Source organism: Bos javanicus, chromosome 6, assembly GCF_032452875.1.
Source record: "Bos javanicus breed banteng chromosome 6, ARS-OSU_banteng_1.0, whole genome shotgun sequence".
Taxonomy (NCBI): domain Eukaryota; kingdom Metazoa; phylum Chordata; class Mammalia; order Artiodactyla; family Bovidae; genus Bos; species Bos javanicus.
In genome coordinates this window covers 52,176,010-52,320,188 of record NC_083873.1, presented here as the reverse complement: position 1 = coordinate 52,320,188, position 144,179 = coordinate 52,176,010, and positions in this window count along the sequence as shown.

Sequence of the window (144,179 nt, the reverse complement as noted above, 5' to 3'; positions counted from 1 at the left end):
TTTCTATGTAACTTTTACCATCAACTCTGAATTACATGCATGCAAGGACCATGACTTACCTAATTTTATGTCATTGACTCCTAACAGAAAATGTGGCTATTAGTATTTGCTTAATAAAGCATCACATTCATTAAATCACCCATCTTATCTACTTAGACTCTTGCCATAATATCATAACTGGTTTCTTTGCCTTTCTATCTCTCAGAGTTCTGTTCCCCAAATACTTGCTCAAACAGTAAAGTACCTTTCCAAGGTTACAGGACTAGTAAATGACAGACATTGGATTAAACCTAGGAAAACTGACTGTAAAGCCATATTTTAAAAATACAATTCTCTGAAAAAAATCTCCCTTCAAATATAGGCTAAACAAAACAAAAATAAAAGTGTTTGAAAACAAATTCAGTGTCCTGACAGTGCAGTCTCTGTAAGTTAAGATGTGATGCTTACCTCATTTAAAGAGAGATTTTGATGAACAGAATTTAAAGTAAAAAGTCCTATGACCTGGCTGAAGACAGTGTTTTATGAGTCGAAAGAATGAGGTTTTTAACTGAAAAATAACCTTGCTAGATTGTACATATATTTGAATTAAAGTATTAAGGTCTGTCCTGACTAAAAAGTATTCTGTTCTTTCCCAGAACTTCTCTGGCACAAAATAGGTACTTAATAACTATTTGCTTTCTTAATTAACTCATGGTAAGTGGATACAAGTAACACAGAAAGTAAAAGGTAATAAAACAAGAATCTTTGAAAGTTGTAGGACATTCCAAAGACAATAAGGTTATGAAGAGAATCACAGGCAATCAATCAACTACCGGCAGAGAAGTTTGGGCTATTAGCCTATCTGTAAACTATCTATATTTCAATCAAAATTCACTGCTGTTTAGCAAGATAAACTATTTAAATGTGCCACAAAGATGGTATGTGCTTTAGGGTTGTGTGTGTATATGTATAATAATCATGTAATTTGCAAAGAGTATATATATATATATATATATATATAATCATGTAATTTACAAAGAGTGACAGTTTTACTTCTTCCCTTCCATTTTGGATGTTATTTATTTTCCTTGCCTAATACTCTGGCTGGGATTTCCAATAATATGTTGACTGCAAGTGCCAAGAGTTGTCTTGTTCCTGATCTCTGATGAAAAGCTTTTAGCATTCACCCTTGAGAGTAGTTGTGTTTGTGTCATATATGGCCTTTATTATGTATATTCCTGTACACTCACTTTGTTGAGAGTTTGTCATAAATGGATGTTGAACTTGTCAAGTGCTTTTTCTGCAACTACTGAGATAATCATATAGTTTTTATAAATTTTGTTAGAGTTGTATCACATTGATTTGTGGTTGTTGAGTATATTTTCTTTTCTTCATTCCATGTTCTACTCTTCGTGCTCTCTAGTCTTCAAACTAGTTCCTTATAGCAAATTTGTGTACTTGAGTCACTTTATGAGGTTCTGGTTTTCTGTGGAACACAAACTAGACATAAGTAATTTGATAATTTGGCATAATCATCTCACCTTCTTGAATATTGGTGACATTGTAAGAATACAAATTCTTGTCTTGTATGTACCTGCATCTTCTTTCCAACACCTATCTTTTCAGTTTCTGTGTATTCTGGATGATTACTTCATGTATGTATGTATGCACGTGTGTGTGTATATATTCATATATTGGCAGCAACTGAAAATTGAGATTTCTGATCCTGTTTTCCTCACACACCCTGAATATTAGAAAATATTCTGTGCACAGTAAAATAAATTTCATTGTCCTTTAAATTCTTGTTATTTATATCTACAAGCTGGAGAGGGCATCTCCTAATTATGAAGACCATCTGGCTAGTTATCCAAGTTTCAATGGCTGTGTCTGGATTGATCACAAATAGGAAAAAAAAAAAAAAGAAGAAAAGCACATTTTTAATCTTAGAAAACTGCATTTGTTTTGAGAATGCATACATTTTTAAATGATGCACTTATACTCAAGATAAATCAAGCAAACTCTGTAATAGTTATCTGTTTTGACTTTAGAAATTGACTGCATTATGAACACTTTTATTGAAAGGTGACTACAAGAATACCCAGAGGCCTTTTCAATGGAGCTACAATTAGCTGAAACTATATTATTCCTTAGCATGCTGTGTTTCCCATTACTTGGTGATCAAAAGAAAAACTCCAGAGAAGATCCGTAGGATGCAAGATTGATTACAGACTGATTCAGCAGTCTAATCACTAGCTAGTGCAATCTCAGCATGAATGGAGTCCCCAGAGAGCTAGTTGCTATCTGATAGCACTACAGAGGGGAGAAATCAAATGACTTCTAGAATGTAGATTGGTTTGGGTTGCATTAAACGGGAAAGGATTATATCTCACACTGTCATCCATCCTGGCATCTGAGAACAGTGCATCTAAAACATCTCATTTCCGCAGAAGGTATACATCAACTTTGCTGCATTGCCTGAATCAGCAACTACTGGGAAGAAAGGGAAACTACACAATTGCAGTGTGAAAACAGCTGCAATTAATTACAGTGTGCTTTTGGTGCTTCTTGCCAAGGACACAAGACTAATTTTTCATTATTATTCAATTTACATCCCTTATGTTGATCATTCTCTCTCAACATTATAAATCCAAAACATAGTATTTCCTGTCTATAACAATAATTAAAATAACTGTTGAAGGGCACTGGGAATAAGGGAAAGAACAATGAAAGACTGAATTATTGGAATCTAGTTCTAGTTCTGCTGAAATCTGTCTATGAATTGTGAGTAAACGATTTAACTTGTATGTGTATCAATAGACTCATCTAAAACTGGAATAATTATATTTGGAATTCCTGAATTCAAGATGTCTAGATTTTACAACACTGTTGAACCAAAATAACTGTAGTGAATGATTCATATTTATATTTTAAATTCCTCTCATCCATTCATTTAAAAACTTAATAGTTTAGTGTAAGGGACAGATTAACAAAACACTTGTAGAAAGTAATCACATAGAAAGCATACCACTGAAACATCAAATCTATGTACGTTAATACCAGGGGGAAATGAGGGAAAATTTATCTATCCTTTTCTTTTTTTTTTTTTTTAAATAAGGATTTTTTCAGGCCCAAAGAAAGATACAGTTTATAGAAAATTCTTAGTATTTCTTGATTCACTGGATCATCATCACAGATTAACAAGAGAACCAGAAGGGGGTTAGTAAGAGGACACTGATGATGCATCAAAAGATCTATCTTGGATACAAAGCAACAAATTGAACCTGGCAGATTGTGTGGCAGGGGAGATGGTTTCAGTCCAGCTAAGAAAGGCTCTTTATAACAATGAACCAATGACAATCAGTGTTATTCTAGGAAATCTTCCTTTGAACACTGTCTGTAAGGAGGAATTTAGGATTGTTTACATAAATTTTATATTTAGTTCTGCTATTCATATTCAGTGGCTCATATTATGATGTATCTTCAGGTGTTTTAACTTTTTCCTATTTCTTTTTTTATTAACATTCATCAACATTCTTTAGACCAACAGTCCTTAACCTTTTTGGCACCGGGACCAGTTTTGTGGAAGAGAGTTTTTCCACAGACCTGGAGGCAGAAGGATGATTTTGAGATGATTCAAATGCTTTACATTTACTTTATTTCTGATCTATGCTGCTGCTGATCTGACAGGAGGTACCACTCTACAGTTCAGAGGTTGGGAACCCCTGCTTTAGACTACATGTAAATAGAACTTGAGTAACTTTGATGTCTCTGTTTTATTTCTGAGTTATATTGAAATCTTATGTGTTTCTTTAGTTGTAATATTTCTATTGTTATTCCCCTCTTTACCACCAAAACAGTTTACTCAAAACAGTTTACTCAAAAAACAGATATGGCTTCCTAACTGATGTTTTGTCCTTAAACTGTTATTTCTGCCAATCCATTTAATATAAAACTGCCAAATTAATATTGGTAAAATACAGATTTCACTCTGCCATTCCATTTTTCAAAATTCTTCAAAGAACCTTCAGTAATATGATACATCCTAAAGATACACCACCTAGACTGGTATTAAAAGCAATTTAAAATCTAGTCTTGGCACCCTTTCTTAAACCCACACTCAAATTCTGTTTGTAATAGATGATCATTTAAGATTCTTTTACTTTTGCTGCTTCTTAGAGAAGTTAATTAGGGCTTTTTTCCCTACATGTACCAATATCAAATTAAACCTATACAGATGTGTAAAATCACAGAATTTTAGAGCACGTAGACTCTGTATGCAATTTTTTAATTAATTTATTTTTTATTAAAGGATAATTGCTTTACAGAATTTTGCTGTTTTCTGTCAAACCAAAACATGAATCAGCCATCAATCTTTTATTGGTTTAATTATATTGTGTTTTGCCTAAACTAAAAAATATAAACTGTTAAATATAACCTGAAAACATTTCCGATTACTTGTTTAAGGAAGACTCTCAAGTTAAGTGAAATCACTCAGTCGTGTCCAACTCTTTGCAGCTCACAGACTGGAGCCTAGTAGGTCCTCTGTCCATGGGATTTTCCAGGCAAGAGTATTGGAGTGGGTTGCCTTTTCCTTTTCAGGGGATCTTCCTCAACCAGGGATCAAATCCACGTTTTCCATGTTACAGGCAGACGCTTTACCATCTGAGCCACGAGGAAAGCCCAAGGAATACTCTAACTTTGTAAAAATTTTCCTTGCAGAATTTATTTATCTGGTTATGCTTATTTAGCTTAAATAAAAGATATTTTGTACTATGTAAGTTATGTAGCATTTAAAACAGAAACACAAAAGCAATTGCCATTAGCCAGACTTATGTTGATATAGAGTAGATTTCATATTTATTAGAATCAATAGATGCAAACTACTAGAACATACACTCATATATACACCACATGTGTGCACACATTCGTCCTCTGATAGAAACAAATAACCAAAAATCAGCAGATGTTGAAATAATTTTTTTAGTAGTACAGATCAATAAGATAAAGTAATTATCCATTGAATGAATTAAAATGCTTTGGAAAATTTTGAAGATTAAATAAAACTTTCATTATGTTTTACAGAAATATAAAAATTCTTGTAATTAGCAGATTTGAACTCCACATTTTTGGGAAGTTCCACTTTGAAATAGTATGGATTTTCTCTATTTAACATTTGATTAGGAGTGTCTAGCTCTAAAGGGCAATGTTTCTCAAAATAAATCATATCCGTTGTTCATGTTAAATCTCTAGGGATTATGATATAATTGGAAAATCAATATTCTAAAGAAAAATTCCTCAGATGACTCAAAATAGCACTCAGTGATGAAAGTTCTTTTCTATCTAGATTCACATATGGGTGACATCTTCTTTATCCATTCATTAACTGATGGTAGCTTAGATTGTTTCTGTATCTTGGCTATTGTGAGTAATGTTGCAACAACATAGAAAGAAAGTGAAGTCGCTCAGTCATGTCGGACTCTTTGCAACCCCATGGACTGTTGCCTATCAGGCTCCTCCGTCCAAGCAAGAATACTGGAGTGGGTTGACATTTCCTTCTCCAGAGGATCTTCCCGACCCAGGGATGGAACCCGGGTCTCCTGCATTGTAGGCAGATGCTTTTACCATCTGAGCCACCAGGGAAGTCACCTGCAACAACATAAGAGTGTGTAAATCTCTTCAGTATTCTATTTTCATCTCCTTTAGATGTTTAAGCTGATGTGAAAATGCTGGATCATAAGGTAGTTTATTTTTAATTTATTGATGAAACTTTATATTGCTTTCCATAATGTCTCCATCAATTTACATTTACACCAAGAGTGAATGAGTTATCTTTTCTTCAAATCCTTGAGAACACTTTTTATCTCTTGTGATTTGATGAAAGCTATTCTAACATGTATAAGATGATATCTCATAGCAATTTTGATTTGCATTTCCCTTATGATGAACAATGTCTCAAACCTTTTTGTTATTGAGTATCTTTATATTTTCTTTAGAAAAATGTTTATTCAGTTCCTCCACCTATTTTTAGTTTATTTATTTTTCTGTTATTCAGTTTTGTAAATTATTTGTATATATTTGATACTAACCCTATATCAGATATATGGTTTGCAAACATTTTCTCCTATTTTGTAGATTGCCTTTACATTTTGTTGATGGTTTCTTTTGCTATGGAGAGGATTTTTAATAAATGTAGTCCTCATTGATTTTTGCTTTTATTGCTTGTACTTTTGGTGTCATATTCAAAAGATCGTTGTCAAAACCATTGACAAGGAGGCTTTCCCCTATTTTTTCTTCTAGGAAATTTTAAGGTTTCAACTGTGTTCAAGTCTTTAATCCATTTCAAGCTAATTTTTCTGAGTGTTGTAAAATAAGGATTAAACTTTATTTTTCTGCATGTGCTTTTCTAGTTTTCCAAGCACCATTTACTGAGGAGACTATACTTTCCCCATTGAATACTCTTGGCTTCTGTGTTAAATATTAGTTGGTCATATATATAAGTTTTTATTTCTAAGCTCTTTGTCCTGTTGTATCAGTTTATGTGTCTGCTTTTATACCACTACTGCAATGTTTTGCTTATTGTATCTTTATAATGTAGTTTGAAGTGTGATGCCTCGGACTTTCTTTTTCTTCTTTCTTTCTCAGCATGGCTTTGGATATTCACAGTCTTTTGTAGGGATTATTTTTTCTTTTACTATGAAAAATGCCTTTAGAATTTTGACAGAAATTTCACTGCATATACAGACGGTTTTTAGTGGCGTGAAAATTTTAACATTATTAATTCTTTAATTAATGAACACAAATATATTTTCATTTGTATTGTCTTCAGTTTCTTTCATCAATATCTTATACTTTCACATATAAGAGTTTCACTTCCTTGGTCAAATTCATTCCCAAGTATTTTGCTTTTGATGATATTGTAGATGGGATTATTTTGTTTCTTTTTCAGATTTTTTTTTGTTTCTCATGTCTAGAAACACAGCTGACTTCTCAGTGTTAATTTGTATCCCACAATTTTGTCAAATGTGTTGATTAATTCTGTATTTTTGGGCAGAGTATTCAAAGTTTTCTATACATAATGTCATATCATCTCCAAATACAATATTACTTCTTCCTGATTGTTCTATTGATAGTTAGCACTCCCGGCACTATGTTGACTGAGAGTGATGTGAGTGGGCACCTTTGTCTTGTTTCTGACCTTAAAAGAAAAATTTTCAACTTTTCACTGCTGAGTAAGGTTTAGCTGTGAGTTTTGGGTTTACTTCCCTGGTGGCTCAGATGGTAAAGAATCTGACTGCAATGCAGAAGACCTGAGTTCGACCCCTGAGTCAGGAATATTAGCTGGAGTAGGAAATATCAAACCACTCCAGTATTCTTGCCTGGAGAATTCCATCGACAGAGGAGCTTGGCGGGGTACAGCCCATGGGGTCGCAAAGAGTCAGATATGACTGAGTGGCCAACACAGTTTGTCATATATTGAGGTATGTTAACTGTATATCCAATTTGTTGACAATATTTTTTATCATTAACTTATATGCAGAGTACATAATGAGAAATGCTGGGCTGGAAGAAACACAAGCTGGAATCAAGATTGCCAGGAGAAATATCAATAACCTCAGATATGCAGATGACACCACCCTTATGGAAGAAAGTGAAGAGGAACTCAAAAGCCTCTTGATGAAAGTGAAAGAGGAGAGTGAAAAAGTTGGCTTAATGTTCAACATTCAGAAAATGAAGATCATGGCATCTGGTCCCTTCACTTCATGGGAAATAGATGGGGAAACAGTGGAAACAGTGTCAGACTTGATTTTTCTGGGCTCCAAAATCACTGCAGATGGTGACTGCAGCCATGAAATTAAAAGACGCTTACTCCTGGAAGGAAAGTTATGACCAACCTAGATAGCATATTCAAAAGCAGAGACATTACTTTGCCAACAAATGTCCGTCTAGTCAAGGCTATAGTTTTTCCTGTGGTCATGTATGGATGTGAGAGCTGGACTGTGAAGAAAGCTGACGCTGAAGAACTGATGCTTTTGAACTGTGGTGTTTGAGAAGACTCTTGAGAGTCCCTTGGACTGCAAGGAGATCCAACCAGTCCATTCTGAAGGAGATCAGCCCTGGGATTTCTTTGGAAGGAATGATGCTAAAGCTGAAACTCCAGTACTTTGGCCACCTCATGCGAAGAGTTGACTCATTGGAAAAGACTCTGATGCTGGGAGGGATTGGGGGCAGGAGGAGAAGGGGATGACAGAGGATGAGATGGCTGGATGGCATCACTGACTCGATGGATGTGAGTCTGAGTGAACTCCGGGAGTTGGTGATGGACAGGGAGGCCTGGTGTGTTGCAATTCATGAGATCGCAAAGAGTCAGACATGACTGAGCGACTGAACTGAACTGAATGTATTTTATTAAATGCTTTTTCTGTACCTTTTAAGATGATCATATAATCTTTATCCTTTATTTCATTACATTGGTATATTACAGTTATTTATTTGGGTAATTGTCCTTGCATGCTAGTGATAAATTACACTTGATTATGAAGTATGATCCTTTAATGTGCCTTTCAGTTTGTTTTGTTAATATTACATTAAGAATCTTTGCATCTATACTCATAGGGATATTTGTCTATAGTGTATTTTTTTTTTTTCCGTAGTCTCCTTATCTGTCTTTGATATCAGAATAATGCTGGTCTCATAAAATGACTTTGGGACTTTTCCTTCATCTTCAGTTTTTGGAAGATATTAAGAAGGTTTGGCAATAATTCTTTTTTAATGTTTGTTAGAGTTTACCAGTAAAACCATAGTGGTCTTGGGCTTTTCTTTGGGGAGTTTTTTGATTACTAATTGAATCTCCTTATTCATTATTGGGGGCTTCCCAGGTGGTGCTAGCAGTAAAGAACCCTCCTGCAATTGCAGGAGACATAAGAAACATGTGTTTGATCCCTGGGTCAGGAAGATTCCATGGAGGACAGCATGGCAGCTGCTCCAGTATTCTTGTCGCAAAGAGTTGGACATGACTGAGGCGACATAGCATGCATTCATTATTAGTCTCTTTATATTTTCGTATTTCTTCATGATTCAGCCTTGTTAAGTTCTCCGATCTAAGAATTTACCCAGTTTCTCTAGATTATAAAGTTTGTTGAAATTCTAATTTTCATAGTAATCATAATCCTTTGTATTCTGTAGTTATCAATTGGAGAGTCTCTACTTTCATTTCTGATTTTATTTATCTGAGTTTTCTCTATTTATACTTAGTCAATCTAGCTAAATGTTTGTTGATTTTGCTTTCTTTTCAGAATAGCAACTTTTAGTTTTATTGATCTTTTCCGTTGTTTGTCTAGTCTCTATTTCACATATTTCTGAATTGATTTTTGTTATTTCCTTTCTTCTGCTGACTTTAAGCTTATTTTTGTTGTTCTTTTTCTAGTCGTGTAAAGTGATAGTTGTTTATTTGCAATCTTCTTTTTTCTTAATATAGTGATATAATGCTATATACTTTTCCTCTTAGAACTGCTTTTATAAAATCCTATAGGTCTGTTTTTTTTTTCATCCATTTTTATTTGCTTTAAGATATTCCTTGATTTCCTTTTTATTTCTTTTTTGACCCATTTGACCCAGGAGTATGTTGTTTAATTTGTACATATTTGTAAATTGTCCAATTTTATTCCATTATGGATTTATAGTTTTACATTGTTTATTATTTTTATTATTATTATTATTTACTTTACAATATTGTATTGGTTTTGCCATATATCAACATGCATCCGCCACGGGTGTACACGTGTTCCCCATCCTGAACCCCCTCTCACCTCCCTCCCCAAATCATCCCTCTGGGTCATCCAAGTGCACCAGCCCCAAGATTCCTGTATCCTGCATCGAACCTGGACTGACGATTCGTTTCTTATGTGATATACATGTTTAATGCCATTATAGTTTTATATTTTATGATCAGAACAGATACTGGTATGATTTCAATATTCTTAAATTTCCTAAGATTTGCTTTGCAGCATATCCTATAAACTGTTCTGAAGAATGTTATGTGTGTACTCGAGAGGAATGTGTAATCTGCTGCTGTTGGTTGGGATGTTCCATAATTGTCTGTTAGGCCTATTTGTTCTCAAGTATGATTCAAGTCCAACATTTCTTTATTCATCTTCTGTCTGGATAATCTATCCATTGCTGAAAGTAGGGTATTGAATTCCTTTACTTTTGCATTGCTATTTTCCTCTTTACATGTGTTAGTATTTGCTTAATAAATTTAGCTGTTCCAATGTTGTGTGCATATATATTTTCTGATTAATTGAGCTCTTTGTCATCATATAATAACCGTCATTGTCCTTTGTTACTGTTTTTTGCTTAAAGACTATTTTATCTGATATAAGCTACCCTTGCTCTTTTTTATTCCTCTAGTATGAAATATCTTTTTTCACCACTTTGAGCCTGTGCATTATTAAAACTGAAGTGAGTCTCTTGTAGGCTGCATATTGTTGAGTTTTTTGTTCAATCTATCTAGCCATTCTATATGCTTTTATATTAGAAATTTCAATTCATTTATATTTGTGTTAGTTGTTGCTAGGTAAGATCTTACTAGGGCTTTCCTGGTGACTCAGCAGGAAAGAATACACCTGCAATGCAGGAACCACAGAAGATGCAGGTTCAATATCTGGGTCAGGAAGATCCTATGGAGGAGGCCACAACAATCCACTCCAGTATTCTTTCCTGGAGAATCCCATGAACAGAAGATCCTGATGGGCTACAGTCCATAGGGTCGCAAAGAGTCAGACATGCCTGAAGCTACTTAACGTGCACACAGGCACAAGATCTTACTAATGTCATGCTTTAACTTTTTCTGCCTTTTTTTTTTTTTGGCGGGGTGGTCTTATTTTATTTTTGATGTTCTTAATGCCTTCCTTTGTGAAGTGGTGATTTTCTGCATTGGTATATTCTAATTCTCTTTTCTTTATCTTTTGTAAATCTGCTATAAATTTTTGCTTTTGTAAATCTGCTACAAATTTTTGCTTTGTGTTTTGAGGTTTAAGTAAAACTGTGTTAATATTGATTTAGAGTGACACCTTGAGCATATTGGGCACCCAATATAGTTTCTATTTTCTTTACCATATTACTTTCATTACTTTTTATAAAGTTGATAAATCATTTCAAGAAAAAATTTAAGTGAACTATCTTTATCTAATTAAAATATAATAGTTATAACATCATATAAGATCAGATCTTGCCTATAAGAAATGACTCCAAGAAAATGCACTATGAGATCCATCACATCTTAATTCATTGAGGATAATGTTTACATACATTCTATGAAGTACCTAATAGAATGCCTTAACAAAATAATTGTTTTCTCCTGTTCTCTAATATATCCAGAGATAGCATTTTAGAATGGGACAAAAACATGATGACATCAAGGAACCAAACATTTTTAATTATCATGTGGATATTCTCATATCTTAAGGGTACATTCTATCCTTTTGGTCTCAAGATGGCTGCTTCATTACCAGTTACTGCATCTGTTTTCCAGTCTGAATGAAAATGATATCCAATGGAGAAGGGTATGGCCTATAATAAGGAAACCACAATAACTTCTGATATGACTCATTTAATGCATCATCCTGGGCTATAAAGAGATGGAACTGATAATCGGCTCCAATTCTAGTTCATGTAGCATCAAGGGTTCTGACGGTATGGAGGAAAGTATACTCTTGGAGAAGTAGCAGAATCTTCCACAAATATATAATCAGTACCTACTATATAAAAAGTATGGCTTTGTATTCTTGGATAAGTATTATATTATTTAATATTCATCCTAAGGAGTAGCCTTTGATTTCATATTTTTTTCTTCTTTAATAAAACTAGTAAGGGCCTACTGTATAGCACAGGGAACTGTACTCACTCTCTTGTAATAACTATAATTGAAAAGGTTGTATATAAATGTTACTGTTTAGTTGCTAAGTTGTGTCTGATTCTTTTGCGACCCCATGGACTGTAGCCTCCTAGGCTCCTCTATCGATAGAGTTTTCCAGGCAAGATACTGGAGTGAGCTGCCATTTCCTCCTCCATAGGATCTTCCCGACACAGAGACTGAACACTTTTCTCTTGCATTTTCTACATCAGCAGGTGGATTCTTTACTGTGCACCTGAATCAACTATATGTAAATAAATTTTTTTTAAATAAAAAAATTAGAAGACTAATAGATAGAGTAATATAAGTAACTTGCCTATGGACATTTAGCTAGTAAGTAGAAATATTCAGATTTGAAGTATAGCTTTTCTGAATCAAAGCCTTTTTGTTTACACAAAGATGCATCTATTTTATTTTGTCAGCTTAATATGAGAAAAATGATAGTGAAAGAGGAAGAGAAAGTTGATTATAGAGAAATTCTCTGGTTTTGGTTAACAGAATTTTTTCAGAAGAGCATGAACTTTGGAAAACAACCTTGACATTAGTTTGATACATATGTGAGACTTAACTGATGCCTCTGTAGAACAGCATTCCAAAGGCAATGTAAAATCTTTATCCATTAGATTGAACTATAGCATTCTGCAAAAATTTGCCCTAAAGTAGATTCCAATAAACAAGAGTGATTTAGTCAGCAAGGACAATGTAACATGGATACTACCACCATCCTTCACAACTATGCACAATTGTACATTATTATTTTCTGTACCCAGCTTTCAAGATAAGTCTTAAGAACCTGTATGTCAGCATAATATAAGAATTGCATCACTAGCCTAGCTACAGATTTTCTTCATAGGGATATAAATGGTGTTTATATTTTCTGTTATTTTTGACCCTTCAGTGGTTGACCTCTATATTGCATTTTGTTCTAAAGAAGATTCAGACCTTGAAAGAGAGTAGGTGTGCATTTGATAACAATAGACTCTGTTACTGTTTTCCTTTTCCCCCTTGGTCATAATTTTAAACAAAATGAGCATAGATTCTTATTTAATTACTGTACATTTAGGATACTTTTCATATTCTGTGGTTTAGATAAATTTAATTTTGTAATCAGTTACTTTAATTCATAGTGATACAAGTAGAATTTTATTCTGTATTACAGACTTGTTAGGAATGACACTTTTAAAATTGCACTTCATGTTTAAATTCTCCTTAGACTCTAATATACAATTTTATCCTTATCCTCTATGGTTTGATACTTTAATACAGATATTTTTCTTTGATAATTCTTTGCCTGTTTAATTTGTACAATGATTTAGGAGAAAGAATATAAACTTGGATCTAGTAAACCTGGGTAATATCCAAATGTCTTTAGAAGTTGGGAATTTTTGAAAAAAAAATGACAAGATTTTAGTCTTTTACTTTTCTACTCTGAAACAGAAAGATAATATTTCCAGTCCTACCTCTTATATATGGATATTTCAAGAATCAAACATGTGTATGATATGTATGCTATAAAAGCTCCTTATATATATATATATTTTAGTAGTATATCTTCATCTTATCTAACACAATATGTGCCCTAAAATTCAAGATAATTTCTGAAAATTACAGCCCATATTGACAGAGGAAATTTTAGCACTTTTTCCCAGAAATATTTAAATATAACTAGTGGCTATAGATTTCTTTTGACTAGTATTTCAACTTAAGCTGCTTAGCATCTTTGAACATTAATTTGCCATTTATTGTACTGGATGAAAAATTTATTCAAACAAAATGTATTGAAATCTTATTAAATATAGTTACTGAGATTAAAAAATAATCCTTCCCCTTGCAGAGCTTCTTGGAGAAGATAGAATAATCACAACAGTGAGACAGTTGCTATAATGAAGGGGTAAAGAACACCTTATAGCAATACAGATGGGAAATGAATGATGGTTAAATTAGTTCCAAATTAGTGTGAAATTAAAAATAAAGAAACAACTGTAATAATAGTTAACTAAGTAGAAACTTTTCTCATAGTGTAATTGAGCTTATTTTGGAAGTTTTCTTAAGCAAGTGGCAGAATTTTGTCACTTCAGAAGTTATTGAAAGTGATTACATTAGTCATCCCTCAGAATTGCTTAGAACACTGTGCTAAAAGTTGAGGCATCACAAAATAAGTTAGTATAGTAAATTTAGAGCAGATTCAGAGTAGCATCTAGAAATGATTATTACTTTAAAGATAAGCATTAAGGTAAAACATCAAAAGGTTTAATATGACCATATTGAAATGTTTTTTGTAACTGTAGCTGGAACACGTCCTTTTAATTAGCAGAAAACATCAAAAACACTTTGAAGCATGATACATATTGGAAAGTTATTCTATATATTATTTGGTTACTTCTATCTTACAGACTCATTAAATAATCTCTTCCTTTTTTAAATGGTTGACATCCCTCTTTCCTTTAAAAAAAAAAGCACAATTGCTCTTATGTCTACTGTGCACAATGGGCCAAACAGCTCAAGGACAAATTTACATAAGGCTTTGGCAGGTCTGGCAAATAAAATACTTGTTAATTTTAGAATCAAATCAAACTTCACTTAACAAGCAGATGTTTATTACCTACAATAAATCTATGCTATATTTATCAAATACATAAATAAATTATACATAAATTTTTCCCTTGAGAGGTTTAGAATCTACATGGAAAGACAGATTAGACAAGTATAACACTTAAAAATACAACATATTATGAGATGCTTTACAAATATGAACTGTAGTTTCTGATGAGAACTCCGAGGTGAAAAGTCTATTCATTTTGGTCCCCAAATCATTTTAGAAAGTGCTATGCTATTGTATTAGTTTAAGGTTTGTATTAGTTTCCTAGGGTTGCTGAAACAAAATATCATGAACTTGTTTGCTTAAACAACAGAAGTTTATTTTCCCCCAGTTCTGGAGACTGGGAGTCCAAGATCATGGTGTTGGTAGGTTTGGTTTCTTTTGAGGCCTCTCTCCTTGGCTTGCAGATGGCCATCTTACCCTGTGTCCTTACACGGGTCCTTATCCTGTGGTCTTTGCTAAATGCAAACATGTCCCTGGTGTCTTCTTTTCCTTGTCTTATAAAGAAACCAGTCATATTGAATTGAGGTCCACTCTAATAGCATCATTTTTAACCTGCATGACAGTGTGCTAAATCACTTCAGTCGTGTCTACCTGTTTGTGACGCTATAGACTGTAGCCTACCAGACTCCTCTGTCCATGGGATTCTTCAGGCAAGAATCCTAGAGTAGGTTGCTGTGCCCTCCTCCAGGGCATCTTGCCAACCCATGGATCAAACCTGTGTCTTTTATGTCTCCTGCATTGGTAGGTGGGTTCTTTATCACTAGCTCCATCAATTACCTATTTAAAAGACCTTATCTCTAAATATGTATCCTGAAATACTGATGTCTAGGGTTTCAACATATTAATTTCAGAGGGACATAGTTCAGTCTATAGTAAATTTCTTCAAGGTTATTCTGAAACTATTGCATGATCTTTGACTGCAGCCATGAAATTAAAAGACGCTTACTCCTTGGAAGGAGGTTATGACCAACCTAGATGGCATATTCAAAAGCAGAGACATTACTTTGCCAACAAAGGTCCATATAGTCAAGGCTATGGCTTTTCCAGTGATCATGTATGGATGTGAGAGTTGAACTGTGAAGAAAGCTGAGCACCAAAGAATTGATGCTTTTGAACTGTGGTGTTGGAGAAGACTCTTGACAGTCCCTTGGACTGCAAGGAGATCCAACCAGTCCATTCTGAAGGAGATCAGCCCTGGGATTTCTTTGGAAGGAATGATGCTAAAGCTGAAACTCCAGTACTTTGGCCACCTCATGCGAAGAGTTGACTCATTGGAAAAGACTATGATGCTGGGAGGGATTGGGGGCAGGAGGGGAAGGGGACGACAGAGGATGAGATGGCTAGATGGCATCACTGACTTGATGGACGTGAGTCTGAGTGAACTCCGGGAGTTGGTGATGGACAGGGAGGCCTGGCGTGCTGTGATTCATGGGGTTGCAAAGGGTCAGACATGACTGAGTGACTGAACTTACTCAAAAATCTTAAAAGAGAAATCTTATTTGCTTTTCTCCAAGTATCATTCAACAATTATTATTAAGCCCATTTGGGCTTCCCTGGTGGCTCAGTGGTAAAGAATCTGCCTGCAATGCAGGAGACCTGGGTTGGATCTCTGGGTCAGGAAAATCCCCTGGAGAAGGAAATGGCAACCCACTCCAGTATTCTTGCCTGGAGAATTCCATGGACAGAGAAGCCTGGCAGGCTACAGTCCACAGTGTCACAAAAGGTTGGATATGACTGACGAACTAACCCTAACAATTATAAATCCCTTCAATATATATACATGTGTAGTAAAAATGATCAAATATGGAATTATCTTCTTAGATTTTCTGGCAGGTCCTGGATGAATTCCAAGAATATCTGAATAATCTTTTTTTGTAAATAATTGATATCCACAAGAAGATTTTCAGACTAAAATCCTAGAGTAGTCAAGATTTTTTGTTCCAAACAAAACCATGTATCTTTGGGTTTTAAAGCTTATGCTGAGGTTTATTGTACTTTTTTTTCCTGCTATTTTTATGTTGATACATTAAATAAATAATATATGAAATTTTTTGACATTTTTAATTTCAGAGTAGTGACTCATTAGTACTATTGAACTTCTCAATTATGTACAAATGTTTTATTTTTTAATTAGATTTGTTTTTAAGTTATTTTCATTAAGTGAACTAAAATGTAAATATTGCTTGTGGGTAAATTTTAATTATAAATGATGTTAAGTTGTAGAGTTACACTGAAAATTGCTCTATCATCAAATTAGATAAACAGCTCCAGTGCACATCAATGGAGTTAGCATTTAGTGAATAGTTAATAAGAATGAAACACTCTTCCAAGTTCTTTATAAATATTAAACATTTACTCCTCTAGCAACAACATGAAATAGATGGCATTATTACTATTACTGTTATTATTTATTGCATTTTCTTTACATATGGGAACTGAGATTCTTACAGATCAACTATTTTGTCTGAAGTTACATAGTTTTTAAGTTGAAAAACCAAGATTCAGTTCTAAAGTACATTCTCTTTAGCACTAAACAATCTATTGCTACAAATACTCCTCTGTTCTCACCAAACTCATCACCTGTTTCACAAGATGCGTGTGTGAAACAGAACAATTAAAGATAAAATTTAGAATGTTATCAAGTGGCATTATATCTGGACACATTACACCTTGAGGTAGCAATCCATGAACTGCAGGCCAACCTTTCCTGGAAAAACTTAACTAAATGTATGGATTAAAAAGAATCTTTCATGGAACTCATAATAACCCGGTGTACGTACTGTCTCTGTGATTTTGTATTTACCACAATATTTTCCTCAACACAGTAAGCACAGTGTTTTCATGACCCACCCCCCCCCCAAAAAAAAAAAAGACTCTCTTCTGCCTATACAGCCCTTCAGCGGACTTGATTCCAAGGTCCCATTCTCTCTCCATGACAATTAAAATAGTATTTCTCTGTTTTTCCATTTTCTAGACAGAACACTTTTTCCTTTCCCTGACCCCCAAATTCATATGTTAAAACATAGTACCCAATGTGATGGTATAAGAAAATCAGGCCTTTTGGAAACAGATTAAGTCATGAGGGCTGAATCCTTATAAAGAGGACTCAATAACCTTATAAAAGAGATCCCAGGTAACCTATCAGCCATGTGAGGGCATGGAAAAAAAAGCAGTCATCTATGAGCCAGGAAAAAGGCCTTCACTAGACACTGAAGCTGCCAGCACCGTGATCTTACACTTGCCAGTTTCCAGAACTTTGAGAAATAAATAGCTGTTGTTTATAAGCCCCCCAGCTTATACTTTGTTATCAGATCAGATCAGATCAGTCACTCAGTCGTGTCCAACTATTTGCGACCCCATGAATCGCAGCACTCTAGGCCTCCCTACCCATCACCAACTCCTGGAGTTCACTCAGACTCATGTCTGTTGAGTCAGTGATGCCATCCAGCCATCTCATTCTCTGTCGTCCCCTTCTGCTCCTGCCCCCTATCCCTCCCAGCATCATAGTCTTTTCCAATGAGTCAACTCTTCGCATGAGGTGGCCAAAGTACTGGAGTTTCAGCTTTAGCATCATTCCCTCCAAAGAAATCCCAGGGCTGGTCTCCTTCAGAATGGACTGGTTGGATCTCCTTGCAGTTCAAGGGACTCCCAAGAGTCTTCTCCAACCCCACAGTTCAAAAGCATCAATTCTTTAGAGCTCAGCCTTCTTCCCAATCCAACTCTCACATCCATACATGACCACAGGAAAAACTATAGCCTTGACTATATGGACCTTTGTTGGCAGAGTAATGTCTCTGCTTTTGAATATGCTGTCTAGGTTGGTCATAACTTTCCTTCCAAGGAGTAAGCGTCTTTTAATTTCATGGCTTCAGTCACCATCTGTAGTGATTTTGGAGCCCAGAAAAATAAAGTCTGACACTGTTTCCCCATCTATTTCCCATGAAGTGATGGGACCGGATGCCATGATCTTCGTTTTCTGAATGTTGAGCTTTAAGCCAACTTTGGCACTCTCCACTTTCACTTTCATCAAGAGGCTTTTGAGTTCCTCTTCACTTTCTGCCATAAGGGTGGTGTCATCTGCATATCTGAGGTTATTGATATTTCTCCCGGCAATCTGGATTCCAGCTTGTGTTTCTTCCAGTCCAGCGTTTCTCATGATGTACTCTGCATATAAGTTAAATAAACAGGGTGACAATATACAGCCTTGACGTCCTCCTTTTCCTATTTGGAACCAGTCTGTTGTTCCATGTCCAGTTCTAACTGTTGCTTCCTGACCTGCATACAGATTTCTCAAGAGGCAGGTCAGGTGGTCTGGTATTCCCATCTCTTTCAGAATTTTCCACAGTTGATTGTGATCCACACAATCAAAGGCTTTGGCATAGTCAATAAAACAGAAATATATGTTTTTCTGGAACTCTCTTGCTTTTTCCATGATCCAGCGGATGTTGGCAATTTGACCTCTGATTCCTCTGCGTTTTCTAAAACCAGACTGAACATCAGGAAGTTCACAGTTCACATATTGCTGAAGCCTGGCTTGGAGAATTTTGAACATTACTTTACTAGCGTGTGAGATGAATGCAATTGTGAGGTAGTTTGAGCATTCTTTGGCATTGCCTTTCTTTGGGATTGGAATGAAAACTGACCTTTACTAGTCCTGTGGCCACTGCTGAGTATTCCAAATTTTCTGGCATATTGAGTGCAGCACTTTCACAGCATCATCTTTCAGGATTTGGAATAGCTCAACTGGAATTCTCTCACCTCCACTAGCTTTGTTCATAGTGATGCTTTCTAAGGCCCACTTGACTTCACATTCCAGGATGTCTGGCTCTAGGTCAGTGATCACACCATCGTGATTATCTGGGTCATGAAGATCCTTTTTGTACAGTTCTTCTGTGTATTCTTGCCATCTCTTCTTAATATCTTCTGCTTCTTTTAGGTCCATACCATTTCTTTCCTTTATCGAGCCCATCTTTGCATGAAATGTTCCCTTGGTATCTCTGATTTTCTTGAAGAGATCTCTAGTCTTTGCCATTCTGTTGTTTTCCTCTATTTCTTTGCACTGATCGCTGAAGAAGGCTTTCTAATCTCTTCTTGCTATTCTTTGGAACTGTGCATTCAGATGCTTATATCTTTCCTTTTCTCCTTTGCTCTTCACTTCTCTTCTTTTCACAGCTATTTGTAAGACCTTCCCAGACAGCCATTTTGCTTTTTTGCATTTGTTTTCCATGGGGATGGTCTTGATCCTGTCTCCTGTACAATGTCACAAACCTCATTGCATAGTTCATCAGGCGCTCTATCTATCAGATCTAGGCTCTTAAATCTATTTCTCACTTCCACAGTATAATCATAAGGGATTTGATTTAGGTCATACCTGAATGGTCTAGTGGTTTTCCCTACTTTCTTCCATTTAATTCTGAATTTGGCAATAAGGAGTTCATGGTCTGAGCCACAGTCAGCTCCTGGTCTTGTTTTTGCTGACTGTACAGAGCTTCTCCATCTTTGGCTGCAAAGAATATAATCAATCTGATTTCGGTGTTGACCATATCGTGATGTCCACGTATAGAGTCTTCTCTTGTGTTGTTGGAAGAGGGTGTTTGTTATGACCAGTGCATTTTCTTGGCAAAACTCTATTAGTCTTTGCCCTGCTTCATTCCGTATTCCAAGGCCAAATTTGCCTGTTACTCCAGGTGTTTCTTGACTTCCTACTTTTGCATTCCAGTCCCCTATAATGAAAAGGACATCTTTTTTGGGTGTTAGTTCTAAAAGGTCTTGTAGGTCTTCATAGAACCGTTCAACTTCAGCTTCTTCAGTGTTACTGGTTGGGGCATGGACTTGGATTACTGTGATACTGAATGGTTTGCCTTGGAAACGAACAGAGATCATTCTGTCGTTTTTGACATTGCATCCAAGTACTGCATTTTGCACTCTTTTGTTGACCATGATGGCTACTCCATTTCTTCTGAGGGATTCCTGCCCGCAGTAGTAGATACAATGGTCATCTGAGTTAAATTCACCCATTCCAGTCCATTTCAGTTCGATGATTCCTAGAATGTCGACTTCACTCTTGCCATCTCTTGTTTGACCACTTCCAATTTGCCTTGATTCATGGACCTGACATTCCAGGTTCCTATGCAATATTGCTCTTTACAGCATCAGACCTTGCTTCTATCACCAGTCACATCCATAGCTCGGTATTCTTTTTGATTTGGCTCCATCCCTTCATTCTTTCTGGAGTTATTTCTCCATTGATCTCCAGTAGCATATTGGGCACCTACTAACCTGGGTTGTTCCTCTTTCAGTATCCTATCATTTTGCCTTTTCATACTGTTCATGGGGTTCTCAAGGCAAGAATACTGAAGTGGTTTGCCATTCCCTTCTCCAGTGGACCACATTCCGTCAGATCTCTCTACCACGACCCACCCATCTTGGGTTGCCCCATGGGTGGCTTAGTTTCACTGAGTTAGACAAGGCTGTGGGCTGCGCGGGTGCAGAAGGGCCTAGAGAGGCTATCCCACGTTGAAGGTCAGGAAGGGCGGCGGTGAGGAGATACCCCTCGTCCAAGGTAAGGAGCAATGGCTGAGCTTTGCTGGAGCAGCTGTGAAGAGATACCCCACGCCCAAGGTAAGAGAAACCCAAGTAATATGGTAGGTGTTGCAAGAGGGCACCAGAGGGCAGACACACCGAAACCATTTTGTTATAGCAGCCTGAAAAAATAAATAAATCTACCAGTGTGATACTTCCATGCCCCAATCTTTTAATATTTTCCCCAAATTATATCTGCAATTACCCCAAAACATATGTGTGTGTGAAGGGGGAGGGGTATGTATGTTTTCCAAAAATAACACTTTCTGCTGCAACATGCCATTCACCTTCTCTTTCCTTAGCCACTTAAGTTCTTAACTGTCTTGTTATTATCCAGTACCTATGAGTACTGTGCAAGTACACAAGCTCACTACAACTGTGTGCTGACACACCACTGGGGGTTGATGTGACACACTCACAGCAGTGGCTTAGGTACCATCTCCTGGTGAAGCCTCATGCTGTGCAGAAACTGCTCCCTCTGGAACACCCACACAACAGATGTGGTCCAAGTTGTGGATTTAGTTAATGCTCTATGTTCTCTGAGGGAGCAAGAGAGAATCACCTACACAAACCTTTTGGAACAATTCATCCTGTTACATTCAGCCCAAACAGCACTGCTTTTAATCCCAGTGTATCACAGAGATTTTTATGATGATAGACTTTGTTACTTTTTTCCAGGGAGATTGCTTCTTTTATGGACAAGTACAAATCCACAGTATCTTGGTTCTTTTCCTAATAGTCTCTTTTCCTCTATTCTGTAGTAGTGCTTTTAGAGTGGGCCTTGTGGTTTTCTTCCTAGATTGAGTTTCTTCTTAGGAAATTCTTCATATCTCATGCAAACTGCATCCCCTGAAATTCATTCCACCAATCCTACAGACATGATGTGAGATGACTAAATTCTAGGTAAACACAGCTTAGAGTAAAAATTGGAATCCTTAAACTTCTTGGACCATCTGATGATCCAAGTTTTATAAAAGCATCATGGTAAAGCTACTTAACACTGATCTTTCCCTTTCCAATTATACCAAAACCTCAAAGGGATGTTCCCTATTGGCTTATATTATATATTTATTTTATTCAATAATTATTTTGTGTATTCAAATATTAGATTTCATTCAATATCTTAAAGTTTTAAGGGAGAGAAACTATATCATATCCTTCTTCTTGTTTACTTGTTTCTAACAGCAGCCACCACTGTGGAGATAGCATAGAATGTACTTTGTAAATGTTTGTTTACATAATCAAATTTTAGAAAATTCATGGTGATCTTATCAATATTTTATAATGTTTTTCCAAATGAGAGCTGAATATAGTACAAAAATATTTAACTGAGCAATAAAGCTAACATTTACCATGTTTTTCTATCTCACCTTTCATTTTATTTACAACAGTACTGTATGCACCATCTCAGCAAAAAATCAAAATTTCAAGAAGTCCAATAATAGAGAATAAATAGAATTTCCTCCCAGGCTAGTTTAATTGTTATATAGATGATGATTTATATTTAAAACCACGATTCAAGCAAATGTAGCATAATATTCCATAAAAGCTCTCAAAATTAAAATTGGGTATTTTAACACACAGGGCAAACTGGCAGATGTTTTAGAGAGTGGCTTTAAATCTGTCATGTTTTATCCTTCTTCTCTTATTTCACATCTTCTTTCCTTCTTGCTTGGTATGCCTCCATTCATCACAGACACCACAACTATAAAAGCAGCACTATCCTTCACTTTTAAATCATTGGCTGTCTCTGTCACTGTCATGGCCAGTCTTTGAAACAGGAAAAAGAAAACCCAGAATAGCATTTGCAATAGCACAAGCATCATAAATGTTCCCCAGGACTCCCATCACACAGTCTATTTGTGCCAAGTCTAGGCATAGATCTTCTCATGCTACCGACTAGCAAGTCATGCAGGAGCTCTAATTGTGGAGTAGATGACTGTCACATGGCATGTCTTCCATGTGAAGGTGGGGAGGGATTTAGAGCTATGGCTTCTGAATGTAAATTCATTGTGACATCCTCTTTAAAATAGATCATCCACACCAGATCAGCTTGGTAAAATTGGTTAGAAAAAGCTTTAAGTATGCTGAAGTTTAAGAGTTTGAATATGACACATGACAATAGCTTTGCACAAAGAAAAACCTTATTTTCAGGTCACTATCCCATCACTTCCATGTGTCACCGGGCTCTGGAAGAATTAAGAAAAAGAGACAAATGATAGACCTCATCTCTCCCTAATAATCTAAGCATTAATTGGCTCATGACATCTTTTTTTTTAATCAAATATTGATGGCATGATAGCCCTAAACATAAAAGTACTAATGATTTTGATGACTGGATGAAAACATCTACAAGCATATAAGTGGAAGATATAAAAATGACATTATTTTTAATACTTTTGAAAGACTCACTTTTATTAATGATGAGACATTCATAAATAGCTTTAGGATAAGGTAGAAGGCCATATCATACAGTTTTTGGTAGCAACAAATGACCAAATTTCACTCATTTATTTATTACATTGTAAATATTTTAACATTTTTATATTTTAATATTTTGAAATTGTCAGTGCTTTCTTGTGATCATTAGATGAACAAAATTGTATTGGTTTGTTTTCTACTTGTTCCAACAGAGGAGAAAGCACATGATGGAAAACTAAAGTGTCTTAGTAATAGAGCAATAAAAAATGCTTAGAGGATTTGGGGATTTTGCTCTAAATTGTATGCTTTCAGAATATGATGATAATTCTACAATTTGGCATCTTAATAGATCTTATCTAGACAGTGGTGGAGGCAGGGAATGAGACAAGTATAAAGCTGTAATTCATAAAGAGGCAGCAAGTCACTTGTATTAGCCAGAATAGTAAGAAGTTTGATCATTTTTGTGAATTGGTAGATGTTCTGTTTCTTCCTTATGTGAGTTTATCAATTATTAAGAATGGACATGTTTTCATGTGGATCCATTATGTTATTGAGAGACCCTGTCTGAAGGTATTATGTGAAATAGTTTACGCTCCATAGCAAAATACCTGGGCCTAGCTGTGAGAGACTAGTTAGCTGGTAGCAACTCTGATGGATAGGGCAGTGCTTGGCTGTCACAGATTGCTATTCTGTTTCTCAAAATGTATCAGTGTCCTGGCAATTTAGAAAAATATTAATAGAAAACAAAAAATTAAACCTGCATAATTGTGAATGAAAAAAAAAGGAGAAACATGCAAAAACCTACTGTATGACTCCATGTATTTAAAGTTGATAAAGCAAGTGTTATAAATACATGGTGTTAAAAGTCAGATTAGTCATTACTTTTGGAGAAAAACTGATCTGGGAAGTGAACCATGGGTGACTTCTTGTGTGGTGGTATTGGTTTATTTTTTTCAGTTGTGTATGGGGTACACATATTATTTAGAAAAAGAGCAGCCCTGTATAAGCAGCACTTCCTCTTTCTTTCTCTGTTTCTCCATTTGGGGATGGTAAATCAAATAATGTGCTATGCTTAGTCATTCAGTCGTGTCCAACTCTCTGTAATCCCATGGACTGTAGCCTGCCAGGCTCCTCTGTCCATAGGATTCTCCAGGCAAGAATACTAGAGTGGGCTGCCATGTCCTTCTCCAGGGGTTTTTGTAATACAGGGATCGAACCCATGTCTCCAACATTGCAGGTGGATTTTTACCATTTGAGCCACCAGGGAATCCCTGGTCAAATAATGTTTAATTTTAAATGATGAATCTGTATCATCCTATAATCTATTGGGCAAGGAAGATATATAGAAGTAATCAGTGGTGTAATAACAAGCATGCCCCACCTCTCCTTTGCTACAAACCCATCAATAGAGTAATATAATTTTTACAAATTTTTTTGTAATGAGAACTTTAGTTTTACTTGCTTAGCAACTTTCAAATGGGTAATATAGTATTATTATTTTCACCATGCTGTTCACCCCATCCCCATAACTTATTTTATAACTGAAAATAATTTCCTATTATTAGTTCCTCCCATTCCTGAAAACCACCATCCTACTACAACCTCATATAAGTGGGATCCTACATTTGTCCTTTTGTGTCTGGCTTATTTCACTTAGCATAATTTCTTCAGGTTTCACCCATGTTGTTGCATGAGTCAAAATTTAATTCCCTTTTAAGACTGAAAAACCTTGCATTGTTTGTATTTGCCAGAGAATTTTAGAAAGTTAGAAGACATACTCCTATCATCATACTGGACTGTGATAAAGATGGAGAACTTGTCTTTTTGACAGTGACTCCTAGATAGCATATTGAAAAGCAGAGACATTACTTTGCCAACAAAGGTCCATCTAGTCAGGGCTATGGTTTTTCCAGTGGTCATGTATGGTTGTGAGAGTTGGACTGTGAAGAAAGCTGAGTGCCAAAAAATTGATGCTTTTGAACTGTGGTGTTGGAGAAGACTCTTGAGAGTCCCTTGGACTGCAAGGAGATCCAACAAGTCCATTCTAAAGGAGATCAGTCCTAGATGTTCTTTGGAAGGACTGATGCTGAAGCTGAAACTCCAATACTTTGGCCACCTCATGCGAAGAGTTGACTCATTGGAAAAGACTCTGATGCTGGGAGGGATTGGGGGCAGAAGGAGAAGGGGACAACAGAGGATGAGATGGCTGGATGGCATCACCGACTCAATGGACGTGAGTTTGAGTGAACTCTGGGAGTTGGTGATGGACAGGGGAGGCCTGGCATGCTGTGATTCATGGGGTCACAAAGAGTTGGACAGGACTGAGCAACTGAACTGAACTGAACTGAACCCATACTCAGAGGTAGTACTGAAAGATAATACTGGGTCAAAATCCTACCCAAAGGCAGACCACCAAGTGGTATGCCTCATTACCTTCTGAGTGAAAAAGAAGTAGTCTGAGGTAAGACTGTTTACAGGTTCATAGGAAATAGTGAATGATGTAACCGGTTTTTGAGGACCCTAGAAAGAAACAGACTGGAAAGTCAGTGCAAAAGAAGTATAGGGGAAGAAGCATGTGGATAACCTACAGAAAAAGATACAATATATAGAGATTACTTCTTGTATATTAACACCAGCTACAGAGGAACTAAACAGACAAGAAACATGCTAGTGAGTTGACATTATTAGATCATGTCATTGGCCACGCAATGCTGCTACTGCTAAGTCACTTCAGTTGTGTCTGACTCTGTGTGACCCCATAGACGGCAGCCCACCAGGCTCCCCCATCCCTGGGATTCTCCAGGCAAGAACACTGGAGTGGGTTGCTGTTTCCTTCTCCAATGCATGAAAGTGAAAAGTGAAAGGGAAGTCGCTCAGTCGTGTCCGATTCTTCGTGACCCCATGGACTGCAGCTTACCAGGCTCTTCCGTCCATGGGATTTGTCAGGCAAGAGTACTGGAGTGTGTGCCATCACTTTCTGGCACGTGTTTAATATGAATAGAGTAGCCATGGTGTCAGAGATGGAGGTATCCATGACCCTCACAACATACATATGAGCATAGACAGATTTAGGTTCTGCCCCAGCCTAATCTTTAAATCGCCATCAGAAGAGTTATTTTAACTCTCTTGGAGACCAGCCAGCCATTTGGTTTCACATGACTTCTGTATGTCCCAGAAGAGGCAGCTATCTGTCTTGACAGTACTCAATGTATGTTTCAGGTATTAGTTTTATTTTATATTTGCAGGACCTCAGTCATCACTTTTACCTACAGACTTATAGAATACTTGATCCACTGATACCGGATCTGGTATGATGTTGCTCTTGACCAAATGATCCATTTCACAGGAAAGAAGGTATATCAGGAGACACAAAACCATAGGATCTATTGATTATATTATTTACTGCACTACCCAAAAACTTTCAACATGAAAGAATGATGGAATGACATTTTAAAAGAATACCAGAAGCAATAACTCAGAGATGTTTTTGTGTGAGTGTGGAGTGCTATCCTTTAGGGCAAACTAAACTTATAACCATTCTCTGTTGATAAACTGATAACCAAAAGGTAAAATACATAGGTCTTGGCACCAAGGGGTAAATGTAGGAGTGACTACCTACCATTACTCCCTGTAATACCCTTGGGAAAGTTGTACTTCCTGTCTTCACAACCCTGGGTACTAAAGAAGTAAATATTCAGGTTCCCAGAAAGATGAGCTGTCACCAGAGGACACCAGCTGCCACTTTATCATTTTGTGTTCTTATTGGCAAGAGACCATCATGGCAGTAGTAACTAATCCTAATCATTAAGATGAGGATGTTATGTCCTGGGGGCAAGACATAATTCCTTTGCACCTGGTGATTATTGGGGCATCTCTTTGTCGTCTCTTGATTAATTTTGATGATAAATCACAAATGTATCAGCTCTGATATAAAAAGGCTGTGATGAGCTATGGTTCAGAGCACTCAGAAATGAGGGTCTGGGTGACCATACAAGATAAGCTACTTAGTCCATCTGAGGTGTTTGCTGAGTGTGAGGAAAATCTAGAATGATTTGATAAGGTTAGAAATGAAGCAATGTGACAGGTTTATTTGTGGCTCTACCAACTGCAAAGGTAGTGTTTATAGTTCATTCTATTTATCAATAGGTGAATTAAGTTACCATGAGGGGAGGGGGGAAAGGGGCAGGAAACACAGGAAGTTGGATGGAGCTGTGCTCAGATGGGATAAAATCATCACAGGAAGAAGTTGATCTGAGTGGTGCCAAGAGTTAACTTTGCAAGCTTCAGTGAAATGCCAGATACCCACTTCAGGAAAGAGACACATATTTCCTACCTGTTGAGTGTTGCCTACTGACTACTCAATGAAGTCATTCCCAATGTGGTCGTCAGCTGAAGGGAGATATCTTGCCCAAAATAATAGCTTCTCCTCAGGGGCGGCCCACATCAGGCAACTTGTCCTTTCTTTTATAACACAAAATCCAAACTTCTTGTCTCAATCTGACATTTCTCCAAAAGGCATTCTGGTTCAGAACTACCCCATGGGATCAGTTTAGCTGATTGCAAAAGCTATAGCACTTTAACTTCCCTGCGCTATTCTACTTCCCTCATTTTCTTAGGTGTTTCTTATTTGCTTTTGTCTTGTTGTTTTTCTATATGCAAACACTCTCCAGTAAAATCCCTGCTTGCAAATCTCAGTCTCTGATACTATTTTAGGGAATCTGTCTCAGGACAGCTACTAATGACTTAAAATTTACAGGAGAAGATGGACAAGCAAAGATTTCACCAAAATGTAAAGTGAAAATATACAGCGTATAGAGCCCTAGAGCAGTGACCTGAGCATAATAGTAAAGGTCCAAAGAAGCGAACACGTTAGTTACCTCTTTTGCCAGGGAGAAGAGGGCAAAATTTTAAAAAGCTTTATTCTTTACAGTTGGCATTACTATCCTAGCTCCTATCTATAAAGCTGACGTCAGCAGTTTGAGGTCCAAACAAATTCTCTGTTGTGGGACTCCCTACCTAGAAGCACACATGTACCAGTTGGTTCTTTGGAAGGAGATTAGGGTATACTTCGGAGAAGGCAATGGCACCCCACTCCAGTACTCTTGCCTGGAAAATTCCAAGGATGGTGGATCCTGGTGGGCTACAGTCCATTGGGTCGCTAAGAGTCAGACACAACTGAGTGATTTCACTTTCACTTTCATGCATTGGAGAAGGCAATGGCAACCCACTCCAGTGTTCTTGCCTGGAAAATCCCATGGATGAAGGAGTCTGGTGGGCTACAGTCCACAAGGTTGTACAGAGCTGGACATGACTGAAATGGCTTAGCAGTAGGGTATGCTTATTTTTTTTTAATTTCAGGTCATAATAGTTCATCTTCTTTTTTAATTAAAAAAATACATATATTCATTTATTTGGCTATGTCAGGTCTCAGGGCAGCACTCTAACTCTTTGTTCTGGTGTGTAGGCTTCTCTCCAGTTGCAGTGCCTGGGCTCCAGAGCACATAGGCTTAGTAGTTGGGGACAAGAGCTTAGTTGTCCCGAGGCATGTGGGATACTAGATCTCAGTTCAGTTCAGTTCAGTTCAGTCACTCAGTCATGTCTGACTCTTTGTGACCCCATGAATCGCAGCACGCCAGGCCTCCCTGTCCATCACCAACTCCCGGAGTTCACTCAGACTCACGTCCATCGAGTCGGTGATGCCATCCAGCCATCTCATCCTCTGTCGTCCCCTTCTCCTCCTGCCCCCAATCCCTCCCAGCATCAGAGTCTTTTCCAATGAGTCAACTCTTCGCATGAGGTGGCCAAAGTACTGGAGTTTCAGCTTTAGCATCATTCCTTCCAAAGAACACCCAGGACTGATCTCCTTTAGAATGGACCGGTTGCATCTCCTTCAACCAGGGGTCAAAGCCACATCCCCTGCGTTAGAAGGCAGATTCTTAATCACTGGACCACCAGGGAAGTCCTGGCCAATGACTATTAAAATGAGATTTTGGTGGGATATACTTCTAACCCTCATTTCTCATACACATCACCACCAAGGCCAAAGACCTGAATCTCCTCCAGCTTTCACAATTCTGGGGATTGAAAACAGTAGCCGGGTCAATCTTCTGGGTGTCTTCAGAACTGGAATGAGAATGGAATACACTGTTCCTTGTTTCGTGGTTTTGAAATAAAGACCTTTCTTACTCCAGCACACGTTTAGGACATCAAAGGTACGTTTTTGTCCTTTCAGCTTCACAGAGCCAAACTCTAGATTTATATTCCTATTATAATGCTAAATATACCTCTGAATTTACATTTTAAAGTTGTCCTTATAGTGCTATTTTCTTATAGCTTGACTCTGGGGAAAAGATAAATGTGTGTAAATTTGGATATGCCTTATTTGCATGTCAATCTTAAATAATGGATGGAAGGGCAGTTAGAAAACCCTGCCACCTTCCTCTAAGATTTCTGAGGTGCCGTTATGTCTGACCCGAAGAGCCAGGACATAGTCCTTTGAATTAGTAGCTGATGCGAAAAAGAAACAAAGAAATTGGATGTGAGAGGTCAGAGTTTTGTTGAAGTGAATAATAGATGTGCATTGTCCCATAGTGTAACCATGAGCCACATTGCTTACTTAATTTAAAATGAGTAAAATAAATTAAATTGAAAAATTCAGGCCCTTAGTCACACTGCTGCTGCTGCTGCTGCTAGCCACTTCATAAATATTTAATAGCCACATGTGTCCCATGGCTACTGTATTAGAAAGTTTGAATTTGAAAGAATTTTCATCATCACAGAATATTTTGGAATGACATGAAATAAACTTAGTTTAGAAAATAATTCCATGATTTAAGGTGGAAAAGTAGTAACCTAGGTACCATTTTTAATGAATAAATAAAACTGAGAGTGATAAGTAGTTCTTTTCAGGAGAAATTTGGCCTCTCAGAGCAGACATGTTCGGGAAAAAAATGTGCTCCATGAAAACAGTTAAGTTTGGATACTTAAGGCAGTCAATTTTGGTTGACAACTGAGATGGCAAATCAGAACTTGAAGTCACCGATCTACTACATTAAACAGCTGCAAATACACACACATACATGCACTTGTGTACACACACACACACATACCCCTACGCATCCACGCACATATCCAAACTCCTAGCTTTTTTCCATGTTTATGTAACAAGAATTGAGCATAAATGAAGGAAATGACTTTATTTTATATTGATTTTAGTGAATAAGTAATTTCATTTATTTGAAATTTTAACATTTGTGGAAATTTTGGGGAAAAATTGATTGTCAAGTTTTTCCAAATAACACATTTGTATTTTAAGTGTATGACATAGTTTTGAGACTGAAAATACAGCAATTGCATAAAGCCTTACCATTTAACTCTATCGAGCATCAACTGAAAATAATCTTAAAATTATCTTTTGTTTTGTCTCCACTCCCCCAAAACTCTCCAGGATATGTGTGGGTGAAAAAGCAGGCAGGAAAAATTATCTTCACTAAATACTCCTTGGTTGAATGCCTGACTTCCAGGGGGGCCCATTCTCCGGAAAAGGCCCTAAAATGAAGAAGGAAGCCCTTTGTGGTTGTTTGTTTATTACATTGTGTCCCAGCAAATTGCATAACAGAATGATTCTGACATGGACAGTTGACACAGAGTGGACAGATAAAATTCTCTCTTTGAAGAATTTTAAAACATAAAGAGATTTAAAACTTGACTTCAGAGTCAGGTCACATTAATGCATATTTTCTTGCGGCTAATTATCTTACTATACTGATGTTAAAATCTAGTTTCTTCTTTTAGAAGCTCTGTTTGATAAACTTTTTTTAATTTCCAGAGATAGGGCCAATGTTTTTTTTTTTAATAAATATATAGATATATATTTATATATAAATAGAATATATATATTGATTCTCAAAGCTCTAGAAAACATATATATATATATATATATATATATATATATGTGTGTGTGTATGAAAAAACATGTATATTTTTCTTGAGCAAGTCAACCTTGTTTTTTTCTAGACCTTTGAGAATCAAAATTTATTTGAATTCCACTGTTTAGTTCAGTAGTAGCAAACCCTGAGGCTCTGTGCAAAAGAGGGCACACAAGTAAGTGAATCAGACCTGGTTGAGACTGAAAAATGGAACAGAACCTGTCCAGTGTGATGGGGAAGCTCCAGATTTTCCATGTAGCAATGTAAACCTGCAGTGATGATGCTATTGACCAATGTTTATCTTTATTTTTTACATTAATGACACACCATCAAACTTCCTCCCTTTCCAAATATTTCTATTTGGGTGGCTTCCAAAATTTTACAACCAAAGTGTAAACCAAAGAGACTTTTAAAAAGCAAAGCTAGTTTCATTGTCTCTTATCTATAATATACTTTCATGATGTCTGATTCCCATAAATATTTTAGTAAAGTGAATTATTCTATTTATTGTTATTGTATAACTTCACTGAATACTGCTGATTATTTCAGGTTTTGTTCTAGGGGATGTGTACCCTTCCTAATTATGTGTACAATTTTTACATTGATCAAAGTTCCCTCTACTTCTTCTGTCACTGATTGTCCTAATAGAATCAGTAACTATTCATAGAGTAATTGACACCAGCTTTAATACATAGCAAGTTTATTCTATAATAATGGAAGTTAAAAGGGAGAAAGTATAGAGATATTTGCCTAAATTTGGGAAGCAAAATATAATTCAATATTTAAATGGGCTTTTAATAACTTTTACTTCCAGTCAACAAAATTCAGTTCAGTTCAATTGCTCAGTCGTGTCCGACTCTTTGTGAGGCCATGAATCGCAGCACGCCAGGCCTCCCTGTCCAACACCAACTCCCGAAGTCCAATCTGACTCACGTCCATCGAGTCAGTGATGCCATCCAGACATCTCATCTTCTGTCGTCCCCTTCTCCTCCTGCCCCCAATCCCTCCCAGCATCAGGGTCTTTTCCGATGAGTCAGCTCTTCACATGAGGTGGCCAAAGTACTGGAGTTTCAGCTTTAGCATCATTCCTTCCAAAGAAATCCCAGGGCTGATCTCCTTCAGAATGGACTGGTTGGATCTCCTTGCAGTCCAAGGGACTCTCAAGAGTCTTCTCCAACACCACAGTTCAAAAGCATCAATTCTTCGGCGCTCAGCCTTCTTCACAGTCCAACTCTCACATCCATACATGACCACTGGCAAAACCATAGCCTTGACTAGAAGGACCTTTGTTGGCAAAGTAATGTCTCTGCTTTTGAATATGCTATCTAGGTTGGTCATAACTTTCCTTCCAGGAGTAAGCGTCTTTTAATTTCATGGCTGCAGTCACCATCTGCAGTGATTTTGGAGCCCAGAAAAATAAAGTCTGACACTGTTTCCACTGTCTCCCAGTCTATTTCCCATGAAGTGATGGGACCAGATGCCATGATCTTCGTTTTCTGAATGTTGAGCTTTAAGCCAACTTTTTCACTCTCCACTTTCACTTTCATCAAGAGGCTTTTGAGTTCCTCTTCATTTCCTGCCATAAGGGTGGTGTCATCTGCATATCTGAGGTAATTGATATTTCTCCCGGCAATCTTGATTCCAGCTTGTGTTTCTTCCAGTCCAGTGTTTCTCATGATGTACTCTGCATATAAAATAAATAAGCAGGGTGACAATATACAGCCTTGACGAACTCCTTTTCCTATTTGGAACCAGTCTGTTGTTCCATGTCCAGTTCTAACTGTTGCTTCCTGACCTGCATACAGATTTCTCAAGAGGCAGGTCAGGTGGTCTGGTATTCCCATCTCTTTCAGAATTTTCCACAGTTGATTGTGATCCACACAGTCAAAAGCTTTGGCATAGTCAATAAAGCAGAAATAGATGTTTTTCTGGAACTCTCTTGCTTTTTCCATGATCCAGCGGATGTTGGCAATTTGATCTCTGGTTTCTCTGCCTTTTCTAAAACCAGACTGAACATCAGGAAGTTCACAGTTCACATATTGCTGAAGCCTGACTTGGAGACTTTTGAGCATTACTTTACTAGCATGTGAGATGAGTGCAATTGTGTAGTAGTTTGAGCATTCTTTGGCATTGCCTTTCTTTGGGATTGGAATGAAAACTGACCTTTTCCAGTCCTGTGGCCACTGCTGAGTTTTCCAAATTTGCTGGCATATTGAGTGCAGCACTTTCACAGCATCATCTTTCAGGATTTGAAATAGATCAACTGGAATTCCATCACCTCCACTAGCTTTGTTCGTAGTGATACTTTCTAAGGCTCACTTGACTTCACATTCCAGGATGTCTGGCTCTAGATGAGTGATCACACCATTGTGATTATCTGGGTCATGAAGATCTTTTTTGTACAGTTCTTCTTGCTATAAGACACATTAATTACCTACATATTTTAGGTGATGTTCAAGTGGAAGTGCTAGTTAAGAGGTAATCAATGTTTCTAATTTTTGAGCAGTTTGATGGTACCAATGGACAAAGTATTCCTACATGTTATTTTTATAAATAACCTAAGATGTATGGTCTCCAGTTAATTCTAGTGCATGTATTAATATTATTCTTATTTTTATGTGCTAGTGTCTGTAATCATTCTAATTGAAATGTATAAAAAGATAGAAGGAGAAATGTAGAAACATGAAACTGTACCAAGAAATGTTTGTTTTTCTTTTTTGCTCTTGGAACAGTATTTGATGTTGAATACCAACAATAGACATGACTTTGAGGAAACACAGGAAGATAGTGAGGGACAAGGAAGTCTGGCATGCTGCAGTCCATGGCATTGTAGACTTGGACACAACAGAGTGACTGAACAATAGCAAGGGATCATAATATTGCTATAAGTATTTACTTAGATCTAACATAGACTATAACCATGATGCAGACTATGCAAATATGATTTTTTTTTTTTGACAAAGCAACATGTTCCAAGTCATGTCTCTTTCTAAAATTGGTGTACTTTAATTCTTTCTGCATACTTCTGTTTTCTTCAGTAGAACATTGGTAGGGTTCAGTTAAATTTACACCACTTTGACATATTGATTATTTTGATTTAAGGTTACTTAAGAAACAGCTGGTGACCATTCTCTCTCTCTCTTAAAGCAGAAAATAAATCTCCATGTGAAGACATCCTCCCTATACTGGGAATTCTCCTGGCAGAGGGAGTATCCTTATCACCAGAGACAGGGAATTCATGGCCAAAAATGATGTATGAACAAACTTTGTTACTTCATTAATTTGCTAACCCAAGTAAATATCTTTGGCAATTTCCTTCCTTCTCTTTCGTTTGTTCTGTCTTTTTGGAACTTTTTTTGTATGTGTTTTTAATGGGCCAATTAGCTAATTTCTTATTTCTTTTCTAGAGATATTATGTTGTCTTTTGCTCTACCTTCTGGAAGTTTTCCACATGTTTATCATTTAAACCTTCAACTGAGCATTTTTATTTCTTCTACTACCCTTTTAGTACCCAAGAGCACCTCCCTTCTATGTTTTATATATTCCTTTGTGGTGAGCCTGTGCCTCTTGTCTATAAACTTCAAGAGTTTCTCAGGTTTTTTTTCTCCTTTTTTTAGGACAGATTGTACAGGTGACTGGAGTTAGGTATTCCCCCTTTCCCCCAGTTAGGTTCTGAGTACAGTAGGGTTTGCATCTGGTTAATTAGTTTCTCCAGAGGCCCAGACCTTGTTAAGAACAGAGCATTGAGGCAGGTTTCAAAATGGTTTCCTTTCCTCTCTCCTTGCTGGAAGCTCTAGGAGATTTTCTTCCATTATTTACAATTATCTTGTGGTTGAGCTCTGGAAGGTAAAACTCAGAAAAATGTGGAAGTCTCCCTGACTATGTCTCCTGGAGTTCTGTGCTCTCAGAGTTATCTTTACTCTAGAAATCAGTCATTTCCAGTTTGGTTTGTCTTACTTCTACTCCCAGTCGCACCAGTTCCAGGTTTCTGCAGCTGTTTCTGCTCTTGTATCTTGCCTCTGGTAAGCTGTGATATTTTCCTTTTTTATATATTTTGTTTCATGGTTGCAGTGTGTTTTCTTACTTCTGATATACATATTATATATACACACACTCAGAGAAAAAGTTTCTTAAATCTAGAAAAGCAAAACTTGTTTAAAATATCACTAATGCTTCAAATAAAACTCTTAAAAGTATAATCATACTACTCAATTTAGTCCCAGGATTAATTCTTGTTTATTTTTACTTTGTGTTAGAAGTTCTATGAAGCCATTCATTGGCTTTTTGTAATTAGAGTTCTATACATTCTTACCTAGTTCAAATCAGAAGTCTAGGGTGATTATTATTATTTAAATTTGTCCTTTTTCTTACATGAGGGACAACCGTACTTCCAACATCCTGTTTTTTGTTTTTTACTTTCAACATTATCTGCAAATGATGAAGGCAGATAGGTAAGAATCTGAATGGATTCTGGGTTGTTTTCAGAGTTATGCTTTTTTATAAAGGGTCAAGTTGAGTCAATATACATAAATTATATTCTTATACACTTGCAAAAACAGTTAGAAAAAAATCTTTTTACATAATACATGTTCTAAAGCAAATACACCAAATATCTCCAAAATTCTCTGGTGGCTCAGAGGGTTAAGAGTCTGCGCACAATGCAGGAGACCCAGGTTTGAACTCTGGGTTGGGAAGATCCCCTGGAGAAGGAAATGGCTTCCCATTCCAATATTCTTGCCTGGAGAATTCCATGGACAGAGGAGCCTGGTGGGTTACCATCCGTGGGGTTGCAGAGTCAGACATGACTGTCTGACTAACACAAAACACATGCAAGACCTCTACAGAGAAAATGCTAAATTATTCATGAGGTTAAGTAAAAATCTAATTAAATGGGAGGTGGATGGGTGCCATGTTTAGGGACTGCAAATTTACTTAAAATCATGAACCAACAGTTGCAAATAATTTTTGATGTTTCATGACAGTATTCAATGTGAAGAGTAGTCCCAAATAGAAAAAGAACAAAATAGAGGAAACAAAGACTAGTCAAGGAGGATGAATTAAGATAATTACATATATATATATATATATATTACATATATATATATAAAGATAACCATAAGATTTGTTTGCAAATAAAATTTAGTTTCAATAAACATGCCTTGATTGTTTACTTAAGAGCAACAAGAATAGTGACTGACCATACAGAATCTTCTAATCTTCTTTGCTGGAGCTTTTCATAAGAAAGGATAAATTGGAGTTTTCAAAGCCTCTTGAGGCTAGGAAGCTGAGCCAAGTACTTCTCATCAAACTTAATTTGCAATACCAATATAGTTTGGTAAATTTTTCTCTTTCTAATGTTCTTAAAATATCCTGAGGTTCTTGCACCTTCCAGGAAATGACTTTGCTTACTCACCTGGTAAGGTTGTCAGAAACCCTATAAGCAAGGTAGTAGGCTATTTCTTCAAGAGGTTTTGTTGTTTCCAAAAAGTCAATCTTAGTCCCTGTCGAGTCATATCTGGGTCTACACATATCTTTCTCAAGTAAGACATTCCAGTCAAAGCTTTGGTAATATGACCGATGATTACCACCTGTGTCCTTTATAAGAACAGACTCTGATTGAACTCATGAAAACAGATATTGCCATGAAAATAAAAACATTCACTGGGACTTTCTGAATTCTTGAGGGACCATGCAAGGATAAAAATGTTTCATCTTTGTTTACAAAGGTTTATTTTATTAAACGGATTTAAGTCATGTCTGACTGACCCGATTGACAGTAACCCACCAGGCTCCTCTGCCCATGGAATCATGGGGGTGATTGTAGAGGAAGCACTGCATTTTACTAATACACTTTTATAAATATCAGATTCTAGTGCTGTTAATTATCTTTGAAGTATTTTTTTTTTTTTTTTGTAAACTAGACTGGATCCTAAATTCTTCTAGTTTTCTCAAATATTTAGTTACAACTCTCCAAACTAACATTTCCAATTTTTCTCCCACCTTTCTGACTAAAACTGCCTTTTTCTAAAGCAATACATACTAAAGGTGGGCAACTTGATATAAACTTCAGAAAAATCATCACAACACTTAACAGAAGTCTATTTAGAAAATCTTCATGGCTGTTGCTATGTGATCCACTCAGAAAGAACACTAGAGACTAACTACAAACCAGGAAAATCTGTCAAATTACCATTATCCTCTCTCACACTATTTGAAGAATGATTCAAAGCTGATACCTGGAAGTTTTTTGGACTGGTCACCCTCAGAACTCAGAAACTGAATTATAGTTTGCTCCAGTCATTAACCATTATTCTTCTTCATTTCCATAGAAATGGCTTATTAAATACCTGATTCTTTACAATATAGACTTTACTTTGGGAGTCCCAGTGCATCACCACCTCCTAAAGTAATATACAACTCTTTGACTGAATTGACCTATTTCAAGATTAAACCAGTGAAATATTGGAGTGATATACCAGTATTCATAAACAAATATGAATCTGTATTTTAGGCTTTAAATATACTCCCTCTTGTTTTTAAGTCTTTTGTTTCTATATTTCCATGTTAGCAGAGTACACCATACTAGAATATTTTTCCACTGGAACCATCAGAGTCATCCTTAGCTGTCAGACAACACAAACCCACTGACTAAGACACTCTATATTAAGCTGCTAGGGTATATGAGTTTTAAGTTTTGAAGTCCTTGTACTATATTAATACAAATTCAGCAGCTTTATAAGAATCCGAACAAAAGCAAGTCTGATCTCATTTAGCAATATTTCTGACACTGAAATATGATGAACTGACAGCACAGGAAACAGGAGTCATATTTCGGCATTGAATAAGAAAGCACTGGAGGAAAAGATTGGTTGCCTTTAACATTTTTTAATTTCTTTTAACTCTTTGAACATTTTGAGTTGTACATAATCTTATAAGAAAAAAGTAATCAAAATCCTAAGAAAATTCTGGATTTACTTCAAATTGTAGAGACTAAATAGTGTAAAGGAATGAAGAGAAAAGAAAGTGACTAATTATTCCAGAATTACATTTCCAGTGCTCTTTAAAATAGCAGGCAGACATCTGATTGAGAGGAAAATAAATTTTTCCTTGTAAACTTCAACATTTGATGTCCAGTGAAAAGACAAAGTAGGTTAACATCTCAGTCTTCTTCAAATGACTAATGACAATGTCAGATCCATTTTAGAAGGAGATATCACTGTCGCTAAAGTATCTTGAGCCATTTTATTGGAAATATACAAAGAAAAGCAGTGATCAAGGTCACCATTTACTGTGAACACAAAACAACATAATGACATGGACTACTGGAAGCTTTAACATATTATCATGCAGGAAAAACTGAATTATTGAGAACAAGAATACTGAGAAGCATCAGAAATCAAGAAGAGTAAGTTTAAAATGCTAGACTAGCATTTTGGAGCATCAAAATCTTCTTCCTTTTTGCCAAGCAGATATGTAGGAGTAGTAAATTAATCACACACTGTGCATTACTTGGTTTTATTACTGGTTAGTGTCTGATAATCTTAAGTAACATTTTGGGTTAGACACTTAAAATGAGCACAAAGTAACCTGTGGTACACGTCGCTTGTTCATTGGACAGTGACTGCTACTGCTACTAAGTCACTTCAGTCGTGTCCGACCCTGTGTGACCCCATAGATGGCAGCCCACCAGGCCCCCCTGTTCCTGGGATTCTCCAGGCAAGAACACCGGAGTGGGTTGCCATTTCCTTCTCCAGTGTATGAAAGTGAAAAGTGAAAGTGAAATCGCTCAATCGTGTCTGACTCTTAGCGACCCCATGGACTGCAACCCACCAGGCTCCTCCATCCATGGGATTTTCCAGGCAAGAGTACTGGAGTGGGGTGCCATTGCCTTCTCCCTTGGACAGTGAAGTCTCAGGCTATTAAGGATAATCTCATACATTGAAGAGGGGAAAATACAAATAGAAATTTAAGGGAAAGAACAAAATTATATTAATGAGTATAAGCACCAGATATGGTAAAATAAGAGAATCTTTGCAAATAATTTATTAATAGAAAAAGAAAGGACATAGACTCGTATTATATTTTTTGACATAAAATTTTCACATTAAAGTATATTTGCTATTATTCCAGTTCTAGACCTAGACTTATGAATAGTCTTAATTGTTTTAGGGATTAACAATTTTGAGAAGTTTGTTTAAAAATGCTTTACTGAAATTTATTTAGTTATTTATTTTATATTGTTGATGTTCAGTCACTAAGTTGTGTCCGGATCTTTGCAACCTCATGGACTGCAGCATGCCAAGCTTTCCTGTTCTTTACTATCTCACGGAGTTTGCTCAAATTCATATCTATTGAGTCAGTGATGCTATCTAGCCATCTTATTCTCTGGCACCCTCTTCTCCTTTTGCTTCCCATCTTCTCAATATCAGGGTCTTTTCCAATGAGTCGTTGTTTAAGAAACTGATAAAATAAATCCAAAAATATTTTTTAAAATTTAATTTCCATGTTTTAATTTTAATAGCTCCATTTCATTTAATTATTTGACATTTATCCAGAGATATTTAAATTTGTATAATAAATAGATTACTATAGCTTAAGGTTTTCTACTCATTTTTACTGTATTTCAATTTAATTTCTTTATGGAGGAATACTATATATTTTCAGTGTTGCCCATCTGGTGTTGGAGAAGACTCTTGAGAATCCCTTGGACTGCAAGGAGATCCAACCAGTACATTCTAAAGGAGATCAGTCCTGGGTGTTCTTTGGAAGGACTGATGCTAAAGCTGAAACTCCAGTACTTTAGCCACCTCATGCGAAGAGTTGACTCATTGGAAAACACTCTGATGCTGGGAGGGATTGGGGGCAGGAGGAGAAGGGGACAACAGAGGATGAGATGGCTGGATGGCATCACTGACTCGATGGACGTGAGTCTGAGTGAACTCCAGGAGTTGGTGATGGACAGGGAGGCCTGGCATGCTGCAATTCATGGGGTCGCAAAGAGCTGGACACGACTGAGTGACTGAACTGAACTATATATTTTTATTTATTTTCATTTTTTCTCCACTATTCTTTAAATTAAAAAAAATAATAATATTAATATATAGGGTGTACTTTTTGAAATTAATCTGATATGTAGTTTATATTTATCTATTTTATTTTACTTAATCTATTAATTTCCATTCTTTATACTTATATTTTTAGATAAATCCACAATGAATATATGCTAATATTTCATAAGATTTCAACAATCCAGTTTTTTAACTGAGTTAAAAATTACCCCTTTACGTCTTTATTATTAAAAAAAAAATCCTTCAGAAAGATGCATCTAGTTTTAAACTGTAAAAATTGAGGTCTAAAATATTTTTAGATGTATTAATTTGACCTGGTAATGTACATAAAAATCTATTAATAATATGCACAACCGATGAAATTTTTTTCATTTTGTCTTTCTTTGCAACATACCAAAACTTTAAAAGCTATTCAATGATTATATTTTAATATTTTTGATATATATGTTCTTGAGATTTTACTTTTATCAAAATTTTACATGTATAAAAAACTTTATTCCATAATGCAAATTATCTTAATTGACAAACTCATGGTAAATAATTATATATCATTTAAAGGATGTTATTAATTCCTTTGTAGTGGAGACCCTTGAGTTTCTCTTGGTTAGAATAAGCTATGCTAACTTTGCTAACAAACATAAATAATGTTTAGCAAAACACATGGTTATTTATCTCTGTTGTAAATTCTTCCCTGGATCCAAGCAATTCTCTAGGGCAAATCCTTCAGTCAAGGACTCAGCAACCCAAACTGAGCAACTCCATGATTTCCTCCTTGTGAATCCTTACAAAACTTTTGACAGGAGTAGCAAAAACCTGAATAATTGAGCCTTTTACTGCCTTATCTCACAATGATCTACATTTCTCACCTTCACTGATCTACATTTGGTGATCTTTTATTGGTCAGTATTTCCCATAATTTTGTACAGCTTATAGTAGGGCTGAAAATACAGCTACTTTGTTTTTTCATCTGTTTTGGGAAACTAGTTTTCAATTAGAATGTGGAGTCTAATAAAACTAATATAATCATAAATTGTTAGATTTATATCTACCAGTTCAGTTGTTTCCTGTCTTGTTTCTTTCTTTCTTTTTTTTTGATTATTTGAATATTTTTTGAAGGTACACCTCATTTATTGGCTTTACAACTGTATCTCTTTAAATTATTTTTCAGAGGTTTTTATATTCTTAAATTGTCCATCTTCTTAGAATTCAGTACATAAATTTGAAACCACATAGGCCCATTTGGCATCTCTAACCCTACCCACGGAGAAGGCGATGGCACCCCACTCCAGTACTCTTGCCTGGAAAATCCCATGGAAGGAGGAGCCTGGAAGGCTGCAGTCCACGGGGTTGTGAGGATAGGACACAACTGAGCGACTTCACTTTCATTTTTCACTTTCATGCATTGGAGAAGGAAATGGCAACCCACTCCAGTGTTCTTGCCTGGAGAATCCCAGGGATCAGGGAGCCTGGTGGGCTGCTGTCTGTGGGGTTGCACAGAATCGGACACGACTGAAGTGACTTAGCAGCAGCAACTCTATTCCATTTCATCCTTTATGCTTTAGACATGATGAAAATAAACTTAATAGAAAAGTTTTCTTGTTTTGTAGCATCATAGTTATAATAATGAAATCCAGAGGAAAATTTATTTTAAAATTTACCAGATACTGGTCAGAGCTGATACTTCTTCATGAATATCAAAATCTCTCATTGGGATCATTTCCTTTCAACTTGAAAAACTGTCTTTTGTGTTTCTTGCATTGTAGGTCTCCTGGTTACACATCTGTTTATTTTGTTTACCTGAAAATATATTTATTTGTCCATTCCTAAATAATTTTTTTCTGGATATAAAATTTTGAATTTATGGTGTTTTTCTTTAATACTTTAAAGATACTGTTTGTTTTCTGGCCTCTCTTGTTATTGATGAGAAATAATGGTCATTAGGGTTGTGGTTCCCAAGTATATAAAATTATTTCCCTCAACTAATTTCAAGACATTATCTTTGGTTTCCAGTATTTTGACTGTGATGGGCCTACACATGGTGGTCTTTATATTTACCTTTCTTGGTACCTGCTGCACTTGTTCAATATATAGATTTATTTCTTTCACAAACTTGTGACAATTTAGGGTCATCATTTCTGACATGATCTTTTTCTCTCTTATTGTTGTTCAGTTGCTAAGTTGTGACTCTTTGTGACTCCGTGGACTGCAGCACACCAGGCTCCTCTGTCCTACACTGTCTCCTGGAGTTTGATCAAATTCCTGTTTGTTGAGTGGGTGATTCCATCCAACCATCTTATCCTCTGCTGTCCCCTTCTCCCTCTGCCTTCAATCTTTACCAATCTTTCCCTTTCTCTCTACAGAACTCTAATTACACATATGTTGGATTTATTAATATTGTCCCAATAGATTGCTGTGACTTTTCATTTTTTTTCAGTGTCTTTCTGTCTCTATTTTCACAAAGAATAATTTATACTGAATTATCTTCAAGTTTGCTGATTCTTTTTACTGACAACTCCATTCTGCTACTGAAAGTGAAAGTGAAGTCGCTCAGTTGTGTCCGACTCTTTGCAACTGTGGGACTGTAGCCGGTCAGGCTCCTCTGTCCATGGGATTCTCCAGGCAAGAATACTGGAGTGGGTTGCCATTTCCTTCTCCAGGGATCTTTCTGACCCAGGGATCAAACCCGGGTCTCCCGCATTGCAGGCAGACACTTCACCCTCTGAGCCACCAGGGAAACCCCATTCTGCTATTAAACCTATCTAATAATGTTTAAATTTCAAGTATTATGATCTAGAATTCCTTTCTTGTTCATTTTTAAGTGTGACTTTTGTGCCAATGCTTCCTATAATAGCTGCTTTTACAAATCATTCTCTGATAATTTAAAATATCAAGATTGATTTTTATTGATTTTATTTTCTCTTAAGGGGGTAAATTTACCTAGTTCTTCATATATCTCTGGATTGTATACAAAATGCTGTGTTGTATAAGCTTTGATCCTATTCAATGTCTCCCTTGGGTGTTTCTACTATGGTTTTATCTGGCTATTAACTTGGTTGTGCAAAACTGAAAATTTTGTGTTGTGCAAGAGCTCACATTTCATTTAAGTCTGCCTTTTCCCTTTAGCTGAGTTTTTTATAGTCTGCCTATGTATAATGGCACTGGGGTCAGAAAGAAATTTGCACAGTACATGTATATAAAAGTTTGGCTCCTCTTTGGCTCTCCATAGCAGTGAAAGTGAAAGTTAAGTTGCTCAGTGGTGTCTGACTCTGTGCCACCCCATGGACTGTAGCCCACCAGGCTCCTCCATCCATGGGATTCTCCAGGCAAGAATACTGGAGTGGGTTGCCATTTCCTTCTCCAGGGGATCTTCCCGACCCAGGGATTGAACCCAGGTCTCCCACATTAGAGGCAGATGCTTTAACCTCTGAGCCACCAGGGAAGCCCCGCACCCCCTGCCACCCCTCAGTAGTTGCTCTAATCTTTGTCCTCTTGCCTTTAAATCCCCAAAGACTGTGAGTCATCAAAGTTATAACCAACCAATAAAAGATGACTGCAGCAAGCCTACAGATGTAGGAAAAAAAAAAAAAAGATGGATAGAGAAGGGGGCTGGCGGTGGAGTATGCCACATTCCACATTGCTGGTCATCCAAGATTTTCCTTCCTTCCATAATCTGCCTACTTTTGTTTATTTATTTTTTTAATTTTTTTTAAATTTTATTTTATTTTTAAACTTTACAATATTGTGTTAGTTTTGCCAAATATCGAAATGAATCCGCCACAGGTATCAAAACCTTTAAGTGGTTTAGTGTACATTGCACATAGTTTATAGTTGTTATCTGCAAGACTTTTGGCCTGTTAGGAACTTGGCCACATTTAAAGTGGAAACCAGTGTAGACTTCTTTGTGCACAGAAAGGAAGGTAAACTGAATATTGATGTAAACTGAATATTGGTGACATTATTCCAAAACTTGATTCTATTTACCACAAAATCTTTTAGTAGAAGAACAGCAGTAGACATTCCTATTTAAGATAAATTGCAAGATAAAGTAGTTTTTTTTCCACTTAACTAACATTTGGTGAAGTGCACAGAAATAGATATTAAAGAAAACCTTGATATATTAGTACTCCATAGGACTGAATAAAGCCTAGTAAATTTTATCTAAAAACTTACAGATACTTCTTGAATTTTCTAATTGAATTCACTAAGTATAAGTATCTAAAATATTAGATCAATACCACATTTTAATGTGGCAATTAATGTACTAAAATATGAGATAATTTTACTATGTAATTTCTTGAGAGCTCATTTTGATGTCTTTTACTGCAGATTTAGAACTGAAAGAATATGACTGATCGTTCTGGTAGTAAGCCAGAGCTCAAAGCAAACATGACACCTCCTGGAATGAAATAGTGAGAATATTTTCCTGCAGACATAATAATTTCTCAGAGACAAGGAATTTTATTCAAATATAACTGATTAAATAGATAATCACAATTTTTTGCTAGTTTTTAAATATATGAAGAATTTATTTTGTGGAAATTAAGTTAATCATGAAGTAATATTCCATGAGGTGATATTAAAAGGAAAATTAACTTCTTATTAAAAATGAGATACATGTGACTTAATATAACAAATACCTTCAAAGTTGCCTCAATTTGTGTGTTCTGACAAAACAAACAAATTTGTTTTGTTTATTTATATTAAAAGCTCTATACAATACCCTTAATAGGGAATACAATTCACTGAAAAGAGCTAAAGTAAATCAAATTGGGAGACAAAGTAAAATGACATATTTGCTATAGAGAATTACAATATTTATTGAATCTAAAAGTTAGGTTTTTAAGGATATTAAACATATTTATGGGCTTCCCTGGTAGCTCAGATGGTAAAAAAAAAAAAAAAAAAAATCTGCCTGCAATGTAGGAGATCTGGCTTCGATACCGGGTTGGAAAGATCCCCTGGAGGAGGGCATGGCAACCCACTCTAGTATTCTTGCCTGGAGAATCCTAATGGACAGTGGAGCCTGGGGGGCTACAATCCATGGGATTGCAAAGAGTTGGACATGATTGAGTGACTAAACACACAGCATAGCAAATATATTTATAGGGAAAAGAATACTTTTTTATTACAAAGATCAAATTTGCATTTGAAAAAACAAACTTAAGATTTCTTACATTTTAAATCACTTTCTTTTTTCCCAGTTTTCCCAGGGTCAGCATGTATTGATTATTGTTTTGAAATATAATTTTATTGTAGCTGTAAACTATTCACAAAAGTGTTTTATAGTATACAGTCACAACCTAAGAATTAAATGTAGCCATGAAGGGATATGTTTGCATTCTGGAGTTTCAGTTCAGTTCACCTCAGTTGCTCAGTCATATTCAACTCTTTGCGACCTCATGAATCACAGCCCGCCAGGCCTCTGGAGTTTAACATCTACTAATACTTTATTTCTGAAAGTGGCTTAATAAAAGTGATAGTTCTTATCTATGCTACTTGGCTTCAATTTACCTCTTTTAGTTCATGGGATATTAAGTCAGTCAGCTGTCTTAAGGAATTTAGCCTACGAAATTTGTGAGGCCCACTTAAAACAACTGTAACACTGTATAACTAACACACATATTGTTGATGCACACACACACACATATACACACACAATGGCAGAAAAATTCTGAGATGTTTCTCAATGATCCCTACATTTTTGTGTTCCAAAACAGGATCAGTGGCAGCCCAGGCCATAATAAATACTTGCTTATGATGCTCATATCCTAACAGTCCTCAGAACCATTGAGTTTTGACCTAAAACTTAGGGCTTCTACTCATGTTTTCTTTATTGTTGTGGTTGATAATGTCCATATCCTAATCCTCCATGATATGTTTATTGTGTGGAAACTGAGACTTTGCAGATGTGGTTAAGGGCTTAATCTGGATAGGCCCAATATCAACACAAACATTTTCATATGAGGGAAGTTGGTTAAGGGGTCAAAGTGAGTAGTAGACTACAATGTGATGGATAAAAGAAGTTGGTGTTATATGAAGAATGGATCATGAGTCAAGGAATGCAGGCAGCCTCCAGAACCTGGAAAAGATCAGGACATAATTCTTCCTTGAAGCTTTTAGAGGTAATACAGCCTTACAACATCTTGATTTTAGAGTTTTGATTTCCAGAGCTCAGGAAAAGGTCAGTTTTCATTCCAATCCCAAAGAAAGGCAATGCCAAAGAATGCTCAAACTACTGCACAATTGCACTCATCTCACACACTAGTAAAGTAATGCTCAAAATTCTCCAAGCCAGGCTTCAGCAATGTGTGAACCGTGAACTTCCTGATGTTCAAGCTGGTTTTAGAAAAGGCAGAGGAACCAGAGATCAAATTGCCAACATCCACTGGATCATAGAAAAAGCAAGAGAGTTCCAGAAAAGCATCTATTTCTGCTTTATTGACTATGCCAAAGCCTTTATTGTGTGGATCACAATAAACTGTGGAAAATTCTGAAAGAGATGGGAATACCAGAACACCTGATCTACCTCTTGAGAAATTTGTGTGCAGGTCAGGAAGCAGCAGTTAGAACTGGACATGGAACAACAGACTGGTTCCAAATAGGAAAAGGAGTTCGTCAAGGCTGTACATTGTCACCCTGTTTATTTAACTTATATGCAGAGTACATCATGAGAAACGCTGGACTGGAAGAAACATAAACTGGAATCAAGATTGCTGGGAGAAATATCAATAACCTCAGATATGCAGATGACACCACCCTTATGGCAGAAAGTGAAGAGGAACTCAAAAGCCTCTTGATGAAAGTGAAAGAGGAGAGTGAAAAAGTTGGCTTAAAGCTCAACATTCAGAAAACGAAGATCATGGCATCCGGTCCCATCACTTCATGGGAAATAGATGGGGAAACAGTGGAAACAGAGTCAGACTTTATTTTTCTGGGCTCCAAAATCACTACAGATGGTGACTGCAGCCATGAAATTAAAAGACGCTTACTCCTTGGAAGGAAAGTTATGACCAACCTAGATAGCATATTCAAAAGCAGAGACATTACTTTGCCAACAAAGGTCAGTCTAGTCAAGGCTATGGTTTTTCCTGTGGTCATGTATGGATGTGAGAGTTGGACTGTGAAGAAGGCTGAGCGCCAAAGAATTGATGCTTTTGAACTGTGGGGTTGGAGAAGACTCTTGAGGGTCCCTTGGACTGCAAGGAGATCCAACCAGTCCATTCTGAAGGAGATCAGCCCTGGGATTTCTTTGGAAGGAATGATGCTAAAGCTGAAACTCCAGTACTTTGGCCATCTCATGCGAAGAGTTGACTCATTGGAAAAGACCCTGGTGCTGGGAGGGATTGGGGGCAGGAGGAGAAGGGGACGACAGAGGATGAGATGGATGGATGGCATCACTGACTCGATGGACGTGAATCTGGGTGAACTCCGGGAGTTGGTGATGGACAGGGAGGCCTGGCGTGCTGTGATTCATGGGGTTGCAAAGAATCGGACAGGACTGAGCGACTGATATGATCTGATCTCTGAAGAACAATTTTGTATTATCTTATACCACTAGGTTTAAAGTAACTTGTTACCACAACAGGAAACTAATAACAAGCAGCAACAACTCTTGCTGAACATATATATAACCTATGGACTAGAAAGTCTACTCACATTTATATATCCACCAGACATAACCAAAAAACATGTATTATAAATTTTATATCAGTAATATGTAAATATTAAAACTACAGATACATTGTAGGTCCATCAAGAAATCATGTGTTAACTCAGGAATATGCATAAAATGAAATGCTACAAATCAAAAATAAAAACTATACTACTGATACATTCAGCAACATGGATGATTCTTACAAACACCACATTAAAAGATGTCAGGTCAAGGTGAATAATGTATGATTTCATTTATTTAAAAAAACTTTAGAAACAAAAATAATCAGTGGTATTAGAGGCAAGGATAATGGCTTCTTTAGTGAGTTATTAGTGATTAGGAAAAATCATAAAGGAACTTCTTAGGTGTTGAGAATATTTCATTATGTAATTTGGGTGGTGGTAACATGAGTTGTTTACTCTGAAAATTTAACAAGCTGCAAACATATGGTTCATGCCATTTTCAGTAGAGAGCTTATTTAAAACAAAAAAAATGTAAGAGTACTTATGCAAAATGGCACTCTCTAATCCTGATTAAAAGAGTTGAAGGAGAACGCAAAACCAGATTGTCTCAGTTTGGGCACAGCATTATGTAGCAGGCTGTTCCATAGCTATGTGAAAGTCACTCAGTCGTGTCCAACTCTTTGTGACCTCATGGAGTATACAGTCCATGGAATTCTCCAGCCCCGAATACTGGAGTGGGTAGTCTTTCCCTTCTCCAGGGAATCTTCTGAACACAGGGATTGGATCCAGGTATCCTGCATTGCAGGAGGATTCTTAACCAACTGAGCAACAAGGGAAACCCAAGAATAGGCTAGCCTATGAATCATGGTGCTTGGGTTGCCCTGTTCTGGTTCAGTCAGCTATAAACTAAGTGGAGGACAAAGTGTACTTACAGGAAGAACTATAAGGAGGAAAATTTACCTTAAAAAGGAACTGCAAGATATCTGGCTGGAACTGTTATGATGATGTTTCACTACAAGAATCTTATATAGTCACAATATATCGAAGCAATCAAACTTGGTGATCTGAGCTTTTGAAAGGAACATTTTAAAGTCTTTGCAACCCTAATTAAGGTGATTTGGAAGCAATAACTTTAATGTTGATCATTAAGTGTGACAGTAGATGGTAAACAAGAGATGCTGAGAAGCCCAGCGGTCCCTGCTGTTATTTCAAAAGTAATATGTTTGAAATAAAGTCATTGGGACTAAGGTTCTTGTGACAGGACAAGGTGATCTTGGAGGCAGGTAATAAAGCCTGTCAGAATAATTGGTCTTGTTTCCCCAGGTGTATCTTAATAATTAATTGGGGCTCAACATTTATTGTTTCTTCTGCATTTTCCTAGGTCTCAGTTATCATGACATATAAAGTTTACTAGAGTAAAATAGAATTAATTGGAAAAACAAAGCAATCAATTTCAAATAATGTGATAAATCAATTGATCATAAAGTCACCAAATTATGTCTTGTTTACCAAGAAATAGCTGTTTTAAATTAGTTGAACTGCAGTTTTTGTGGCTTAAGATAAACTAAAAGCTTGGCATTTTTTTAAATGGAATACAAAATTAAATTGTTTTCATACTCTTTAAATAAAAGAAGTTTCGTGCTTTTAAAATGACTAGAATGTCTAAATGCAATTACTGTTCATTTTCATACATTTCTTATGAGAAAAACTATAAGGAGTTACATAAGCTTTGTTTTATTTTGCTTTTTAATAATATTTTAAAACAAATATTATCTTCCATTAGGGTTTAAGATAGAATTAATGTTTGGAACTTATACTTTGTGATTGAAAGTTGTACTATACTACCAGATTCCAATAACCTACTTTGGAGATAAGTTTGATTATGTGAACTCTTTGGAAAGGAAGATTCTGTAGGAAAAATAGTCAAGTTGTGGGCTAAAAGTTCATTCAGTTCAGTTCAGTTCGGTCGCTCAGTCGTGTCCGACTCTTTGCGATTCCATGAATCGCAGCACGCTGGGCCTCCCTGTCCATCACCAACTCCGGGAGTTCGTTCAAACTCACGTCCATCGAGTCGGTGATGCCATCCAGCCATCTCATCCTCTGTTGTCCCCTTCTCCTCCTGCCCCCAATCCCTCCCAGCATCAGAGTCTTTTCCAATGAGTCAACTCTTCGCATGAGGTGGGCAAAGTACTGGAGTTTCAGCTTTAGCATCATTCCTTCCAAAGAACACCTAGGACTGACCTCCTTTAGAATGGACTGGTTGGATCTCCTTGTAGTCCAAGGGACTCTCAAGAGTCTTCTCCAACAAAAAGTTCATTAAACTAATTGTTTCAGGACTTTTGTACTCTATTTCAGCAATAGATTATGCCAATATATGATTGATATGTTCATTCAGTCACCAGATATGCATTGAAGTTGTATTATATCCAACTTTATCCAATTTAGTAAATCCTAAATTCTCATTAATTTATTCATTTGACAAATAATACTTTAAACATCCTTTTAGCCCTGGCAAAATAATTAGTATTGGATCAGCCCTTCACCATAAACAGTTACAATAAAAGTTATAATAAACAGTTATAATAAAAACATAAAAGGCAACTATTTTCAAATATTTTAGGGATTAAGCAAATGACAGTGAAAAGCTACAGTCCTGGACAGAAAGGAAACATTTAATGCCAGTTATGCATTTTCTTTGGCTTCCTGCCTGCACTGATAACACTTGACTGTGTCATGTGAAAGTGGGGAGCAAGTGGACCAAGAAGTAGTAGTCTGAGTAAGGAAAGTAGAAATCAGAATTCTGTGTTTCTTATGCTACTTGAATTTATGGAGTGTAAAGGAAAGAGCTGTCAGAATGGAAGACTGTGCTTATGCAAGATGAATTTTCATAAAACCTGGCAGAGAGTAGCTGCTGTGGCATTGAGAGCAGACTAGAGATACTACACAGTAAGCAGGACTGGGAGATGTTGGAATTCTGGCCTGATCAGGGTGGGTATATTTCATTGAAGAGTTCAGTTATTTAGTTGAGAACTCAGAAAAAATAGTAAGAATTATTACTCTAGAGTAAATAATACACTCTGGGACTAAGGTAAAATTGAAACTCTATCAACTCTAACAAATAATAAATCACGTCTTAAAGGGTCAAGATGGTATGCCATAAATTTAGCTTCTTACCAAAACAAAACTCAAAGCTGTTAAATGAAATTACAGATCTTTTCAGTGTATCATGCAAATGTACAGCATAAAAAAAAAAATTGTAAGTCATGTGAAGATGCAGAAAAATGTGAAATATAAATGATTTTTTTTTTCAAGTTCAGTTGATGCAGACAGTACAATGACCTAAATGCTCATATTAGTGATCAAGGACTTTGAGTTCAGTTCAATTCAGTCACTCAGTCATGTCTGGCACTTTGTGACCCCATGGACTGCAGCACGCCAGGCTCCCCTGTCCATCAGGAATTTTAAATATATCCAAAATTCTTAATGAAAAGATGGATAAAGAGAGTGAACATAGGATACAAACAAACAAGATCATATTGTCGATACCTTACAAAACAGGTATAAAGAGAGCAGTTTAAAAGTATAAGGGAAAAAAATCACCAAGAGAGAAACATGCAAGCGATATGAAGTATACTCAGAAACAACAGAGTCCAGAATAGATGGGGCATTTTTAAACTAGCAAAAGGAAAATAAAAAGTAACAAAATCACAGTTAATCTATAAGTCATTACCCAGCATGAATATTCTTTTAAGAACAGGAAAAACAAGCACATTTTTTTTTCCTGATGATTCAAAAATGAATTCATCTCCAGTAAATCTAGACTTAATGTAAAGAAAAACACAAATGAAGTCTTTGGTCTAAAGGAAAATGTTGTACATTCTTACAATTTACCAATTTAAATGAAGTGAAGAAAATTTAATATTAAGCAATATTAGTAAATTATTGATATTGTATTCCAAGATTAATCTTGTAAACTTGCAGAAGTGACATATGTCACTTCTAAGAATGGATTATAAAACTATGCACATTATATCTTTTGAGGTCTCTATTTCCTTCAAACTCTATCTTCTGGAAGAGGCCAATCACTGCATTAGGCAGCTTTTGGAGAGACCTAGGCTTCTGACTGACAGAAATCTCTGGCCAGTGAAGAACTGAGGTCTGCTAACAGTCTTACAATTGAACTTGACAGCAGATTATGCAACCCCATTTAAGCCTTCTGGTTATTGCAGTCCTGTCTGACACCTTGATGACACTAACCAGCAGTGGTCACGGGACTGGAAAAGGTCAGTTCTCCTTCTAATCCCTAAGAAAGGCAATGCAAAAGAATGTTCAAACTACTGTACAATTACAGTCATCTCACACACTAGCAAAGTAATGCTAAAAACTCTCCAAGCAAGGCTTCAACAGTACATGAACTATGAACTTCCAGATGTTCAAGCTGGACTTAGAAAAGGCAGAGGAACCAGGTATCAAATTGCCAACATCTGTTGGATCATCCAAAAAGCAAGAGTTCCAGAAAAACATCTAATTCTGCTGTATTTACTACACTATAGCCTTTGACTATATAGATCAAAACAAACTGGAAAATTCTTCAAGAGATGGAAATGACAAACCACCTTACCTGCCACTTGAAATATCTGTATGCAGGTCAAGAAGCAACAGTTAGCACTGGACATGGAACAGACTGGATCTAAATTGGGAAAAGAGTACGTCAAGGCTGTGTATTGTCACCCTGCTTATTTAACTTATATGCACAGTACATTATGCGAAATGCCAGGCTGGATGAATCACAAGTTGGAATCAAGATCGCCAGGAAAATATCAATAACCTCAGATATGCAGATGACACCACCCTTATGGCAGAAAGTGAAGAAGAACTAAAGAGCCTCTTGATGAAAGTGAAAGAGGAGAATGAAAAAGCTGGCTTAAAGCTCAACATTCAAAAAACAAAGATAATGGCACCAGTCCCATCACTTCATGTCAAATTGGTGGGGAAACAATGGAAACATTCAGTTCATTTCAGTCACTCAGTCATGTCCAAAACTTAGAGACCCCATGAACTGCAGCAGGCCAGGCCTCTCTGTCCATGGCCAACTCCCGGAGTTTACCAAACTCATGTTCATAGAGTCAGTGATGCCATCAAACCATCTCATCCTCTGTTGTCCCTTTCTCCTATCACCCTCAATCTTTCCCAGCATCAGGGTCTTTTCAAATGATTCAGTTCTCGGCATCATGTGTCCAAAGTATTGGAGTTTCAGCTTCAACATCAGTCCTTCCAATGAACGTTCAGGAATGATTTCCTTTAGAATGGATTGGTTAGATCTCCTTGCAGTCCAAGGGATTCTCAAGAGTCTTCTCCAACACCACAGTTCAAAATCATCAATTCTTTGATGCTCAACTTTCTTTATAGTCCAACTCTCATTTCCATACACGACTACTGGAAAGACCACAGCCTTGACCAGACAGATATTTGTTGGCAAAGTAATGTCTCTGCTTTTTAATATGCTGTCTAGGTTGGTCATAATTTTTCTTCCAAAGAGTGACTGCCTTTGTATTTCATGGCTGCAGTCACCATCTGCAGTGATTTTGGAGCCCCCCAAAATATTCTGCCACTGTTTCCACAGTTTCTTCATCTATTTGCCTTGAAGTGATGGGACCGGATGGCATGATCTTTGTTTTCTGATTTGTTGAGCTTTAAACCAACATTTTTACTCTCCTCATTCACTTTCACCAAGAGGCTCTTTAGTTCTTCTTCACTTTCTGCCATAAGGGTGGTGTCATTTGCATATCTGAGGTTATTGATATATTCTCCTGGCAATCTTGATTCCGTCTTGTGCTTCATCCAGCCCAGAGTTTCTCATGATGTACTCTGCATATAAGTTAAATAAGCAGGTTGACAAAATACAGCCTTGACATACTCCTTTTCTTATTTGGAAGCAGTCTGTCATGACATCTGGTCCCATCACTTCATGGGAAATAGATGGGGAAACAGTGGAAACAGTGTCAGACTTTATATTTTAGGGCTCCAAAATCACTGCAGATGGTGATTGCAACCATGAAATTAAAAGACGCTTAGTCCTTGGAAGGAAAGCTATGACCAACCTAGATAGCATATTCAAAAGCAGAAATATTATTTAGCCAAGTGAGGTCTGTCAAGTCAAGGCCATGGTTTTTCCAGTGGTCATGTATGGATGTGAAAGTTGGACTGTGAAGAAAGCTGAGCACCGAAGAATTGATGCTTTTGAACTGTGGTGTTGGAGAAGACTCTTGAGAGTCCCTTGGACTGCAAGGAGATCCAACCAGTCCATTCTGAAGGAGACCAGTCCTGGGATTTCTTTGGAAGGAATGATGCTGAACCTGAAACTCCAGTACTTTGGCCACCTCATACGAAGAGTTTACTCATTGGAAAAGACCCTGATGCTGGGAGGGATTGGGGCAGGAATAAAAGGGGATGACAGAGGATGAGATGACTGGATGGCATCACCGACTCGATGGACATGAGTTTGAGTGAACTCTGGGAGTTGGTGATGGACAGGGAGGCCTGGTGTGCTGTGATTCATGGTGTCACAAATAGTCGGACACAACTGAGTGACTGAACTGAACTGAACTGAACTGTTGTTCCATGTGCAGTTCTAACTGTTGCTTCCTGACCTGCATACAGATTTCTCAAGAGACAGGTCAGGTGGTCTGGTATTCCCATCTCTTTCAGAATTTTCCACAGTATTGTGATCCACACAGTCAAAGGCTTTGGCATAGTCAATAAAGTAGAAATAGATGTTTTTCTGGAACTCTCTTGCTTTTTCCATGATCCAGAAGATGTTGGCAATTTGATCTCTGGTTCCTCTGCCTTTTCTAAAACCAGCTTGAACATCTGGAATTTCACAGTTCATGTATTGCTGAAGCCTGGATTGGACAATTTTGACCATTATTTTACTAGTGTGTGAAATGAGTGCAATTGTGCAGTAGTTTGAGAGTTCTTTGGGATTGGAATGAAAACTGATCTTTTCCAGTCCTGTGGCCACTGCTGAGTTGTCCAAATTTGCTGGCATATTGAGTGCAGCACTTTCACAGCATCATCTTTCAGGTATTGAAATAGCTCAACTAGAATTCCATGTCCTCCACTATTGTTCTTTGTAGTGATGCTTCCTAAGGCCCATTTGACTTCACATTCCAGGATGTCTGGCTCTAGGTGAGTGATCACACCATTGTGATTATCATGGTTAATGTAGATCTTTTTTGTACATTTCTGTGTATTCTTGCCACCTCTTCTTAATATCTTCTGCTTCTGTTAGGTCCATACCATTTCTGTCTTTTATTGAGCCCATCTTTGCATGAAATGTTCCCTTGGTATCTCTAATTTTCTTGAAGAGATCTCTAGTCTTTCCCATCTATTGTTTTCCTCTATTTCTTTGCACTGATCACTGAGGACGACTTTCTTATCTCTCCTTGCTATTCTTTGGAACTCTGCATTCAAATGGTAAGTCTTTCCTTTTCTCCTTTGTGGGTATATGTTTCCTTTTCTCCTTTGCTTTTGGGTTCTCTTTTTTCACAGCTATTTGTAAGGCCTCCTCAGACAGCCATTTTGCCTTTTTGCATTTCTTTTTCTTGCGTATGGTCTTGACCCCTCTCTCCTGTACAGTGTCACAAACCTCCATCCATAGTTCATCAGCCACTCTGTCTATCCGATCTAGTCCCTTAAATCTATTTTTCACTTCCATTGTACAATCATTAGCTGTTTGATTTAGGTCATACCTGAATAGTCTACTGGTTTTCCTTCCTGCTGCGGCTAAGTCATTTCAGTAGTGTCTGACTCTGTGCGACCCCATAGACGGCAGCCCACCAGGCTCCTCTGTCCCTGGGATTCTCCAGGCAAGAACACTGGAGTGGGTTGCCATTTCCTTCTCCAATGCATGAAAGTGAAAAGTGAAAGTGAAGTCTCTCAGTCATGTCTGACTCTTTGCGACCCCATAGACTGCAGCCTACCAGCCTCCTCCATCCATGGGATTTTCCAGGCAAGAGTAGTGGAGTGGGTTGCCACCGCCTTCTCCAGTGGTTTTCCCTACTTTCTTCAAAGTAGGTTTCCCCTACTTTCTTCAATTTAAGTCTGAATTTTGCAATAAGAAGTTCATGATCTAGCCATAGTTAGCTCCCCATCTTGTTTTTGCTGACTGTAAGAGCTTCTCCATCTTTGGCTGCAAAGAATATAATCAGTCTCATTTTGGTGTTGACCATCTGGTGATATCCATGTGTAGAATCTTCTCTTGTGTTGTTGGAAGAGGGTGTTTGCAATGACCAGTGCATTCTCTTGGCAGAACTCTATTAGCCTTTGCCCTGCTTCATTCTGTACTCCAAGGCCAAATTTGTCTTTTACTCCATGTGTTTTTTGACTTCCTACTTTTGTATTCCATTCCCCTATGAAAAGGACATCTTTTGGGGGTGTTAATTCTGGAAGATCTTGTAGGTCTTCATAGAACCGTTCAACTTCAGCTTCTCCAGCATTACTGGTCAGGGTGTAGACTTGGATTACCATGATATTGAATGGTTTGCCTTGGAAACAAACAGAGATCACTCTGTCATTTTTGAGACTGCATCCAAGTACTTCATTTTGGACTCTTGTTGACTATGATAGCTACACCATTTCTTCTAAGTGATTCTTGCCCACAGTAGTAGATATAATGGTCATCTGAGTTAAATTCACCCATTCCAATCCATTTTAGTTCGCTGATTCTTATGTTGATGTTTACTCTTGCCATCTCCTGTTTGATCACTTCGAATTTGCCTTTATTCATGGACATAACATTCCAGGATCCTATGCAGTATTATTCTTTATAGCATGGAACCTTACTTCCATCACCAATCACATTCACAACTGCGTGTTATTTTCGCTTTGGCTCTGTCTTTTCATTCTCTCTGGAATTATTTCTCTGCTGATCTCCAGTAGCATATTTGGCACCTACCGACTTGGGGAGTTCATCTTTCAGTGTCCTATGTTTGCCTTTTCGTACTGTTCATTAGGTTCTCAAGGCAGGAATACTGAATGGTTTGCCATTCCCTTCTCCAGTGGACCACATTTTGTCACAGCTGTCCACCATGATCAGTCCATCTTGGGTGGCCCTACATGGCATGGCTCATAGTTTCATTGAGTTAGACAAGGATGTGGTCCATGTGATTATATTGGTTATTTTCCTGTGATTGTGGTTTTCAGTCTGTCTGCCCTCTGATGGAGAAGGATAAGAGGCTTATGAAAGCTTCCTTATGGGATAGACTGACTGAGGGGGAAAATGGGTGCTGTTCTGATGGGCCATGCTCTGTAAATCATTAATCCAATTTTCTGTTGATGGGTGGAGCTTGTTCCCTCCCTGCTATTTACCTGGGGCCAAACTATGATGGAGGTAATGAGGATAATGATGAACTTCCTCAAAAGATTCCATGCAGGTACTGCTACAGTCCATGCCCCCAACCCTGCAGCAGGCTATCTCTGACCCACACCTTTGCAGGAGACTCCCAGACTCCCACAGGCATGTTTGGGACTGTATCCTGTGCGGTCACTGTTCCTTTCTTCTGGGTCCTTGTGCACAACGTTCTGTTGTGCCCTCCAAAAGCGTATTTCCCAGTCCTGTGTAATGGAAACATTAAGAGACTTTATTTTGAGGGGCTCCAAAATCACTGCAGACAGTAACTGAAGCCATAAAGTTAAAAGACGCTTGCTCCTTGGAAGAAATCTATGACCAACCCAGACAGCATATTAAAAAACTGACATTACTTTGCCAAGAAAGGTCTGTTGAGTACATCTATGGTTTTTCCAGGAGTAGTGTATGGATGTGAGAGTTGAATTATAAAGAAAGCTGAGAGCTGAAGAACTGATGCTTTTGAAAAGTGGTGTTGGATAACACTCTTGAGAGTCCCTTGGACTGCAAGGAGATCAAACCAGTCAATTCTAAAGGAAATCACTCCTGAATATTCATTGGAAGGACTGATGCTGAAGCTGAAACTCCAATACTTTGGTCACCTGATAGGAAGAACTGACTCACTGGAAAAGACCTTGATGCTGGGAAAGACTGAAGGCAGGAGAAGGGGATGAAAGAAGATGAGATGGTTGTATGGCATCATGGACTAAATGGACATGGGTTTGAGCAAGCTCTGAGAGTTGGTGATGGACAGGGAATTCTGGTGTGCTGCAGTCCATGGGATCACAAAGAGTAATACATGGCTGAGCCATTGAACTGAGCTGACACCTTGACTGCAACTACATGAGATCCTGAGACACAACTCAGTTAAGCTGCTGCTGGATTCCTGATCCTTAGGAATTCTGAGATATAATGAACATTTGTTGTTTTTCAGTTGCTAAGTATAGAGGAAATTTGCTATTCACTGATAGTAGCTAATATATGACAATGCATTTTAAACATAGACAAAAGAAACAACTTACTTGAAAGCTACAAACTACCAAAGGTCATTCATTAAAAAATAAACTGCATAACCCTATTAAAGAAATTAAATCATCAGAAGTGAAATTAAAAAGTACTGTATTTTAAACTAAGTGAAAAGATTTTCAGCACTAAAACCCAGCAGTACCCTGGGTTTCTGAATGAAACTTTTCTCTGTGTCCAGTTCTTTGTTCATAGTGAACAGATTCCTGCCTTCCTGACCTTCCTTGAGTTCCAAAGGGCAGATTCAAACAGTTGCTAATCAGGGAAGGGAGGTGATGCATAGACAAAGTAGGAGCAGCCAAGATATATTGAGGCAAGATTAAAGGAATCAGAAAAGCTCATTAAGATTAGAAGACCACCTAAGACAAGATTAAAGGCGTGCAGGCCCTGCACATACCTTAGTCTTAGCAGCAAACCTACCCTTGAACATTTGCTATAAATACTTACCAATTCCTCCATGGTTGGGACACCGTTTTTGAGAGCACAGGAGCATGCTTTGTTTGAGAGCAGCAAAGCATCCCTTGCCTGGCAAAGCAATAAATCTATTCCTTTCTACTTCACCCAAAACTCTGTCTCTGAGATTTGGTTTGGCATCTGTACAAAATTAATTAACTTTTAGCATCAATGTGAGACATCCAAATTTATGGGTTACTACTAAAGTAGTGTTAATAGGGAACTTCATGGCTTACCCTTATGTTTGAAAAGAAGGTCTTAAATCAGTAACCAAAGCTTCCATCTTAAGAAAAAAAAAAAAAGGCAAGTTAAATCTAAAATAAAGAGGAAAAAGAAACAATAAAGAGTAGAGATTACTAAATATAAAACAAACAATAATCAGTTAAACTAGAAATTTTTACCTCAAGAACAATAAAATTGATAAAGATCTTTCCTGACCGAGAACAACAAAGACAATTTTAAATATCAGGAATGATAGAGATAATGTCACTAAAGATTCTATAGACATTATAATGAATAATTTATTGGTATCAAATTATTCTCTATGTATTCATAAATCAAATTATTATCTAATTCAACAGAATATATTTGCTAAATTACTCTTCTTTCCTTAATAACTGTGTCTAGTCACTTGGATGATTTAAGTAACATTTCCTATGTAAAATAATGATTCTTCATTTTTTTAATCACATGTTACAAAAACTGTAAAGAACTTGCTTTAATTCAATTAATAAAATATAAAAAAAATTACTGTCACTACTATTTACAGAAGTTGTTAATCGTGACAATTACTACAATAACAAAGTTTGCATTTTTTATATTGCTGGACCAAAAGGAGAAGAAGCAGCTGGTTCATTCAGCTCAGTCTCTGTAGAGTGTGTCATATTGCTGATAGGTATATAGGAGATCAATAAACTTGTGGTGCATGAATAAAGATTTCTAGTGAGTAGGTTTAAATATGGTACATGGTCTTAATTTTTATAGGGGACATTTCTAACTTGTTCAAAGGAAAATATTTCTCATGATGATGCTTTCAAGTTTTAGAGAACTATGTTAAATTTCACCTAAAAATATGGAGCTAAAAATATGTATACACTAAAATTATATGAGACCACTGTCATATTATTTTTGCAAAACTAGCAATGCAATTAGCTGTATGGAATCACATTTGTTTGGGACATGCATTCTCTTTTCCAAACATTCTTGAACATGCCCAAGCAACTTTATGACCAAATATAGAAATAGTGTTTCATGTTTAGTTCCTTGGCATAGCAACCTGCTTTCAAATATTATTTCAGTGGTGGCACTAGTGGTAAAGAACCCACCTGCCAATGTAGGAGGCATAAGAGATGCAGATTCAGTCCCTGGGTCGGGAAGATCCTCTGGAGGAGGGCACAGCAACCCACTCCAGTATTCTTGCCTGGAGAATCCCATGAACAGAGGATCCTGACGGTCTACCATTCTTAGGGTCAGGAGGAGTCAGACACGCCTGAAGAGACTTAACATGCAAGCAAGCACTGTAAAAGTACACTCTGCAAATGGAATGTGGGGGACATACCTGGGCACTTCTGTTTGATGGGGTAGTTAGCTTGACTACTTTAGGCTGAAATCAATGGCTTTTGGCAGTTATACCAAATAGATGGCTATTTGTTAATGCCAATCCTTTGTTTTAAGTATACTATGATATCAAGGCATAATTGTCACTTTCATCCTTCTATGAGCTACATTCTTTTCCTTCCAGTCATTAGACATCTTTCCTTAGAGCACTCCTGCTAATCTCACTAACACTTTGTATTGATATATTAGTAGTTTGTATTTTGTGGTTGAGGAATACTATTCAATCTGGAACTGTGACAGTAACACACTGATGTCAAAAACGGTGACTCCTAATCGCTATTTATGGTTAAAGTGGTATTTCAATTGTTTTAATGACAATTTTTTTTAATTTCTTTAGTAATATAAAGGTGTTAATTTTTATGCTGGTTAAACTTGTTGGAAATGCAACACTGAGTGGTTTATACTAAAATAAATATTTGTGACTTGAGTGTTAGGTAAATTTGTGAAGTACTAATATAAAAAATTGAGGAATATAAACAGAACACCTGTAGTCATTCTTGATTAGTTATTAAAGGTTTATCAAATCAAAAATTCTTATTTAATGTTTTATGCTGGAGTCCAGATGCAGCAGCCAGGGAATCAGCCTGAAGGGGTGAGCAGTGTCTGCGGACAGTGATGTAGCCTCTGACTCGAGGTACGGGACTACGTGTTTATTTCAAGCTTCAGGTTTTCTTTTATACTTTGACAAAAGCATTATTAGGTCAGAGGTTTGACATTTTTTGTTTTCCCCACCCAGATTTATTGTCTCTAGAAATCTTTGTTGCCCTACAGAGTTCCTGCTTCAGCGATTCTCTCAGAATAGGCTTTACTATCTATTATCTACTTCTTCTTATGTGTCCTATACTTAAGTTGTGATTACATTGTAACTCATGCTACATTCCTCAGTTTATTTCTTATCTTTCTAAATCCTGTTTGCCCCTAGTATCTTAAGATCACTATCTCCTAAAAAGGCTTCTGCTGCTACTGCTGCTGCTAAGTCGCTTCAGTCGTGTCCGACTCTGTGCGACCCCATAGACGGCAGCCCACGAGGCTCCACCATCCCTGGGATTCTCCAGGCAAGAACACTGGAGTGGGTTGCCATTTCCTTCTCCAATGCATGAAAGTGAAAAGTGAAAGTGAAGTCACTCAGTTGTGTCAGACTCGTAGAGACCCCATGGACTGCAGCCCACGAGGCTCCTCCATCCATGGGATTTTCCAGGCAAGAGTACTGGAGTGGGGTGCCATTGCCTTCTCCAAAAAAGGCTTCTAGCTATTCTTAATTATTCCTAAACCGTAAGCTCAGCAAACTTCTTTTGCCATAAACATTCCCCTCACAAACAGGTCTCAAATAACAATCCTTCCCATGGCCTCAACCTGTGGCCAATGTGCTCATCCTGGAACATTCTTTGTAAAGATCCTTGAACACATGTCAATGGTTACTTTATAGATTATTTTCTGGGCACAACTGCAGAAGGCTTTGTGCTTCCTCATGCTTCTCTCAAGAACAATAAGCACCTTAACATTCTTTCCTGCTAACTCAACCAAAGAAAGGGAAGAACAAGTCAGAATCACAAAACCTAACTCCTTCATCCCAGGACCGTGCCTGCAGGGTGCGGAGAGGGAGTTGGGGCCATGCCTCCATTTTGTCAGTAATGCCTAACAAGGCTCCCAACAGTTTTAAATTATCACACTACCATATGTGTTTCAGAGTTATGAGGCAGAGTCAAGGAAATATTTTGGTCCCTATCATAAGAGAATTGGGAGGCGATAGAAAGGATTTAGGCAAGAAAGTGGCATTATTGAATGTATATTTTTAAAATGATCTCTCTAGCTCTTCAAAGGAGAATAGAGTAATGCAATAGTGAAAAAGAAAATCAGTTCCTTAGTTTTCCTAGTAATCTACCAATATCATATTGGTAGATTTGGGCTAGAACAGTGCTTTTTAATGTGTTGTTTAGAAGTTTTGAAGAAGTTGGTCTGCTAGATTAAATTTTTTTTCAAAATAATAGAAAGATATGATTTACTTTTATTCCCTTTTGTATCTCACAATTGTGCAGTAGAGTTTTTAATCTCACAAGTGTTCAATAGAGTTAATCAGAGCTACTAACATGTGATAGTCTAAGAGACTGAATGCAGAAGCAGAAACAAGACTGTAGTTATCTTCTGTTAAGTCAGACCAAAAAGATTTGTTAAAGTTTAAAACATTGCCTTTTTCTCACTTACTTTTTGTTTTAATAAGAGCAGTTATTTTTAAATAAATTACATGAACAAGATAAGTATTTACTATTGCTGTTTCCAAGTTGATATTTTTGATTCTCATTTTTGCTGTCCAGCATAGTAAATGCCAATTGCTCTAACACACTAAGCAAATGCTATTTGGGATCCTTAATCATTTTTAAGACTACATAGAGATCTTGTGACCAGAATGTTCAAGGTTTCCTGGACTAGTCTCTGCCAGTTAGAGCATCGCCCTCATAATTTTAACCTGTTAGTTTATATAAACTTATTTCTTGAGTTTGCTCAGCATCTACATACAATCCCTCTATAATGCCTGTTAACTCTATCCCTAAAGTTTTTGTCATAAGTATACAATTTCCATTGCTCCCAGTCCCATAGAATGAGAGGTCAGATATTTTGTTTTAATAATATCAAATTCCATTTTCATCCTCCTCTAAAGGAAAATGGGAAGGTTAAATTCTAAACTCCTCACTGTGATGGAGATTAATTTGTCCAATCAAATCCATTTTCCGTCTTATCACAGGAATATATGTCAATTGTAAATAAGAATAATCACCTTTGGTGATTGTGTATTGTAAGTGGCAGGACAGTCCAGTAAGCTAATCAGAGACTAATGACTTATTGGGAACTGTAACATTCAAAGAAAATAAACTACTTTCTTTAGCTTTTGTATTTCTGGGTTTTATTGTTTCAGCAGTTCTACTTGTATTATTGCAATAAATGTTCTTGAGAAGTAACATTTCTTCAAATAAATACTTAAACAAATAGAAGTTATACCAAAAAGTGTGCAGACATGCTGAAACTAAAAGGGCTTTATAAACTTATTTTAATGCAAAAAAGCAAAGAGAATGGAACCAAGTCTAGTATTAAAAGGATATATCAAAGATTGTATTAGCAGATTCAGACTGGAATTCTTATTAAAGATGGTCTGAATTTACAAAAAAAAAAAAAAAAAACAAGCTGGAGATGCTTGTGAAGTACATTGGTCCTTTGGTCAAAAAAAAAAAAAAAAAAAAAGATCTCTAACAACCTGACTCTTAAGCTGTCTTTCTCTTCTTATTTTTCTTTGTATTATTCACCACCATTTATATAGTATATGTTTTCTTATTTGTTTATTGTCTTTCCAGCACTGGAATATGAACTCTATGAGGGCAGAGAATTTGTCTTTTGTTAACTGCTAATTCCTAGTGAATAACATTGTAAGTTCCCACCTTGAATAGTCCAGAAAGCCCTTTCATCCACTCAAAAAATCTGTATTGAACTTCTCATATATACCAGTTACTATATATCAGAGCTTGTAGATATAGATATTTCAACAAAATAAGCAAGAGTCATGCCCCCTTGGAGCATTCCCATATATTAAGTGTGATATGCCTTATTAAGACAATCACACTAACACACATGTGCTAGTGTGTGTTAGAGATGACTGGATGGCATCGCTGATGCAATGGAAATGAACTTAGGCAAACTCTGGGAGATGATGAGGGACAGGGAAGCCTGGTCTACTGCAGTCCATGGGATTATAAAGAGTCAGACATGACTGGGTGACTGAACAACAACAACAACCTAGTAAGTGTCATGTGCTCAAAAAGTATTTTATTACATGAATAAATATTCTAGTTTCTTGTAGCACAGTGTGCCTTTCTGTGTCACTACCATACTTCTATTTGCCATTTTTTCCCATTTGTGTTAGTGTGATTATCTTAAGTCATATCACACTCAATTTATGTGAAAGCTCCAAGGGGTCATAACACACTTATTTTGTTGAAAATCTATATATACAATCTTCAGTCTATTGTATATAAACTGGTATATACGGAAGCTCAATACAGATTTGTTGAGTGGACGAAAGGGCTCTCTGGACTATTTGAGGTGGGAATAAGTAGATGATTTACTTCTTACAGATTCTAGAAGAGTGTGACTTGATGGACATTAAGTTTAAAGGCAGCTGTTTAACACGAGTTCCCTTTGTACTTAATGAATGCCCTTAAATTTAAGTATGTTTCCCCCCTCAACATATTTACTATGACAACTTTTTATAAATAAACTTTATTTTTATAGCAGTTTTAGGTTATAGAAAAATATGAGAGCAAGGTGCAAAGTTTTCCCATATATTCTCTCCCCCCACACATACATAGACTCTTCTATTAACAACATCCCTTACCAGAACAATATATATGTTACAGCTGATGAACTGACATTTTCACATCATTAGTACTCAAGAAAGTGAAAGTGTAAGTCACTCTGTCATGTCTGACTCTTTGCAATCCTATGGACTATACCGTCCATGGAAGTCTCCCAGCTAGAATACTGGAGTAAGTAACTGTTCCCTTCTCCAGGGGATCTTCCCACCCCAGGAATCAAACCCAGATCTCCCACATCGCAGGTGGATTCTTTACCAGCTGAGCCATCAGGGAAGACCAAAGTGAAAGTCGCTCAGTCATGTCCGACTCTTTGCAACCCCATGGACTATACAGTCCATGGAATTCTCCTGGCCAGAATGCTGGAGTGGGTAGCCTTTCCTTTCTCCAGGGGATCTTCCCAACACAGGGGTTGAACCCAGGTCTCCCGCATTCAGGGGAATTCTGTACCAGCTGAGCCACCAGTCCATAGTTTATTAAGATTCACTCTCTTAGTATTGTATATAATCTTTGGGTATGTACAAATGTATGATGACATATATTCATCATTAGTGTATCATTCAGAGTTACTTGACTGCCTGAGAAAAACTGCACTATTCTTGCTCTTTCTTCACCTTACTCTTGAAATCCACTGACTGTTTTGTCTCCACAGGTTTTTTTCTTTTCCTGAATATCATGAAATGTGGAATCATATAGTATGTAGCCTTTTCAGATTGACTTTTTTAACCTTAATAATATGCATTTAAATTTTCCATGTCTTTCATGGTTTGATAGCTCATATTTCTTTAGCATGCAATAATATTCAATTATCTGGTTATACCACAGTTTATTTATCCATTCATCTACTAAGATATTTTAGTTGTGTTTCCAGGTTTGGTAATTATGCATAAAGCTGCTATAAACATGCATGTGTTGGTTTTTGTATGAACGTAAGTTTTGAACAGTAGTTTTTTTTTTTTTTTTTCCAGATGAGTTTTTTGCAAGTATTTTCTCCCAGTCTGCATTTTGTCTTTTCATTGTCTTTCTTTCTCTTTCTTTCTTTCCTTTTAAATAACATCAAGATTATCATTTTTTTTTTCTTTCAAGGATCATACTTTTGGTGTTGTACCTAAAAAGTCACAGCCAAGTACAATATCACTTAGGTTTTTCTCCTATATTATATACACCATATAGTTACAGTTGATTTTTTCTACTGAGTTCCTGTTTTTAATTTTTATTGCTTTCTGCTCTCATAATTTTTTTCTTCTTAGTTTGAGTTTAATTTGGTCATCTTTTTTTTTTTTTAATTCCCTAAGGGAAACACATAAATGATTGATTTTTTGTATTTCTTTTCTACTATATGCAGAAAATGGTATAAATTTATTTATGCTCTTACTTATTTTTCCTCATTGAATCTATTTTTGATAGAGGGACATTGAAGCTTCCAATGATAGTAATGAATTCATCACTTTATCCTTATATGTCTATCAGTTTTGCCTCATATATTTTGGTGTTTTGTGTTAGAAACACACACATTGAAAATTACTCTGTCTTCTTGAAATGCTCTACCATAATTAAATGTTCCTCTTTATTCATGATAATTTTTCTTTGAGTTTTTTTTTCTGTCTGAAATTAAAACAGCAACCTCATTTTCTTTTGGTTAAGACAAATGTAGATCTTTTCCCATTCACTTTTTTTAATTCATTTGTTCAGCTGAAAATTTTGATCTCCCAATATGTCTCAAAATGGTATAAAAAACTATAATATATAATTGTGTGGGAATCAGTTTTGCAAGTTATAGTACAATGTAGTAAGTCCTATAAAAGAGGCAGGCAACAAATGTTATTGGAGCAAAGGGAAGAAGAGATAAACTCTATGTGTAATAGTCAGTTTCATATTATAACAGGATGTCTACATCATGTAAAGGGATAGAGACTTGGGCTTTGAGTCTGAGGATTTGAGAGCTCTTCTTGTTCTGCATTAATAGTCTTATCCTCAGCAGGAATTCACTTAACTTCCACGGCATTAACTTTTAAACTTATGAATGATAGATCCATTTGAGAGCTCGATGAAACTGTCTTCAGGAAAAATACATGACTGTATACAAATGCTCAGCTGAAGAAATGTTGCTATGTAGAAAGCTGTTTCTTTATCTACAAAGCACATATATTGTATGATACAATATTAAGATTTATACCTCTAAAAGTCATGGATATTTTCTCACTATTACTTTCATTTGCACTTACATTTTTTAAATGGACCCTGAAAAATTTATTCAGTCAATAAATTTTTGAACATACACTATATATCATGCATTGAAATACAAGCTAGATTAAAACAATTAACAGCTTATATACAAAAAATACTTCCCTTGTGGATAGTGAATAATGGTAAATGATGATAAATATTTATATTTTGACATTTATTTTGGAACTTACCCATTAAATTCTCAACATGTCAAAATCTGCAAAAGTATATGGTTAAAGATAATATAGGTACTACGTATATTATTTTCTGAAAAATATAAATTACCATGAGTTAGAAATTGGCCTAGTGTGTCTGTCAGGAAAACAAAACACACAACAGTTAAATTAGCAAAGATTATTTTTATGAAGTATTATTATTATTTTAAGTAAACTTCAAAGAATTGAAAATCCAAAAATCAAAACTGAGGTTATATAGCCAAAGAAATAAATAGCAGGAAACAGATCCTATCTTTCTTAATGGGGTATTCTTTGCCAATTAGGTTTACTGCAAATCAGTGAAGTCCATGTGTGTCTTTGAAATAAAGCAACTTTACTAGGATATATCTTTCAGTATTGCTGATTTTGTTTCTACATTTGAAAGTAAAGGATAGACAATTTCAATAGGTATAGTCAAAACATTTAAATTTATAATTTGTGTTTGAAATATACCTTAATTTCAGTCTACTAGTGTGTGCACTTTTTTTCATTTGAAACTTCAAAAATGAATATGTTGGCTCTTTGACTATCTTCCATGCTATCATTAAATATTTTTATTTCCTTTTTTCTGTTTTTCTCATGCTTTAGTCCTGTCTTCTATGTTTCTCTATTCCCTGTAAAAAAAAAAAAAAAAAAAAAAAACTCTTTAAACAAAGTATTTTTTGTCATTATTTGTTACTCTAATACACTTCGTTGGAGTTCATATATATCTGTATCAAAAAAATACAGATTTAAACCTGATATAGAAATGACTATGAGATCCAAGTCTCTGAGTAAGATGTCTCAACTGAACAGGCTTTTCATTTGTCTCATTTCAGGTCACAACTGAGTATACTGTCTTTCAAACAGAAACAATGGTGAAAGATTATGTGTAAATAGAAGACATTATACTAAATATCTCAGTTATTTACAAATTAATTCATATTCATTTCTGTGGAAACATTTTATTCCATTTCCTCACTGACATTAAGGTTACTCTTGCACATTTCAACCAATGGTATGAGTGAAAGAAGCATTTTACTTCTAAGCAGAAGTTTTAAGAGCCAGCATGTGAACTGCCTATGTTTTCTTTACTCTGACACAGGATTGGCAATGATTACTGCCATGAGATTGGCTATATACAGTGACAACAAAATTGCTCTTTTTGTTGTTGAAAACTAATGAGATGTGGGGATTATTTGTTACTACAATTCACCCATTTTTTCTAACTGACATACAGTTGATCCTTGAACAATTTAAGAATTAGGGATGCTGAGCACTTGTATAGTTGAAAATTCACTTATAACATTATAGTCAGCCCCCCTCCTCCAAATTGTTGTTGTTCAGTTGCTAAGTCGTGTCTGACTCTTTGTGACCCCATGGACTGCAGCACACCAGGCTTCCCTGTCTTTCACCATTCTTCTCCAAATATGTGGTGCCAAATCCACAGATTCAATCAACTGAATATTGTGTGGTATGGTAGTATTGTACATATTTAGTGAAAAAAAATCACATATAATTAAACCCACCCAGTTCAAATCCATGTTGTTCAAGAGTCCACATTAGTCTTCATAAGGTATGCTTTATACTCATTGTTATTTTTGTGCCAAACTATATCCGAACAAACCATTGTCATCATCCCATGAACCCTATTTCTATGGTTTCAAACATTTCAGTTTGTTATGTTATTATTGCTATTTTAGAGAACTCTGGACTGTTTTCCTTGTTTCAGATCTGGTGCAGAATATACTTTACTTTATGATTTCCCTGGACTTTCAGAAGGGGAATTTCCAAGAAAAATAAAGAAGGATGAATCAAATCCATGAATTTTGTCACTTTTATTTAATTCTGTCATAGTTTAGAGTTTGGTTTGTATATTGACTATCCAAGATTCTTACCCATTAAAAACTAAAATAATGCTGTAGCATCTATAATTTAGAGCTCCAGATTTTTGTTTATTTATGAAAGAATAACTTAGAAACCCATTGAGCAATCTAACAAAATTTTTTCTTTTTTTTTAAAAATTTATTATTATTATTTACTTTACAATATTGGATTGGTTTTACCATACATCAACATGCATCTGCCACGGGTGTACATGTGTTGCCCATCCCGAACCCCCCTCCCACCTCCCTCCCAATACCATCCCTCTGGGTCATCCCAGTGCACCAGCCCCAAGCCTCCTGTATCCTGCATGGAACCTGGACTGGTGATTCCTTTCTTATATGATATTATACATGTTTCAATGCCATTCTCCCAAATCATTCCCCCCACCCCCACAGAGTCCAAAAGACTGTTCTATACATCTGTGTCTCTTTTGCTGTCTCGCATACAGTGTTGTCGTTACCATTTTTCTAAATTCCGTATATATGCATTAGTATACTGTATTGGTGTTTTTCTTTCTGGCTTACTTCACTCTGTATAATAAGCTCCAGTTTCATCCACCTCATTAGAACTGATTCAAATGTATTCTTTTTAATGGCTGAGTAATATTCCATTATGTATATATACCAAAGCTTTCTTACCCATTCATCTGCTGATGGACATCTAGGTTGCTTCCATGTCCTGGCTATTATAAACAGTGCTGCCATGAACATTGGGGTACACGTGTCTCTTTCAATTTTGGTTTCCTCGGTGTGTATGCCCAGCAGTGGGATTGCTGGGTGGTATGGCAGTTCTATTTCCAGTTTTTAAAGGAATCTCCACACTGTTCTCCCGGAGAAGGCAATGGCACCCCACTCCAGTACTCTTGCCTGGAAAATCACATGGACAGAGGAGCCTGGTGGGCTGCTGTCTATGGGGTCGCACAGAGTCAGACACGACTAAGTGACTTCACTTCACTCACACTGTTCTCCATTCACTCACACTGTTCTCCATAGTGGCTGTACTAGTTTGCATTCCCACCAACAGTATAAGAGGGTTCCCTTTTCTCCACATCTCTCCAGCATTTATTGCTTGTAGACTTATGGATCGCAGCCATTCTGACTGGCATGAAATGGTACCTTATTGTGGTTTGATTTGCATTTCTCTGATAATGAGTGATGTTGAGCATCTTTTCATGTGTTTGTTAGCCATCTGTATGTCTTCTTTGGAGAAATGTCTATTTAGTTCTTTGGCCCATGTTTTGATTGGGTCATTTATTTTTCTGGAGTTGAGCAGTAGGAGTTGCTTGTATATTTTTGAGATTAGTTGTTTGTCAGTTGCTTCATTTTCTATTATTTTCTCCCATTCTGAAGGCTGTCTTTTCACCTTGCTTATAGTTTCTTTTGTTGTGCAGAACCTTTTAATTTTAATTAGATCCTATTTGTTTATTTTTGCTTTTATTTCCAATATTCTGGGAGGTGGGTAATAGAGGATCCTGCTATGATGTATGTCGGAGAGTGTTTTGCCTATGTTATCTTCTAAGAGTTTTATATTTTCTGGTCTTATGTTTAGATCTTTAATCCATTTTGAGTTTATTTTTGTGTATGGTGTTAGAAAGTGTTCTAGTTTCATTCTTTTACAAGTGGTTGACCAGTTTTCCCAGCACTACTTGTTAAAGAGATTGTCTTTTCTCCATTGTATATTCTTGCTTCCTTTGTCCAAGATAAGGTTTCCATAGGTACGTGGGTTTATCTCTGGGCTTTCTATTTTGTTCCATTGATCTATAAAAAAAGAGAACTACAGGCCAATATCATTGATGACATAGATGCAAAAATCCTTAATTAAATTCTAGCAATCAGAATCCAACAACACATTAAAAAGATCATACACCATGACCAAGTGGGTTTTATCCCAGGGAGGCAAGGATTCTTCAATGTCCACAAATCAATCAATGTAATACACTACATTAACAAATTGAAAAATAAAAGCCATATGATTATCTCAATAGATGCAGAGAAAGCCTTTGATGAAATTCAAAATCCATTTATGATAAAAATTCTCCAGAAAGCAAGAATAGAAGGAACATACCTCAACATAATAAAGGCTATATATGACAAACCCACAGTAAACATTATCCTCAATGATAAAAAATTGAAAGCATTTGCCCTAAAGTCAGAAACAAGACAAGGGTGCCCACTCTCACCACTACTATTCAACATAGTTTTGGAAATTTTTGCCACAGCAATCAGAGCAGAAAAAGAAATAAAAGGAATCCAAATTGGAGAAGAAGAAGTAAAACTCCCACTGTTTGCAGATGACATGATCCTCTTCATAGAAAACCCTAAAGACGCCACCAAAAAATTACTAGAGCTAATCAATGAATATAGTAAAGTTGCAGGATATAAAATCAACACACAGAAATCACTTGCATTCCTATACACTAATAATGAGAAAATATAAAGAGAAATTAAGGAAACAATTCCATTCACCATTGCAACGAAAAGAATAAAATGCTTAGGAATATATCTACCTGTGAAGAAGGCTGAGTGCTGAAGAATTGATGCCTTTGAAGTGGTGTTGGAGAATAATCTTGAGAGTCCCTTGGACTGCAAGGAGATCCAACCAGTCCATTCTGAAGGAGATGAGCCCTGGCATTTCTTTGGAAGGAATGATGCTAAAGCTGAAATTCCAGTACTTTGGCCACCTCATGCGAAGAATTGACTCATTGGAAAAGACTCTGATGCTGGGAGCGATTGGGGTCAGGAGGAGAAGGGGATGACAGAGGATGAGATGGTTGGATGGCATCACTGACTCGATGGACGTGAGTTTGAGTGAACTCCGGGAGTTGGTGATGGACAGGGAGGCCTGGCGTGCTGCAATTCATGGGGTCTCAGATAGTCGGACACAACTGAGCGACTGAACTGAACTGAAAGAATCTAAAGACCTATATATAGAAAACTATAAAACACTGATGAAAAAAATCAGAGAGGTATATTTCTCATGGATGGAGAAATATACCATGTTCATGGATTGGAAGAATCAATATAGTGAAAAAGAGTATACTACCCAAAGCAATCTATAGATTCAATGCAATCCCTATCAAGCTACCAACGGTATTTTTCACAGAGCTAGAACAAATAATTTCACAATTTGTATGGAAATACAAAAAACCTCAAATAGCCAAAGCAATCTTGAGAAAGAAGAATGGAACGGGAGGAATCAACCTGCCTGACTTCAGGCTCTACTACAAAGCCACAGTCATCAAGACAGTATGGTACTGGCACAAAGACAGAAATATAGATCAATGGAACAACATTTTTTCTATTTTTCACCAGTCCTTTGTACCTTTCTCATGAACTCTTGACTCAGTTTTTCAAAGTGAGTTTTTTAAATTTAAGAATTCCAAAATATTTACCTTTGTACCCATAGTAAAATAAAAATAGTTTTCTACAAATAGTAGGCTATTCTTGCTGCTAGCATGTAATCATAAAATAGGATATAACAATTGAAAATTTTAATGTTTTTGACCAAAGATTTTAGTCTTACATCTGAATTTTTAGTGTATAATAAATTAAGAATTTTAATAAATTAAGGATCTTAAACCATTGCTAAATACTTACTTGACTTATTTTATAATAAAAATACTCCTTTCTCTTTATTGTATTTTTTAAATTATGAAAGTATGATAATAACATATTTACATGAGATTTAGAAAATACAGAACAAAGTTACATATAGTTAGTTTCACTATATATTACCATTATCTTTTAAAAATAGATAAATTATGATTCTTAATTGGAATTTTAATATCATGCTCTCAAAAATTAATAGAAAGAATATACAGAAAAGTAGAAGGATATTGTAGACCTGAAAACACGATGAACCAATTCAACATGATTAAGATTTATCGAATTTTTGAACAATAGTAAGATAAAATTCTATTCATATTCACAAAGAATATTAACTAAAGACACTGAAACATATCCAGGGCATAAACAAAATTTAAATTTTCATTGTCTAAAGGTGTTGAAATTATACAGTCAGTTGTCTTATAACTGTGGAATTATGTTAGAAATCAATATCAAAAGATACTTGAAAATAATCCACATATTTTCAAGTGCAATGTGACATTTACCAAGAGAGGTATTTGACTTAGCCATTGAAACTCTCAGTAAAGGAAGAACACTTAAAAAACACAGAAGGTGATTGCAGAAAGGAAGTATTTAAATGAAAAATTAATATCAAAATAAGAAATAACATCAAATAATAACAAAGATACTTTAAAAACTCTATGTATTTGGAAATTAAATGTCCATTTTTAACTGTGGGTACCTAAGAGGTCATAACAAGGAAAATTAGAAAATAATTGTAATAGAATAAATATGGAAAGGGGATTTATCAGATTTTTTTGCATTCAGCTGAGGCTGTTTAATGCAACTAAATATGTGTAGTTTTAATTTTTTTTTTTAAATTAAGGCTTAAAACTTCTAATCCAGTTCTGAGAATATAAAGAAATATTATATTGTAAATAAAAAAATAAACAGGAAATTAACATGTGATACAGCATTAACTAAAGTATAGAATATTTTCAAACTCATTTTTTTTTCAAATTTCACAAAAATGTATGCTAGAATACATTATTTGTTGTCATACCTTATTCAAGATTCCACATTGTGTAAATGACTCCTTTTATTAAGCATTTCAATTTATTTCACTTTTTAAATGAAGTATTTCAGAAGGTTATCAGTTGGTCAGTCAGGTAGTTCAGTCACTCAGTCCTGTTCGATTCTTTGTGGCCCCATAGACTGCAGCATGCCAGGCCTCCCTGTCCATCACCAACTCCCAGAGCTTACTCAAAGTCATGTTCATAGATTTGGTGATGCCATCCAACTGTCTCATCCTCTGATGTCCCCTTCTCCTCCTGCCTTTAATCTTTCCCAGCATCAAGGTCTTTTCAAATGAGTCAACTCTTCACAGCATGTGGCCAAAGTATTAGAGTTTCAGCTTTAGCCTAAGTCCTTCCAATGAATAATCAGGACTGATTTCCTTTAAGATGGACTGGTTGGATCTCCTTGCAGTCCAAGGGATTCTCAAGAGTCTTCTCCAACACCACAGTTCAAAAGCATCAATTCTTTGGCATTCAGCTTTTTCTTTATAGTCCAACTCTCACATCCATACATGACTACTGGAAAATTCACATTCATCAAGAGGCTCTTTAGTCCTTCTTCACTTTCTGCCATAAGGGTGGTGTCATCTGCATATCTGAGGTTATTGATATTTCTCCTGACAATCTTGATTCCACCTTGTGCTTCATCCAGCCCAGGGTTTCTCATGACGTACTCTGCATATAAGTTAAATAAGCAGGGTGACAATATACAGCCTTGATGTATTCCTTTTCCTATTTGGAACCAGTCTGTTGTTCCATGACCTGCATACAGATTTCTCAAGAGGCAGGTCAGAAGTTTATAACATAATAAATACCCAAAAAATAATTTAAAACAATTGTAATAAGGATAAGGACAATAAAAACTTGCTGAATAAATAAAATAATTTTATGACATTATTGAAGAAAAAAGACAAAAGAAAATTAGGGAAATTAGATTTTTTATATCAGCTAAAATATTCCTGTTAACATTCAGTAGCTGTGGATTACTTTCACAGTCCACAGATCTGTAAGTATGACAGTAAACATATTCATGAGTTCTAAGTATCTCAAATAGAAATAGTCTTAATTTGAAATAAATAATTTCTACCACTGATCAAAAATTGTTTTCATTATCTATTCACAGGCTATCTGTGACTAATATAATTGACTGAATATTTATAATGATTCTTAGGATTTATATTGACACAGATGGGGGTAGAATTAGAAAGAGTCTGCTAAACTAATAGAGGAAATGAAAAAATTACACACATCAAAAATACCTAAAGTACACACTGGAAAGGGAACAAAGATTTCCATAAACATTCAAAAAGCATACATGCATCCCAATGTTCATACAAGCATTATTACTGGAAGCAACCTAAGGGCTCATAACAGATGAATGGGTAAAGATTTGGTATATGTATACAATGGAAAGAAGTTTCCCTGATAGCTCAGTTGGTAAAGAATCCGCATGCATTGCAGGAGACGCTGGTTCAATTCCTGGGTCAGGAAGACCCACTGGAAAAGGGATAGGCTACCCACTTAAGTATTCTTGTACTTCCCTTGTGGCTCATCTGGTAAAGAATCAACCTGCAATGAGGGAGATCTGTATTTGATCCCTGGGGAGGGAAGATTCCCCTAGAGAAGGGAAAGGTTACCCACTCCAGTATTCTGGCCTGGAGAATTCCATGGACTGTATAGTCCATGGGGTCACAAAGAGTCAGACACCACTGAGAGACACTTTCACTTCATTTTATACAATGGAATTCTATTGCATACATTCCAAGAAGATTATTTTGCCATTTGCAGCAACATGGATAGACTTGGAGAACATTATGCAAAGTGAATTATCAGACAGAGAAAAACAAATACCTGTATGTAGAATCTAAAAAAGTACAACAAACTAGTGAATAAAACAAAAGTGAAGCAGACTCACTGATATAGGGAACAAATTAGTGATCACCAGTGGAGACAGGGAAAGGGAGGGTCAATCTAAGGTTAGTAGGAGATAGTATTATTATGGGATTATATGAAATCATGTGTGTGAAACTTAAAAATTATAAATCACTAGAGAATTTTAAAAATATTTCATTCAATAAAAAGATGAAAGAAGATTTCCAATTTATAATTTTCTTTTAATATGTGTTTCTTCTTCTGAAATATGAATTTCTTGAAAATATGCCTCTGATTCTGTGTTCTTTTTATTATTTAATGAAGTGATTGGTCCACAGTAGGTATTTAGCAAATATTTGTCAAATGGATGGAAGAACACATAAATGAGTGAGTGGTTGCCTCTACCTAAAGAAAGCTTCTTTCTTTCAAGAAGAATTTTGAGCAGGAACTGGGGAATGAATAAGTGAGACATGGAAATACATGGAATACAACTGTCCCATAATGTCAGAAACATTGATATATAAAATGAGCTGAGGTATAATGCAAAATATTAATGGCAGAAAGAACAAGACATGGACAGGGCCACTATATGAGTAGGTAATATAATGTTAAGAGAAATAAGCATTAGCTCAGTTAGTATAGCTCAGTTGGTAAAGACTCCACCTGAAATGTGGGAGACCTATGTTTGATCTCTGAGTTGAGAACATCCCTTGGAGAAGGGAATGGCCACCCACTCCAATATTCTGGCCTGGAAAATTCCATGGACTGTATAGTCCATGGGGTCACAGTGAGTCAGGACTGAGCAGCTTGCATTTTCACTTTCAAGAGAAATAAAAGGAGTAAAATTGCAGAATTTCTCCCAACTTTTTGGTAAAATAGAGTAGGTAAAACAAAAGAAATTTCAAGATAAGGTGTTCATAATAAAAATGCAACAGTAAAATGGGTTGTACCTTAGGTTGCCTAAAAGAACATTTATTTGTGTCTAAATAGAATATATCTTGCTTCTTTTTTGGAAGACACTGATGATTACCTAACTTTATCCTTTCTTCTCTGCTTTGTAATTAACAATTATCTAAAATTTGTTCAGAGAAGCAGTGTTTGGTTGAAACTCAGAGATAGCAGGAGAGATCCCCAAAGACAGAAAAACAGCAAATGATTTAGTATATTTATTTATTTTGATACGCAAGAAATTTTGCTTTCAAAATATTCTAGCTTTTATGGTTGATGTTATCTGGAAATTTCTACATCATTATTTAAAACTATTAACATCAATATTAGTAGATAACATTAAAAATGTTCAAAATATTTAGCTCGAAAGCACATGGAGTTCATGATTACTGAGATTTCTAAATAGTTCATTAAGAACAAGTTTTAATGCAACTTCTTATTTGTATATTTGTAAAACAATGATCAAGATGCTGAAGAATATGTAAAGATTTCAATTGCCAAATCATGTCCAACTCTTTGTGACCCCATGGACTACAGGATGCCATGCCTCCCTGTACCTCACCATCTCTTTGCATTTGCCCAAGTTCTTGTCCACTGAATCAGTGGAGGAGGGAATGGCAAACTCTCCAGTATTCTTGCTACTACACTTCAGTAGGGAGTTTATTTAAAACAAACAAACAAACAAAGAAAAACAGCCAGAGCACTTATGCAAAATGGCACTCTCTAATCCTTAATTAAAAGAGGTGAAAGAGAATGCAGTTAAACCAGATTGTCTCAGTTTGGGCACAGCATTATGTAGCAGGCTGTTCCATAGCTATGTGAAAGTCGCTCAGTCATGTCTGACTCTTTGAGACCCCATGTACTATACAGTCTGTGGAATTGTTACATATTCTTCAGCCTCTTTCTACATTTTTAAAATTGCTAAATTTAAGCCCAGTTATTGTTCCTCAACATACTATCAAATGTCCTGACATCTATTAATAGTATATGAGCATACTCAGGCTTGGAGCTAGGCAGTTTTCCTAGACCATGTGAAGTGACAAAGGACCATTGCTAAACTGAGTACTCACATCAATACTCGTATCAGCGAAGAGTAAAAAAAAGCAAAATGAAAGAATCCTAATATTACCTTTAGAGAATTGAAGGTATCTAATATAGATTAAAATTTCCTAGTGGCTCAGACGGTAAAGTGTCTGTCTGCAATATAGGGTAAAAAAAATCTATTGATTAAAAACACATTAGTTGGGGCCTGAGATGTAAGACAAATACAAATAGACAGGGTATTTCAATATGACAAAAGAGGCTATAGCCAACCCAAGTTAAGAACTGTCCCAGTGACTTCTAGCCATTTTAATTTCTCTCTCATTGATTTTCATTGATTTTTTTATTTCTCAACATACACTCAAGACAAACACATAGGTGGGACATATGCTGTATGTGGGGAATTATAAAATCATCTTAGTAATTTCTTTGTCACATATGTGACAATGCCTTTCTACCAGATTTGGATTTTTTTTTTCTTTTTCTTTTTTTTTTCTAATTTTATTTTATTTTTAAACTTTACATAATTGTATTAGTTTTGCCAAATATCAAAATGAATCCGCCACAGGTATACATGTGTTCCCCATCCTGAACCCTCCTCCCTCCTCCCTCCCCATACCATCCCTCTGGGTCGTCCCAGTGCACTAGCCCCCAGCATCCAGTATCGTGCATTGAACCTGGACTGGCAACTCGTTTCTTGAGATACCACCCCATTCCCTCTCATACATCTGAAATAAAAATCATATAGGATAGAAAATAACCAAATATAAAAGGTGTCTCACAGTCTTCATAAAGGTTACTATAGTAGGGGTAGGGTAAACACTAGAAAATTATTGCTAATATTAGCAATACTAAAATATTTTGAAAGAGGCAGAATTCAAGCATGACATATGAAACAAAATATATTAACTTTTCACCCAAGTAGATCTCTCTCTCTCTTTTTTTTTTTTTTTTAAGCATCCAGTATCGTGTATCGAACCTGGACTGGCAACTCGTTTCTTACATGATATTTTACATGTTTCAATGTCATTCTCCCAAATCTTCCCACCCTCTCCCTCTCCCACAGAGTCCATAAGACTGTTCTATACATCAGTGTCTCTTTTGCTGTCTCGTACACCGGGTTATTGTTACCATCTTCCTAAATTCCGTATATATGCGTTAGTATACTGTATTTATGTTTTTCCTTCTGGCTTACTTCACTCTGTATAATAGGCTCCAGTTTCATCCACCTCATTAGAACTGATTTAAATGTATTCTTTTTAATGGCTGAGTAATACTCCATTGTGTATATGTACCAAGTAGACCTCTTAAAACATGGGCCAAAAATTGAGAAACCTAAATGTGGTTTTGTTGTTTTCCAGTTGCTCAATTGTGTCTAACTTTCTGTGATCCATGGAATGCAGTGCACTAGGATTCCCTGTCCTTCACTATCTCCTGGAGTTTGCACAAATCCATGTCCACTGAGTCGGCGATGCCATTCAACCATCTCATCCTGTCACCTCCTTCTCCTCCTGCTCTCAATCTTGCCCAGCATCAGAGTGTTTTCCAGTGAGTTGGCTCTTCACATCAGGTGGCCAAAGTATTAGAGTTTCAAAGTCAGTCCTTCCAATGAATATTCAGAGTTGATTTCCTTTATGATTGACTACTTTGAACTCCTTGCTGTCCAAGGGACTCTCAGGAGTCTTCTAAAACATCACAGTTCAAAAGCATCAATTCTTTGGCACTCCAATTTCTTTATAGTCCAACTCTCACATCCATACATGACTACTAGAAAAATCATAGCTTTGACTAGATGGACCTTTGGTGGCAAAGTGATGTGTCTGTTTTTTAATATGCTGCCTGGGTTTGTCATAGCTTTTCTTCCAAGGAGCAAGTATCTTTTAAGTTCATCATCTGCAGTGATTCTGGAGCTCATAAAAATAAACTCTAGATATTCCCATTGTTTCCCCACCTATTTGTGATAAACTGACCTTTTCCAGTCCTGTGGCCACTGCTGAGTTTTTCAAATTTGCTGCCATATTGAGTGCAGCACTTTCATAGCATCATCTTTTAAGATTTGAAAAAGCTCAACTGGAATTCCATCACCTCCACTAGCTTTGTTTGTAGTAATGTTTCCCAAGGCCTACTTCAGACTGCAGGTATGTGGCCACACCATTTTGGTTATCCAGGTCACTAAGACCTTTTATGTATTGTTCTTCTCTGTATTCTTTCCACCTCTTCCTAATGTGGTTAATTATGTTTAAATGCCAGAATAAATGTCACTCACTGAAAGCAAAATTAAACATGCCTCAGTGATCTAATAGTATCTAAAATTTTCAGCTTATTCCTTTTTGTAGCCCTGATAACTGATTTTTATATAAATTAAAGGAAATCAATACAAATGTTTTAAACTTAATATATACCTTTTGTGTATAATTATTATAAATAATATTTTTGAAAATATATTTTAATTGAAATATTTTTAAAATATACATCCCGCCATTTGTTTGTCTTATAAACAATGCAATAAAGATTTCCTCACAAAAATTACATATGTATTTTCAGAATAATTTGTATGTATTAATTTTACCAAACATTCATCTTCAAAGAAAAATCACATAGAGACATGGGTCATGGTTAATTTAGTGGGCTTGTGTTTTCTGTTTTCATTTATTTGCTTTCCAGACCATATGTTTTATATGATTCTGACTTGAATAGTCATGAGACTAAAGTGTACCCAGTGAAGGCACTGTGTCTTTGACTACATTTCTTGGTTTGTGGTTGGGCATTTGACACAAGCTAAAGATGAGGTTTATGTCAAGAATTTTACTGGAATTAATTGGAAACCTGCACCACCCACCCCGCTATTACTGGGAATGCTAAGCTAAGAGTATGTAAACGTGGCACATATGCCCTAGAAAGACATGTTGGAAGATTTCTGGTGATGTTTGAGGTTCAGTCATTTCAGTCTCTTAGTCATGTCCGACTCTTTGTAACCCCATGGACTGCAGCATGCCAGGCTTACCTGTCATCACCAACTCCCATAGTTTACTCAAACTCATGTTCATAGAGTTGGTGATGCTATCCAACCATCTCATCCTCTGTCTTCCCCTTCTCCTCCCACCTTTAATCTTTCCCAGCATCAGGATCTTTTCCAATGAGTCAGTTCTTTGCATCAGGTGGCCAAAGTATTGGAGTTTCAGCTTTAGCATCAGTCCTTCCAATGAATATTTAGAACTGATTTCCTTTAGGATGAACTGGTTGGTTCTCCTTGCAGTCCAAGGGACTCTCAAGAGTCTTCTCCAACACTACAGTTCAAAAGCATCAATTCTTTGGCACTCAACTTTCTTTACAGTCCACCTCTCACATCCATACATGACTACTGGAAAAGCCATAGCTTTGACTAGACGGACCTTTGTTGTTTGACTAGATAACCTTTGATATCTGACTAGATGACCCTAAAATCTTTTCCTTTAAAATTCCCATTTGATGAGCTAACACATTCCCTCTTGATTTGGTTGAGTCATTTGCACTCAAAAAATTCAACAAAATGGGTTCTTTATTAAGCCTGTAATGTACTAAGGGCAATAGACAGAAAACAGGAAATATACAATTCTTTTAGCTGTTTATATATGACTTAGAATCCAGTTGTACGCAGAGTGACAGATCGCAGTAATCATATACAATCTCTCACAGATAATTGAATATTGATTCTATTTTGATTAATCTCTGTTTTCATAGCTCATAAGGCCTGTTCAGCCAACATGATAGTCATACATTTTGCATTTTCTTTGGAGTCTCTAAAATTTCTACAGATTTTTAATTTTATGGTGAAATAATTTACCTCTAAAATCACTAGCAAAATATGTATATTACTGTATGCTTAGAACTAAATGGTAATACTGAGATTATGTTTGAAACAACACTGTATCTAGTAATATAGGCTGTAAAAGCAGGAAGATATTAAAAATTCTGAATATTTTAGCATTTATATTTTTAACATTGTTTGAATATACTATACATTTCATACTGGCATATATTATATATATTCACTAGAAAAATGGTCGAAAGCATCTGTTTTATTCAAAGGGATGTGTAATAAGGTAAATAAAAATGTTTTACTATTATTATTGTTCAACATAGAAAAGTAATTTTTGCCTTTAGATTCTAAAAAAATTCTTCAGGGAAAAATATATTTATATCTCTAGGATAGCTATTCTTTACTGTTTGGAGTGTACCCTGTAAAATTATTTCAGATAGTGATCTTATAAATATGAACATATCTTTCATTTTCATACAGTTATTATATTTTGGCTGTCTATTGAAATGGACATTTTGAATTATTTTTCCTCATGATTACTGTTGAACTGTCTTCTAATATTACAATCAGTGTTATTAATTATAGATAAACAGATGTATATCTTTTATTCTTGCCTCTGTAGATTAACTGTAATTCTCCCCTTGAAGATATATAGGATTTTCTTTTTCTAAATGCAGAAAATTATCAAGAAATTGTATAGGGGTCTAGTTTTTTCTTTCATGTTCCACCAGTCCCATATCATCTTGAGCATTGACTTCAAACTCTTCTCATCTCTTTTTCTGCTAGGCGAACATTGAACTCCTGAGTTATTTTCTAATTTATAACTTATTTTTCATAAATTACATATCCATGTGACTTTGTGAGATGCTCTAGTATATTTCTCAGCTTTATCTACAAGCTCATTAATGTGTTCCTTAACTGTCTTATTACATATTCATCCTAATAGTTATTTCCCCATAATCATTTTTTTATTTTTATGGTATTTTAATGCATCCAGTATATTTTTGAATCACTTTGTTAATATTAGTTTTACTTGCTTTAACATCCTGTTCAACATATCTATTAATTCTATTATTTCCTGAAACTTTGCTATTTTCACTCTTTTAAGATGCTGGCTTTCTTCCAATATCTGGTAATTCTTAGTTATATGCTTACTTTGTCATTGAGCTTTTCTGGTTAATTTTTCTGTATAATCTACACAACCAGCCTGAGCTTGTTCATGATCTATGAAACTGCTGTCTGCCTACTATTTAAATGGAAGAGAGTCATGATATGTTAGTGAATGGGATATTTTCATCTTTGTATGATCATTGAAGTAGCACAGCAACTTCTGTCTCTTTAACCCAAGGTGTCATATCTTCTGTTGTAATTGAAAGAAAACTCCCCTTCATCCCATTCCTGCTGCCTAGCTCAAAATCTTTAGTGACTACTTCCATTAATTAGTATGGTGGGAAGGAAGTGAGATTGCAATAGTTCATGAAGATAATAAAGATAATAATAAAGATTACTGAAGATATTAAGTAAGCAATTGTACATGGTATTTTCAAGAGGTTGACTGAATGAGAAAAGAGTGATTTAAGTGTAGAACTAAAGATTATGGTGGATTTTGTTCAGGGCAGCTGTGGTATAAAAATTTTAAGGATAACCTTGTATAATTCATTTTCCTATAAATGAGGATAGAACCTGTGAATTGATGAAGCACTCCTCCCTTGATTGTGATTATGCTATGTGGAGTAGTCAACCTTGAAATAGAGATTATCTATATGAGCCATTTAATAACAAAGATAATCTCCAACTGGTAGCAGCAAAATAACTGAAAGAGATTCCAAGTGTGATAAGGACTTGGTCTAATGCTAATTTTAGATAAAGGGAGCCTTGTGAAAAGGAGTGTGTGTTGACCTATGAAGCTAAGAGGCATTACTATTACTGGTGGAAAGACAGAAAGGAGTTGGGGACCAGTATTACAACTCAATGAAATGTATTCTACCAACATCCTGAATGAGTTTGAATGCAATTCTCAAAAGAACCATGAGAGATAACAATCCCCGCCTGGCTAGTACACTGAGGTGGACTTGTGACACCCTAAGTAGCAAACCCAAAATTATGATATATAGAACTATGATCTAATAAGTAGATAATTGTTTCAAGCCACTAACTTTATGAAAATCTTTTATGCAGCATTTATGAAAATCTGTCTTGCTGCATTGTAAACTCAGATAGTAAAGAATCTGCCTGTGATGTGGGGGACCTGGGTTCAATTCCTGGGTCAAGAGGATGAAAGGATCCTCTGGAGAAGAGAATGGCTACCCACTCCAGTATTCTTGCCTGGAGAATTCCATGGACAGAGGAGCCCAGGGTGAGGGGGTGGGGTGTGTACAGTTCTTGGGATCTCAAAGAGTTGGACACAACTGAGTGACTAACACAAACTAATGTATCAGTAATATCCCCAGCTTCCTTCCAATTTCCTTCACAGAATCTTTTATTTAGAGGTGATCATGGAAAGATATTCTGAATATTCTGGATATGTAAATAAAGCTTCAGAGCACTGGAGCTGTTTCTGCTTACTTGATATGGGCTTCATCACTTTCCTCTTGTCTTTTCATCCTTTTTTATTTTTTAACCATGCCATGCATGGTATGTGGGATCTTAGTTCCTCAACAAGGGTTCTATTTTGGGGGACCAATAGATGGAGGCACATAAGCACCTTTCTAGGCTAACACTGGAAAAATTAGTATGATTATATGGTAAGAGAATAGGGATGGAGAAGTTAATTTAAAAATAAATTTATGACAGAGTACAATAAGAATTAAATTTTAAAAAAAGTATCAGAGAAAGGAAGGTCCATAACCATCTCATTGATATAAAGTGATATATCTCATTGTGGTTTTGATTTTCATTCTCCTGATGGCTAATTATATTAAACAGTTTTTCATCATATATAAGATATATGTTTTCTTTGGGGAGATGTCTATTCAGAAGCTTGGCTTACTTTTTATTTGATTTACCTTTTTTACTGACTTGCAAGAGTTATTTATATATTTTGAATACAATTCCTTATCAAATACATGAATCCATTATTTCACCCCGGTTCTGTGGATTGTGTGTTTACTTTCTTCATGGTAATATTCTCAAGAGAAGTATTTTTAATTTTGATGAATTTCAACTTATGCATTTTTTAAATTTTATCATTTCTGCTTTTGTTGTCATATCAAAGAAAACATCAAAGATTTGCTACTGTTTTTTTTTCCTAAGAATTTTTAAAGTTTCAAGATCCATATTTAAATGTATGGTCAATTTTTAGTTAAATTTTGTGTAGTATAAGGAAAGAGTACAACATCATTGTTTTACATGTGGATATCAGTTTGTTCTATGTGGTATTTGTGTGTAACTTTGAGTTATTACTACAGACCACACGAGAGTGAATCCCTTAGATAAGTATGAAATTTGTATGTATTTAACATATTCCCCACATGGGTTGTATACACACTGAAATTGAATAATAATTAAGTGTTCATAAGACACGAAAACAAGTAAAATGGAAGTGAGGACATTAGGGAGATGGGAAGATGGATATTTTAGGTGAAAACTAGTCATTGAATTTCCATTGTAACATGTTACCTTTTTATTCATCTACTGGTAATAGTGATGCTTTAGCAACTTCATGAAAAGATTTATTAGAAGTGACATTAAACAAGATTCATGATGTTGCCAGAGGAAAGGTTGTCAACAGTTAAAAATTAGCCATTGGAATTGAGATGTAATGGAAAACTTTTCATTTTTACATAAACATGGGCATTGCATTCGGGCAGGCAAGTGATAGAAAAGGAAAGATGATGAAGACAATCAGGTAACAAAACCTTTAGTAAATGTAGTTAGGGGATGAGATGGGCCAGTAACTAGTACTTCTTATACTTTCCTGAGGTTTGAAAGTATTGAAGAATAAAATAAAAAAAAAAGAACATTCAAAGTAAATTAGATGTTACATTTATTACTAGTAAACTTAGTGTTGTAGAATCTGGCCTACTTCTGCAGGAAACTAGAAATGTAAAATAGATTCACCTGGTCTATCTTTGTTCCTTTCTGGCTGCAATAATAAAATATCACAAACTGGGTGGTTTAAACAACAGACATTTATTTCTCACAATTATGGAGGTCAAGAAGTCCAAGATCAAGGTGCTGGTAGATTCTGTGTCTGTGGAGGACTCACTTCCTGGCTTATAGACTGGATTCTCTCTCTGTATGATCAAGACCTTTACTCTCTTCTTCTTCTTAAAAGGGCACTAATTCCATCATGAATGTTCTACTCTCATTACCTAATTTAAACCTTTTCAAAGGCTCTGCCTCCCAATACCATCACATCAGGGGCTATGGCTTCAATATATGAATTTTGGGGGGACATAACATATAACTCATAACACAGTCCCTGGCAGTAATGGGGCACTAGACGTTTCCTGAACGGTGACTTTACTGTTAAGCTAATGGCACAGAGAGCTACAGATACTTAATTGTTCTTCAAAATTCATCTTTCTGACATGTAATGAAGAATACAAAATGAGGCAAAAAAGAATGCATCATTAGAGATTCTTCCTCATGCAAAAAGTAATCAGGAGTGGAAAGAGCCACACCAGCTCAGATTCCAGGGAGTTTAGACATCTTAAATAATTGGTGTTAATCATTAATTTTACGTGAATCAAAGTTATGGGAAACCTTTTGGGTAACACGTTAACAGCCTATTTTGGACAATTTATCTATGAATTTAAGATTATTTTCTTAATACCAACTAAGCTTTTGGATATCCACCAAAGATGACTTGCGGACAGTATAGTTTCCTCCAAATATTATTCAGAACACTGGCACATTTAAGTCAACTTCAGAATTCATTTTCTACCTGCCAGAGAGCTCTCTAAAGATGTTTATTTCTTAGTCCAATAAATTAGTGAATATATATTAGTTGTTTTTTTTTTTTTTTTGATTCTGGAACAGAATACTACAAACACATAGCTTAAAACATAAATGTATTCTCTCATAGTGTTGGAGGCTAAACATCCAAAATTATGGTATAAGCACAGTCATGCTACCTTGGAAACTGGGTAGAATCCTGCCTTGTCTCTTCCTAATTCTGGTTGGTATATCTTGATTACAGCTTCATCACTCAAATATCTGCCTTTTTTATTATTACATATTCTCTCTATATGTCTGTGTCCAAATTTCCCTCTTCATACAAGAACACCAGTCATATTGTATTAGATAAAACTCTAATGACCTCAACTTAATTATATCAACAAAGACTCTATTTCCAACTAAGGTCACATTAAAAGATACCAGGTGTTAAGACTTGAACGTATCTTTTGAGGTAACAAAATTGAATCCATAACTCATGTCAAAGGGGAATTAGATTATAGATGGAATTAAGGTTGCTAATCAGGCATCCTTAAAATAGGGAGATAATCCTGGATTATACAATTGGTTTCAATGTAATCAACTAGGGATTAAAAGAAGAATGAGGCAGAAAGGAGTCAAAGTTGGAGAAGGAGATGTGATATCTGAAGCAGAGGACCTGGGAAAATAGTAACATGGGAAGGACTCAGGCATATTTTGCTGGCTCCCAAGATGCAAGAATGAAGCCAGAGCCAATAAATGATGGAGGCCTCTAAAACCTGGAAAAGGCAAGGAAACAGGTTACAACCTACAGTCTCTGGAAGGAATTCTCCCTTTCTAATGTGTTCTTTTTATCCAATTTCAGACTTCTGACCCATTGAACTTACAGATATTAAATTCATGTTATTATCCTAAGCCAATGAACTTGTGGTAATTTGTTAGAGCAGCAATAGAAACATAACAAATTGCCATGAGAGCTTCAGAAAATTGTTTAACTACTTCCTTTCCCAAATTTAAAGGCTTCCCTGGTAACTCAGATGGTAAGGACCACCAGCAATGCAGGAGACCCTGGTTTGATTCCTGGGTGTGAAAGATTGCTTGGTGAAGGGATAGGCTACCCACTCCAGTATTCTTGGACTTCCCTGGTGGCTCAGCAGGTAAAGAATCCTTCTGCAATGTGGAAGATCTGGGTTTGATCCAAGGGTTGGGAAGATACCCTGGAGAAGGGAGCGGCTACACGTTCCGCTGGAGTGGGTAGCCTGGAGTATTCCGTGGACTGTATACTTTGGAATGGGTGAATTTAACTCAGATGACCATTATATCTCCTACTGTGGGCAAGAATCCCTTAGAAGAAATGGAGTAGCCATCATAGTCAACAAAAGAGTCCAAAATTCAGTACTTGAATGTAATCTCAAAATGACAGCATGATTTCTTTTGTTTCCAAGGCAAGCCATTCAGTATCACAGTAATCTAAGTCTATACCCTGACCAGCAATGCTGAGGAAGCTGAAGTTGAAAGATTCGATGAAGACCTATAAGACCTTCTAGAACTAACACCCCCCCCAAAAAATGTCCTCTTAATTATAGGTGAGTGGAATGCAAAAGTAGGAAGTCAAGAGATACCTGGAGTAACAGGCAAATTTGGCCTTGGAGTACAAAATGAAGGTCAAAGGCTAACAGAGTTTTGCCAAGAGAATGCATTGGTCATGGCAAGTACCCTCTTCCAACAACACAAGAGAAGACTCCACACGTGGACAACACCATATGGTCAATAACAAAATCAAATTGATTTTATTTTTTGCATCCAAAGATGGAGAAACTCTGCAGTCAGCAAAAAACAAGACTGGGAGTTGACTGTGGCTCAGATCATGAACTTCTTATTGCCAAATTCAGACTTAAATTGAGGAAAGTAGGGAAAGCCACTAGACCACTCAGGTATGACCTAAATCATATCCCTTATGATTATACAGTGGAAGTGACAAATAGATTCAAGGGATTAGATCTGATAGAGTGTATGGAGAACTATGGACAGAGGTTCATGACACTGTATTGGAGGTAGTGATCAAGACCATACCCAAGAAAAAGAAATGCAAAAAGGCAAAGTGGTTGTCTGAGGAGGCCTTAAAAATGGCTTAGAAAAGAAGAGAAGTTAAAAGCAAAGGAGAAAAGAAAAGATATACCCATTTGAATACAGAGTTCCAAAGAATAGCAAGGAGAGATAAGAAAGCCTTCCTCAGTGATCAGTACAAAGAAATAGAGGAAAACAATAGAATGGGAAAGATTAGAGATCTCTTCAAGAAAATTAGAGATACCAAGGGAATATTTCATGCAAAGATGAGCATAATGAAGGACAGAAATGGTATGTACCTAATAGAAGCAGAAGTTTTTAAGAAGAGGTGGGAAGAATACCCAGAAGAACTATACAAAAAAGATCTTCATGACCCAGATAACCATGATGTTGTGATCATTCACCTAGAGCCAGACATCCTGGAATGTGAGGTCAAGTGGGCATTAGGAAGCATCACTATGAACAAAGCCAGTGGGGATGATGGAATTCCAGCTGAGCTATTTCAAATCCTAAAAGATGATGCTATGAAAGTGCTGCACTCAATATGCCAGCAAATTTGGAAAACTCAGCAGTGGCCACAAAATTGGAAAAGGTTAATTTTCATTCCAATCCCAAAGAAAGGCAATGATGCCAAAGAATGTTGAAACTACAGCACAATTGCACTCATTTCACATGCTAGTAAAGTAATGCTCATAATTCTTCAAGCCAGATTTCAACAGTACCTGAACCCTGAATTTCCAGATGTTCAAAACTGGATTTAGAAAAGGCAGAGGAGCCAGAGATCAAATTGCCAACATCAACAGGATCATTGAAAAAGCAAGAGAGTTCCAGAAAACCATCTTCAGAAAACTAAGATCATGGCATCTGGTCCCATTATTTCATGGCAAGTAGATGGGCAAACAATGGAAACAGTGATGGACTTTATTTTTGGGGGCTCCAAAATCACTGCAGATGGTGACTGCAGCCATGAAATTAAAAGATGCTTACTTCTTAGAAGAAAAGCTGTGACCAACCTAGACAGCATTTTAAACAGAAGAGACATTATTTTGCTGACAAAGTCTGTCTAGTCAAAGCTACGGTTTTTCTAGTAGTCATGTATAGGTATGAAAGTTGGACTATAAAGAAAGCTGAGCACAGAAGAATTGATGGTTTTGAACTGTGGTGTTGGAGAAGATTCTTGAGAGTCTCTTGGACTGCAAGGAGATCCAAACAATCAATTGTAAAGGAAATCAGTCCTGAATATTCATTGGAAGGACTGATGCTGAAGCTCAAGCTCCAATACATTAGCCACCTGATGCAAAGAAATGACTCATTGGAAAAGACCCTGATGCTCAAAAATTGAAGGTGGGAGTAGGGGCCGTCAGAGGATGAGATGGCTGCATGGCATCACTGATACAATGGACATGAGTTTGAGTAGGCTCTGTGATTTGGTGGGGGGCAGGGAAGACTGTTGTGCTGCAGTGTATTTGGTTGCAAAAAGTCGGACACACTGAGTACCTGAACTGAGCTCAATAGCATCATAAATGTGATAAACTGTCTCCTGGAAAAGAATGAGATAAAACCTGGCCATCCTAAAGGAAATCAACCCTGAATATTCATTAGAAGAATTGATGCTGATGCTGAAGCTCCAGTACTTGACCACCTGATGCAAAGAGCTGATTCATTAGAATAGATCCTGATGCTGGGAAAGAATGAGGGCTGGAGTAGAAAGGGGTGACAGAGGATGAGATGCTTTGATACCATCATGTATGCAATGGACATGAGTTTGATCAAATTCCTGGAGATAGTGAAAAACAGGGAAGCCTGGCATGCTGTAGTCCTTGGGTTCACAAAGAGTCAGACAAGACTTAGCAACTGAACAACAACAAGGTCGTAAGGTAAAGGCCAAACACACAAAGAGACTAATAAAGTTACTAGAATCCTGCCATTCAAAGAGTGGTCCACAGACCCTCTTTGTGACTATCACTTGGATGTTATGAGAAATGCAGAATTCCAGGCATCAGCTCAAGATCTGTTGATTAAGAATCTGCATATCAACAGAATCCCCAGGTGATTCACAAGTTCATTAGAATTTGACAGGCACTGGTCTAGTCCTTATGGCACAAAGCAAAGAGGAACTAATGAGCCTCTTGATAAAAGTGAAAGAGGAGAGTGAAAAGCTGGCTTAAAACTCAACATTCAAGAAATGAAAAACATGGTATCCTATCCCATCACTTCATGGCAAATAGATGGGGAAACAGTGGAAACAATGACAGACTTTATTTTCTTGAGCTGCAAAGTCACTGCAGATAATGGAGCCATGAAATTAAAAGATGCTAGCTCCTTAGAAGTAAAGCTATGATCAACCTGACAGCATATTGAAAAGCAGAGACATTGCTTTACTGACAAAGGTCCATCTAGTCAAAGCCATGGTGTTCTAGTAGTCATGTATGGTTGTGACAGTTGGGCCATAAAGAAGGCTGAATGCAGAAGAACTGATGCTTTTGAGCTGTGGTGTTGGAGAAGACTCTTGAGAGTTCCCTGGACTGCAAGGAGTTAAACCAGTCAATCCTAGAGGAAAGCAGTCCTGAATATTCATTGTAAGAACTGATGCCAAAGCTGAAGCTCCAGTACTTTGGGCACCTGATGCAAAGTGTTCATGGATTGGAAGAATCAATATAGTGAAAATGAGTATACTACCCAAAGCAAGTTATAGATTCAATGCAATCCCTATCAAGCTACCAAAGGTATTCTTCACAGAGCTAGAACAAATAATTTCACAATTTGTATGGAAATACAAAAAACCTCAAATAGCCAAAGCTATCTTGAGAAAGAAGAATGGAACTGGAGGAATCAACCTGCCTGACTTCAGGCTCTATTATAAAGCCACAGTTATCAAGACAGTATGGTACTGGCACAAAGACAGAAATATTGATCAATGGAACAAAATAGAAAGCCCAGAGATAAACCCACGCACCTATGGACACCTTATCTTTGACAAAGGAGGTAAGAATATACAATGGATTAAAGACAATCTCTTTAACAAGTGGTGCTGGGAAAACTGGTCAACCACTTGTAAAAGAATGAAACTAGAACACTTTCTAACACCATACACAAAAATAAACTCAAAATGGATTAAAGATCTCAATGTAAGACCAGAAACTATAAAACTCCTAGAGGAGAACATAGGGAAAACACTCCGACATACATCACAGCAGGATCCTCTATGACCCTCCTCCCAGAATATTGGAAATAAAAGCAAAAATAAACAAATGGGACCTAATTAAACTTAAAAGCTTCTGCACATAAAAGGAAACTATTAGCAAGGTGAAAAGGCAGCCTTCAGAATGGGAGAAAATAATAGCAAATGAAGCAACTGACAAACAACTAATCTCAAAAATATACAAGCAATTCCTACTGCTCAACTCCAGAAAAATAAATGACCCAATCAAAACATGGGCCAAAGAACTAAATAGGCATTTCTCCAAAGAAGACATACAGATGGCTAACAAACACATGAAAAGATGCTCAACATCACTCATTATCAGAGAAATGCAAATCAAAACCACTATGAGGTACCATTTCACGCCAGTCAGAATGGCTGCGATCCATAAGTCTACAAGCAGTAAATGCTGGAGAGGGTGTGGAGAAAAGGGAACTCTCTTACACTGTTGGTGGGAATGCAAACTAGTACAGCCACTATGGAGAACAGTGTGGAGATTCCTTAAAAAACTGGAAATAGAACTACCTTATGATCCAGCAATCCCACTGCTGGGCATGCACACTGAGGAAACCGGAAGGGAAAGAGACACGTGTACCCCAATGTTCATCGCAGCACTGTTTATAATAGCCAGGACATGGAAGCAACCTAGATGTCCATCAGCAGATGAGTGGATAAGAAAGCAGTGGTACATATACACAATGGAGTATTACTCAGCCATTAAAAAGAATACATTTGAATCAGTTCTAATGAGGTGGATGAAACTGGAACCTATTATACAGAGTGAAGTAAGCCAGAAAGAAAAACACCAATACAGTATACTAATGCATATATATGGAATTTAGAAAGATGGTAACAATAACCCTGTATACAAGACAGCAAAAGAGACACTGATGTATAGATCAGTCTTACGGACTTTCTGGGAGAGGGAGAGGGTGGGGAGATTTGGGAGAATGGCATTGAAACATGTATAATATCATGTATGAAACGAGTCGCCAGTCCAGGTTCGATGCACGATACTGGATACTTGGGGCTGGTGCACTGGGACTACCCAGAGGGATGGTATGGGGAGGGAGGAGGGAGGAGGGTTCAGGATGGGGAGCACGGGTATACCTGTGGCAGATTCATTTCGATGTTTGGCAAAACTAATACAATATTGTAAAATTTAAAAAAAAAAAAAAAAAAAAAAGAACTGACTCATTGGAAAAGACCCTGATGCTGGGAAAGACTGAAGGCAGGAGGAGAAGGGAATGACAGAGGATGAGCTCGTTGGATGGCATCACTGACTCAATGGATATGAGTTTGATCAAGTTCCAGGAATTGGTGATGGACAGGAATGTCTGGTGTGCTGCAGACTATGGGGTCGAAAAGAGTTGGACACGACTGAGCAACTGAACTGAACTGGTCTAGTGATTAGCATTCAAAATTAGAGGTCCTTTGTTTCTTTTTGACTGTAAGACACTTTGTAATGAGTCTTCATGAAAATTTCATTTTTTAGTACATCTCCTCTTCAAGATATCCTTAATATTAATATACAAACTGTTGGTTCCTGTTAATATGATCAACCTCAGTCGATTTCTGTCATATTGAATCTGAAGCTTGCAAATTACTTTATATTACTTTTTATTTTATTTAAAAAGCTAAATATTGAAAACTTTTTATATGAAACAACTTGTAAATTCTCTAAGTCATTTGACTTTTTAAAATAGCTTTTATTCTCTAAAAAGTCAATTCAAATAATTCATCCTCTGTTTTATGATGTAGCTAAATTTCATCAACTTCTCAAATATCAAAATGTTTATTTTTCTGATTATAAAAGTACTGTATGTTGACCCCAAAGAATTTGGAAGATGGAAAAATTTATAAGGCAGGAAATAAAAATTATGCATTTTCCCAAGAATATTTCATTTTTTGTTGTTGTTCATTTACATGTAACATTTTAAAATAATATTTTAACTTGTATTCAGTTCAGTTTAGTTTAGTCACTCAGTCGTGTCCGACTCTTTATCACCCCATGAACTGCAGCACGCCAGGCCTCCCTGTCCATTACCAACTCCCAGAGTTAAAAACTGCTAATTTTCTATATGACAAGCACCAAGACAAATGAAATGTGGAAGGTATTTGTTATATAAAATATTAGTGAAACAGATAATGGCAGAGATTAACATTCTCCATCTGTCTTTTACACTTAGAATACCTGTGAGTAATATTTCTCAGTTTGAACTAAGCCTAGTTTAAATTTTACTTCATAAAATTAAGTCATTATTATCTATACTTTTATACAAAATTCACTCACACAGAAGTCTTTTTCATATAGTGATATGGGAAATCATGTCCTGGATTTAAGTACACCATATATTTACACATACACATTCACCCAGACCCAATCATATGTACTTTTGTAGACAAAATAAAGACCAGTAATTATTGCTAAATGAATAAATTGCAGATTATTTCTGTTTTCTTTATTTTTTTAATCTTTGCCAAGCTGAACATAAATGACTACTATGTATAGAAATGAAAAGTTGAATTATCTTGTTTTAATTTCATCTTTATTTACATAGAAAGGAAAATCTCATACATAGATGTACATATTATTCAAAAAGTGTTTTTCTTCCTTTTGTACATGTAGAAATCTTGTATTATAGAAAATAACATAAAGAAAATTTCATGTGTTTTTAAACAAGTATGCACATAATGAAAGCTTTGCCTGAAGTAAAAGTCAAATGTGTATGAAAAATAAAAATCAATTCAAACAGAAACATTAATTATATGTCTTTTAAAATGTTCATTATATAATAGGATATGACCATATTTGTACTAGTTGTATAAAGAACCCAGCTGCCAATGCAGGAAAAATAAGAGATGTAGGTTTGATCCTTGGGTTAGGAAGATCCCCTAGATAAGGTCATGGCAATCCACTTCAATGTTCTTGCCTGGAAAATCCCATGGACAGAGGAACCTGGCCAGCTACAGTTCATTGGGTCACAAAGAGTCAGACATGACTGAACCAACTTAGCACACGTGCACAAATGTATATTTATACTTAAAAAAGCAATAAGAGAATACATGGACTTTTGATTTTTAGGTGTACTTTTATGTACATTTTATTTTATTGAAATAAAAAAATTAAGTGTTAATATTTCTACAGCAGAACTTCTTCAAAGCATGTTTATATAATTTATTATTGTTAAATTTAGTATTAAGTATTATTAGAATACTACAAATTTCCTCCTTATATTTTTAAGATACATATTTTCATATCTATCTTAAATATATCTATCAAATGTCTACCTACCTAGCCATTTATTTCCATACACATGTGGAGGTGATGGAATTCCAGTTGAGCTATTCCAAATCCTGAAAGATGATGCTGTGAAAGTGCTGCACTCAATATGCCAGCAAATTTGGAAAACACAACAGTGGCCACAGGACTGGAAAAGGTTAGTTTTCATTCCAATCCCAAAGAAAGGCAATGCCAAAGAATGCACAAACTACCGCACAATTGTACTCATCTCACACGATAGTTAAAGTAATGCTCAAAATTCTCCAAGCCAGGCTTCAGCAATATGTGAACTGCGAACTTCCTGATGTTCAAGCTAGTTCCAAAAAAGGCAGAGGAACCAGAGGTCAAATTGCCAACCAACATCTGCTGGATCATGGAAAAAGCAAGAGAGTTCCAGAAAAACATCTATGTCTGCTTTATTGACTATGCCAAAGCCTTTGACTGTGTGGATCACAATAAACTGTGGAAAATTCTCAAAGAGATGGGAATACCAGACCACCTGATCTGCCTCTTGAGAAATTTGTATGGAGGTCAGGAAGCAACAGTAAGAACTGGACATGGAACAACAGACTGGTTCCAAATAGGAAAAGGAGTTCGTCAAGGCTGTATATTGTCACCCTGTTTATTTAACTTCTATGCAGAGTACATCATGAGAAACCCTGGACTGGAAGAAACACAAGCTGGAATCAAGATTGCCGGGAGAAATAACAATAACCTCAGATATGCAGATGACACCACCTTTATGGCAGAAAGTGAAGAGGAACTCAAAAGCCTCTTGATGAAAGTGAAAGTGGAGAGTGAAAAAGTAGGCTTAAAGCTCAACATTCAGAAAACGAAGATCATGGCATCCGGTCGCACCACTTCATGGGAAATAGATGGAGAAACAGTGGAAACAGTGTCAGACTTTATTTTTTTGGGCTCCAAAATCACTACAGATGGTGACTGCAGCCATGAAATTAAAAGATGCTTACTCCTTGGAAGGAAAGTTATGACCAACCTGGATAGCATATTCAAAAGCAGAGACATTACTTTGCCAACAAAGATTCGTCTAGTCAAGGCCATGGTTTTTCCTGTGATCATGTATGGATGTGAGAGTTGGACTGTGAAGAAGGTTGAGCACTGAAGAATTGATGCTTTTGAACTGTGGTGTTGGAGAAGACTCTTGAGAGTCCCTTGGACTGCAAGAAGATCCAACCAGTCCATTCTGAAGGAGATCAGCCCTGGGATTTCTTTGGAAGGAATGATGCTAAAGCTGAAACTTCAGTACTTTGGCCACCTCATGTGAAGAGTTGACTCATTGGAAAAGTCTCTGATGCTGGGAGGGATTAGGGGCAGGAGGAGAAGGGGAAGATAGAGGATGAGATGGCTGGATGGCATCACTGACTCGATGGACATGAGTCTGAGTGAACTCCAGGAGTTGGTGATGGACAGGGAGGCCTGGCGTGCGGCAATTCATGGGGTTGCAAGGAGTCAGACATGACTGAGTGACTGAACTGAACTGAACTAAACTGAAGCTGATCATAGCTTTTCCCCTAAGGAGCAAGCATCTTTTAATTTCATGGCTGCAGTCACCATCTGGAGTGATTTCAGAGCCCAAGAAAATAAAATCTGTCACTGTTTCCATTACTTCTCCATCTGTTTGCCATGGCGTGATGGAATCTGATGCCATGATCTTAGTTTTTTGAATGTTGAGTTTTAAGCCAACTTTTTCACTCTCTTCTTTCACTTTCATCAGGAGGCTCTTTAGTTTCTCTTCACTTTTTGCCATAAGAGTGGTGTCATCTGCATATCTGAGGTCATTAATATTTTCCCCAGCAAACTTGATTCCAGCTTGTCCATCATCCAGCCTGACATTTCACATGATATACTCTGCATATAAATTAATAAGCAGGGAGACAATATACAGCCTTCATGTACTCATTTCCCAATTTGGAACCAGTCTGTTGTTCCATGTCCAGTTCTAACAGTCCATCCAATTCTCCAGACCAGAATACTGGAGTGAATAGCTTTTCCCTTCTCCTGGGATCTTTCCAACCCAGGGATTGAACCCAGGTCTCTCGCACTGCAAGCAAATTCTTTACCAGCTACGCTACAAGGGAAGCCCTTATGAAGCTAGTTCAGTTCATTCAGTTCAGTCGCACAGTCGTGTCCGACTCTTTGCAATCCCATGAATCACAGCACGCCAGGCCTCCCTGTCCATCACCAACTCCTGGAGTTCACTCAGACTCACGTCCATCGAGTCAGTGATGCCATCCAGCCATCTCATCCTCTGTCGTCGCCTTCTCCTCCTGCCCCCTATCCCTCCCAGCATCAGAGTCTTTTCCAATGAATCAACTCTTTGCATGAGGTACCAAAGTACTGGAGTTTCAGCTTTACCATCATTCCTACCAAAGAAATCCCAGAGCTGATCTCCTTCAGAATGGACTGGATGGAGACTGGATGACTCTCCAAGGGACTCTCAAGAGTCTTCTGTAACACCACAGTTCAAAAGCATCAATTCTTCGGCGCTCAGCCTTCTTCACAGTCCAACACTCACATCCATATATAACCACAGGAAAAACCATAGCCTTGACTAGACGGACATTTGTTGGCAAAGTAATGTCTCTGCTTTTGAATATGCTATCTAGGTTAGTCATAACCTTCCTTCCAAGCAGTAAGTGTCTTTTAATTTCATGGCTGCAGTCACCATCTGCAGTGATTTGGCGCCCAAAAAAATAAAGTCTGACACTGTTTCCCATCTATTGCCCATGAAGTGATGGGACCGGATGCCATGATCTTTGTTTTCTTAATGTTGAGCTTTAAGCCTACTTTTTCACTCTCCACTTTCACTTTCATCAAGAGGCTTTTGAGTTCCTCTTCACTTTCTGCCCTAAGGGTGGTGTCATCTGCATATCTGAGGTTATTGGTATTTCTCCCAGCAATCTTGATGCCAGCTTGTGTTTCTTCCAGTCCAGCGTTTCTCATGGTGTACTCTGCATATAAGTTAAATAAGCAGGGTGAAAATATACAGCCTTGACGAACTCCTTTTCCTATTTGGAACCAGTCTGTTGTTCCATGTCCATTTCTAACTGTTGCTTCCTGACCTGCATACAAATTTCTCAAGAGGCAGATCAGGTGGTCTGGTATTCCCATCTCTTTCAGAATTTTCCACATTTTACTGTGATCCACACAGTTAAAGGATTTGACATAGTCAATAAAGCAGACATAGATGTTTTTCTGGAACTCTCTTGCTTTTTCCATGATCCAGCGGATGTTGGCAATTTGATCTCTGGTTCCTCTGCCTTTTCTAAAACCAGTTTGAACATCAGGAAGTTTCGGTTCATATATTGCTGAAGCCTGGCTTGGAGAATTTTGAGCATTACTTTACTAGCATGTGAGATGAGTGCTATTGTGCAGTAATTTGAGCATTCTCGGGCATTGCCTTTCTTTGGGATTGGAATGAAAACTGACCTTTTCCAGTCCTGTGCCACTGCTGAGTTTTCCAAATTTGCTGGCATATTGAGTGTAGCACTTTCACAGCATCATCTTTCAGGATTTGAAATAGCTCAACTGGAATTTCATCACCTCCACTAGCTTTGTTCGTAGTGATGCTTTCTAAGGCTCACTTGACATCACCTTCCAGGATGTCTGGCTCTAGGTCAGTGATCACACCATCGTGATTATCTGGGTTGTGAAGATCTTTTTTGAACAGTTCTTCTGTGTATTCTTGCCATCTCTGCTTAATATCTTTTGCTTCTGTTAGGTCCATACCATTTCTGTCCTTTATCGAGCCCATCTTTGCATGAAATGTTCCCTTGGTATCTCTAATTTTCTTGAAGAGATCTCTAGTCTTTCCCATTCTGTTGTTTTCCTCTATTTCTTTGCATTGATCACTGAGGAAGGCTTTCTTATCTCTTCTCGCTATTCTTTGGAACTCTCCATTCAGATGTTTATATCTTTCCTTTTCTCCTTTGCTTTTCATTTCTCTTCTTTTCACAGCTATTTGTAAGGCCTCCTCAGACAACCATTTTGCTTTTTTGCATTCTTTTCCATGGCGATGATCTTGATCCCTGTCTCCTGTACAAGATCATGAACATCTGTCCATAGTTCATCAGGCACTCTATGTATCAGATCAAGGCCCTTAAATCTATTTCTCACTTCCACTGTATAATCATAAGGGATCTGATTTATGTCATACCTGAATGGTCTAGTGGATTTCCATACTTTCTTCAATTTCAGTCTGAATTTGGCCATAAGGAGTTCATGATCTGAGCCACAGTCAACTCCTGGTCTTGTTTTTGTTGACTGTATTGAGCTTCTCCATCTTTGGCTGCAAAGAATATAATCAATCTGATTTCAGTGTTGATCATCTGGTGATGTCCATGTGTAGAGTCTTCTCTTGTGTTGTTGGAAGAGGGTGTTTGCTATGACCAGTGCATTTTCTAGCAAAACTCTATTAGTCTTTGCCCTGCTTCATTCCGTATTCCAAGGTCAAATTTTCCTGTTACTCCAGGTGTTTCTTGACTTCCTACTTTTGCATTCCAGTCCCCTATAATGAAAAGGACATCTTTTCAGGGTGTTAGTTCTAAAAGGTCTTGCAGGTCTTCACAGAACCATTCAACTTTAGCTTCTTCAGCATTACTGGATGGGGCATAGACTTGGATTACTGTGATATTGAATGGATTGTCTTGGAAATGAACAGAGATCATTCTGTCGTTTTTGAGATTGCATCCAAGTACTGCATTTCAGACTCTTTTGTTGACCATGACGGCTACTCCATTTCTTCTGAGGGATTCCTGCCCGCAGTAGTGGATATAATGGTCATCTGAGTTAAATTCACCCATTCCAGTCCATTTTAGTTCACTGATTCCTAGAATGTTGATGTTCTCTCTTGCCATCTCTTGTTTGGCCACTTCCAATTTGCCTTGATTCATGGACCTGACATTCCAAGTTCCTATGCAATATTGCTCTTTACAGCATTGGACCTTGCTTCTATCACTAGTCACATCCACAACTGGGTATTGTTTTTTCTTTGGCTCCATCCCTTCATTCTTCCTGGATTTATTTTTCCACTGATCTCCAGTAGCATATTGGGCACCTACTGACCTAGGGAGTTCCTCTTTCAGTATCTTATTTTTGCCTTTTCATACTGTTCATGGGGTTCTCAAGGCAAGAATACCAAAGTCGTTTGCTATTCCCTTCTCCAGTGGACCACATTCTGTCAGATCTCTCCACCATGACCCGCCCGTCTTGGGTTGCCCCACGGGCATGGCTTAGTTTCATTGAGTTAGACAAGGCTGTGGTCCTAGTGTGATTAGATTGACTAGTTTTCTGTGAGTGTGGTTTCAGTGTGTCTGCCCTCTGATGCCCTCTTGCAACACCTACTGACTTACATGGGTTTCTCTTACCTTGGGCATGAGGTATCTCCTCAGAGCTGCTCTGGCAAACTGCAACCACTGCTCCTTACCTTGGACGAGGGGTATCTCCTCACTGAGGTCCTTCCTGACCTTCAATGTGGTATAGCTCCTCTAGGCCCTCCTGCGCCCTCGCAGCCACTGCTCCTCAGATGTGGGGCTACTCCTCATGGTAGCCACCCCTGGCCTAGGGCGTGGGGTTGCTCCTCCCGGCAGCCACCCCTGACTTCCAACGCGGGGTAGCTCCTCTGGACTGCTGCCCCTGACCTCGGACTTGGGTAGCTCCTCTCGGCTGTTCCTGCGCTGTCACAGCCTGGCACTCTCAGCCGCTGCCCCTGACCTTGGATGTGGGGTAACTCCTCTTGGCTGCTGCCCTTTGAGCATGGGGTCCTCGGGCTTCTGCCCATGACCTCTGACGTGGGGTAGCTCCTCTCACCCATGCTTAGTGCACCGTCACAGCTGCCCTCGCATAACTACCTTATGAAGGTAATTAAATGCTAAACCCGAAATGGGAGATCAGGTGAGTCAGAGGTCCTAATTCACTAAACTGATGAAGTCTGTTGTTGTTGAGATAGTTGTAAGTGATAATCGCTAAGTCCTGTTCAACTCTTTGTGATCCCATGGTTGTAGTTTGTCAGGCTCCTCTGTTCATGGAATTGTCCAGGCAATAATGCTGGAATGTGTAACCATTCCCTTCTCCAGGGGATCTTCCTAACCCAGGGATCAAAACATGATCTCCTGTATTTCAGGCAGATTCTTTACCACCTGAGCCACCAGGGAAGCCTAGAAGTATTTAAGGGATATAAGAGAGATTGTTGTATGTGTTGAGCAAGTCAAGTCTCTTTCCAAATTTTAGCTCTCTTATTTGAAAAAGAAAATGAAACTAGGATACTCTCATTTCTACATCAATGAAGATATTACTATTCTACTTATAATGCATTGTAAGAATTACAGTTAAATAATGAAGTACTTAGCAAAATGCTTAACAGATAGAAATTGTCCCAAAATACCTAAGATCATTTCCAATTCCAAAAATTCAGTAGCCAGCTTTGTCTTTTTTTTTTTTTTTTTGGTCTGTGTTTTTAGTGGAAATAAAGTATATTTCTGCAAATTATTCATTTGTGCTCTCTTCCTTCCTCTTTCAGGTCACTTAACATACAACACTTAATCCAGTTGTTAACCATTTTAACCTGAGGAGTTGTTGAAAACAAATCCTCTTAGGAGGTTTTAAAGTCCACCTGTGATTTCAAAATAGCTTGAAAATCAATCAGATTAACTGAAACATTTTCTGTTCAGGCATCTATTAGAAAACTGATGTCTGTATAATGCTTCTTTGACATTGTGACCTTTATCATCTCAGCCATACAAAATGAGTACTGAAAATTAATACTTTATGGCAGGTATTTCCCAAACTGTGTTTTTCCCTGGAAATTCACATTTCTAATTAGTGTTAGGTTAGTATTAGCAGTGACTTTTTCTTAGAAAAATTTTAGGTCATATTTTTAGGGTCTCTCTCTCTCTGTACATACATAAGCACAATATTTTTAGGGGAAAAAAAAAAAAACTTCAAAGTAACAAAAATGTATGTATGTCAGTCCTTTATCTTCAATAATTCTAGGAGTGAATAATAATTGGAAATTTAACATATAGGTAAAATTATGCCACGTTGGGCACATTTAGAAGATTTGAGTCTTAGATCAATCTGGTAGTAATTACTTATGAACTTTAACAAACCATCCAAAGTCTGTGGGCTGAAGTTTCTTCATCAAATAATCAATGATTTGGATTTTATTACCTTCATAGTACTAAAATAAATTTCTGAGATTTTTGGCTATTTCTATAATGAATTAGGTGGACTTTTTATCAAGCAGGTATTATATTTATCTCATTCATGCCTATATTAACCAATACCTGAGAATCCATCATTAAAAGTAGGCTCCCAATAAATGTTAATATTTAAATGATGCAATTTTTCTTGCACTAGTTTGATTCAGTTTTGAGTAGAAATTTTCTGAAATTAAGAGACACAAAAATCTACAGGCATATATCATTTTTTCATGTTAGTAAGTCATCATGAATCAAGGCATATCTCATTTTATTTCACTTTGTTCTATTGTACTTTGCAAACATTGCAACTTTTGCAAATTAAATAAAGCCTGCATAAAGGAAGCCTTTTCCCAACAATATTTGCTCATTTGTATCTCTGTGCCTTGTTCTGATAATTCACATAATACTTCTAACTTTTCATGACTATTATATTTGTCAGTGATCTTTGATATTACTATCATGACTTTTGAGACACATTAATAAGACAGCACACTTAATCGATAAATATTGTGTATTTTCTGACTTACTCCATAAGACTGCCTTTCTGTGTTTTTCTTTATCTCTTTGAACCTCCTTTATTCAATAAGACACAAGAATATTAAAAATTAGGCAAATTAATAACCCTGTCATGGCCCCTAAGTATACAAGTCAAAAGAAGAGTTGTGTATCTCTCACTTTAATTAAAATCTAGAAGTTATTAAGCTTAATGAGGAAGGCATGTTGAAAGCAGAGATAGGCCAAAAGCAAGCCTCTTGTTCCAGCCAGTTTGCCAAGTTGTAAATGCAAAGAAAAAGTTCTTGATGGAAATTAAAACTGCTACTCCATTGAAAACATGAATGGTTAAAAAAAAAAAAAAAGTGAGACAGTCTTATTCTTACCGAGAAAGTTTCACTCGTCTAGATAAAACATCAAATCAGCTACAACACTTCCTTAAGCCAAAGCCTAGTCAAGAGGAAGGCCCTCATGCTTGTTCTCAGTCACTTCAGTCTTGTCTGACTCTTTGCAACCCTATGGACTGTAACGCATGAGGTTCTTCTGTCCATTGGATTCTCCAGGCAAGAAAATGAATGGGTTGCCATGCCCTCTTCTAAGGGATCTTCCTGACTGAGGGATCTAACCCACGTCTCCTGTGTCTTCTGCACTGGCAGGCAGATTCTTTACCACTGAGCCACCTGAGAAGCCCAAAGGAAGGCCCTCAGTTAAGTTCAGTAGCTCAGTCATGTCTGACTATTTGCGACCCCATGAATCACAGCACACCAGGCCTCCCCGTCCATCACCAACTCCCAGAGTTCACTCAAACTCATGACCATCGAGTTGATGATACCATCCAGGCATCTCATCCTCTGTCATCGCCTTCTCCTCCTGTACCCAATCCCTCCCAGCATCAGAGTCTTTTCCAATGAGTCAACTCTTCGCATGAGGTGGCCAAAGTATTGGAGTTTCAGCTTTGGCATCAGTCTTTCCAATGAACACTCAGGACTGATCTCCTTTAGGATGGACTGGTTGGATCTCCTTGCAGTCCAAGGGACTCTCAAGAGTCTTCTTCAACATCACAGTTCAAAAGCATCAATTCTTTGGCTCTCAGCTTTATCCACAGTCCAAATGTCACATCCATACATGACCACTGGAAAAACCATAGCTTTGACTAGACAGACTTCGTTGACAAAGTAATATCTCTGCTTTTTAATATGCTATCTAGGTTGGTCATAACTTTCCTTCCAAGGAGTAAGCGTCTTTTAATTTCATGGCTGCAATCACCATCTGCAGTGATTTTGGAGCCCCCCAAAATAAAAAGTCTGACACTGTTTCCACTATTTTCCCATCTCTTTCCCCTGAAGTGATGGGGCCAAATGCCATGTTCTTAGTTTTCTGAATGTTGAGCTTTAAGCCAACTTTTTCACTCTCCTCTTTCACTTTCATCAAGAGGCTTTTTAGTTCCTCTTCACTTTCTGCCATAAGGGTGGTGTCATCTGCATATCTGAGATTATTGATATTTCTCCCAGCAATCTTGATTCCCCTGCTGCTAAGTCACTTCAGTAGTGTCCAACTCTGTGCAACCCCATAGACGGCAGCCCACCAGGCTCCGCCATCCCTGGGATTCTCCAGACAAGAACACTGGAGTGGGTTGCCATTTCTTTCTCTAATGCATGAAAGTGAAAGTGAAGTCACTCAGTCATGTCCGTCTCCCCATGACCCCATGGACTGCAGACTATCAGGCTCCTCCGTCCATGGGATTTTCCAGGCAAGAGTACTGGAGTGGGGTGCCATTGCCTTCTCCCTTGATTCCCCTAGTGCTTTTCAATTCTCTAAAGGCTGAGAGATATGAAGATGCTACCGAAGAAAAATTGGAAGATAGCTGACAATTGTTCATGAGGTTTAAGGAAAGAAACTATCCATTGTATGAAAATGCAAGGTGAAGCAGCAAGTGCCGATGCAGAAGCTGCAGCAAGTTATCCAAATCTAGCTGAGATAATTAATGAAGGTGTTTACAGTGAAAATATACTTTCAATGTAGATGAAACAGCCTTATATTGGAAGAAGGTGTCACATAAAAATTTCGTAGCTAGAGAGGAGAAGTCAGTGCCTGTCTTCAAAACTTCAACAGACAGTCTGAATTTCTTGTTAGAGGCTAATACAAGTGGTGACTTTAAGTTCAAGCAAATGCTCATTTACCATTCTACAGATGCTAGGGCCCTTAGGACTTGGGCTAATTAACTCCATCAGTGCTTTATCTATGGAACAGCAAAGCCTGAATGACAGAATGTTTGTTTACCACATGGTTTACTGAATATTGGAGGTTCACTGTTGAGGCCTACTATTCAGAAGATAAAGTTTTCTTTTTTTTTTTCCCCAAATATTATAGTTCATTGACAATGCACCTGCTCACCCAAAGGTTCCAATGGAGATATTTTGTTGTTGTTCAATCAGTAAGTCGAGTCTGACTCTTTGTGACCCCATAGACCATAGCCCATACAGTGAGATTATTGTTGCTTTTATGCCTGCTGGCACATTATCCATTCTGCAGGATATGGATCAAGGAGTCATTTGAATATCAAATGACTTAAGAAGTATATTTCATAAACTGACATAGTGATTCTTCCCTCCACAGAAGATCCTCTGTAGGAGCGCATGGCAACCCACTCCATTATTCTCAACTGGAGAATCCCATGGACAGAGGATCCTGGCAGTCTACTGTCCCTGGGGTCTCAAAGAATGGATATGATTGAAGCTACTTAACATGAAGGCACTGATTAATTTGAGCAAAGTAAATTGAAAGCTTTTTGGGAAGGATCCACCATGCTAAATGCTACTAAGAACATTCATGACTCATGAGAAGAAATTAACATAATCAGAAGTTTCAGTTCAGTTCAGTCACGCTCTTGTGTCTGACTCTAGCATCTGCAACCACATGGACTATGGCACATGAGGCTTCCCTGTCCATCACCAACTTCCAGAGCTTGCACAAACTCATGTCCATCGAGTCAGTGATGCTATCCAACTATCTCTGTCATCCCCTTCTCCTCCTGCCTTCAATCTTTCCCAGCATCAGGGTCTTTTCCAATTAATCAGTTCTTCCCATTAGGTGGCCAAAGTATTAGAGCTTCAGTTTCAGCATAAGTCCTTTCAACGTATATTCAGGACTGGTTTCCTTTGGGATTGACTGGTTTGATCTCTTTGCAGTCCAAGGAACTCTCAAGAGTCTTCTCCAATACCACAGTTCAAAAGCATCGATTCTTCAGAGTTCAGCATTCTTTGTGTTTCAACTCTCACATCCATACACAACTACTAGAAAAACCATAGCTTTGACTAGATGGACATTTGTCAGCAAATTAATGTCTCTGCTTTTTAATATGCTGTCTAGGTTGGTCATTGCTTTTCTTCCAAGGAACAGGGGTCCTTTAATTTCATGGCTGCAGTCACCATCTATAGTGATTTCAGAGGCCAAGAAAATAAAGTCTGTCACTGTTTCCATTGTTTCCCCATCAATATACCATGAAGTGATGGGACCAGATGCCATGATCTTAGTTTTCTGAATGTTGAGTTTTAAGCCATCTTTTTCACTCTCCTCTTTCACTTTCATCAAGAAGTTCTTCAGTTCCTCTTTGCTTTCTGCCATAAGGATGGTGTCATCTGCATATCAGAGGTTATTGATATTTCTCCTAGCAATCTTGATTCCAACTTGTGTTTCATTCAGCCTGGCATTTCACATGATGTACTCTGCATATAAGTTAAATGAGCAGGGTAACAATATACAGCCTTGATATATTCCTTTCATAATTTGGGACCAGATTGTTGTTCCATGTCTGGTCCTAAATGTTGCTACTCGACCTGCATACAGATTTCTTAGGAGGCAGGTAAAGTGATCTGGTATTCCCATCTCTTGAAGGATTTTCCAGTTTGTTGTGATCCATACAGTCCAAGATTTTGACATAGTCAATAAAAAAGACATAGATATTTTTCTGGAATTCTCTTGCTTTTGTTAACAATTTGATGTTGCTATTAAAAAGAGATGCTTGCAATTTGATCTCTGGTTCCTCTGCCTTTTCTAAAATCCAGCTTTAACATCTGAAAGTTCTCAGTTCATGTATTGCTGAAGCCTAACTTGGAGAGTTTTGAGCATTACTTTCCTAGCATGTAAAATGAGTGCAATTGTGTGGTAGTTTGAACATTCTTTGGCATTGCCTTTCTTTGGGATTGGGATGAAAACTCACCTTTTCCAATCCTGTGCCCACTGCTGAGTTTTCCAGATTTGTGGGCATATTGAGTGCAGCACTCTCACAGCATCATCTTTTAGGATTTGAAATAGCTCAGCTGAAATTCCATCACCTCCACTAGCTTTGTTCATAGTGATGCTTCCTAAGGCCCACTTACTTTGCTGAGCCAGACATCACTCCAGGATGTCTAGCTCTAGGTTAATGATCACACCATTATGGTTATCTGGGTCATGAAGATCTTATTTGTATAGTTCTTCTGGGTATTTTTGCCACCTCTTAATATCTTCTGCTTCTGTTAGGTCCATACTGTTTTTGTCCTTTAATGTGCCCATCTTTGCATGAAATGTTCCCTTGGTATCCCTAATTTTCTTGAAGTAATCTCTAATCTTTCTCATCCTATTGTTTTCTTCTATTTCTTTGCATAGATTAGTTAGGAAGACTTTCTTATCTCTCTTTGTTATTCTTTGGAACTCTGCATTCAGATGGGTATATCTTTCCTTTCCTCTTTTGCCTTTTGCTTCTCAGAAGTTCAGAATTCAGTTTTGATCTTCATGGATGGCACTTTGAAGGACTCAAGTCTTCAGTGGAGGGAGAAACTGCAGATGTGGTGTAAACAGCAAAATACCTAAAGTTAGAAATGGAGCCCGAAGACTTGACTGAATTGCTACAATCTCTTGAAAACACTTTGGGGCTTCCCTGGTGTTGGGATTCAGGCAGTAAAGAATCTGCGTGCAATGTGGGAGACCCAAGTTCTATCCCTGGGTTGGGAAGACCCCCTGGAGAAGTGAATGGCTATCCACTCCAGTATTCTTGCCTGGAGAATTCCCTGTATTGAGGAGCCTGGTGGGCTATAGTTCATGTGGTCGCAAAGAGTTAGACAAGACTGAGCAACTAAAATTCACTCATTCAATGATAACACTTTAGCAAATGATAATTTCTTTCTTATGAATGAGCAAAGTGAGTTGTTTTTGCAATAGAATTTACTCTTGATGAAGACAGTGTGAGGATTGTTGAATTGACAACAAAATGTTTATTACACAAGCTTAGTCAATAAAGCGGTAGCAGGGTTTGAGAAGATTGACTCCAATCTTGAAAGAATTTCTACTGTGGATAAAATTATATCAGAGAGCATTACAAGCTACAAAAAAAAAAAAAAAACAGCTCATGAAAGAAAGAATCAGTCGATGAAAGACAATTCACTGTTGTCTTGCCACAGCCACCTAAACCTTCAGCAATCACCACCTTGATCAATCAGTGGCCACTAACTTCTAGGTAAAACTCTCTACCAGAAAAAAATATTAGGATTTACTGAAGGGTTAGATAATCATTAGCACTTTTTAACAATGCTGCTGCTGCTGCTACTGCTAAGTTGCTTCAGTCGTGTCCAACTCTGTGCGACCCCATAGAGGGCAGCCCACCAGGCTCCCCCATCCCTGGGATTCTCCAGGCAAGAACACTGGAGTGGGTTGCCATTTCCTTTTCCAATGCATGAAAGTGAAAAGTGAAAGTGAAGTCGCTCAGTTGTGTCCGACTCTAGCGACCCTATGGACTGCAGCCTACCAGGCTCCTCCATCCATGGGATTTTCTAGGCAAAAGTACTGGAGTGGGGTGCCATTGCCTTCTCCATTTTAACAATGAGGTATTTTTAAATTGAGGTGTATACATTACTTTTATGTACATAAAATAAATGTACACAAATAAATTTCCCTGCTCCTTGGACAGCAAGGAGATCAAACCAGTCAGTCCTAAAGGAGATCAACCCTTAATATTCATCAGAAGGACTGGTGCTGAAGCTGAAGCTGCAATATTTTGGCCACCTGATGCGAAGAGCTGACTCATTGTAAAGACCCTGATTCTGGGAAAGATTGAGAGCAAGAGGAAAAGGGCGTGACAGAAGATGACATGGTTGGATGGCATCATGGACTCAATGGACATGAATTTGAGCAAACTCCGGGAAATGGTGAAGGACAGGGAAGCCTGCCATGCTGCAGTTCATGTAGTCACAAAGAGTTGGACACAACTGAGAGGCTGAACAACAACAAATTTTAAAATTAAGGTGTGTACAACTTTTTTTACAGACATAATGCTATTGTGCACTTAATAGACTTCAATATACTGTAAACATAACTTTTATATGCATTAGGAAACCAAACATTTGCATGAATGTCTTTATTGTGATATTTTGTTTATTGTGGAAGTCTGGAAAAAACTTGCAATTTCTCTGAGGCATGCCTGTATTCACATGTAACCAAAGTCTATTGTAAGGTATTTTTCAAAATTAGATTTCAGAAATTTAACACAGTTAACTTTCCATGATCTTATTTTCATCATAGAGTGATAGATGCTCTTATGTCAGCCAAGGCAGAACTGAGTTACCAGAATAAAGTGAGCCCTTGATATCTCTATAGTATCTATAAATATCCACTCCAAATAACTTGTTTTATACTTATAAAAGACTCTCGATAAACATCAATTCAGTTAAAGCAAAAAATAAAAGTTTAATCTCCAGCATCAACTACCACAGATATTCCATATGTCATTTTCTGAAGGCACCAGGTATTGTATAGTTTGCAAAACACCTAAAGGGGCCAATTTTGCTAAACAATTTGAAGCTAATGGGATCTCTTGTCACCAATGGCAGTGGGGATAGTACAGATGGCTTCATTTCAAAAAGGCACTACACTGCTCTGAATCAGTCCTTATAATAGAAAATTGAGAACATACTTGATATGGTTTCAAAATAGGAATTTTAGGGAAAACTATTACCTGATACATTCCAACATAAAAGAATGTTCACAATATAAATACCAGCTCTCACAAAAAAAGTCTCAAATCTTAATTTGTCGTTGTTCCGTTGCTAAGCTGTGTCCGACTCTTTGCAAACCCATGGACTGCAGCACAGTACTAAGTGATATCATTTCTAACATAAAAATTATATCTTATATTTATGTGTAACACATGGTATATATTATATATAATTACAGTTAAAATTGCCTTATGATGCTAGCATTAAAACAGTCTTTTTATTTCCTTCAAAGGAAAAAAAAATGAATTGAGTCTGAAAGTTGAATTGTCTGATCAAGATTTAAGTACAGCTGTTAAATTACATTGTCAGCCTTGTAATAAATTCTGATTAAGATTTACACCTTTGTGAACAGATTAGCAGACCTAATTGATTTTGATCTGTTAACTTCAATTTGCAGTTTTAAAAGGTGTGACTCACCCAGATTTATGGGTTGAAGCTCTTGTACTTGAATTAGTGAATTTTGCATTTGATTTCATATTAAGAAGAATTTTGGTTAAGTACATATATTTCTGAATGGAAATTTGTGTTAACTCCTGGGTATTGAATATATTTTCATTATTGTCCCCACTTATTAATCTCCAAACATTTGAAACAATAATTTTACATCTCATTTATTATCTGTCAACCATTGGTTTCTATTTTCATGCAATTATGAGGAGAATTTATCCTGTGTGTTTGTCTTCACGTCATCCCCCTGGACTTTGCCTGCAGTGATAGACATATGGCCAAAATGTTTTAATTCAGTTGTTAACACATCATATTGCACATAACAATCATTTATCATAGAAGCTGTTAAATACTGTGGGAGAAGCCTGGACAATAATTATAAATTATCTCATAATTATATTTTAAGGTTTGAAAAATCAGTGTTTATAGATATTCATTACATGGCAATGAGTTCTTGTTCAGAACGAATATAAAAGCAGAGTGTAAGGACTGTTTCCTGGTTCTTATTTCACCCACTTTATTAAATTTTGACATCAGGTACAACAAAAATATTTTGGCAGTTGACAAATGATACAATGATTCTATATCATACAGTACTTAAGTAGGCTTAGAATATTTTATTTCAACAAATAAAATTATTTTTTATTTAAATAAAAATGGTAAAACTTATTGGGGCAGGTAATTAGCCTAAAGTACAATTGTAGCAATATTTATAAAATATTTTCTGTTTTTTTTTAAATTTTTAATTGAAGGATAGTTGCTTTATAGAATTTTCTTGTTTCTGTCAAACATCAACATGAATGAGTCATAGGTATACATACATGCCCTCCTTCTTTAACCTCCTTCCTGTCTCCCTCCCCATCCCATCTCTCTAGTTTGATACAGAGCCCCTGTTTGAGTTCCCTGAGTCATACAGCAAATTCCGTTTGGGTATCAGTTTTACAAATGGTAATGTAAGTTAATTGACATCATGAAGATTTTTATTCAGTCATTTTCTTTATTATTGCCAGTAGCTTCACTTTCCCCTAAAACTTGATCTCAGGAAATCTAAGTTGAGTTCAGTTGCTCAGTGTGTCTGAATCTTTGCAACTCCATGGTCTGCAGCACACCAGGCTACCCTGTCCATCACCAACTCCTGGAGTCTACTCAAACTCATTTCCATCACGTTGGTGATGCCATCTAACCATCTCATCCTCTGATGTCCCCTTCTCCTCCTGCCTTCAGTCTTTCCCAGCATCAGGGTCTTTTCCAATGAGTTGGTTGTTTGCATCTGGCACCAAAGTACTGGAATTTCAGCATCAGTACTTCCAATGAATATTCAGGACTGATTTCCTTTAGGATAGACTGGTTGGATCTCCTTGCTGTCCAGGGGACTCTCAAGAGTCTTCTCCAATGCCACAGTTCAAAAGCATTGATTTTTCAGTGCTCAACTTTCTTTACAGTCCAACTCTCACATCCATATACGACTACTGAAAGAATGATAGCTTTGACTAGATGGACTTTTGTTGGTAAAGTAATGTCTCTGCTTTTTAATATGCTGTCTAAGTTGGTCATAACTTTTATTCCAAGGAACAAGGAGTAAGCCTCTTTTAATTTCATGGCTGCAGTCACCATCTGCAGTGATTTTGCACCCCCAAAAATAAAGTTTTTCACCATTTCCATTGTTTCCCTATCTATTCGCCATGAAGTGACAGGACCGGATGCCATGATCTTCGTTTTTGGAATGTTGAACTTTAAGCCAACTTTTTCACTCTCCTCTTTCACTTTCATCAAGAGGCTCTTTAGTTCCTCTTTACTTTCTGCCATCTGCATATTTGAGGTTATTAATATTTCTCCCAGCAATCTTGATTCCAACTTGTTCTTCAACCAGCCCAGCATTTTGCATGATATACTCTGCATATAAGTGAAATAAACAGCGTGACATGATAGAGCCTTGACATACTCCTTTCCTGATTTGGAACCAGTTTGTTATTCCTTGTCAAGTTCTAACTGTTGTTACTTGACCTACATACAGATTTCTCAGGAGGCAGGTCAGGTGGTCTGATATTCCCATCTCTTTAAGAATTGCCCACTGTTTGTTGTGATTCACACAGTCAAAGGCTTTGGCATAGTCAAGAAAGCAAAATAAGATGTTTTTCTGGAACTGTCTTGCTTTTTTGATGATCTGGTAGATGTTGGCAATTTGATCTCTGTTTCTTCTGTCTTTTCTAAATCCAGCTTGAACATCTGGAAGTTCACAGTTCATGTACTTTTGAAGCTTGCCTTGGAGAATTTTGAGCATTACTTTGCTAGCATGTGAGATGAGTGCAATTGAGTGGTAGATTGAACATTCTTTGGTGGCCACGGGACTGGAAAAGGTCAATTTTCATTCCAATCCCAAAGAAAGGGAATCTAAACTCTGAACAATGCTTCCTGATCTTCCAGTTTTCCTTCCTCCACCTCTTCTCCAAAATATACGTCACTTCTCCAAGAACTTTAGCTTTGACTGCCTGTCGTTTCTTCTTTAGTATTCCTTTTATCTGCTTATTTTTCTCGATAGCCATTTTACTATCTGATTAATTCTATTACCACTCCTTTACACATAGGCTCCAACCACTGTTCCTTTTTTCCTTCCTATATGTATGGAACAGAGGAGTTGGTTGTGGTATTTACCTTCTGCCCAACATGTGAAGTGGCAGTGAAAGCTTATAAATAAGATAATGGCATTTTAATGTAATTAAAAAAAAATTAGTGCATATAAGTTTTTAAGAAAAACATCAAACTATACATAAAGATAAGAATGGTATTTTTCCTTTTGTCTCAGGCTTCAACATGGCTCATGGAAGCACTATTATATATACTACCTACCAAAATCATATAACTTCTTATTTTTGAATAAGCTGATTCACACTATTCTTATTTTCTATAGAGTATTTATCTTTTTCATATGAGAAACTGGGTATAATATTTGAAAGAGTAGAAACTTTGGAGTCAAACTAACTGGTTTTCACATCCTTGTTCTGCTGTATGTTATATATTTACTTTGGTGAATTTACATTTATATCTGGATCAGCTGGTAAAGCATCTGCCTACAATGCGGGAGACCCAGGTTCGATCCCTGGGTTGGGAAGATCCTCTGGAGAAGGAAATGGCAACCCACTCCAGTACTCTTGCCTGGATTGTGGTTTATCCCATTTGTCAAAGTTGAAATGATTGATTTATGCAATTATTGGTTTAATATCTTCCCCTTATAGTCAATTGCAAGTAAGAGTTCAGCTTCTTTTTTCCTCACTATTTTATAACCAACGTATAACATAGTATCCAATAAATAGTAACAAACAGAGCAAACAAATAAAACATTTTTTATGAGTAATGTTTGAGTGATGATATCAACTTTGTATTAGTTGAGTTTCTTCCCCTCAACATTCTAATGAAGAGATCTTGAAAAACAGACAAAAAGCATTCCAATCAAATAATTTATTATGTTTTTATTTTTTTAATTATTTTATTTTATTTTTTTTGTGAGTAAAGTCCATTTATTACCATCCTTTTACTTTATTATTCATCCTTTAAATGCTAACCTATGTGTGTCCTTCCTTTTATTATTTTTTTGTTTTTGTTTTCCTCTTTTATTTTTTTTATTTTATTTTATTTTTAAACTTTACAATATTGTATTAGTTTTGCCAAATGTCAAAATGAATCCACCACAGGTATACCCGCGTTCCCCATCCTGAACCCTTCTTCCTCCTCCCTCCCCTACCCTCCCTCTGGGTCGTCCCAGTGCACCAGCCCCAAGCATCCAGTACCGTGCATCGAACAAAGCAGGTTGAGATTAACACCAGAAATCAGGATATTTTATAATCATATAACTTATCCTATTAGGTTAATCTGTTACTGATAAATTCTCATAGGTATCTCCTGGCATACTTGAAACACATATTATACAATTCAACATTTATGCCTCTAATGTACCTTGAAACACTAAAAGGCAACATTCTTAAAAAATGACAAATTTTTATTTAAATGCTAATGATGCAATAGCAAGCCATTAAATCTGTTTGTATATTCTCTGAAATATTATAGCTACACAGACATAAAAATATGACTATTAGGAACCAGGATATAAATTATTATTATTTAGCTAAAGATTACCTTTTAGTTGTGTGACATTAGGGGACTTCAGAATACCTGTATAACTTTACACTATACAGTTATTTATAAAAACATGATTAGTGACATTTTAAAACTGCAAGACAATACAAATATTTTTGTTTATATAATTATGACATAAAAGGTGATTTTTTTTTAATTCTAAAGGTTTATTTGGAGTTTACCAAAAAAAATTACTATAGCAAAGAATGTGCCTTATATTGTAATTAGTCAATCATTTTTAAAACTAAATTCACTAATCTAATAAGTTAGACATTTTTAACATTTGCCATTCAGGAAATTATTCTCCTTTCTTTTTAAAACATCAGTTGGTCCTTTGGTGAGTCAGTGGGCATGGTTTTCTGTCCCCATAGATTACAGCATGCTACAGAAAGTCCATCAAAATTCAGCTCAGGTGTCTGCAATCCAGTATAGGGTTCTCATCTTTAGTCATGATGTCATGCTTCAAAGGACAGCATGATAAGAATATACTTACTCCATGACAGCTAACAGCACTGCTTAGAAAACCTTAGTTCCAGAAAAACAAAAATTTTAACTCAAAGATGTGATCACGTTAAGCCTCTTCATACCCACCTGAAACACAGAAAAGCAGAGTCTGAGGCTACTCAGCTGTGAAATAACAATGCTGTTGCAAGGCCATCACCAAACTATCTTCTTGTTTTCCCATGAAATGCATTTTGCCAAATCTATTGGATCTGATAACAAAGCAAAGAGGTGTTATATTGGACAGAGTGTTCACATATGAAACTGCTAACAGTTGGGATTGTTCATGATGGAGACAACAATAATTAACTATATTTTGTGAGCCTAATTTTAATATGGTCATCAGAAAAAGTGTTAAAACAAGGTACATAGCTTCTAAAATTAACTTTAAAAGTATTAGTAAATATGCAAATAGTTTTGATTCATATACACATATATTTTATAGACATCAGACAATATTCTAGTTACTGCATAAATTCTTTCAAAAGTTTTCAATGGATGCACTTAATTTAATGGATATAAATTTTACTCTTCACATAAATGATTTCCTGAAGTAATCTTTCCATAAATCCAAAATGTAACTTAATTTAAAAAAACACTGTAAACAAATGTATATGTTTGTATTTTCAGTAATTTTGCTTACTACATTTATTCTTTTTTAAAAAATTAATTTATTTTAATTGGAAGATAATTACTTTACAATATTGTTGTGGTTTTTGCCATACATTGACATGAATAGTCAATGGGTGTACATGTGTTCCCCATCCTGAATCCCCCTCCGACCTCCCTCTGCAGCCCATCCTTCTGGGTTTTCCCAGTGCACTGGCTTTGAGTGCCCTGTTTCATGCATCAAACTTGGACTGGTTATCTATTTCACATATGGTAATATACATGTTTCAATGTTATTCTCTCAAATTATCCCACCCTCACCTTCTCCAACTGAGTCCAAAAGTCATTTCTTTATATCTGTGTCTCTTGCTGTCTCACATATAGGGTTGTCGTTGCCACCTTTCTAAATTTCATATATGCGTTAATATACTCTATTGGTGTTTTTCTTTCCGACTTACTTCACTGTATAAAAGGCTCAGTTTCATCCACCTCATTAGAACTGATTCAAATGTGTTCTTTTTAACAGCTGAGTAATATTCCACTGTGTATATGTACCACAGCTTTCTTATCTATTCATCTTCCAGTGGGCATCTAGGTTGCTTGCATGTCCTGGCTATTGTAAACAGTGCTGTAATGAACACTGGGGTGCACATGTCTCTTTAAATTCTGCTTTCCTCAGTGTGTATGCTCATCAGTGGGATTGGTGGGTCATATGGCAGTTCTATTTCCAGTTTTTCAAGGAATCTCCACACTGTTCTCCATAGTGGCTGTACTATTTTGCATTCCCACCAACAGTGTTAGAGGGTTATCTTTTCCCTACATCCTCTCCAGCATTTGTTGTTTGTAGACTTTTTGATAGCAGCCATTCAGACCGGCGTAAGGTGGTACCTCATTGTGGTTTTGATCTGCATTTCTCTGATGAGTGATGTTGAGCATTTTCTCATGTGTTTGTTAGCCATCTGCATGTCTTCTCTGGAGAAATGCCTGTTTAGTTCTTTGGCCCATTTTTTAAATTGGGTCTTTTATTTTTCTCATATTGAGTTGTATGAGCTGTTTGTATATTTTTGAGATTGATTCTTTATCAGTTGCTTCATTTGCTATTATTTTCTCTCACTCTGAAATCTGACTTTTCACTTTTCTTATAGTTTCCTTCATTGTGCAAAAGCTTTCCAGTTTAATTAGGTTCCGTTTGTTTATTTTTGCTTTTATTTCCATTACTCTGGGAGGTGGGTCATAGAGGATCTTGGTGTGATTTATGTCACAGTGTTTTACCTATGCTTTCCTTTAGGAGTTTTACAATTTCTGGTCTTACATTTAGATCTTTAATCCATTTTGAGTTTATTGTTGTGTATGGTGTTAGAAAATGTTCTAGTTTCATTCTTTTACAAGTTGTTGACCAGTTTTCCCAGCACCACTTGTTAAAGAGATTTTCTTTTCTCCATTGTTTATTTTTGCCTCCTTTGTCAAAGATAATGTGTCCATAGGCACATGGATTTATCTCTGGGCTTTCTATTTTGTTCCATGTATCTATATTTCTGACTTTGTGGCAGAACCATACTATTTTGATGACTGTGGCTTTGTAGTATATCCTGAAGTCAGGCAGGTTCATTCCTTCAGTTTCATTCTTCTTTCTCAAGATTGCTTTGACTATTGGACGCTTTTTGTATTTCCATACAAATTGTGAAATTATTTGTTCTAGTTCTGTGAAAAATACCTTTGGTAGCTTGATAGGGATTGCATTGAATCTATAGATTACTTTGGGTAGTATACTCCTTTTCACTATATTGATTCTTTCAATCCATGAACATGGTCTATTTCTCCATCTATTTGTGTCATCTTTGATTTCCTTCATCAGGGTTTTATAGTTTTCTATATAGGTCCTTTGTTTCTTTAGGTAGATTTATTCCTAAATATTTTATTCTTTCATCACAATGGTGAAAGGGATTGTTTTCCTTAATTTTTCTTTCTGTTTTCTCATTGTTAGTGTATAGGCATGCAAGGGATTTCTGTGTATTAATTCTATATCCTGTAACTTTACTATATTCATTGATTGGCTTTAGTAATTTTCTGGTGGTGTCTTTAGGGTTTTCTATGAAGAGGATCATGTTCTGCAAACAGAGTTTTACTTCTTTTCCAACCTGAATTCCTTTTATTTATTTTTCTTCTCTGATTTCTGTGGCTAAAACTTCTAAAACTATTTTGAACAGTAATGTTGAGGGTGGGCACCCTTATCTTGTTCCTGACTTTGAGGGAAATGCTTTCAATTTTTCACCATTGAAGATAATGTTTGCTGTGGGTTCATCATATATGGCTTTAATTATGTTGAGGTGTATTCCTTCTATGCCTGCTTTCTGGAGGGTTTTTTATCATAAATCAGTATTGAATTTTCTCAAAGACTTTCTCTGCATCTATTGAGATAATCATATGGTTTTTATCTTTCAATTTGTTAATGTGGTGTATCATATTGATTGATTTGTGAATATTGAAGAATCCTTGCATCCCTGGGATAAAGCCCACTTGGTCATTATGTATGATCTTTTTAGTATGTTGTTGGATTCTGTTTGCTAGAATTTTGTTGAGGATTTTTGCATTTATGTTCATCAGTGATATTGGCCTGTAGTTTGTGTGTGTGTGTGTGTGTGTGTGTGATCTTTGTCTGGCTTTGGTATTACGGTGATGGTGGCCTCATAGAATGAGTTTGGGAGTTTAACCTTCCTCTGCAATTTTCTGGAAGACTTTGAGTAGGATAGGTGTTAGCTCTTCTCTAAATTTTTTGGTAGGATTCACCCATGAAGCCATCTGACCGTGCTTTTGTTTGTTGGAAGATCTTTGATTGCAGTTTCTATTTCTGTACTTGTGATGGGTCTGTTAAGATTTTCTATTTCCTCCTGGTTCAGTTTTGGAAGGTTATACTTTTCTAAGAATTTGTCCATTTCTTCCAAGTTGTCCATTTTATTGGCATATAATTGTTGATAGTAGTCTCTTATGATCCATTTTATTTCTGTGTTGTCTGTCGTGATTTCTCTATTTTCACTTCTAATTTTCTTGATATGATTTTTCTCCCTTTTTTTCTTGATGAGACTGGCTAATGGCTTGTCTATTTTATTTATCTTCTTGAAGAACCATGTTTTAGTTTTGTTGATTTTTGCTCTAGTCTCCTTTGTTTCTTTTTCATTTATTTCTGCCTTAATTTTAATGATTTCTTTCCTTTTAATCCTCAGGTTTTTCATTTCTTCTTTTTCTAGTTACTTTAGTTGTGAAGTTAGGCTATTTATTTGATTTTTTTCTTATTTCTTGAGGTAAGCATGTATTGCTATGAACCTTCCCCTTAGCACTGTTTTTTAATGAATCACATAGGGTTTGGGTTGTTGTGTTTCAATTTCATTTGTTTCTATGTATTTTGATTTCCTTTTTCATTTCTTCCATGATTTGTTGGTTATTCAGAAGCATGTTATTCAGCCTCCATATGTTTGTATTTTTAATAGATTTTTCCCTGTAGTTGACATCTATTTACCACATTGTGATCAGAAAAGATGCTTGAAATGATTTCAATTTTTTTTTTGAATTTACCAAGGCTATATTTATGGTCCAGGATGTGATCTATTCTGAAGAATGTTCCATGTGCCCTTGAGAGAAAGGTGAAAGGGATTGTTTGGGGGTGAAATGTCCTGTAGATATCAATTAGGTCTAACTGGTCCATTGTATTGTTTAAAGTTTGTGTTTCCTTGCTAATTTTCTGTTTGGTTGATCTATCCATAGGTCTGAGTGGGGTATTAAAATCTCTGACTATAATTATATTGGTGTTAATTTCCCCTTTCATATTTGTTAGCATTTGCCTTATTTATTGAGGTGATCCTATGTTAGGTGAATATATATTTATAATTGTTTTATCTTCTTTTTGGATTGATCCTTTGATCATTATGTAGTGTCTTTCTTTGTCTCTTTTCATGGCCTTTATTTCAAACTCTATTTTATCTGATATGAGTATTGCTACTCCTGCTCTCTTTTGGTCTCCATTTACATGAAATATCTTTTTCCAGCCCTTCACTTTCAGTTTGTATGTGTCCCTTGTTTTGAGGTGGGTCTCTTATAGACAGCATATATAGGGGTCTTGTTTTTGTATCCATTCATCCAGTCTTTGTCTTTTGGTTGGGGACATTTAATCCATTTACATTTAAGGTAATTATTCATAAGTATGATCTCCTTGGCATTTACTTTGTTGTTTTGGGTTCAAGTTTATAAACCTTTTCTGTGTTTCCTGTCTAGAGGAGGTCCTTTAGCATTTGTTGAAGAGCTGGTTTGATGGTGTTGAAGTCTCTCAGCTTTTGCTTTTCTGTAAATCTTTTGATTTCTCCTTCACATTTGAATGAGATCCTTGCTGGGTACAGTAATCTAGGTTGTAGGTTTTTCTCTTTCCTCACTTTAAGTATGTCCTGCCATTCCTTTATGGCCTGAAGAGTTTCTATTGAAAGGTCAGCTGTTATCCTTATGCGAATCCCCTTGTGTGTTATTTGTTGCTTTTCCCTTGCTGCTTTTAATATTTACTCATTGTGTTTGACAGAGAAGGCAATGGCACCCCACTCCAGTACTCCTGCCTGGAAAATCCCATGGACAAAGGAGCCTGGTAGGCTGCAGTCCATGGGGTCGCTGAGGGTCAGACACGACTGAGTGACTTCACTTTCACTTTTCACTTTCGTGCACTGGAGAAGGAAATGGCAACCCACTCCAGTGTTATTGCCTGGAGAATCCCAGGGACGGGGGAGCCTGGTGGGCTGCCATATATGGGATCACACAGAGTCGGACACGACTGAAGTGACTTAGCAGCAGCAGCAGCATTGTGTTTGATATTCATTAGTTTGACTAATATGTGTCTTTGGGTGTTTTGCCATGGATCTATCCTGTTTGGGACTCTCTGGGTTTCTTGGACTTGTGTGGCTATTTCCTTCCCCATTTTGGGAAGTTTTCAACTATTATTTCCTCAAGTATTTCCTCCTGCCCTTTCTTTTTATCTTCTTCTGAGACTCCTATGATTCAAATGTTGGGGCATTTAACATTGTCCCAGAGGTCTCTGAGGTTGTCTTCATTTCTTTTAATTAGTTTTTCTTTTTTCTCTCTGCCACATTTATTTCCACCATTCTATCTTCCACCTCACTTATCCTATCTTCTGCCTCATTTATTCTACTGTTTGTTCCCTTCACTTTGTTTTTGATCTCAGTTCCTGCATTATTCATTATTTATTGACTCTTCTTTATTTCTTCTAGGTCCTCATTAAACATTTCTTGCATCTTCTCAATCCTTGTCTCTAATCTATTTATCTGTAACTCCACTGTGTTTTCAAGATTTTGGATCATCTTTACTATCATTATTCTGATTTCTTTTCTCAGGTAGACTCCCTATCTCCTCTTTTGTTTGGTTTGGTGGTCATTTATCATGTTACTTTACCTGCTGAGTGTTTCTCTGCCTTTTCATCTTGTTTAGATTGCTGTGTTTGGGATGCCCTTTCTGTAGGCTGGCTGTTTGTGGTTCCTCTCTATTGTGGAGGCTGCTCCCTGTGACTTTTCATGGTTTCCTGGTTAGGGGAACTTGTATATGTTCTGGTGGGTGGAGCTGCATCTCTTCTCTCTGGAGTGCAATGAAGTGTCCAGTAGTGAGTTTTGGGGTATCTATGTGTTTGGTATGGCTTTGGACAGCCTATCTTTTAATGTTAAGGGTTGTGTTCCTGCTTTGCTGGAGACTTAGCATGGTATGTCTTGCTCTGAAACTTGTCAGGTCTTGGGTGGAGCTTGGTTTTAGTGTGGGTATGGAGGCTTTTGGATGAGTTCTTATCTACTAATGTTCCCTAGAATCAGGAGTTCTCTGATGTTCTCAAGTTTGGGAGTTAAGTCTCCTGCCTCTGGCTTTCAGTCTTATAGTAGCCTCAAAACTTCTGCATCCATGAAGCACAGATGATAAAACATCTAGGTTAATGGTAAAACAGTTCTCCACAGCAAGGGACACCCAGAGAGGTTCAGAGTTACATGGAGATGAGAAGAGGGAGGAGAGAGTTAAAGGTGACTAGGAGAAGGAGGGGGAGTCAAAAGGTGAGAGAGCAATATAGCCAGTAATCAAGCCCCTGTGTGCTCTCCACAGTGTGGAACACTCAGAGAGATTCACAGAGTTACATAGAGAAGAAAAGAGAGAGGAGGGATATAGAGGTGACAAGGAGGAAAAGAGGGGGAAGTCAAAAGGGCAGAGACCAATCTAGCCAGTAATCAGTTCCCTAAGTGTTCTTCACAGCCCAGAACACCCAGAGAGATTCACAGAGTTAAGTAGAGAAGAGAAAGGGGAGGAAACTGATAGAGGTAACCTGTGGGAGAAAAGGGAGAGACAAAAGAGGAGAGAGCAATCAAGCCAGTAATCACACCTCTAAGTGAAAATGGATACTAAAGATTAAAGGTACAAAATTGATAACATACCAAAAAGCAAAGATTAAAAATCTAGAGTAGAGGTTAGACTCTCAACAATACATTAAAAATACAAAACAAAATCCATCACAAAAATTATAAAAAAATGTATATATGAAATTTGATTTAAAAATAGGTCTTTTTTGCAAGGTAATAGTAGGTTATAAAAATGAAAATTAAAGGAGTAATAAAGAACTTAAATTTTAAAAAAAATTAAAAAGTGATAATAGTTAAAATATAGCTCAGAATTTCTCTGGAGCTGTTGTGGGCAGTGTGGGGTCAGCTCAGTTTCAGACAGTTTCTTGTTCCAGCTTGTACTTGTTCTCAAGATCTATAGGCCTCTCCAATGCTTAGTCAATGTTGACTACAGGGTTTTAATCTGTTGCACCTGTCACTTCCAGAGTGGTTCCCTTTTCTTTGTTTGTTTTGGCTTCCTCTGTTTGCAAGTCTCTTTGGTGTCTAATTTCTGCCCTGACACAAGGGGATGAAGGTGGTCACTTATTTAGGCTCACTTGTTCAGTTGTGTTGTGGGGAGGGAGGAACATTGCAAACAAATATCACTGGTGTGTGTGGGCAGTGCTCACAGTGTATGGGCCACACTGGGTTTGCCCCAGCTCACAGTGGCATGTGCTTTCTGGGTCTATACTACTCAGACTCCAGGGTACTATGCAGGACACTGTCCAAAGCAGACCCTGCATTTTGTGCACTTCCCAGGTCTAAGCCACTCTGGTTCAGGTTCTCGGGTACTCCACAAGGGCATAGACTCATTTGGGCATGCATTTTGTGCCTTTTCCAGATCTGAGCAGCTCAGGCAATCAGGTGCTTGGTGAGCACACTCTTCCAGGTGGGGCATGCATCTTAATCACCTCCCTGGTACTGGCCAGTTGGTTTCCCAGGTATCATCTCAGGTGTGTCTTGTGTCTCCTCTTGGGAGCTGATCTCAGGCTGTGACCCTCCTGGCAGATATCAACTGTCCCAGGAATACTTGGTTAGCAACTGGGAGCCCTCTCACAGTTTGATGGAGGATGCCAGTCTCTGGGGCCAAGATTGGAGCAGCCCCTTACCTTCCAGGTCTGGCTGTCACACGGCTGTCTCTCTGCATCCAGCAGGGTAGAGGGACCTATACACAGCAGGCTAGCTCTCCTTTGGTATTCACTCTACCCTTTGTTCTTTAGAGCCTTTTGCAGGGAAGTTCTCTCTCTATCTCTTGCTTTTTTTTTCCTCTTTGGAGATCCCACAGTTTGGGTTGCTATCTCACGTTTGTTCCCTCAGATTGTCCTCAGGGCATTCAGGCCCAGTCCTTACCTCCCTGTTCATCCCCTGCTCATGGGTAGCATATGCAAGCATCTGGGCTACTTCTCCACTGGCAGTTGCGGTTAGGTGTCTATTCTGTGTTTTTTTTTTTTTTTTTAATCCTCCCAGTTATGTTGCTCTCTGAGATTTCAAAACTCCCCAAAGACCCGCCTGTGAGAGTTTCCTGCTATTTGGAAACTTCTCCTCCTTCATGACTCCCTCCCTAGGACGGATCTCCATCCTTAACTCTTTTGTCTATCTTTTATATTTTTTCCTACCTCCTTCTGAAGAGAATAGGCTGCCTTTCTGGGTGCCTGGTGTCCTCTGCCAGCATTCAGAAGTTGTTTTGTGGAAGTTGCTCTGCATTCAAATGATCTTTTGATGAATCTGTGGGGGAGAAAGTGGTCTCCCTGTCCTATTCCTCTACCATCTTGGGACTGTCCCCTATTTACTCTTATGTTTAGGGAAAGAGTGCAGTTCTAGTTCATTGCTATGTGCTTTAGGAGCCTAGTAAACTGAAATGTTGACAGCCTTATTTACATCTGAAATGATATTTGTAGAAATAGTAAAATCAAATTAAATTTTACTCTTTAAGTATTCAGACACCCAGATTATTTAATTAAAGTCAAAGAGATTTAGAGTCATAATAATCGTAGAAGGTACTTGTTGCTTTCCTGGTGGGTCAGACAGTAAAGAATCTGCCTGCGCTGCAGGAAACTGGGGTTAGATTCCTTTGGTTGGGAAGATCCCCTGGATAAAGGAATGGCTATCTACTCCAGTATTCTTGACTGGAGAATTCCATGGACAGAGGAGCCTAGTTAGTCACAATTTTCATGGATGAATATGCTTAGGAACAGAAGGGTTTGGGGATCTATAAGTGATCACCCTACTGGTGGATGATAAATCTATATCTGATGACCATAACTCTGAATGTTAGAACCCTACACAAATGTGAATTTTATTCCAAAATTATCTTAAATACCAGCTAAATCTAAGGCAATAGATTTAATATAAATGAACAAATTCTTATAAGATTAATTATTAGGAAGATACTTTATGAATTATAAACCTATAAACTATAAATTTATATTTTATATACTATAAATTAATATTATTTAACCATAGGTTAATGTATGATAGCCATTCTCTTAGCCTAGAATGGGAGATTTATTTTTATGATAGAAAAAGGAAACCCTCAATATTAATCTAGAAAATAGAAAATTCTGTTTAAGTATTTGGTTTGTTATATGTGAAGCAATTACAGATAGAGACTTATTTCTACATGACATGCATTGATGATATATATTTCATATACAAATGTATGTAGCACATTCAATTCTACATTAATTTTTGCTTTAATTTACCATTTAGTAGTAATCACATTGTTTAAAAAAATGAAGTGTAAGAATATGTTTATAGTTAAATAAAACACTTATGACTCAGGAGATTAAAATAAAATTTTAACTTGTTAAACGATTCATATTTATTATTGTTGCTGTTGTTCAGTTGCTGTATTGTGTCTGGCTCAGTTGTGTCCTGGACTGAAACACAGCAGGCTTTCCTGTACTTCATAATCTCCCAGAGTTTGCTCAAAATCATGTTCATTAAGTCAGTGATGTCATCCAACCATCTCGTGCTCTGTCATCCCCTTCTCCGCCTGCCTTCAAACTTTTCCAGCTTTAGATTTTAATGAGTTGGCCCTTCACTCTCCTAATGAATATTCAGAATTGATTTCCTTTAGGATTGACTGGTTTGATCTCCTTGGAGTTCAAGGGACTCTCAAGAGTCTTCTCCAACACCACAGTTCAAGAGCATCAGTGCTTCAGTGCTCAGCTTTCTTTATGGTCCAACTCTCATATCCATACATGACTGTTGGGAAAATCATAGCTTTGACCAAATGGACTTTTGTCAGCAATGTGTCTGCTTTTTAATATGTTGTCTAGATTGGTCATAGCTTTTCTTCCAAGGAGCTAGGGTCTTTTAATTTAATGATTGCATCACCATCTGCAGTGATTTTGGAGCCCAAGAAAATAAAGTCTGTCACTGTTTTCATTGTTTCCCATCTATTTGCCATAAAGTGATGGGATTGGATGCCATGAACTTCATTTTTTGAATGTTGAGTTTTAAGCCAGATTTTCAGTCTCCTCTTTCACCTTCATCAAGAGACTGTTTAGTTCCTCTTCACTTCACTTACCATAAGGGTGGTGTCATCTGGATATCTGAGGTTATTAATATTTATCCTGGCAATCTTGATTCCAGCTTGTAGTTCATCCAGCCTGGCCTTTCTCATGATGTACTCTACCTATAAGTTAAATAAACAGGGTGACAATATACAGCCTTGATGTACTCCTTTCCTGATTCACAATCAGTCTGTTGTTCCATGTCCAGTTCTAACTGCTGCTTCTTGACCTGCATACAGGTTTCTCAGGAGGCAGGTAAAGTGTTCTGGTACTCTCATCTCTAACAATTTTCCAATTTGTTTTGATCCACACAGTCAACGGCTTTAGCATAGTAAATGAAGTAGAAGTAGTTGTTTTTCTGGACCTTTCTTGCTTTTTCTATCATCCAACAGATTTTGACAATTTGATCTCTGGTTCTTCTGCCTTTTCTAAATTCAGCTTGAACATCTGGAAGTTCAGAGTTCAGGTACTGTTGAAGCCTGGCTTGGAGAATTTTGAGAATTACTTTGATAGTGAGTGAGATGAGTACAATTGTGCAGTAGTTTGAACATTCTTTGGGGTTGAATGAAAACTGACCTTTTCCAGTCCTGTGGCCACCGCTAAGTTTTCCAAACTTGCTGGCATATTGAGTGCAGCACTTTTACAGCATCATCTTTTAGAGTTTGAAATAGCTCAACTGGAATTCCATCACCTCCACTGGCTTAGTGACTCTTCCTAATGCCCACTTGACTTTGCACTTCAAGATGTCTGGCTCTATATGAATAATCACACCATCATGTTTATCAGGGTCATGATGATCTTTTTTTGTATAGTTCTTCTGTATTCTTGCCACCTCTTCTTAATATCTTCTGCTTCTGTTAGGTCCATACTGTTTCTCTCCTTTTTTTATACTTATTGTACAATATCATGAAAGTAAAGCCAAGCCTTAGAAAAGTTGTAGTCACACAAACAGAAATTATCTTCTCAATATAAATTTAAATATATAGGTAGGAATTCATATCATAATATTCTGAACTGCACAATATCATTTGACCCCGAATGTCAGTCTACATATAATATACCTTGGGTTGAATTTTATCAGTGATTTGATCGAATAAGAAAAATATATACTGAATTCCAGTTATACCTTTCAAGTCTTGCCATTCGTAAGCATTCATGCTGAAAGCATCAGCTTCCCAAGCAGACAGTAGTTGAATACAATGTGATCATTTCCTTTGCTATAAAATATTCAAATTACTTTTAATTAAAGACACTAAAATTAACAAAAGGCCTATTTTTTTCTTATATATATATATATATAAATTGAAAATAAATTGTATAGGCTAAAAAATAAAATATTAAAAAAATAAGCACATCCATAAGAACAAATAAGATCTATTTTCTAAATGCATACAGGAAATAGGCAAGAGAGAAAGTAATATTAAATTTGAAATTCTTTAAGACAACTTAAAGTTTAAGACTTTCTTATCAAACCTTCAAAATAAAATTTAGCACATTGAAATTCTATAATCCTTATTTTATTCAATTCTTGGTACATCATGGTTGATAACTGGCATTTTTGCTGTTCGAGATGTCTGTCTGCCTACCATTTATTTACATAAAGATGAATGGAAATGTCCTATTAAAGTTACTACCTTTTTGATTGTTACATTGTAAAAAAACAAAATTTTTCTGGGATAATTTTTTTCATCTCTGGAGTAATAGTTTGAGTCTACAGTAGCAAATTTTAGGAATTTGCACCAATCATAAAACATTCTGTGATGAGACAGGGATCCAACTGGAACATTTTTATATTGTTCACATACAATAATAAAATTAATATTTATATTTATATAATTAATTATCTATAATAGAATTAAATATAAGTAATCATTATAATTCAGTTATTTGATAATTAAATTGTTGCATGTGACTTCAGAGAGCAAAAAAAGGAACAATTTTTTAATAAAATGCATCAATAATCTAAGAGACAAGTAGGTTTTGGTACATATGCTGTAGGAGCTGCCTAACAATTTATGATGTCCAGCTTTGAACAGATGGCTCCTCTTGATAATGACATTCAACTTATAGATATGAACACTGAGAGACTGAGTGACAGTGTGCTCAGTGATGATGAAGAAGGAATTTATGTAACTGAAAGCATTTTGTGTAATGAGATGTTATGATCATATGGAAGTTACACTATAAACAGTATTTTAATATTCATTATTATGTAAAATATAAGTTGCATGTAGATAAAAGAACTTCTATGATTTTAATTTGAAATTACAAAGATCATGGGAAGATATTGGGATTGGAAAAAGAGATATTTAAGCAAACAATTATCTTGGAAAGTTATAAATCATGATAAACACAGTGAATAAAAACTACACAGTTTATGAAGTAGAATGTTATCAATTGCTATAGATTGAATGTCTTTCCCTCACAATTTGTATGTTGAAATCTAATTCCCAATGTGATAGTATTTGGAGGTGGGAGTTTAGGAAGATGATTAGGCCTTGAGGACAGAATCTTCATGAATGGGATTAGTGTCCTTATAAAATAGACCTTGGCGTGCTTCCTTGCCCTCTTCTGCAATGTGAGGTTATAGTGAGAAGACAGTTAACCAGATACCTTGATCTTGGACTTCCCAGTCTCCAGGACTGTAAGAAATATGTATATGTTTTTATATATTTCTGCCTAGTCTACAGTATTCTGTTGTAGCAGTCCTAGTGAACTAAGGCACCAATATAGATGAAGTGTACACTCTTTCTCTACTAGAAATCAACTTGATATTAATTTCAGTACTATGTTATTATTCTTCCAAGGTGCACTTTATAAACTACTCTTAGACTAGTCTGGAAAGGCCCTATCTGTGGGTTCTACACTTAGAAAGTGCTTCATTATTACAATTAATATAAATAATGCATTTTTTAAGAGTAAGTATCTTTTTCTCTTAGGACCCAGTGATGGCACAGTATGACCCATAACTCTAAACATCCGCTCCTGTAACTAGTTCTGTTCAAGTTGCTAAAGGATACTCCTCCACATCATTTTTTAAAAAAATCTTTGAGGGGAAAAAAACGTGTCTACTCTGATTGTCATGTGCTTCCACTTAAATAGAACATAAACATTCTTTCTGAGGGTGAGGAAAGCTTGTATGATTGAAACACTTAGATAAGGGGGAAAACACAATTTAATTAATGTGTCCAATAGCATAAATAGCATATGTTCTTCTAGAAGGAATTGTCATTTTCCAGAGTGCTGAACATTTTTATTTTTCTAAGTAGATTGATTCTTTAGTATGCAGGATTTGGTATTGAATTAACAACAGGTACATGATTTGCAATATTATGCAATTCATGTCAATCACTTTTGTAGATGAATGGATAAATAGATATATAGTTAGAGACAGAGAGAGATATACACACACATAAAGAGATAAATGTAAAAGCAACATGAATATTTGATACTAAATATATGCATTACTGAGAGATCTAAATACTTTTTTAAAAGATAGCATTTTATGTAAATCATCATGTTCTCAAATATTTTCTTTAGCTCAATGGCTTTCTTTATACTTCTATAATCACAATAACTGTATATTGTTTATTCTATTCACCATTTCTGTAAATATCTACTTCCTATTTTCCATCTCTTATTTCTGAGTTAAATTCACTTAATTTCTTTAGTTATGTTGTCTGGCTTAGTAATTCTTCTGTTTGCCTAATACTCTGTATCTATTAAGTTGTTAATATAAGAAATCTTTCTTTTTTATTTCTAAATATACTGACTCGCACTTTTAAAACCTACTTACTCAAACTCATGTCTTGAGTCAGTGATGCCATCCAACCATCTCATCCTCTGTCATCTCCTTCTCCTTCCACCATCAATGTTTCCCAGGGTCAGGGTCTTTTCCAAAGAGTTCTTCGCATGAGGTGGCCAAAGTACTGGAGTTTCAGCTTAAACATCAGTCCTTCCAATGAACATCCAGGACTGATCTCCTTTAGGATGGACTGTTTGGATCTCCTTGCAGTCCAAGGGACTCTCAAGAGTCTTCTCCAATACCACAGTTCAAGAGCATCAATTCTTTGATGCTCAGCTTTCTTTATAGTCAAACTCACATCCATACATGACTACTGGAAAAACCATAGCATTGACTAGATGGAACTTTGTTGGCAAAGTAATGTTTCTGCTATTTTAATATGCTGTCTAGGTTGGTTATAGCTTTTCTTCCAGGGAGCAAGTGTCTTTGAACTTCATGGCTGAAGTAACCATCTGCATTCATTTGAGCCCCCCAAAAATAAAGTCTGTCACTGTTTCCATTGTTTTCCCATCTATTTGCCTAATGACCAAGTTATTAAGTTTCAGAATAAATAAATTCTTGTTAACTATGCATTTATATAACTGTATGACTATTATATTTGCTAAAATTTCCAAATTTGGACTAAGAATTATGAGAGATAACTATCTGAATTTTCATTCTGTTTCAGTGCTTCATAGAATTATGATTTCAGATTTTTTTCTCCCATGTTAGAGAAGAAATTAAGTGCATATAGCTAATGATTCAGTTCAGTTCAGTAGCTCAGTCGTGTCCGACTCTTTGTGATCCCATTAATTGCAGCACACTAGGCCTCCCTGTTCATCACCAACTCCTGGAGTTAAACCAAACCCATGTCCATTGAGTCAGTGATGTCATCCAACCATCTCATCCTCTGCCGTCCCTTTGTCCTCCTGCCCCTAATCCCTCCCAGTATCAGGGTCTTTTCCAATGAGTCAACACTTCGCATGAGGTCGTAAAAGTATTGGAATTTCAGCTTTAGCATCATTCCTTCCAATGAACACCCAGGACGGATCTCCTTTAGGATGGACTGGTTGGACTTCCTTGCAATCCAAGGGACTCTCATGAGTCTTCTCCAACACCACAGTTCAAAAATGTCAATTCTTCGACACTCAGCTTTCTTCATAGTCCAACTGTCACATCCATACATGACCACTGGAAAAACCATAGCCTTAACTAGACGGACCTTTGTTGGCAAAGTAATGTCTCTGCTTTTGAATATTCTATCTAGGTTGGTCATAACTTTCCTTCCAAGAAGTAAGCATCTTTTAATTTCATGGCTGCAGTCACCATCTGCAGTGATTTTGGAGCCCAGAAAAATAAAGTCTGACACTGTTTCCACTGTTTCCCCATCTATTTCCCATGAAGTGATGGGACCAGATGCCATGATCCTTGTTTTCTGAATGCTGAGCTTCAAGCCAACTTTTTCACTCTCCTCTTTCACCTTCATCAAGAAGCTTTTTAGTTCCTCTTCACTTTCTGCCATAAGGATGGTGTCATCTGCATATGTAAGGTTATTGAGATTTCTCCTAGCAACCTTGATTCAAGCTTGTGTTTTTCCAGCCCAGCGTTTCTCATGATGGACCCTGTGTATAAGTTAATAAGCCTGGTGACAATATACAGCCTTGACGAACTCCTTTTCCTATTTGGAACCAGTCTGTTGTTCCATGTCCAGTTCTAACTGTTGCTTCCTGACCTCCATACAAATTTCTCAAGAGGCAGATCAGGTGGTCTGGTATTCCCATCTCTTTCAGAATTTTCCACAGTTTATTGTGATCCACACAGTCAAAGGCTTTGTCATAGTCAATAAAGCAGAAATAGATATTTTTCTGGAACTCTCTTTCTTTTTCGATGATCCAGAGGATTTTACAATTTGATCTCTGGTTCCTCTGCCTTTTCTAAAACCAGCTTGAACATCTGGAAGTTCACGGTTTATGTATTGCTGAAGCCTGGCTTGGAGAAATTTGAGCATTACTTTACTAGCATGTGAGATGAGTGCAATTGTGTGGTAGTTTGAGCATTCTTTGGCGTTGCCTTTCTTTGGGATTGGAATGAAAACTGACCTTTTCCAGTCCTGTGGCCACTGCTGAGTTTTCCAAATTTGCTGGCATATTGAGTGCAGCACTTTCACAGCATCATCTTTCAGGATTTGAAATAGCTCAACTCGAATTCCATCACCTTCACTAGCTTTGTTCATAGTGATGCTTTCTAAGGCCCACATGAGTTCACATTCCAGGATGTCTGGCTCTATGTGAGTGATCACACCATCATGCTAATGATTAATGATACCTATATACTGATGATACTATATTTATTAGTATTGATTTCTGAGCTTCTATAATGTTTCATTCCCAAAATATTAAACTATTATGTGATTGTCTGGATAGATCCTTCTATTCCTATTATTAATTTATTGTATCTCATTATCGGTGTATTCATTTAATCTGTCTGTGATTGTCTGTCCTACATAGTGTGTGTGTGTGTGTGTGCGTGCATGCACATGCAATCATGCATGCTCAGTCCCTCAATTGTGTCTAAGTCTTTGAGATCCCATGGAGTTTGGCATGCCAAACTCTTCTGTCTATGAAATTTTCCCATCAAGAGTACTAGACTGGGTTGCCATTTCCTACTCCAGGGTATCTTCCCAACCCCAGGATCAAACCCACATCTCCTACATCTTCTGAATTCTCAGGCAGATTCTTTACCCCTGTGCCACCTGGTAAACCAATATCAGTTCTGGGAAAACTCTACATAATTTTCAATAAAGTAGGCATTTCCTTAAAGATAAAATTATAATAATATCAATCTAAGAGGCAGTATCACTTAGTGATTACTGAAAATGAACTTTGGAGTTTAAGAAATTTGATCCTAACTCAGGTTATGTCACTAATAGGCTTGTGATCTTATTTCCTCCACACTCCAAGCATTGATTTCCATCTCTATAAAAAAGTAGTAAAAATACTACCTCATTAAGTTTTAAGGTTTCCATGAATATTATTTGGAAAATATTTAGTAAAGTGCTTAGCCAGTAAGGGCGTCGTCCCTTGTTTGGTTCAGCTGGTAAAGAATCCATCTTCAATGTGGGAGACCTGGGTTTGATCCCTGGCTGGGAAGATCCCCTGGAGAAGGGAAAGTCTATCCACTCCAGTATTCTGGCCTGGAGAATTCCATGGACTGTATAGTCCATAGTTGTAGTGGGAATTCCTAATAATGTATTTTCACAGCCTTGAGAATTTTGACAGAAACAGCACCTGGAAAAATAGCATATATTAAGAAACTTTGTTGATGATTATTTTTCATGTCTTTCTTAGAATAATAGCCTTTTTACAAACCCGAGTGCCAGACCCAGAAGGGAGAATGACTGGGATCATAAAAGCATGGACCTTGGAACACCAGGTTGGCGCCAGGCATGAACACTGCCTGTGCACTTGCTAATTGTTCCCACACTTGCTAATTGTTCCCAAGACTAGCCCAGAAGGGAAAGGCCTGGGGTAAACACAAGGAAATCTGGACTATGTTAGTGTATTCCATGATATTTAGGGATATGTGATTAACACAGCATGTGTCTTGAGAAAGATAAGATCTGAGAAAGTCTCATAGTCTGCAATTAGGAATAAAAGCTGGACTCAGAGTGGACTCTGTACCTCAGTCCATTAGAGGCTGCAGGTCCCCTGACCCATTGCACCAGATTTTGTGTTCTGTCTTCATTCTCATTGCTCTGTCCCAGATCTTTTGGCAGCACATGGGGTCACAGAGTCAGACACAACCGAGTGACTTTCTTGCTAGCCCATAAGGAGCTGCTCACTATGTAGCCACTGCTGCTGCTAAGTCACTTCAGTCATGTCCAACTCTGTGCGACCCCATAGACGGCAGCCCACCAGGCTTCCCTGTCTCTGGGATTCTCCAGGCAAGAACACTTGAGTGGGTTGCCATTTCCTTCTCCAATGCATGAAAGTGAAAAGTGAAAGTGAAGTCGCAACCCTATGGACTGCAGCCTACCAGGCTCCTCCATCCATGGGATTTTCTAGGCAAAAGTACTGGAGTGGATTGCCATTGCCTTCTCCGATGTAGCCACTACTGTTACTTTTTAAAATAATTCAATATTTGAATACCTATTTTGCAATATATTCAAGGAAATGATGTTATTCTGATTCCAAGGACCACTTGGTAGCTATAATAATATCATAATATGAAGTCATAGAATAGCATTGCATCATGGTTAAAAGAGATTTTCAGTGCTTGCCATGATATAGTTGAATATGCTGATTTAAGTAACTATACTTTGAGTTACAGGGGTTACTTTTATCATCTAAGTATGTGTGAAGGATTGAGGAAAAGTGACAGAATGGTGAATTCCACTGTCACTGTGAATTCAGTAGACCTTCCCAGAAGTAAAGTTAACTTGTGACTTTTTTTTCCCATGTTCTCCAGTTGTCTAGTCTCTTTCTGATTGGCAATATCAACTCCACATCTGGACAGCTCACATATAACCAGTGATGTGCTCTCCCTCCTAAGGAGCTGCCATTCTCTCTGAGCCTTTTTCCAAGATCCCTGACTCAGTGCTTGTTGGCTTTGTAGAAGGTTTCTTTGAAATTGCTTTTGCAACACAAAAGTAAAACTCTGTAGGGAGTCATGCTGTGCTTTGTTTGGTGAGAAGTTGGAAGTAAGCAGGGTACTTTTTGTATCCCGAAATAAACAGCAGGGTCTTAAACAAGGCTTCTAAACCATGCTACTCTGAGTTTTGACTGCCAGGGGGACAAAGATAGGCACCTATCTAAACACACTGAATAGGGAGTATCCTAGCCTGAACAGGCCTTTGCTTTACAGAATTGAAGATGAATTGAAGAGAATCATGCTTGGTCTAGTTCATGCTTTTGTAGACCAATGAGAATTAGATGCCTGAGGTTTATATATAGCGTATGGTAAAATAACAGATTTCCTGTTTACTTTACATACTAATGTGACATCATTCAATTTCAACATTTAATTTCAGAAAATTTGCTCAGTTCAGTTCAGTCGCTCAGTCATGTCCGACTTTTTGCGACCCCATGAATCACAGCACGCCAGGCCTTCCTGTCCATCACCAACTCCTGGAATTCACTCAAACTCATGTCCATCGAGTTAGTGATGCCATCCAGCCATCTCATCCTCTGTCGTCCCCATCTCCTCCTGCCCCCAATCCCTCCCAGCATCAGAGTCTTTTCCAGTGAGTCAACTCTTCGCATGAGGTGCTCAAAGTACTGGAGTTTTGGCTTTAGCATCATTCCCTCCAAAGAAATCCCAGGGCTGATCTCCTTCAGAATGGACTGGTTGGATCTCCTTGCAGTCCAAGGGACTCTCAAGAGTCTTCTTCAGCACCACAGTTCAAAAGCATCAATTCTTCAGTGCTCAGCGTTCTTCACAGTCCAACTATTACATCCATACATGACCACTGGAAAAACCATAGCCTTGACTAGATGGATCTTTGTTGGCAAAGTAATGTCTCTGAAAATTTGTTACTACCTTATTAATTAGAAAATGAAAACATATACTTTTGTCTATGATAAATGGTAAGCATGACTTTTCTCAAGCAAAAATAATAGTGTTTATCTGTTGGTTCATACTTTCTGTAGAAACAAGATACTTTAAATACTTTTTGAGTCATAAATTATAAAACTTCTTCTTTGGCCTACTGAGCTTCAACTGTGAGGATCCCAAGTACTTTTCAGGGGGTTCACTAAGCAGTTTAGACATTTTGGGCAGGGTAATTGTTGTAGGGTATTTCTTGTGTTTCATAAGATGTTTAGTATCAGTGCATCACTTCTACTCACTAGATTCCAGTAGTCATCCGACTACCTGTGTGAGTTAACAAAAACATCTCTAAATACTGCCAAATTTTCTACTGTTGAGAATCACTGTCCTAAGATCTTATCTATGTTTTAAACTCTTACCCTATCCTGAATTGCAGTGAAGTTTTTCAGAGCCTACATGATTTGTGATTATCAAAAGAGATTATTCTGTTCACCAAAAGATGTTTCAATTTTGCTTTCTTTGTTAAAAAATTAATGTAATAAAATATATAAAAATTTGTCATTTAAAAATTTAAGTGTATTCTTTTTTAATGGCTGAGCAATACTCCATTGTGTATATGTACCACAGCTTTCTTACCCATTCATCTGCTGATGGACATCTAGGTTGCTTCCATGTCTTGGCTATTATAAACAGTGCTGCCATGAACATTGGGGTACAAGTGTCTCTTTCCCTTCTGGTTTCCTTGGTATGTATGCCCAGCAGGAGGATTGCTGGGTCATATGGCAGTTCTATTTCCAGTTTTTTAAGGAATCTCCACACTGTTCTCCATAGTGGGTGTGCTAGTTTGCATTCTCACCAACAGTGTAAGAGGGTTCCCTTTTCTCCACATCCTCTCCAGCATTTATTGCTTGTAGACTTTTGGATCGCAGCCATTCTGACTGGCGTGAAATGGTACCTTATGGTGGTTTTGATTTGCATTTCTCTGATAATGAGTGATGTTGAGCATCTTTTCATGTGTTTGTTAGCCATCTGTATATCTTCTTTGGAGAAATGTCTATTTAGTTCTTTGGCCCATGTTTTGATTGGTTCATTTATTTTTCTGGAGTTGAGCTGTAGGAGTTGCTTGTATATTTTTGAGATTAGTTGTTTGTCAGTTGCTTCATTTGCTATTATTTTCTCCCATTCTGAAGGCTGTCTTTTCACCTTGCTAATAGTTTCCTTTGATGTGCAGAAGCTTTTAAGGTTAATTAGGTCCCATTTGTTTATTTTTGCTTTTATTTCCAATATTCTGGGAGGTGGGTCATAGAGGATCCTGCTGTGATGTATGTCAGAGAGTGTTTTGCCTATGTTCTCCTCTAGGAGTTTTATAGTTTCTGGTCTTACGTTGAGATCTTTAATCCATTTTGAGTTTATTTTTGTGTATGGTGTTAGAAAGTGTTCTAGTTTCATTCTTTTACAAGTGGTTGACCAGATTTCCCAGCACCACTTGTTAAAGAGATTGTCTTTAATCCATTGTATATTCTTGCCTCATTTGTCAAAGATAAGGTGTCCATATGTGCGTGGATTTATCTCTGGGCTTTCTATTTTATTCCATTGATCAATATTTCTGTCTTTGTGCCAGTACCATACTGTCTTGATAACTGTGGCTTTGTAGTAGAGCCTGAAGTCAGGTAGGTTGATTCCTCCAGTTCCATTCTTCTTTCTCAAGATCGCTTTGGCTATTTGAGGTTTTTTGTATACAAATTGTGAAATTATTTGTTCTAGCTCTGTGAAGAATACTGTTGGTATCTTGATAGGGATTGCGTTGAATCTATAAATTGCTTTGGGTAGTATACTCATTTTCACTATATTGATTCTTCCAATCCATGAACATGGTATATTTCTCCATCTATTAGTGTCCTCTTTGATTTCTTTCACCAGTGTTTTATAGTTTTCTATATATAGGTCTTTAGTTTCTTTAGGTAGATATATTCCTAAGTATTTTATTCTTTCCGAAGATCTTTTTTGTACAGTACTTCTGTGTATCCCTGCAACCTCTTCTTAATATCTTCTGCTTCTATTAGGTCCATACCATTTCTGTCCTTTATCGAGCCTGTCTTTGCATGAAATGTTCCCTTGGTATCTCTAATTTTCTTGAAGAGATCTCCAGTCTTTCCCATTCTGTTGTTGTCCTCTATTTCTTTGCATTGTTCACTGAGGAAGACTTTCTTATCTCTTCTTGCTATTCTTTGGAACTCTGCATTCAGATGCTTATCTCTTTTCGTTTCTCCTTTGCTTTTTGCTTCCCTTCTTTTCACAGCTATTTGTAAGTCCTCCTCAGACAGCCATTTTGCTTTTTTGCATTTCTTTTCCATGGGATGGTTTTGATCCCTGTCTCCTGTACAGTGTCACAAACCTCCATCCATAATTCACCAGGCACTCTATCTATCAGATCTAGGCCCTTAAATCTATTTCTCACTTCCACTGTATAATCACAAGGGATTTGATTTAGGTCATACCTGAATGGTCTACTGGTTTTCCCTAGTTTCTTCAATTTAAGTCTGAATTTGGCAATAAGGAGTTCAGTTCAGTTCAGTCAATTAGTCGTGTCTGACTCTTTGTGACCCCATGAATCACAGCATGCCAGGCCTCCCTGTCCATCACCAACTCCCAGAGTTCCCTCAGACTCATGTCCATTGAGTCAGTGGTGCCATCCCACCATCTCATCCTCTGTTGTCCCCTTCTCCTCCTGCCCCCAATCCCTCCCAGTATCAGAGTCTTTTCCATTGAGTCAACTCTTCACATGAAGTGCCCAAGGTACTGGAGTTTCAGGTTTGCATCATTCCCTCCAAAGAAATCCCAGGGCTGATCTCCTTCAGAATGGACTGGTTGGATCTCCTTGCAGTCCAAGGGACTCTCAAGAATCTTCTCCAACACCACAGTTCAAAAGCATCAATTCTTTGGAAGGAGTTTGGTGCCAGGTAAATAGCAGGGAGAGTCAGAGCCCCACCCATCGAAACAAAACCTAGTTTCCTCTCAGTCAGTCTCTCCCATCAGGATGCTTCCATAAGACCCATTATTCTCCATCAGAGGGAAGACTGACTGAAAACCACAATCAGAAAACTAACCAATCTAATCATATGGACCACATCCTTGTCTAACTCAATGAAACTATGAGCCATGCCATGTAAGGCCACCCAAGATGGATGGGTCATGGTGGAGAGTTCTGACAAAATGTGGTCCATTGGAGACAGGAATGACAAACCACTTCTGTCTTCTTGCCTTCAGAACTCCATGAACTGTATGAAAAGGCAAAAAGATAGGACACTAAAAGATGAACTCCCCAGGTTGGTAGGTGCCCAGTAGGATACTAGAGATCAGTGGAGAAATAAATTCAGTAAGAATGAAGAGACAGAGCCAAAGCAAAAACAACACCCATTTGTGGATGTGACTGGTGATAGAAGCAAAGTTCGATGCTGTAAAAAGAAATATTGCATAGGAACCTGGAATGTTAGGTCCATGAATCAAGGCAAATTGGAAGTGATCAAACAGGAGATGGCAACAGTGAATATCTGTATTTTAGGAATCAGTAAATTAAAATGGACTGGAATGGGTAAATCTAACTCAGATGACCATTATATCTACTAATGTGGGCAAGAATCTCTTAGAAGAAATGGAGTAGCCATCATCACCAACAAAAGAGTCCAAAATGCAGTACTTAGATGCATTCTCAAAAACGACAGAATGGTCTCTGTTTGTTTCCAAGGCAAACCATTCAATATTACAGTAATCCAAGTCTATGCCCCATCCAGTAATGCTGAAGAAGCTGAAGTTGAATGGTTCTGTGAAGACCTGAAAGACCTTTTAGAATTAATACCCACAAAAGATGTCCTTTTCATTATAGAGGACTGGAACACAAAAGTAGAAAGTCAAGAAACACCTGAAGTAACAGGAAAATTTGGCCTTGGAGTACAGAATGAAGCAGGGCAATGGGTAATAGAGTTCTGCCAAGAGAACACACTGGTCATAGCAAACACCCTCTTCCAACAACACAAGAGAAGACTCTACATATGGACATTACCAGATGGTCAACACCAAAGTCAGATTGATTATATTCTTTGTAGTCAAAGGGGGAGAAGCGCTATATAGTCAGCAAAAACAAGACTAGGAGCTGACTGTGGCTCAGATTATGAGCTCCTTATGGCCAAATTCAGAGTGAAATTGAAGTAAGTGGGGAAAACCACCAGACCATTCAGGTATGACCTAAATCAAATCCCTTATGATTATACACTGGAAGTGAGAAATAGATTCAAGGGACTAAATCTGATAGAGTGCATGATGAACTATGGATGGAGGTTCATGACATTGTATAGGAGACAGGGTTCAAGACAATCCCCAAGAAAATGAAATGCAAAAAGGCAAAATGGCTGTCTGAGGAGGCCCTACAAATATCTTTGAAAAGAAGAGAAGTGAAAAGCAAAAGAGAAAAGGAAAGATACACCCATTTGAATGCAGAGTTCCAAAGAATAGCATAGAGAGATAAGAAAACCTTCCTCCATGACCAAAGAAATAGAGGCGAACAATAGAATGGGAAAGACTAGAGATTTCTTCAAGAAAATTAGAGCTACCAAGGGAATATTTCATGCAAGGATGGGGTCAATTAAGGACAGAAATTGTATGGACATAACAGAAGAAGAATATTAAGATGAGGTGGCAAGATTACACAGAACTGTACAAAAAAGATCTTCATGACCCAGATAATCACGATGGTGTGATCACTCACCTAGAGCCAGACATCCTGAAATGTAACGTTAAGTCGGCCTTAGGAAGCATCACTATGATCAAAGCCAGTGGGGGTAATGTTGAGCTATTTAAAATCCTAAAAGATGATGCTGTGAAAGTGCTGCACGCAATATGCCAGCAAACTTGGAAATGTAGCAGTGTCCACAGGATTGGAAAAGGTCAGTTTTCATTTCAACCTCAAAGAAAGGCAATGCCAGAGAATGCTTATACTACCACACAATTGCATTCATCTCACACGCTAGTAAAGTAAAGCTCAAAATTCTCCAAGCCAGTCTTCAACAATATGTGAACCATGAACTTCCAGATGTTCAAGCTGGTTTTAGAAAAAGCAGAGGAACCAGAGATCAAATTGTCAGCATCCGTTGGATCATTGAAAAATAAGAGAGTTCCAGACAAAGCATTTATTTCAGCCTTTGATTGTGTGGATCACAATAAACTGTGGAAAATTCTGAAAGAGATGGGAATATCAGACCACCTTACCTGCCTCCTGAGAAATCTGTATGCAGGTCAGGAAGCAACAGCTAGAACAGATGACACCACCCTTATGGCAGAAAGCGAAGAACTAAAGAGCCTTTTGATGAAAGTGAAGGAGAAGAGTGAAAAAGATGCTTTAAAGCTTAACATCTTAAAACTAAGATCATGTCATCCAGTTCCATCACTTCATGTCAAGTAAATGGGAAAACAGTAGAAACAGTGACAGACTTTTTTTTTGGACAGGGGTGGGCTCCAAAAATCACTGCAGATGGTGACTGCAGCCATGAAATTAAAAGATGCTTAATTCTTAGAAGAAAAGTTATGACCAACCTAGATAGCATATTAAAATGCAGTGACATTACTTTGCCAACAAAGGTCCATCTAGTCAAAACTATGGTTTTTCCAGTGGTCATGTATGGATGTGAGAGGTGGACTATAAAGAAAGCTGAGTGTCGAAGAATTGATGCTTTTGAAAGGTGGTGTTGGAGAAGACTCTTGAGAATCCCTTGGACTGCATGGAGATCCACCAGTCAATCCTAAAGGAAATCAGTCCTGAATATTCATTGGAAGGTTGGATATTGAAGCTGAAGCTCCAATACTTTGGCCATCTTATGTGAAGAACTAACTCATTTGAAAAGGCCCTGATGCTGGGAAAATTGAAGGCAGGGGGAGAAGTGGACGAGAGAGGATGAGATGGTTGGATGGCATCACTGACTCAATGGACATGAGTTTGAGTAATCTTCAGGAGTTCGTGATGGACAGGGAGGCCTGGTGTGCTGCAGTCCATGGGGTCACAAATGTTCTGGCAGGACTGAGCAACTAAACCGAATTGAACTCTCCCTATTAATGTTATAATCTATTGATTGATATGCTTATGCTAAATCAACTTTTATTCCTGTGATAAATCCCACTTGGCCATATGTTGTTCGATTCATTTTGCTAGTATGTTGTTAATAACTTTCACTTTGTTATTTGTAAACAATTTATAAATTTTTTATCCAATATTTTTTTCCTTTGGATTCTTTATCTGTCTTTGGTGTCAGGATAATGCTAAACTCATAGAATGAGTTGGAAGTGTTCCATTCTCTTCTAATTTTTCCATATATTTGAGAAAAATTAGTTTTAACTTTTTAAAATGTTTGATAGCCTTCATCACTGAAGACATCTGAATTAGTTTTGGGGGAAAGTTTTTGATTACTGATTCAATATCTTTAGTTTTATAAGTATATTGATATTTTCTATTTATTCTTAAATCAGCTTAGGAAATGTGTGTTTATAGGAATTGCCTATTTTGCTATATTATCTAATATGTCAGAGCACAATTTTATATATTTCTTTATAATGCTTTTCTTTTTGTAAAATTGGTAGTAATATCCCTGTGTGAATGCTAATTCACTACAGTATTGTCTGACTGTTGTGATCCGTCAGGCTCCTCTGTCCATGGGATTCTCCAGGCAAGAATACTGGTTGGGTTGCCATGCCCTCCTCCAGGGGATCTTCCAGACCCAGGGATCGAACCTGCATGTCTTACATCTCTGCATTGGCAGGTGAGTTCTTTATCACTAGTGCCACCTGGGAAACCCAGTAATATCCCTATTTTCACTTTCAATTTCAGTTATTTTTTTTTCTCCTCTCTTTTTTCTTTATCATTAAAGTAAAATGCTTTTCAATTTTGTTGATCATTTAATAGAGCCACCTTTTAGTTTGTCAATTATCTTGCTTTTATAACCTCTATTTTATTTACCTAGTTTGTTGCTCAGTCATGTCCGCCTCTTTGTGACCCCAGGTTCCTCTATCCATGGAATTCTCCAGGCAAGAAAACTGGAGTGGGTAGCTGTTCCCTTCTCTAAGGGATCTTCCCAACCAAGGGACTGAACCCGAGTTTCCTGTATTGCAAGCAGATTCTTTACCATCTGAGCCACCAGGGAAGCCCTCCACTCTAATATTTAGTATTTTCTCTCTTTTACTAATCTTGAGCTTAGTATGCTGTTCTGTTTCTAGTTACTCAAGGTGTAAAATTAAGGTTTGGATTGAGTTCATTCCTCTTTTTTAATGGATGCATTTTCAGCTATAAATTTCTCTCTGATCACTGTTTTTGTTGAATCCCATTAAGTTTTGGCATATTGTGTTTGGCATTTTTATTCATCTATAAGTATTTTCTAATTTCCTCTGTATTTTTTCCTCTGTATTTTTCCTCTGTATTCCTCTAATTTTTTTTTTTTTTTTCTTTTTGGACTTTTTGGTTGTTCAAAGTGTGGCTTTCAGGTGATGCTAGTGGTAAAGAACCCATCTGCCAATGCTGAAGACTTAAGAGACACCTAGGTTGGGAAGATTCCCTGCAGAAGGAAATAACAACCCACTCTAGTATTCTTGCCTGGAGAATCCCACGGATGGAGGAACCTGGAAGGCAACAGTCCACAGAGTCACAAAAAGCTGGCCATGACTGAAGCAATTTAGCACACATACACACGAGTGAGCTGTTTCTACATATATGTGAATTCTCCAGTTTCTTTTCTGTTATTAAAGTGTAGCTTCCTTCCATTAACTTCAGAAAAGATAGTTTCCATGATTTCAAGTATTTCAAATTCATTTAGACTCATTTAGGGGCCTAATGTGATCTGTCTTGGAAAATGTTCGATGTGTCCTTAAAATTGTGTTTTTTGCCTTTAGCTGTGCCTTATAATTTTTTCTTCATCACTGGATATGATGCATCAGGTAAAATGATCTTCTGTAAATCAGCTTTTAGCAATGTGGTAGTTAGGTAGTGGTGGATAGGAATTGTTCTATAGTTCTCTGATTAGGTCTATGTTCTTTTGTGCACCTATACCTTGAACTGTGAATTTAACACGTGTTTCTCAGTGCAACCCCCAATCCCTACCCCTTAGATTAGACTTGATGGCTAAAGACAGCTGTATTTGGATATTTTCCCTCCTTAGGGCAGTTAGGCTTTGATGGTACTCTGGGAGGTTAGGCTCTGGTTAACTAATTTCCCCTGAGAGACCTTGTTACGAACAGAATGCTCTGATGTATTTCATAATGGTTCCTTTTCCCTTCCCCTGATGGAAGACAAGGGGATTTTTCTTAGTATTTATTGTCGGAAAATGGTCAGGCTCCTGTAGATATAGTGCACAGTATTGTGGGAACTCCCCTCTGACTAGATTCCCCTTGAATTTTTAACTCTCAGAAATTGTTGACACTGAGTCTTCAGCAATTCGCTGCTTACTGCTCAGATCGTCTCACCCCAGCACTGTTTCCTAAGGCAGTTTCTGGCCTTGATAAGTCAAGAACCCTGTAAATGCCTCTGTCTCTCTAATATTGGAGGCAACAATTAGCCCTGCATTCTTTCTTTTCTTGTATATCCAAGAAGAGTTATTGACTTTTCAGTCTGTTTTACTTTTTACTGTTTAGGACAGTGTCAACTTCTAAGCCTCCTACATGTGTAAATGGCTTTGCTTGTTTTTTGATATTTTGGGGGGAAATAAAATCTGAAAATTGTCAGTATTTTACTGTTTTCTTCATTTTTAAACTGTTTCTACAGAATATATAATTCTGTGTTATTACTCCCTTCTCCCACCGTCTCATCCAATATTTAAAGCTGTTTTCCCTATGTATTCTAGATTCTTCTTCATTTTCCTGATGATAGGTCTATACTTATTCTTATCAGGATTCTAAGTAATGAATAATTCCCATTTTAACTTCCATTTGCCTTTTACTATTTTTTAATTATTATTTATGGTTTTCATCAGGATAAATGATAGGGTGCAATATGATTTTTTTAGATTTATTGATCAGGGGATTTGATGGCATCGTCAAATGAAATTTGGTCATACTTGTTTTGATTTTTATTTCAGTGTTCATCTCTCTCTCTCTCTCTTTCTCTCTCTCTCTCTGTGTATGTGTGTGTCTATTCATTTTGTCTTTTCTATTCTTCAGGAAATCCAATTTTACTCCAGTTATGCCTCAGTTAGATCACTACATAGTGTCTCACAAGTCATTAAAACATGTTCACTTTCTTCAATTTTTCTTTCTCTTAGTGCTTCTGTTTGGATAATGATGTTTTGAATATGATTACTCTTTTACAATTATGTTTTGCAAGTTGTATCCAATGCCTTTAAAAAATCTAGATATTGAATTAATTATAGGAGTTTTGTTTAGTTCTTTATTATAATTTTCCAGTATCGTCTAAAATTTGTCATCCCTGCAAACATACTGCCAACTTCTTATGATTCATTAAATATGTATCA